At 49.9% G+C, this 114,289-nt stretch overlaps 9 protein-coding genes across 10 annotated transcripts; 3 read left to right on the top strand and 6 right to left on the bottom strand.

The window, feature by feature from the left end:
• Nucleotides 1-4,166: 4,166 nt before the first annotated feature.
• Nucleotides 4,167-5,915, bottom strand: LOC128724725 (spermine oxidase-like). Its single transcript, XM_053818447.1, has 4 exons — nt 5,737-5,915; nt 5,455-5,679; nt 5,166-5,385; nt 4,167-5,084 (listed from the first exon to the last, which is right to left on the bottom strand). Exons 1-4 carry the CDS (start codon nt 5,913-5,915, stop codon nt 4,167-4,169), a joined length of 1,542 nt encoding a protein of 513 aa, XP_053674422.1.
• A 304-nt stretch (nt 5,916-6,219) lies between these two features.
• On the bottom strand, nt 6,220-7,897 carry LOC128725519 (spermine oxidase-like). The gene is made up of 3 exons (XM_053819271.1): nt 7,202-7,897; nt 6,525-7,096; nt 6,220-6,462 (listed from the first exon to the last, which is right to left on the bottom strand). The coding sequence occupies exons 1-3, from the start codon at nt 7,895-7,897 to the stop codon at nt 6,228-6,230; spliced, it is 1,503 nt and encodes a 500-aa protein (XP_053675246.1). The 3' UTR covers nt 6,220-6,227.
• A 628-nt stretch (nt 7,898-8,525) lies between these two features.
• LOC128724724 (spermine oxidase-like) lies at nt 8,526-10,173 on the bottom strand. Its single transcript, XM_053818446.1, has 3 exons — nt 9,478-10,173; nt 8,830-9,401; nt 8,526-8,760 (listed from the first exon to the last, which is right to left on the bottom strand). Exons 1-3 carry the CDS (start codon nt 10,171-10,173, stop codon nt 8,526-8,528), a joined length of 1,503 nt encoding a protein of 500 aa, XP_053674421.1.
• A 606-nt stretch (nt 10,174-10,779) lies between these two features.
• On the bottom strand, nt 10,780-12,422 carry LOC128724723 (spermine oxidase-like). The gene is made up of 3 exons (XM_053818445.1): nt 11,721-12,422; nt 11,086-11,657; nt 10,780-11,014 (listed from the first exon to the last, which is right to left on the bottom strand). The coding sequence occupies exons 1-3, from the start codon at nt 12,420-12,422 to the stop codon at nt 10,780-10,782; spliced, it is 1,509 nt and encodes a 502-aa protein (XP_053674420.1).
• A 4,393-nt stretch (nt 12,423-16,815) lies between these two features.
• LOC128726243 (uncharacterized transmembrane protein DDB_G0289901-like) lies at nt 16,816-55,252 on the top strand. 2 transcript variants are annotated; one of them, XM_053820041.1, is made up of 7 exons: nt 16,816-16,869; nt 41,939-42,076; nt 43,700-43,780; nt 46,800-46,997; nt 47,081-47,141; nt 53,415-54,791; nt 54,828-55,252. In XM_053820041.1, exons 1-7 carry the CDS (start codon nt 16,816-16,818, stop codon nt 55,229-55,231), a joined length of 2,313 nt encoding a protein of 770 aa, XP_053676016.1. In that variant the 3' UTR covers nt 55,232-55,252. The 2 variants fall into 2 exon arrangements, with proteins under 2 accessions (XP_053676016.1, XP_053676015.1); XM_053820040.1 differs by having other exon boundaries at nt 53,415-55,252.
• A 4,225-nt stretch (nt 55,253-59,477) lies between these two features.
• On the top strand, nt 59,478-60,713 carry LOC128724722 (forkhead box protein B2-like). The gene has a single exon (XM_053818443.1). The coding sequence runs from the start codon at nt 59,478-59,480 to the stop codon at nt 60,678-60,680; it is 1,203 nt and encodes a 400-aa protein (XP_053674418.1). The 3' UTR covers nt 60,681-60,713.
• Nucleotides 60,714-61,221: 508 nt separating this feature from the next.
• Nucleotides 61,222-72,417, bottom strand: LOC128726242 (GATOR complex protein Iml1). Its single transcript, XM_053820039.1, has 13 exons — nt 72,369-72,417; nt 70,530-72,295; nt 70,242-70,449; nt 70,052-70,177; nt 68,548-68,565; nt 67,029-67,246; nt 66,739-66,965; nt 66,503-66,677; nt 66,222-66,431; nt 65,506-65,580; nt 63,919-64,049; nt 63,100-63,585; nt 61,222-63,031 (listed from the first exon to the last, which is right to left on the bottom strand). Exons 1-13 carry the CDS (start codon nt 72,415-72,417, stop codon nt 61,861-61,863), a joined length of 4,860 nt encoding a protein of 1,619 aa, XP_053676014.1. The 3' UTR covers nt 61,222-61,860.
• An 887-nt stretch (nt 72,418-73,304) lies between these two features.
• LOC128726421 (microtubule-associated protein RP/EB family member 1-like) lies at nt 73,305-74,307 on the top strand. Its single transcript, XM_053820230.1, has 3 exons — nt 73,305-73,893; nt 74,009-74,153; nt 74,232-74,307. The coding sequence occupies exons 1-3, from the start codon at nt 73,305-73,307 to the stop codon at nt 74,305-74,307; spliced, it is 810 nt and encodes a 269-aa protein (XP_053676205.1).
• A 2,457-nt stretch (nt 74,308-76,764) lies between these two features.
• On the bottom strand, nt 76,765-79,111 carry LOC128725756 (midnolin homolog). Its single transcript, XM_053819525.1, has 2 exons — nt 77,235-79,111; nt 76,765-77,158 (listed from the first exon to the last, which is right to left on the bottom strand). The coding sequence occupies exons 1-2, from the start codon at nt 79,109-79,111 to the stop codon at nt 76,765-76,767; spliced, it is 2,271 nt and encodes a 756-aa protein (XP_053675500.1).
• Nucleotides 79,112-114,289: the final 35,178 nt, after the last annotated feature.

Below are 114,289 nucleotides of genomic sequence, written 5' to 3'. Positions count from 1 at the left end.
CTCTATTGAAGGACTACCTATCCGGATCGCTCGATGGTTATGTTTTTGGGAGTTAGTCAATATCAGAAGAAATGTATAACATGAAGAAAATTCATGCAATGCCGAGAACATTAGCTATAAGAGTGTAGGGATAGCAAATGTCGGGCACGGAAACATAGAGAGAGAAGATGAAACGATTCCATCTATGCAATTCACGGACAACAGTGCTTGAACAAATATTCGTTGTATTTTGCAATAGGGAAACAAATTTTTTTTAACAAGTTCAACTCATCAGAAAGTACATGTAGACGCGGTTTATCTATACTGTTTATTGTGCTTTGTAACTATACAGGCGTTTTGGCACTGAATTGCTTATATGTTTTTTAGTCTGAATGATGGTTTCAATTTTAAGCACTCTTGAGATATTTATTGTGCTGTACATAATTTTCTATCATTTTAACTTTCGTGCAGCAAAAAAATATTTTTGTGTTTCGGTGCTAATCGTCTGTCTGACCAAATGTAAACGCATATAATAGTGTTTATTTTTTCTAATACAAACATTTTTTGTATTTTTTTGCCCTTCGTTCAATTGTTTGTTGCAAATGAGCACCATTGACAACTTGGCGCAAAAGAAATCCAATCGAAAAAACGGAAATGTCCATCAATATCGTAGTGGCCCACGTGTTGTACCTAATCTGTTACGCATGGTCGAAGAAGTACACGCAAACTGTGAATCCTGTCTAACGTGCACACCGATGTTGGTGATGGGGACGAGTTTTGCTTGCTCGAGCTCGAGGAAAAGCGAATGAGTTTTCAATAATTTTATCTTTTTCCCTTTTAGAGTGTAATGCTATAATTTTAAGTTACAAAGAAGTTGTTCGAAGCGAAATTGCTCCTGTTCTGCTTCAAAAGAGTTCGCGGGAACAGATGAGAGGATTTGTACAAAGATTAAATATGTAGGTTATCTTTTACACATTTATTTGACCTTTCGTCATGTGTTTCGGGAACGGATGGTAGCAATGATTGGAAAATCAAAACTCGGAATAAGAAAACGACGTCGAGTGTTGGTTTTCCGTGCGTACGAGAGCAATTGAGCACAATGCGAATGGGAAAAGATGCATTCCAGTAATGCGCGCATCATGTCGCATTAAACCGTCTGTTTCTTTTTCTGGTCTCATTGTGTCGCAACGGTTCGTGTGCCAAAACGCGCCTAACGGTGTTCTGCCATACGTGATCGTTGAGTTCGATCGGCCGATAATGTAGTTATTCGATTGCTTGCTCTTGATGTGCGAACTCTTGCTCATTTCTGTAACAGTCCCTCCGTCTTTTGGTGAATGAACTGATTGTTTTAAATGTATACACAAAACACCGATCACTGTGCGCTGTGAAATGATGATCGTATAAATACCGATCGCAATGGCCACTGGGTGAGCGTTGTTGTGACCATTGTGGCCGCTATTTGTCGTGCCATTTTTCTCTCCGTTCCTACCTCTTTATTCGTTATCTGTAGGTGGGCTGTGAAATAGTGTTTTGCGACTAAGTAAAAAGCCATTTCGTGTTATTCGTATCTCACAACACACCCGCGCACACACACACTGTGTGTGTGGTAAGAAAGCGAGATTTTAAAGCGTTTTACATCCACTGATGGTTCATTTTACATTTAACGACGGACTCTTACTTAAATGAGCTGCTGAGCAGTTGGTTTTTAGTAAATTGTTGCTACGATTCCCTTCCCATCTTGTCTGCGGTTTATTTTTTAACATTTTGCGAACCTAGGCGTTCAAACTTACTTCTTTTTTCATCTAATTTACTCTTGTTTGTTCCTCTCGTTGTGAAAAATTGTCTTGAAACGTGAATTTAATAAATTTAATAATTATGTACGATTAGGGTACGTCAAAGAGAGAGAGAGACACGCATAAGTGCATGCACTCGCCATGAAGAAGAGAGATTTCTTGGCCAAATATCCCACGTGCGTATCTCCCGCTGCAACCGTCGGTTTCCCCCGCCACGTGGGCGATGATCCCATGTTAGGGTGTAACAACCAAAAAAAAGGAGCACGGACAGCAGGATATAGTGGTACAATCTGGTGGAAGAATTATGCTTTAAGATATGCAGACAGTAAGGCAGTAGGAAAGCGGGCGGAAGAGAGACAGGCGTGATGGCGTTGATGTAACATAACCCCCGCGCATGTCCCTTTGCAATTTTTGACCGAATAAAGTTAGTGAAAACAGAGACTCTCGCTACTTGCTAAGAAACAGAGGAAGGTGGTACGTTTTATAAATATTTGTATAGTGAAAAAGAAGTTTCGCAACAACAAAAAATCCCACAACCGAACATTGTTATAGAAAACGAAACAGGCGAACGATTAGTAGTAACGGTTACAGAAACTCCCTATCAGTGTAAGACAAGTGAATAGAATCGTCTCTTCGCCTCCATCGGTAAGACATGAATAGGAAGAGCAAAGAAGCAAACTAAACAACAAAAAACCCTCCATCATCACCACCTGCATGAGACGGTTCTGCCGAGGTTTGAACCGTAGGAAGCAAACACAACCGAACACTTGAATAAAAAAATGTCTTCAATAAAAATTAAAACAATACATATGCCTATTGTCTTCTGTAATTTTCGGGAACTCCATTACAGAAACCATAAGGTTACTGATTTGTTCTTGGTTTTTTTTTCACCACGAAAGGTTTATTTCTTACGTTCTTGTTACGTTTTGTTACATTTGCATACAAATTTTTTTCACAATTTCAAACAAAATTTTCATCAACATATAATACACTTTTCCAATCGCGAAAAGTTCATCCGAACGTCGCCCTCATTCGCGTTTATTTTGGCCGTTTCGTTGCTCCGTTTGCTGCTGGTCATGGGGACATTGCTTTGCCCCGATGCGGTGCGGACCTCCACAGGAAAGGCAGCGAGGCTTTGCCCAGCAAGTCCCGGCCATATGTCCTTCCACGCCACACTGAAGACAAACATTGTGCCGATCCACACCATTACAGTTCCAGAGCGAGTGGCCCCTTTCTAGACAGCGAGAACACCGGTGCAACTTTTTCGGTAGATGGTTTTTCGGAAGTGTCACGTTGCAGAGAGTATACCCGACACGAATGCTAGTCCCAACCAGGGCCTGCACATGGCGCGTTGGTACATGAACAAGGGCCCGCAGTATGCCGTCTCGCAGGCGCCAAATTCGGATCCGACCGACAGTGGAATCTTCACCTAGCGCAGCTTTGAACGCATTTCGAAGCTCCTCCACGGTGGTAAACGGGACTATTTTGGTGACCATCACCTGGGTGTGCTCCTCCTTGCCAGCTTTCCGGAACCTTTTTCTCTTCGTCCTGCTTTGTTGCTGTGACTGCGTCCTAGGTGGTTCTTTCTGTTGATCGGGAGTAGACTTCTGCTGCGGTTGCTGAACGTCTTTTTCGCGTTGCCTTGCCCGCGCATGATTCACCGCGACCGGACCGGATGTCGTTGGTTCTGGCGGACTCACAATCAAATGCTGCTGAAGGGTGCCGGTTTTCTGCTGCAATTCGACAGCCTGTAGCTTCAGGTTAGCGATATTAGCCGTCATTGATGTGATAGAATTCTCCATCGTTTGCACCACTGTCTCTAGGGTTTGCACTTTTTCCTCCAGAACCAGTTCGCCGTCTGCAGTCTGAAACATTTAGCGGTTTGTGGTCGGTACGCGCACATGGAAATACATCATGGCAGCAGGTATCCATTCAGATCAGATCATTTTCTCAAATCATACCTTTCCTACAGTTGTCGGCTGCATTTTCCAAGCAGAATTGGACATCTCCATTTCGGTACTGAGTAACACTCTGTGTAGCTTTAAGAACTGTTTGCCCGTTCGTAAATTGATTGTCTAACTTTTGCTACACGGTTTTCAGCGCGAAGCGTCTGCTTTCACCTGCCAAAAAGCACTTGCAGGACTTTGGGTAGCTGCTTGTAACGTCTCGAAGGACACGTGCTGTCAGACTACAGGGTGAATTCGCGCGATAAATTTTGACATCTTGGCAGTAGACGAAAGAAAAAAATTAGCCGATTTTGATGCACTGACTGAACATGTCAAGTGATTCAACGAGTGGTTCTACTGTTTGGATTCTGTTCGGTTTCTGTTATTTATTTCAGTTTTCATGCGTGTTTATTTCGCCATTCCTGAGTCGTGGAAAGCGGAAGCGTTCTTACAGTTTTCCCTTGCTGAGCAGAGTTAGACCGTCCAAGTTAGAGTAGTTGGTTGAGCAATCAGCGTAAAGGGCAATAAGACGATTGGCCTCTCGCCAACCACTTCCGACAGCTCCCTGAACAGTGGAGTAGAACCGTGGATGCGATGCTTCTCCTGCAAACTGTACCACCGGGGTTTGTCCGTGTCCGTCCCCCGCCTCCCGTACGTTCGCCACGACTAGCGGCTTCGACAACTCCTCAGCCGTGGCACGCATGGCGTCTGATTGCATCGAACGGCTGCTGTAAGAGCCACGGAAATTCGGATTGCTGTACCACCGGCTACGTGAGAACCAACACGGTCCAGATGCAGGCACTTGCAAGTGGGTTAGAAATTTGCGCAACAAGTACATGAGTCCTTCGATCACTTCCGTCTCGGGTAGCGCTTCCATCGTTCGTGCATCGTTGCCATAAATCCATGCCACCAGCAGCCGCTCCGTGCGATCCGGGACGAAGAAACTGCACACACTTTGCAGCCACTGGCGACCATCACGGCGCAATTCCTCGAGGTCACGCGGTTCCCACAGGAGCCCGAATCCGTTCCAGGAATTGTCTTGCGGCCAGAATGGATGCTCGAATTCAAGAAACATTTTATCGATCGTACCGATGTAAAGGCCCTCGATCGCGTTCCGCTTCCGATCGGGTAGTGGTGGATCGAACCAGAGCGTGTGCATGTTCTGCAGAACGCCCAGCGATACGGTGACGATCAGATGGGTGGCGTGGAAGATGGCACCATTTGTACACCTCACCGAGACCCGGTGGTGGACGTCGTTCTGTCGGTGTTGTGGCTTTGGATTCCACTCGATCGACTGTACAGTGTGGTTGAACTTGGTGTAATTCTCAACTGGAATAGGTGTGGCGTTCTGTTCCGGGAGTTTGCGCTAAGGACATTACCACAAAAACAACAGGAAAAGCGATAAACGTGAGTAACAATCCCCTGATTAGGTGTATCGAATCCGTACCATGAGCAAATCGAGGATCGTGTGAAAACCACGATTCTTCCAGTTAATCAGAAATTCGTCTTGATTGTCCTCGAACTCGAGCAGCCCGGCTCCGGATACCTCGTGCAGTGTGTCCGTGGCGTTATAGGTGTTGTGGTACTTGATAAAGAACTGATACAGCTGATAACACGTTTGCCGGTCGATGCCGTCAAACATTCCGCCACGCACAGCATCATGGAACCTGCCGTTTCAGTCGTGACTATTTAAGTTTGAATGCTTAAGAGTGCCGCAAATTCAAGGGTTTTCTTACACCTGATCGTAGAACGCACCCAGCGAGCCCGGGAACATCCTCAGGCTTTCGGTGTTTTCATCCAGCAGCCGGTAGAAAGTATCCATCATTTTGTCTGACGTTTCCTTCGACACCATTTTGCCGGACGATTTGTAGTACAGATCGGTTTCCTTGTGTTTCTCCACTTCAAGCAGATCATACTCGGCTGCCATATCGTAGATGAAGTTGTTTTCTTTCCCATGAACCCTAAAAACGGTATGGTATGATAAAAATATGTCCCTTGAGAACGTATCTGCACCATACCATTGTGCTCCGTAATCGAGTACGTTCGCGTTTCGCCGTACGGAATGGATCCGTCCACCGATTCTGTTTTCCGCTTCCAGGATGGTAATGTTACGGAATCCTTGCTCAAGGAGTCGAGTGGCGGCTGCGATTCCTGCAGCACCGGCACCGATAATTAGCACACTTGGTTCGATGTTCATTGCGGCGATGTAGACGGGTCTACTAGCAGATTGGAACTGAGCCAACACGACCGGAAGCACGAGCGACAAGGGGTTTTTGGCGATAATAATGCCAGCATTGTCTCATATCAGCTTCCTGATAAGATTACCCTAAAGAAACACAACATTAGCAACAACTCCTACACCTGCGAGTATGTACAGCGTTGAGCAGCTTATATGTCCCGAAATCACCATAGCAACCTAACGCACCGATTGCTTTATGTTGAATGCTTTATTATATGCGTTTGTATCTGATTTTCGATTGTTTCCTTCATCTAGACGTCAACAGATCACTTAGCTGTACAAGCTCAGTAATCGATCAGCTTCACGGAATCCGCTATCCAGAGCGCCATGGACGGTGGAGTAGTGGATCGGGTTGGTAGCTTCCCCAGCGAACAACAGGACGGGCTCGTTTGCAGCATTCTTGACCGGTTCTCCAAGGTATTTAGCGCCCGTGTTCAACTCCTCGGTGGTGATCGATCGACTGGAGTACGATCCACGGAAAAGACGTTCCGACGACCACTGTGATCTGTAAAACAAGAAATGGTATGTGAAACAGCTCTTATTACTATGGTGAATCCGTTAACGTACCGTAGAACTTCTTGGATGTTGCCAAAGACCAGATCCTTAGTAAAAATCTTCAGCAGATGCAATATGCCTTCTTTTAGCTGGGCTTCTGGTAGGTTTTCCGCACCACGTCCTTCGGCACCGTTCATCCAAGCCATCAACACGTTTGGTTGGTTGTCGATACGGAAAAAGGTGGAAATGGCCTCAGCCCATGCATGCGGCGTTGAACGGAGAGTATCTAAATCCGATTTATACCAGAGCAGGTGGACGGTATTGGGCATGTCCTCTGGGATGGGTGCATCGAACCGGACGAAGATCTTGTTCACCGTTCCAAAGTAAAGTCCGGTGATAGCTTGCTGGTTAACGGTTGGCAGAGCTGGCGTGAACATAGTCTTGTAGTTTTCCTTCAGCACACCAAGGGAAACAGTGACGATAACGTTATCTGCTTCGTATTGAGAGCCATCTTGGGCGGATACGATCACGTCCCCTTCGGCAGACCCTTTCCACTGGATGTTGGACACGAATTTACCATAGGTAATTAGATTACCTAGAGGAACAGGTGTGAGGGTACTATTGGTAGTTCCTGGAAAATTACCCTGAAAGAGTAGCGATAAGTAGGATGAGTAGAATCAGGCAAATCAAACATCACCTTACTATCAATATAATGATCAAAATATCCCGCGGCTTGGAACAACACTCACGGACACGATGTCGAAGATGGAAGAGAATCCCTTCTTCCCATTCCATGCAATGTCCTGGTTGCCGGCTGGTTCCACGTAGCTATCGGTCTCGCTAGCCGCGACATCGTACCACGTGTCATATGCGGTGTATCCTCGTTCGTAATTGTGATAGTACACCAGGAACTGTTCGGCCAGCTCCTTGCTGATGTCACTGAACGCAGGTTCCTTGAGTTTTAGCCAGTATTTCTGGGTGAAAAACTCTCCTAAACTTCCGGCGAATGCGTCGCGTTCATCAGAATTGACAATATCCTCCGCCATAGTCTGCAGCCTTTCTGCCACTGCGTCGGGTACTTTAATTCCACTGGAACGGATCAACGCAGCATCCTTGTCAGCGATGATGGAGGACTTGAGTAGACCCGGGTACACCTTCGCCAGCTGATACACAACGTTGCCCTGTTCTCCGTGGCACCATTGTGCTCCGATTTCCACAATGCCACTTCCAAATGGTGTAGTACGAATACGACCACCCATTCGGTGGGACGCCTCGAGAATCGTTATGTTCTTTAGGCCTCGTTGATAGAGGCGACTAGCAGCAGCAATACCCGCTGCACCAGCACCAACGATGATAATTCGAGGACTTTCTGCTCCATCGACTGAGCTGACACTCAGAACAGATAGATAGCAGATCAGTCCGATCAACACTAGGTACAACTTCATCGTTAACAACACACAATGATCACAGCTTTCGCAAGCTATGCACGCACAAGTGATCTTCTAACGCACCGAGCCGTTCGTATTTATTAGCCCAATACACAATAAGCTTGTTGTGCTCCTGTTAAACTTTATTCTAATGCTGTGCAAATTTTTACACAGACCTGAACTGTGTTCTACGCATCTATACCTACACTAAGGCTTTAATATAATAGTAGGGAACGGCATGAAGGAAAATAGTAAGGCTTTTAAATGAACAGTGTGTTAGTTTAAGACTCAAAAAAGGCTTCTGTTAAAAGAGTTGGGGGTTTTCAAATGTTTCACTTGCGAGGAGTTTACTCTGCACATTTTGTTTGTCTTAGCTCGCAACTTGTGTCCACAGTCAACGCCTACCTACACCTTCGATTGCGTTTTGCAGTTCAGGCATCGCATATGAAACCCCTACGTTCAGAGTATAGCAAACGCGGTTTTATTTCAATACTCGCAGTGTTAAATAACAGAGTTTTTGTTCATCATTTTGTGGGCGAAATATCGGATATGGACTAAAACTGTCGCTTTCCTTGCTTTATTATGGGGTTGTTTATTGAGATTTTCTAATGTTCAAACCGGTTTCCACATCGTTCCGATAGATCATTTAGGCGTAGTAGCGGAGCAATCGATCAGCCTCACGGAATCCGCTATCGAGGGCGCCATGCACTGTGGAGTAGTGCACCGGATTGGTTGCTTCTCCAGCGAACAGAAGGACGGGCTCATTTGCGGCATTCTTGACCGGTTTTCCAAGGTATTGTGCGCCGGTGCCCAAATTCTCAGTGGTGATCGATCGACTGGAATATGATCCACGGAAGAGACGATCGGATGACCACTTTGATCTGCAAAGAAAGCAACAAACCATAATCATTGGTAGGTTAATCGACATAAATCAAACATCTAGTATGTACCTCCATAGTGCCTGGACGTTTCCAAACTTAAGATTTTTGGCAAAAATCTTCAGCAGATGCAATATTCCCTCCCTGATGGGAGCATCTCGTAGATACTCTGCCCGTCGTCCTTCAGCTCCGTTCATCCAAGCCATCAACACGTTCGGTTGGTTGTCGATTCGGAAAAAGGTGGAAACAGCTTCAGCCCATGCGTACGGAGACATACGTAGCGCGTTTAGATCCGATTTGTACCAAAGCAGGTGGACGGTGTTGGGCATGTCCTCCGGAATGGGTGCATCAAACAGGACAAAGATTTTGTTCACAGTTCCGAAGTATAGTCCAGTGATTGCCTGCTGGTTGACGGTCGGCAGAGCCGGCGTGAACATAGTCTTGTAGTTCTCCTTCAGGACACCTAGTGAAACGGTGACGATGACGTTGTCGGCCTCGTATTTCGTACCATCCTGAGCGGTTACGATCACGTCCCCATCGGCAGATCCTTTCCACTGGACGTTGGATACGAATTTACCGTAGGTGATGAGCTTGGTTAGCGGAACTGGAGTGAGGGTACTATTAGTAGTGCCTGGGAAATTGCCCTAAAAGAACGACAAGGGATAGCGTATAGGGAATATAACTGATTCAGAACATCATCCGGTTAGGAACAGCACTCACGGACACGATGTCGAGGATGGAAGAGAATCCTTTCCTTCCGTTCCATGCAATGTCCTGATTGCCGGCAGGTTCCACGTAGCTATCGGTCTCACTGGCTGCCACCTCATACCACGTGTCATAGGCCGTGTATCCTCGTTCGTAGTTGTGATAGTACACCAGGAACTGTTCGGCCAGCTCCTTGCTGATGTCACTGAACGCAGGTTCCTTGAGCTTTTGCCAGTATTTCTGGGTGAAAAACTCTCCCAAACTTCCGGCGAATGCGTCGCGTTCATCAGAATTAACGATATCCTCCGCCATAGTCTGCAGCCTTTCTGCCACTGCGTCGGGTACTTTAATTCCACTGGAACGGATCAACGCAGCATCCTCGTCAGCGATGATGGAGGACTTGAGTAGACCCGGGTACACCTTCGCCAGCTGATACACAACGTTGCCCTGTTCTCCGTGGCACCATTGTGCTCCGATTTCCACAATGCCACTTCCAAATGGTGTAGTACGAATACGACCACCCATTCGGTGGGACGCCTCGAGAATCGTTATGTTCTTTAGGCCTCGTTGATAGAGGCGACTAGCAGCAGCAATACCCGCTGCACCAGCACCAACGATGATAATTCGAGGACTTTCTGCTCCATCGACTGAGCTGACACTCAGAACAGATAGATAGCAGATTACTCCGATCAACACTGGGTAAAACTTCATCCTTACTAATGACACACCACCGATCACAGCTTTCGCAAGCTATACACGCACAAGTGATCCTCTGCCTCACCGAACCGTTCGTATTTATCCAATTCGTACACAATAAGTCGTTTGTTTTCTCAAAAAACACGGTTTTATTAAACTGAATGGATCGACTTTCTTTAATTGCAAACACACCCTCTTCTTGATTGTTTAATTCTTACCATCGTAGGGTGGCAGCAGCACAACGTATCCTTTTTGGAGAAAATACCGATCAATGACTAACTTAATTCGCGAATTACCACTACGTCAGCGATCGGCAACGTGTTACACATCTGCTGTGTGTTGCAGTTGTTTCTATCCACTACTGGAACTGATGGAAGTGATCCATTCTAACAGAATAGGTAAAAATAAGGGTAGAGAGACACACCCACTCACTCGTTTTTAGGCAATGAATCGGATTGTACTATTTAATGGTCGCAATCAACCCCTCGTAATAACAACGCATTATTTGTACCAAAAGCCGTGCCAAATGTGAAAACAAAATGATTGTTCTGCAGGTGTAAAAATAGAGCATGCCCGTCTGTACAGAGAACGGTGCGGTTTTTATTCAATCCCAGTACCGGTTTATTGATACAGCTCGAGCAAACGATCTGCCTCACGAAAACCGCTCTCGATGGCACCATGAACCGTGGAGTAACGCTTCAGGCTGGTTGCTTCGCCGGCAAACAGTACCACGGGTTCATTTGATGCGTTGTTTAACGGATTGGCAAGATCTTGTGGACCCGTGCGCATCTTATCTGTCGTCATCGAACGGCTGGAGTATGATCCACGGAACAGGCGGTTTGATGACCAATCGGACCTGTGTGTAAGATAAACAAAATCAGTATTCATCAACAAGTGTTGCGATCGATTATTGGGTATTTGTCCTACCTTAATACATCCTCGATGGTACCGAAACTGAAGTCTTTTGCGAACATGCCTAAGAGATGAAGTACTCCCTCTTGGATGACCTCATCTGGCAGGAGTTCTGCACGGCCACCCTCCATTCCGACAAGCCATGCTGCCAGCACGTTTGGTTGGTGATCGACGCGAAATAGTGTGCTCACGGATTCAGCCCACGAGTGTTTGGATTTTCGCAGTGCATCGAGATCGGGTTTGTTCCAGAGCAGCTGCACGGTGCTGGGAAGTCCATCCGGAATGGGAGTGTCGAACAGGAGAAATACTTTGTTGACCATTCCGAAGTAAATGCCGGTAATGGCCCGCTGGTTGACCGGTGGCAGTGCCGGTGTGAACATCGTGTGATGGTTCTCTTTTAGGACTCCCAACGAAACGGTGGAAATAACATGATCAGCTTCGTACCGAGAGCCATCTTCTGTGGTTACCACAACGTTCTCGTTCGGTGTTTGTATCCAATGGATGTTGGACACGAACCTACCGTAATTGATAATATCGTCTAAAGGTACTGGCGTGAGGGTTTCGTTAACAGAATTGGGATAGTTACCCTGAAAGAGCGAACAAAAATGAGATGGTTTCCATGATCATAGGGCAAACGATTGCACACTTACCGATACGATATCGAGAATGGTGGAAAAGCCCTTCACACTATTCCAAGCCAGTGCCTGGTTGCCTTCAGATTCCTCATACTTATCCGCATCGCCAGCCGATACTTCGAACCACGACTCATAGGCTTCGTAGCCACGCAGCTGATCGTGATGGTACGTCAGGAACTGTTCGGCTAGCTCTGCGCTGACATCACCGAACGCCTCATCCGTTTGTAGGATGTGCCAGTACTTTTGCGTGAAAAATTCTCCCAAACTCCCCGCGAAGGTTTTCCGTTCGTCTAGCTCGTTGATATGCTCAGTCAGGTTTGTCAGTCGCGTGACCAGCGCGTCAGGAACTGGTGTACCGTCTGAGCGGATCAGCTTAATATCTTCCAGAACAACGGAAGACTTGAGCAGATCAGGATACACGGAGGCCAACTCGTACACCACGTTGCCCTGTTCACCATGGCACCACTGAGCACCAAGATCCACGATTCCATCGCCGAAGGGTCTCGTGTGGACACGGCCACCAACACGCTGCGATGCTTCCAGTAGCAAGATGTTCGTTATTCCGCCACGGTAGAGACGACTTGCCGCGGCAATACCAGCCGCACCGGCACCGACGATGATGACTCGCGGATGTTCTGCACCATCAACCGAATCAAAAGTGGCCACCGCTAGCCAACAAATGGCTATCAAGCGGCTAAATAGCGGAAGCCAGCTCATCGTGAAATTAGACCTTTTTTTTGTTGCGCCAAATAAGCGCGGGTTTCGCTGTAAATATTCCATCCCGGTGGGGGTTAATTGACATGGGTCTTAATTTTTCGCCTCAGCGCAACAATACGAATGGTTGACATTCGTTAATCAGACCTTTGGCACTGATCTGAGTCTCGTTGTCTATCAGAGGCTCGCGGGATGCGGCATAAATCAAGGTTAGATGTTGTTAATTACGCAACGCCCGTGCTGATTGTCGCACTGAGGTTGCTTACACAATGGAGCCAAAAGCCCTGGACGAATGTCTTTTGTGGAGAGATTTGGACGAATGAATTAAATGGATGGCTCGGGGAATGAGATCACTAACTACCTATTATTTCAAGATGGTTTTAGTGGATTGTTAGGAGATGATCGTTAATTTAAAAATTGAGTTTATATGTTAAAATTAATACAGATCCACCAAAACTTTCTTCTTTGCGCAATAAAGCATGATCACTTTTTTATGAACCTTTTACCCACCACAAGACAAAATCGTGCACTGCTGAAAGGTTTGCTGTTTGAGCTAATCAACGGAATCAACTAACCATGAGTGCGAAATGCTCTTGCTATATAAGCAGCTTAGTCTGACCAGGGTTGATGCCATGTTCAATCAACATCAACGCCACATATGTAAAATAATGCTGCACTAATCTTCAAATAAAAATAAGAATTTTTTATTCATCTCTGAATGTTCCAAAGATTGGCAACTTTATCTCCTTAACATTTATTTAAACAAGATGAACATGTGACAAGAGTCATGAAGTGACGATAAAATGAAAATGTAATAACCTTTTTTATACAATTTTTAAATCGATTTTATACATTTATATTAGTTTATGGAGCTTCATTCGTTTGCAAGCCCTGTAAACGTGTAACTCAGTTTCTGAGGCTCGTGGGAGATTTGAATTTGTGCTCATCCTTTACGACGCATGTGCGGATGTTTCCACGCCGGCTATGTAACGGACATGAGCATGGGCTTTGTTTACGAACGTGCCGCAATCGCGGATGAGCCTGAGAGCCGCTCCATCAACAAGTGGTTTGAGTAGTTTTCATGGTTGTGCGGCATTTTCTCGCGGAAAGTGCGTAAGAGAGAGCGGTGCCGTCGTACACTGAAATTTATAACTTGTAGAAAGTATATTAAAACCAAAAGACCATTTTATAGAATTTAGGAATTTCATTTCATTGGCTTGCATTAGATGGAAATATTTCCGTGTAACTTTACTAAAAAAATGTTCTTTTATTCGAGTTTAATTTTTGGGATTATAAATGTTAATTAAAGCTTGTAGCTGCTGTTGATCTGCATTTAAAAGTTGTTGGGGTATTAAATTAAAACTTATTTTCAAATAACATACCATGCTGCATAACATTTAACTGCCATTAATTGTAAATGAATTGCTGCAACAACCCACTGTGCACAAAGGGGTCCTTTACGCATCCTCTCTTCAGCAGGGATGTCAAACCTTCTGGCAGGGTTGTCACACTCAATGCTATTTAGCTCAAAAATCATTCAAAAAATGATCTGGACCCGATTTGTATGATGAATCGTATACAAAAAAGCCTTATATATTTTAGTTAAAAATGAAAACTGACGCTCTTAGTTCTCTTAGTCATTTATTGAGAATTATACAATTTTAAATACTCATTCCACTTAACCGGGTTTGACGCCCCTATCGAGAGAGAGAGAACGCTCTCTTTGCCCGTCCGGTTCGACAATGCTCCCTTGACGGACGCGTGTGTTTGCACTCTTTCTGTTCAAACATCTCGTCGAGTTCGGACGGTTACGGTGTGCTGTGCGTGCGCTTTTTCTCGCTGAAACCGGTCCACACGGCAAACAGCACGCATTTCACGCGGTGTCACGTAGTGTTTCGCGGTTTTCTAATTCCGTTTTCCATCACGTAAGTAGTTGGTACCGCTTCCGACAACAAGTGATCGTCAATCGTGATCGTGCAGTGAGAACAGAAGTGCAGCAACGTTAGCGATCGATCGGTGAAAGGTTAGGTTCACGATCCGAGCCCTAGCTCCTCGAGACGGGTGACGTGCAGAAACGTGCGATTTCTTCTTCCTTTCACCCATCGATCGACGGTGAACCATTGCGGGCCCTCTAGAAAGCCCTTTTTCCTAACTTCCTCGAGGCTACATGTGCACCACGGTGAACGGCGGGCGTGTGCGTTAAAGCATAAACGTACGCATTCGGCATGAGCGCAGCGCTTACACACACCTTAGTGGCGTCCGCGGGTGACGCGTGGTTTTTTTTTGTACTTAATACGCCCGTGCTCCTTCTCGTTGTCCCACTCAACGCACCATCGAAGCCCTCGCTGGGCTCCCTGTGCCCCTTTTTTTCATACTTTTTCCGTAGTCAAACGCGCCACGGCTCTCTTGCGCCCGGGTGCGTTTTTCGACGCTCTCGCGCTGTCTCTTGCGTTCCCACGATCGCGAGATGGATCGTTCTCTTTAAATTGCGATCGCGCTGTTGAGTGTGTGCGTGCGCCCTGTGGCCCATTGCGTTGCGGGTTTATTTTGCTCCGTCCTTCGTCACGCTGAGAACGATCGTGAACAAAGCTGCGGAAAGGTCCTTGCTTCCTTGCCAGCTAGACACATTACCCAGGAAGCATTTTGGCGAAGATCTCTGGTAGCCAGAAAGAGACAAAAGCTCGGTCCTATCTGCTTCTCGCTTTCACAACGCTAGCCGAACTGGAAATTGAGCATGTGTTGAGCATAAATTCATTGCTCGACCCGTTTTGGTTTGCATGTGTGCAACAGCGCAGGCTGTTTTGTCAGAGTGTGCGCGTGCTTCCACATTCGGTGGTTGAATGACGCGCCAGCGAAGGGGACTTAGAGAATTTTCAGTCTAAGCCAACCACCGCAGTGTGAAAGTGTTGTTCTTGAGGACTTGTCGTTTTTGGGTTAAACTACAAAGGTAAGCTTATAAGTATTGTTCTTAAACATAAGATTGCATCTTCTAATCCATGTTTTCTGATTATATGTTGGCTTCTACGCGATGAGAGGAAAAAATCAATCAAAAAAAATCAACACACATCAAATCAATTTTTTCGCCGCATATGCTGTTTAAGAAGACTGCCTAAGATAGAATTTGATGCATACCGCACATTCAAATGCCGCTGAACGATATCTACAAACGCTGGGCTACAGTTGTGCTACCGTGCTACCTAGCAAATTTGAAGCCGTCTCAATGACGCCGCCGTTGCAATCAAGCCTGTGGAATAACCTCACGTGTGTAAACCATGCAGGAAGAAAATGAATAAACGTAAACACTACGCATAACCCAAAACTGCATGTGTTTGGCTTAAGGAGAGAGAGAGCGGGTCGATCTCTCTAGAATGCGGGGAAGGGCGAATGAAAGAAAAACCACCGAACTAGAAAAAACGTACCGAAAGCAACCCGAAAAGGCACGAAGGCGCTCGTTTTTCCCGATCGCGCGGTCGAGCAAAGTCGCCTGCTCAACCGTTGCTCAACCGCTGCTCGACCGCGATTTTGCCCGTTGAGTAGCTATCCTTGCCCATTGTCTCGCTTTGTGTGGTGGTGTGCTGCAGGTGAATTCGTGCTCGCGTGTGCAAGGTGTGCGTGCGAGAGGGCTCCGTAGGCTCCGTAGGCTCGTGATTGTCATCGTTTTCCGTTTCTTAATCCCTCTCTCTCTCTCTCTCTCTCTCTCTCTCTCTCTCTCTCTCGCTCGCTCTCACAGTGTGCTGGTCGCATGATCGTGATGCATAAAGCGTGCGTTTGGTGGATGCGTGAATAAAAGTGCGAATCGTGTGCGTGGCTGTGTGCGATTGTGAGCGCGTGTACATACCACCGGGAGGGAAGCTAATTTTAACACCACGAATGCGCCCCCAAAAGGCACCAACGGTTGACAACCACCAACGGGAAGTCGCGTGTTGAGTGAAAAGTGGCGCCATCAACGCGTACCGAACGTGAGCCGTCTTCAAACAGCAGTTTAAAGGGGTCTAACAACAAAAAAAGGAAAACGCGTGTAAAAGTGTACAGTGTCGGTCTCTGGCGCCCAACGGGCGAGGCTTCCCATCGAAGCCCCAGTGTATGGAAGAAGAATGCAGCCTCAGTGTGATTCATACGCGTAGCGCGAAACGTCAACCTTTCGAAGATCACCCCTAAAAGGTAGATCGTGAGCGCGAGTGTGTCTGTGTGTGTGGCGTGAATCATCAACATCCGGTGTTTTGGATTGGCCGGTTTGGGGTGTTTTTTTGCCGTTCGATTTTGTGCTGTTTTGCGATCGAGCGTTCGACGGGAAAACGATCGTACCACACGTACGATCGACTAAACGCGGCACCCCAAAGTGCACCTGAAAGTTGCCTAGCGTCGATACAGGAGCAGTGCGTGGAAATACTATGACATGGGATCGTGCACGAGACGACACTTTCTGTTGTCAATATGCATCCTGCAATTGGTGAGTATTTTCTTCGTGATCGTGCATCATTACGCTCGCATTTCCATCGTACCAAAGACGCGTGGAGCTTTGTTTCTTTAGTAAAATGTATTTAAAACCACAAAAAAAGCCTTCAAGACAGAAATGGCAATTCAGCGTGTTTCGATAAAACAAAAAAGACACACGGTTCAACGGAACTTTGCCTCCTCATCAATCTCTTCTTTGGGGCGGTCGTTTTTTTCCCCTTTCTTGCGTAATGATACCGCGATTAAATCTCACTCGAAGGCTGGCTCTCGGAGTTTATGCTGATTTCTTTAGCCCCACGTCCTGGGCGAACACACGCCATATCCGTAAATTGAATCTCGTGCCCAGACGGGCGGTTCGATGATCTAGATGTGTTTTTAATCACTTCACTTTATGGCCGGTTTGTGGCCTGGCAAGTAAAACCATACCCACAACGGCGGTACACTTCGCATTTTATTGCAGCTATACCAACGCAGACACAACGGGGACAAGGTTTTGTTCGAGTGATTTGCACTGTTTTGACATATGTTTGTCAATGTTTGTTGGCGCAACCGACCGGTAATATCCTTTAACCTTTCTTGACGCCTTGCTTGCCCGAGAAAATACACGTTTTGCTGCATCGCAACCGCATCGGTGCTGGACGGTGCGTTTCGCGACTAATCCAATTTAATGGCGGGTGATATTTTTAACGACGATTCCGTCAACTTCGCACACCACACCGGAAGCCATTGGCCATCGGCGTCAAGATCGCAACCCGTACCCGACGCCGAAGCCGACGACACTTGACGAGGTTAAAACACTCATTTCCGGTCGCGGTTTCTCGATCCACGCCGCCCGAGCCATCGCGGTGAAGGAAGCGCTGGGAAAATCTCACCACTTTGCCGCTCCACGACGACCGGTTTTTTGCTTATGGTTCTTGTGTGCGCGATCACCCTGAAGGGAGGAAGTTTCTTGAAGGGAAAACTCCCCATTCGCCCTTCACATCATCACCGTGGCGCGTTAATAGGCGGACATTTATGAAACCAACCGTCGGCTGCGGGTTTCTGCAAATATCTGGCGCACATCCGGACGAGCCCCCCGCAGCTTTGGGGACGATTTTTTTTTGCGTATGACGTATGGCTCACCAGGACAAGAAAAAGAAGAAGAGCGAGAAGCAAATGGAAAAGTTGAACCTAACGACGCGCCGATCCGGCTTTCGGAATGGAAGCAACTGCAACAAAGCATAAGCGTACCAGCGGCAACACCGCGGTAAGGATTTGCCTTCTTGAGAGGCTTCCCTTTTTCGAACAAGCACACACCCACGAGGGGTTGTGGAAGAGAATGCAGCCGAAGGACGGGAAAGATATTTATTTACATCCTGCCTGGCGGCGAGCGAACGCTCAGCGAAACGCTTCTGGTTCGATATATCTATTTCGTTTCGCGCTCGGCACGAAGCAAGCCTGAACTGGCTGAACCCGGCGATGAGATTCCTTTTGCTGTTTACTTTTTGTGTCTCCTTGTGTTGGGGGCCTTCTTGTGGCCTCCTCCTTCTGTGCCACCGTCCTGGGGGAATTTTCCTCCCCCGCCCGGGCGTTTCCAGCCTTCTCGGGTCAGCAAAATGGAGTAAGCAGGAAGACACAACAAAAAAAACACACACACCCTACCCAGGGATCGCGGTTTAGCGGTGCTCCTTATGCTTTATGGTCGTTTCATTAAAATTCATTCATTTGCCTCCCCAGGCCAGGGCTTTTCCAGCTCGCGGTGGCCGCGCCGATGGTGTGTCCTATTTGGTGCTTTGTTTTCACGCGTCTTTCTTTCGTTGCGCTTTGCAACACGCTTCGCGAAAGGGTTTAACGTTACCGCGGGTCCGTTTTGCCGGTCGGTTCGGCCTGGGGGTCTTTGGCGGCATGGCCACGGTTGTTTTTTTCTTCTCCTTACACTCGACCGTGCTCTCCACGCTTGGCTTGTCCAGGGTCCAGGGTTGATCTTCTGGTCTTTTTTCCCGGGAAGAAGCCCAGCAAAAGGGGGTAAACATGTTGCGCTCCCTTGCGCCATGTTTATGTTGAGCCCGCGAGCGCTCTGAACCGGGAGAGAACCGCATGTGTGCTGCTGTTGCCGTCGTCTACAATGTCGTGGCGAACCTTATTCTCCCCCTTCTTTGGAAGAATTGCACTCGGCTGTTGGGCAGCGCTGAAAAGAAGCACCCGGTGGCCCGGGATGTTGTACTTCGCCTCGGTCTGATTAGTTTTTCCCACAATCTGCCTCTCCGAGTTCCACCAACGCCTGGGCTTTTGTGTGTTTCACGAAGCGTGCGGACATTTTTTGGAGCCCTGATATTTACAGCCGCTTGTGTTTATTGTTTGTTTGTGTGTTTTCGTATCGAGTTTTTCCTCCCCCCAGCTGCACGGATAAGCGGGAGATGTATTTATGGGGGTTTTGACGCTGTGGTTGATATTTTATCTCAATTATCAAAGTGTGCGTCTTTTTTTGTGTGTGTGTGTACTGTGTGCAAGATGATCATCTTGGGGAAAATGAATAAATTAGCTTAAGGGAAGGAAATGCTTGTCTTATCTTCTTCCATTGTTTTCGCTAGAATGATTTCATTGACCTGAAAAACGTTCCATTAGAAGCACCGCTAGAATTCTTCATAAAATATAGTTTGTTATGTTCAGTAAAATACCACTCTGTTGCGGCGTGCGATGGATACTCTGAAGTTGCTTTTATTTCGCTTCGTTTGCGAAAAAAGGACTATTGAAAACGTCATAAACCAGCACATCCGATTCAGAACCTCATTCGTGAAAGATTTCTCCCGATTACTTCCATTCGAACAATATCGGCCTTGCGGGACGAGAATAATCCGGTTGTCAGCGTTTCCCGGTTGTGAAACGCATCGTCCCCAACCGGCTACCGGCGGGCAGGACTCCAGCTTCGGGTTAGCATTGTTCAAGCATTCATTTCTGCAACGCCCGCAACAGAGAGAAAAAAACCACCCGCTGCTAATCCCTTCTCGGTCGTTGCACCGGACGGAATGTTGTGTCTGGGAAAGTTGTCTCATCCCGCGTAAAAAGGACGATGCACGCGACGCGGATTGAACGCGAATTCGCTTCCGTCTCGGTACGGATCGTACTTCCGGTGATGGCGCCGCCGACCGATCCCGAGATAAAGCGAAATTGTTCCTGTCGCCACGTGGCAAGGACCGATTTTAGATGTCGGAAGGAACCGAACCGACGCGTTCGGAAGCAGCGATAGCAACTTTGAGCGCACACGCCTCGTGGTGATGGGAATTTTTGGTACGGAATCCGGAAATGTGTGCCGTTGGTTTTATTTTTTGTTTGTTTCACTTGATGTTTGGATATCAAATTTTGCGAATTCGATTTTGCGCAATCGTTCGCTAAGCTGATAAGGTATTTTAGGGTTTTCGCCTTTTGCGAGCCTGATCGAATTCGAATATTGCCTAAAGGAACTTTCTTCCAACATTGTTGCAAACAAAAAAAAACACCAATGTGGCTCTAGTTTCTACACCATCCCTCCACAACACTAATGCTTGAATTGAGCGCCCCCCGGGTTTGCTGGCGGACGCGGTGAAAAGTTTACAAGTTTCCCCATGGGCATGGGAACTTTCCCCTTGCCCCCTTCCGTGTACCGTTAGAACAGGTCGCGCAATTACTTGCTTTCTATCGCGCAACGCAGCAGCGGGCACACATCTGGTGCGCGATTCCGATAAGCAATCATCAGCCTTCGAGGCCACGGCTTTAATGATGTCGGCAATTTGGGCGAAGTGCGTGCTCAAAAATTTCGCGGTGCTTTATTTTACGTGTGTTTTTTTTTCCCAAACCACCCCCTCTCTTTGGGGGAGTGTTTTTTCGGTGGTGCTTTTCCGAAACCGAGCTTCCTATCTCCGAGGCTGACCTGGTTCAGTTTTGCGCGTTTCCAGCACGGCTCATCAAACAAAGCACAACAAGCCGGTGGTGGGTAGGTCTAATTTTCCGCCTTGTTCCACCAAAAACGCCACCGGGGTCACGATGTTGGCTCCCTCTAAAAAGGTGTGCCATTTGTACCTTCAAAGCAGGGTAGGTAGACGGATTTATTTCGCCCCCTTCTCCCACCGGATGACTATTTCTTTCAATGGCGCCCATTCAATTGGCGTGTACTTGAGCTTTTCCGTCGGTTCCGAGAGGACGCGCTAGGGCTGCGACGCACGCGGCCAGAGGATGAAGGCCTTCCAAAAGGGAGTCTCTAATCACGGTGTTCGGTCGATTGGACGACGTCAAGGTTACCACGCTTCGTCCAGCATAAATCAGGGCATTGTTCGGGTGGGTTGTGTGGGCGTGCGTTGGTGCAACCGGTCGATATGTAAATGTAAAACATTCAATCCGATCGCCCGTGCGGCCCACGCACTCGCGTTCGCGTTGTCCGTTGTGGCTTGATTGGTGAGGCCCGCGAACCAATGCCCGCGAGCGAATGCTGCATCTAAATGCATGTAAATGATTTAATCGGAACGCACGCTTCCTAATGCTTGTTCGATTATCGATTGCGCAAGCAGGCTCAAGCCAGCTCGTGAGCTGCTGTTGGTGACGTTTAGGAAACGTTATTTCTTCATTGTCGCGTTACCATTAACATCACGCATCGTCTTGAAACGAATGTCGTGCTTCTGCACGAGAAAATCCCTTATCAATCGCTGGGTGAGCCAAAAAAATCGTCTACAAATACAGCGAGAAATAAATGTCACCGTCAACTCACGCCTCGCCACGGAGGCTGATTGTTGATCGGCCGGTTTCCGCAATGGAGGGTTTTATGCAATCGCCCACCGCCTTAGGCCTTAGGCGCGGTATCTTTTCCTCCCTCTTCGAACGAAACACCTGCCAGAAGACTGCGTGTGTGGGCGGAGACAGTTCGTTATCCTTTGCCGTGTGCTAATGGCGCGCTAACGAGCGGTTTCGGGACGAATCGGTTCTGCCACCGCCATGGTGACCACCATCGAGAAACAATAGCCGTCAGTGGCATCCCTATTTTGCCGCAAGTCCGGTTCCGGTTCAGCGGGAAGACCTGAAGTGGCGTAAATCGATGACATCTGTCTCGTGCAGGCGCCATCAACGGGCATACGAGTGGGCTTTCCCTTTCACTGGCCTCGAGTTTCGTGTGCTCTCGAAGGGATATCTCTCGAAAATTGCGTGTGTCAACCCTAAAGTACAAAAAACACATCAATTGAAATTTGGGTTTTTCCCCTTGAGCTAGTTGGTTTGAAATACCTTTTCGTTCTTTCTCGCGGTGACACATTCTGGGGGCGTTCTCTTGCTTCACCTGCATTTCCGGGGGAAAAAAAGGAACGAATCGAATCGAAAGGGTCGCAATTGGTGGGAATTTGTCCGCGTGCTCGAACACGATTGTTGACAGGAAATCGAGAACGAGAGAAAATGACCCCTTTCTCTGCTGGTGCGGGATCAAACCCTCGCCCACGCTCGTTCAAGGCTTTCCACCACGTGATTCGCTTTCTTTCGCTCGAGTGCATTTTCGCTGTGTTTTGGGGGTGTAATTGAAGAGGAGTTTGAAAAATTGGTTGCTCCCGGGAAAGAGTGGGGCGGTTTGGGAAATGGCGTTTTGTTTTCGTTTTCGTTCGTCGGCTTTAAAGCCTTAAAGGACGGAGCCCACTGCCGGTGGTGATGTAAACTCGATCAATATGGTGTTGATTTTTTTCCGTTCTCTTAATAAATTGGTGTTCGTTCGGGTGGTACAAAATTGATAATGGTTCAGGTTTTATTTGTTCCCTTTGCTCCTCGCTCGATTCTTGCAAATGCACCCCATCATCAGTCAAGCCTCTGGCTCGAACGGTTTCCATCGATAAGATAAGATACGCGTGCGAAGGTTTGCTTGTACGCTTACTTTGTGCGTGTTTGAACTGGCCAGTTTTGTTTTATTTTTATTCCTCGAAATGAATCCGCAAAAGATGCAGTCACGCTACACTCAACCCTGGTGAGGTGACTCTCTGGCGCTGTGCTATCTGCAGCCTCGTGAGTGTTCCTTCGTCGATTTTTGCCTCCTGCAGCAGTGGTCATAGTCACTAAGTACTCAAAAAAAAAGAGTGCACTCTGATAAAGCACACACGATAGTGATCGATGTGTCACACGTCACTGGCTAAACGCGCAATCGAGCGTGTAAGCCGCCTCTCGATTGGGACGGATTGCTGACTAACATAAAAGGTGCTGCTAAACAGCTGTTTTTGCTAACTAACGAGCTGAGAAAATTCTTGTCCAAACGTGTCGCGAAGGTGATGTAAGATGGATGAGTTTCAGGTTTTATTTTTACGGCACAAATGTAATGCAATCAACGCAAAACACGATCATTGGGCTGCAGGATGCAGTTCAAAAGTGTAATGGAAACATTGCTGCCTAATTGAATCATCATTGGGTTTATTTTAAGAGCTCCTAGCTTTGATGGGAATTTTATTTACATTCGTACAAGAGTGCTGTATACAAACAACAAAACAACCATTTGTTCACCTTTACCGGCAAGCGAGTGGAAATGTAACCTCAAGCTCGACAATCGCTAATCTTTGCTGACACACCGTTTACACGTTGTTCCTTTGAATAACGATGACGCCAGCGCGATAAACGTGATCGCGGATGCCGCCTGCTTAAAAGGTCGGTGAATTCTTTCGACCGGACGATTGTTGACGATGTGCGAATTGAGGTGCAAATGAATCCAGCGCTGCTCGTTTGTCGTCGGCTTTTCTTGCCGTACAAGCACCACTTCCTTGTGTGCCAGCGAGCTTTACCGGTTGATTATAGTTGATGGTGAAGGTATTTTTCCACCGATCGCTGCTTTGGGAGGGAATCTAGCTGAAGGTTCTTTATTTTAGAATAACCCAAAAAAGTCGACCCATTTTGCGGTGGCGAGTGAAATGTCGAACAAATTCTAAATCCATTCTGTGGTTTGTGAGGTGTATTTTTTTTCGCCTCCGATTCATTCCCTTCATCCCTTCTGGCGCCAGAATTTCAAACGAAACGAAATAAACCCGAATGACAGAACTGTGCTGATCCAGCACTCAGGCGGGACCATTTCACTCGACTTGCGGGTCCCGTTCCGCGCACAGAAACTCGTTGCTGATGCAGCTGCTTTCGTTCTCCCGTTTCGGTGTTTGATTTAATGGGCAGCTATAAACGGGGAGCTTGGCTTATTTTTTGCCCCATTTTTCTTTCGTTTGCACTGCTCATTTGTGCTAAACCCCCTCTATAACCATGGCTCTTCGCCTTGTCGGTAGGGTGACATATGGAATTTGATCCTTGTCGTGATCCTGCAGCTTTGCTTCGTTCAGGCTCAAGCACAGCCTACAGAATCAATGGCGGCTGCTCAATTTTTTAATGACTTACGATGGCTTGCGGTGTTTTGCTCGGTTCTCTTTGGCGGCATGATGTACGCTTCATTTGATGTGCCATTTGATAGACATCCATCCCTTCTGTTTAGCCACGGTTATTGCTGGGCCAACCGCTTCGCGAATAGGGTGAATTCAAATTTGCCCCGAACCGCCCATGAGCGAAATCGATTGGGATCGCGTGGAAATAATTAATGAGTTTTCTTCGCGTACTGTTGCTCGTACCTCTCCCGGTCGGTGTTCGCGAATGCGAGAACAATCCCTTACCAGGGTTCCATTTCTAATGCGATTTGAAAGAGCACGCTTTCGCATCCATGGATTATCGGAGGATTATTTCTTCAAGCTGCATGACGCATGTACTTTTTCGAGCGAAAAATGAAATGATTCAATTCAACCTGTGCGTTTGGGTGGCTGATTTCTCACAAAGGAATGCTGTTTGCATAACTGCCTTTTTGTTTGTGATGAATCGATCGTCTTCAGCTTAAATAAATAAAAGAAACTATTTTGGCTAATTTAATGGTTTTCAGCTTGGGAATGCGTCATTGATTTTTCTCCCAAAGTTCCAATCACCTGGCGCTAAAGAATACCGAAACAATCGCTCGTAACGGCCATTTCGGTAGGAAGGCATTTCCCAGCAAAAAAAAAACATATATTTATGTTCCCAGCGGCATGACTAATGAAACCTAATCGAACACGATCCGAGCCAATTAACGGAACGTGTCTAATGAAATTAATTGTCACATTAACGGGCGGGTTCTACGGTGGCTCCGACGGACGATCATATTTCTTCCATCACCAGCGCCTCCGATTTTGTGCCTGTGAAAGGGCAACCAGGCTCCATCGTGTGGCCCTGGCTTTCGATGGAAAAGCGCCAGCTTCCGGTCGGGAGAATGACCGTTCATTAGTCACCGGTTAAATCGGCTCTCCGGTACGCGCGCTCGTTCGTCAGTTCCGGGAAGCGTTTCGTTGGGGCAATAAAGTTCCACCTCGAGCCGACTCATCGTGGAATTATTTTGCGCCACCGTGTAAAACACCTCGCAAAGGTTTGTTGGGTGTTGCCTTTGCTTTGCCACTCTGCTGTGCCTGTCTGAAAAATTGCCCATTCTGCCACCGGGCAGAGCCCGTTCACCGAGAGAATGGAGTATGCTTACGGCAGTTAATTAACAGTTTGAAATGAAGTTCCACGAGCTTTCCGAGGGCTTCCATGACTGTCGAGTTCCATTAACGCACGGCGCATAAAGCAACCCTCAGCTTCCATTTTACGCCGGCCACGTGAACGATGCCGCGTACTATCGCATTTAGCGTGGAATGAAATGGGAATAAAATTCTGGTGCGTTCATACTTCGATTTCACAATTCCACGGCTGCCCGATCGCGCGCTGTGGCGCACCAATTTTCTCCCGTTTTTCGTACTCCCGCCTTCCCAACCGGAGCACGATCCACGATCGCGGCGTTTATGCTCACGACCTGAGCGCGCCATGTTCCACCGGTCACGGTTAATCTGCGCCACCACCATCGAGCACATTGTTCAAGCTTCCCCTGAAGGGTAGCTGAAGCTGGCCTTTATGGTGAAGAAAACTTAAACTGTTTAAGCTTGGTCTCCGGTGAGCAAGATGGACGATCGAGAGCGCGCATGGATTACGTACCATGGGGCCGGGTTTTTGGGGGCAAACGGGTGAGCATAAAATAGCGGCGAAAATCGGAATGGGAATGGAAAAGTCATGAGTCAAAAGCTCTGCACGTTCAGAGCTGAAGTGCCCCAAAAGGGCTCAAGTCTAGAGAGGCCACGCGTGCGCATCTGTCCGGGTCTGTTGCTGAGACCAACGCTAAATTATCGAGAGCGAGAGAGAGATAGAGAACCCACAGGGCAAAAGGAACTTCCGACTGCTTGGGCCGCAATGGCCCCATGCGATGCGAGTGAGGTGATGAAAATGACCTCGCTCGTGCATCGGTCGGCAAAATGACCGCGTTTTTTTCTGGTAGTCTTCATTGCGTTTTCTTTTCCATTCGCCACAGCACCGGGCTGGTTGGTTGGAAAAATGTTTACCCTCAACGATTTTACACTCACCCTCCGGGAGGGAAGGCGTTTTTTTTTGCGCTCCGTGGAGAGCAATTTTGCCAATCGTCGTTAATCATCGAGTCAGAGGAAAATCGGTTGAGGTTTTGGATAGGAAAAAACCCCAGGCGCGATCCGAGGAGTAATTGAAGCAGATTGTTAATCTGCAACGATTCTTCGCAGCTCGGGTTGGAGACCTGTTTGAAAAAAATAAAAAAAAAGAACACACATTAATGGTGGCGTTGTGGGCTGAAAACTGATTGGCTTCTAAATTGCGGCGTGTATCAGTTCGATCGTATTAATTCGCAGTTAAAAACATGCGCGTTTTTTTGTTCGCTATCCGGCATCCGATGGAAACTCCGCTTTGGATCGCCATTTCCCGCATGTTTGCGGAGAAACTGACCCAGGAAGAAATGGAGCACAATGCTGTTGGGCCGGCCGTGCAATGGCAAATTGATCCGCCAGAGGTATGCGCCATTTCCAGCCACGATGTGAGCCTCCGTTGCCAGCGTGAGCCACGTTCTTCGATCGATCGTAGCGTCGTCGTCGTCGTCGAGGAACCGGTTTGGTGCTTTCTTCTTGTGATCGGACGCTGGCACCGGAAATTCCTCTCCACCAGTAGCCTACAACCCTCTTCCAAAGCGAGCGCTGGATCATCGGGTTTGGCCTCACTTTTATCGAGGCCGTTTCGTTCGAAACGCAAAACTACTATTTTGCCCTTCATGTGGGACCGAATGCTGAAAGGCTAAAGATTGTAGGCTTATCGCCGAACGCAAGCTGATCATCACCCTGGGAGCTGTTGGCGCGAGTGCACGTGTGTGTGTGTGTTTAGGGGGTGGGAAAAGAATTTTCACACCCACCACCATTGTGTGTGGTTGTTAGTAAGGACCGAACAGCGAGCCTTTGTTCCACCGGTCATTTATTCATCGACGCGTAGCGTTTCTTGTCTGCAGCAGTCTAGAAGCGATGGTTTTGCGGTTGAAACGAGAGCAAACAAAAAAAAGCCCTAACGTCTCGAGGCCGCTCTCGGCAAGCGAATATGGCGCAAATGTAGTTGCCTGCCGCTGACTCACCCACGGGACCCGGAAAGCGAACCAGCGCACCCGCCCTTGAAGCGCGTCAGGAGAAGCTGGTTGAAGACCAAACGGACGCAAGTATGTCTATCGATTGGCGAGTTCCTGGCGGATACCCCGGACCGGATGGTGCAATGGTGGGTTTTGCTCTCGATGCCCATTAAAATGTAAATTGCACCAAATTAGTTACCGACGTTTACCGGACAAACAATGCATGGAAGGTTGATGAAAGTGGCTTCGAGTGGCCCCCGTCCGTGTCCCGTGGGTGGGTTTGTTTTATTCATGCACTCACACGCGCGATGTTCAATGGTACTCCAGCGCGATGCGCAATAGGACTGGGGTAATGGGAACATTTTCATTACAGCACGCAAATGCGATGGATGGGTGTTCAATGCAGCCCGTGCGGTGATGTAATGCCCTAGATATGTTTGTTCTCGTTCTCTTTTTTATGCTCCTCGCGGTATCATTACCAAGCTGCAGTTGTGAAGCATAATTTCGAAGCTTCTTTTTTTTGTTTAAATCAAAAATGACAAATGCACACAATAAACGCAACGTTTACGGTTGATGTCCGCGCCTACTTTGCTCGGACAAATAATTAATGACATCCCTTTTTGCTTTCGTCCACCCAGTGTATGGCAGACATGGCACCGAACGGACGGAAATAAAATCAAAATCCATCGCCTCAATCGCATGTTGTGATTTTTCCCGCCAATAGGCGCCGCCAGCCCGTTTTGTGGGGGTGGTGGCCTGGGTGGCTGGGTGGTGGCTCAACTTGTTCGCATGATAAATCGCGATAACGTCAGACGCCATTCGGGGGCAACGAAAAGCAAAACACATATAAAGAACAAGGACGAAACATACGCGTGCACTCGCCCACACACGTTTCTGACACTTGATCCTTCCTAATCGTTCCTTCTGTCTGTGGGTGGTGGCCGTTCTTTGTGACCAAGCCCGGTTGGGGGTGCATCCCTTGGGGCGCAGGCCGGTTTTCCACCCCAATGCTAGAAAGGCGCTTTTTAGGGCATTCTGTCACGCTTGTCTCACTCATCACATGCGCTCGCCAGTTCGGTCGAGTGGAATTAGAAGGATCCGTCCGATTCCGAGGGGTGTACGTGTGCGTGTGTGTATCAGTGAAAATTCGTACATTTCCGAGTCCGAGTGTCCGGGATTAGTGTAGTGTGCGCAAACAAAGGGCCACTCAAACGGAACGGCGTCAGATCCGGATCCGTCCGTGGGAGCCAGCCCGAGTGCCGTAAGTCCTGCGGAGTTGGCCAAAGCAAACACACGAGCGGTTTCGTGCGGCAATTGCGCCAAATATCGTTCAAAGTTTGGCTGGAGGCTGGCTGGAGGGATAAACGAAAGGGCTTTCCTGGAGAAGGCTTATCTATCTACCGGATCCACGAAAGCCCACGAAAATCCCCTCCGGCGTCGGGTATGCTTCAGGACGCGCTCAAATTAAGAAGCGGCTGTAAGAAACTGTGAGAGCAATGCATTTGTTCAAACACGGCGTTCGTTTCGGGGGACGAGGCACTGTTATTGAAATGATTTACCTTTTTTCTTGCGCCGACACGAAGCTTCAAATTGATTCCCAACAGCCAGACCGCGGAGATCGTTCGTGAGGAATCATAAAACAGCGCTGCTAATGATACCAGAATCGTTCCCCGGATGCTCCGGAACGGCAACCGCAGGCTTATGATAAAGCACGAAGCTGGTAGCTTGAACGGAACGCATCGTCCCGAGATGGGGACAAAAATTTCAAAAATGTCCCATCCCTGCCCAAGAGAGTGGACATCATCATGTCGACTCGTTCGACCATCACCGTACGGTTGGGTTGATCGCTGGAAGGACGAGTCTTCTTCGCGTTTGCTCGCGTTGATTGATGTTTTAATCGATTTGTACGCTCTCTGTTTCGCGTTGCTGTCAGCACCGACGGTTGGGATCGGGCGACAACACCGGTCGCGAGGTGGAAAAGAAGGAAGAAAATGATGAAAAAAATAGCAACCCTTTAGGCTTATGATCCGATCAGTGACCTGAAGTGGGTGCAAAAGACGACCAGAGAACCGGATGGACGAGGCCGGGCATTAAACGGACCGAGTGAGCTAATTGCAAGGACATTTGCCGTCATTCATCTTGTTTCGCACCCTGACGGGTGGGGAGCACTTTTGTAAACTCGTTCGGGAGGTTTTTGCTTGCTGCTGGATGCGAGTTATAAGCTTTACGAATAGACCCTATTGGAGCAAGAAAGCTTGTGGAGTAAAAAGCATATTTCTCATCAAGGTTGATATTTTAACATTCAAATAACCAATATGAGGTAGATCTAATATAAATTATCTCAATTCAAATGCGTGCGTGCTGAAGGAAAAGTACTTGTATTCTGAACCGATATCTCAACCAAACCCTTTATCAAACTAGAACGATCGCAATGGCTCCATATTCGAGCGATTGTTTCGATGCAATCAATTAATCTATCTCGTGTCGTTACTGCTCTCGATTGCAAACCACGCCACGATAGGTCAACCGACGAGTCAATTAATCATTATTATGGAATTATTATCGAACACCTAATCGGGTGACGGCCCATCTCTCCCCCTCTTACAAAGGGTGCGATGTGACGATAATTGAAATATTTACTTGCATCACGCTTGGTTGATGCTCTTCTCTCTCACACTGCTGGCGTCAAACACCAAACTCAAGCATGCTTTCCTGCTGAAGCCAGAAAAAAAGGAAAGGCCAGACAAAAGCGTCCTCCCCCCAAAAAAAAAACCCGCATCAGAATGGCCCCGCGTGGGGTTGGTGAGTTGATCTATCTGGTAGACGCTTTCCATTTAATTTCGAGCGCGCATTCCAGCCCCATTGGAACCGGGGTGGGTGTGGGCTGAAGGGGGCCACACCGAAACAGATTGGAAGATTTATTTGCTCGCGTGTGCCGCTCGTGCGCGAGTTCGCTCTTAAGTGGCGTCATTTTTATGTCGCGAGTGTGCTCAAAATACTGTCACTGTGTTGTATTTATGATTCTGGCACCCAGAGGTCCCGGTTTCGATCCTCGGCACGCGGGTTTGGTGTTTTTTTTCGTGGCGATGGCTTCTTGATCCTGCCACGCGGTTGGCGCGGAAAAATAAAACTGTCAATTCAAAAACCCCACTGGTGTGTGTGTGTGTGTAGGTATGTGTGCTTTTAATTGCCATTGTTTTGTAATGCCCTGTACATTCCTGCGTGAATACTAAAGAGCACCCCGCCTACTATGTTCGTGGACCGGTGTTTGGGGTTTTATTTTGTTTCTCAAGCCAAGTACATAAAACATATCGAGCGAATTACAAACACTCACACACGCTGGGTGACGTTTTTTTACCCCCCCCCCTCCGGTGATGGCGCCACAAATGGCACGCGAAACCAACGCTCCCCTGCTAAGGCGCGTGGGGACTTATTTATTTATTCATTTTATTCGGTCTGTTATTTATTTAATTTAAACTGTGTCACTTTTTTTCCCAAAACCCCAACCATCATTCTTCTCATCCGTGAGACAGGGAGTGATGGGTGCTTCCCGTGGGGTGGGGGCGGGAGGACATCCAACTCCCAAACCGAACCCGAGCCATCTCGCTAATTGAGCGTTATTTGGGTTTTTAAATGAGGCTGCTTTAATTGATGATTCGCTGGGGCACACGCGCGCTTGGATTGGACGCTCACTTTGGGCCGCCTGTTTGTTTGTGTTTCGCCGCGCCGTGCGGAAGCCTCGAGTGGAAACTTTATCAATTATTATGAGCCGGGAGGGGATTTTCGTTTTGGAAAATGCGAGGGGGAGAGCCAGAAAAAAAAGGGAAGCTGTTGGAAGCCACCACTCGAAGCGGCTGGGCATTCAATCTGGCTTAAAAGGTGTGCCTGTTTCAGTTGGTTCGCTTCGTTTGGTTGCGTTTTCTTTGGGAACTCCTTTTTTTTTTAATTTTACACCATTTCGGCAACCTCGGGCGGTTCGTTACGGTAATTTCCTCTTTGCGTTTGAGATGGTGCTGGTGGTGGAAGGCGTTTTTTGGAAAACGGAAATCACTTTTATGGTTGCGGTTGCGCTTCCGATCGCTCTTCCGTTTCGTCATCAACCATCGTCTTCGACGGGCAAATCGATCGTCAGCCCACCATCGTGGGGCGCCCGTTTAAAGTGACCGTTTGTTCAATCTGCCACGGGAACGTTGTACCTGTTGTTGTGCGAGTTGTTGGCCACTCGTCGGAAGCGTGCCCGCCCTACTCTTGACCGGTGGTTTGTAGATTTTTTTTTCTTAATTGAATTACCCTTAACCTGCAGGCCAGAGGACGACGCTGGTTTCGCTTTTCCGGCCCGCTTCCGGTGCGAGGCGTATCGAATTACGCGTGAAGGGAAAAATTTCGTGCGTCTTGTGTGTGTCCTTCTTGCGCTGTACCGCGTTTGATGTTGATCGTTGGCCTTTTTTTTATAGTTCATCATAAAAAAAGTAAATAAACACGCCAGAAAACGCTCACCCACAAGCAACAGGATATGATTATGGATGCGTTGCGTTAAAGCATGCCGGATTGCGCACATTATTTCGGTGGCTTGTATTTTTCTTTTAGATTGCAACACATTGTCAGTTCGGTTAACTGAAGTCCTAATCTTATTCCGTCTTGTTTGAGCCCAGCACAAGGATGCTCTTTGTTTGCTGAGTAATTTGGTTCTCGAGTTGGATTTCGTGTCATTTGTGGTGTGCCATCCATTCGGCTGTGATGAGAATTTCAAAAAGATGACACGAAACAAGAAACAAAACTCCCATTTGCACGCTACGGGAATGGAAAGCAGGCATCTTTCATGCCATGGGGTGGGCTTCGTTTGAAGGACTCATTCCACTTCTGCAGGTGAGATGAACTCACAAGACAAGGCGTACAGTGTGTGGCAAACGTTTTGCAAACCCATCCAAAAGGTACATATTTAATCCCCATTCTCTGAGCTAATCACTTCCACGAAGGGTTAATTTGTTTCCATTCTTCGCTCACGCTACTTGCTTTTAGGGGGTAATTTTCAACCTGCCTTAACCAATCCATCTTGTTGTTGAAGCGATGCTGAAACCACGTGTTGTACTGTGGCGTTTGACCCCTTTTTTCCCGTGATGAGCAAGGATAATTTTGTCTGCCTGTTTGCCTGCCTACGCGCCCTGCTGCGACATGCGTCCCGACGCGCTCTTGAAAGTGATTGCAGTCCTTCCGCCCGGAATGGAAATCGAGGATAGCAATAACAGATCGCAACCAGTGTGTGTGTGTGTGTGTGTGGCATGTGGGCTCGTCGTGTGTGTGTGTGTGCATGATAGAAGGGCCGATCCTTCAAAGGAAAATGAAACGCTCGCTCAATAAGCTGCTAGAGGTTGATGCGAACAAGCAAACGAGCAGGTTAGAAACGCTGCTGGTGCATTTGTGAACCGAAGACCCAAAAACCTGTTTTTGACTTTGCTTTCTCGGCTACGGGAAGGCTCTTTCCTCTCTCCCCCATCTCTCGAACGTCCTCGAAAGGCGTACAATAAGCAAAACACCTGTCGTATCATCGGGCCGGTTTTCTTTCCCTTTTTCCACCACTGCGATGGCTCTTTGTTTGCCCCGGTCGGGTACGCTCGTGCGTCGAAAGCAGGAAAGGTCCTTGCCACTGTTTTGTTGGGGTTGTCATTCCACGAGGGGTGGGTGGAGCACTCCAGCGCCTTAAAACCTCCACCCCACGACGGTGGAGCACTTGTCCTTCCTGTCCTCCCTGTTCGCGATTGTTTGTTATTATTTTGGCAAAAGAAAATTGAGCAAAATCCCACTTCCATCCATTTGCTTCGGCACGCCGCCTGTCTTCGGTCGGTTCCCTGGGAGGTGTTTCTAGGAAACTCCTCAACGGTTCCGGATTTTGGGCCACCGAGGACTCGCGAGGGCGGTTGGCTGGAGTTGAGCTGAAGCCGCGGATCAACCAGCGCTCGAGTCAATCCTTTTGAGCCTTCGCGCTTGAGTGACAGCTTTTATCGTGCATCGGTTTTTTTTTGTCGGAGGCCGAGCTTCAAAGTGGGGTTTACTTATTACTGGGAGTGTTTTTTTTTCGTATTTCTTCTTCATTTCTCCCGCCGAACCACGTGAAGTGTTGCGGGTTTAATTTGCAACAGGAATAGGGATACGAAAAAAAAAATTTCCACATCCTAATCAAAAAGAAAGCAAAAGAAAGAGAGACGCTCTCTGACATCGGCCGGAGTGGAGACGTTTTCATTTCTTTCGTTACTTTCGAGCCTCTAGTTTTTGGGCGTTTGATGTTTTTGAATATAACTTTTCCTGTTCCGTGTCGGGGACGGGCCAGCTTTCTTTGGCTCCACAAAATCGTACTCGAAAATCAGGTTGTGCTGCTGTTTCTCGTGCCAACTACATCAAAATCCCTCAAACGGTCGCGCTCCATTCGCCACAATCGAGAGTAAAATGAAATGTTTGAATCATGCTTGTGCCATCCTCTCTCCCACCTTCACGAGCTCCACACCCAACACGTGAAAGGGAAAGTTTTTAATTTCGTTTCCTCTCGAAACGAGTTGGGGCAGGCGATACCCGCGGAGCGATACCGAAATTTTAATAATCCCACTTTTGCATACACACGGCAGCATAATTGTAGGGGGCGCTTTGGGAGAAAATGGCACATTATGTTGCCGTACGCCGTAGGCCGGCCGGTCGGTCGAATGTAATTATTTGTTTAGGGCGAAGGCGCTTGCAACGAGCGTACAACCTCGAGTACAAGACGCGCTTGGGTGCTCGTGCGCGTATACTCTGTGCGGCGAGAAGCCAACTGGTCGGAAAATGGCTCGTGGGGGTGTGTATGTGGGTGTTTCAAGTGTTTGATGAATGCCCTCCACCCCCCTCAATCCCTAAGTGGGGAGGGAAAGGAATGTGTTTTCTGAAAAAAAAAAAAAACAAAACAACATTTTTATTTTCGCCACGCGTTGTAGCTGGCGCGTGAGAATGTCTCGCGTTATGGTACGAGATGTCTCGCGCCAGGGTGATGCAGTAAATCTTCATGACACGGCCCCGTGGCTGGGTGGGTCGATGATAAATAGTTAGTCTCCTCCCTTGAAAAGAATGTGTCGACAAAATTCTGTAGTTGACGGATAATGACCGGTTTTATATTTAGCCCGTGGCGTGGTGGTGGTGGTGTATCGCTTTTGTGTTGATTTTTCGCGCCCACCGCCACCCCCTCACTAAAGGAGGTGCCGCCAGTGAGGGAAATATTTTTGTGTTTTTGTGACCAATCGAGCCCCGAGTTTTATGTCCCCGCTCTTGCTTCCAGCGGGGTTGGGCTATTTATAAAATATTCGGTTCGGTTGCAAGCCTTTTTCTTTTCTTCTCCACGTTTCAAGACGCTATCGCAGAGTAAAAATTTGTCCGTTCGAAAGGGGAACTGATTTCCTTCGGTACGCTAGCCAAATGGTTGGGTCCTTAGACAAAAAAACACTGACTTTCTCCAGACGATGTTTTTGTTCCGTTGGCGTACTTCTTTTATGCGCCCCTCGCCGAAAGCCCAACCGAAAGGTCACACAGAACTTGCCATTTAGAAGGGAAATAACGGAAGACCGCGCGTTTGCCAGCTAACCCAGTGGCCTGGATTGCGAGCCGGGGGCGAAAACGGAGAGCGCCAAAGTGAAAGTGAAAACCAACCCATCGGATGCTGTTGAGCAAGAGCTCGTAGCGTAGCGCAAAAAAAATAATAATAGGACAAGAGAAACATACAAAAAAATACCCCGGAAAATCGTGTGCGCACTTTGTTACGAATTCGCCTGTTTGGTTGGAGAAATTTCCGCCCGCCAGTGCGGAAGGTAATTTCGCGTTGGGGGGCAAACCAAAACCAGCCTCCATCATGTTTGCTTATCATCGGCGTCTCATCATCATCATTATCCATTCCATCCATGAGCTGCCCTGAATGCCCGGAAGGAGAAGCCCAAACCTTTACCACTGCGGGTTTGGTTTCATGATTTTGTGTGGTTCAAAAAATGGAGCTCCGAACGTACTCCGCGATGAATCAATTGCGGTGAAAATTAGATTACGTTTCAATTCCCCGTGCCAGCTGCTCGTGAAACAATAGACCAACCATCGCTGCTGGTGCACCGAATTTGCGCGAATTTTTTTCTCTGTTTTCCCGTAACATTTCCCCGTTTGGGGGTGGCGTTAATTTGTGAACAAGAAAACGACCGTAAATAATATGAATGGCCGCGGTTTTTTTTGTTCAAACCCCGTTTTTCTCGGCGCCCTTTACGCACGGGCAAGGGTTCAAACGGTCGTTGTGTTTGTTTGTTTGTTTGCTTGCTTGATCGTTTTTGTTTCCTTCGCGGGGGTTCGATTGTCTAAAAATTCGGTCCGTTCAATTGCTGCGGTTCCTCCCCCACACACACAGCGAAAAAAAAAACAATAAACACTGGATGGCGCGAGAATGGTTCGCTTTTCTCTCGACCCGATTTAGCTCGGGCACAAACCACGCCATGCCATTCACCGCTTTCTGTGGCCAAACAATAATGGGTCTCTGATCGGTTTTGGGGGTGGGTGGGTGGAGTTTTTTCCATTTTCCATCCCCCCCCCCGTACGGGAAGAGGCGTTGGTGTTTCGGCGTTTGCTTCTATTTTCGGTTTGGTGGGGATGATGGTCTTCTTTTTTTTTTGTTTGTTCAAAATAGCCCCACCCCGCCAGTTCGCAAAACAGACAAATGGCTGCAGTGCCGTGCTTCGAATGCCACTGTCAGAAACGTAAAGTCTCCACCTGACTTTGATACGCCCTGAAGCGGAGTGGGTGCTCGGGAGAAAGGGCCACCCCCATTTTCCGGCCTTTTTCCTCTGAAATGTTGGCCACTCTGCGGGTGCGGTGGGATTTGTTTATTTTTGTGAACAGTCGCTTCTTTCGCTTCTCTCGGTTTTGTTTGAGACGCGAGTGAGAGATTCGTTTCACGGGGGGATATTCTTCCAAAAAAAAAAACATTCTAAATGCCATGTTTCGGTTGAAAACCCGGGCCCGCGTGTGCACTGTTTATACACTTTGATTACGAAAGCCACCTAACTAAAGTGGGGCGCTATCGTACGAACGGGAGGATACATCTTTAAATGGTTGTTCAATTCCCAGCCCCGTTAAAGGTGGCGTTTAAGTCGCAGTCCGTGTTTCTAATTGCTCGTGGCCGCCGGGGTGGTGGGACTGTTACGAAATGAAGCCAATTTTAAAGGTATTCCGGTTTCGCGGTTCCTCTGCCGTGGTGTCCACTTACACGACGAACGCATGGAGCGACGTTCATCAGCCAGCAAGTCAACGACGACGACGACGAAGACCGATGCCCCGGTGGGCGTCTAATTTTTGACGGAACTCAACCGTGAACCATAAAACTCGGCAGCAAACACGCCGGCGGGGCCCCTGTTAGTGTGTCATCTATTTTTAAACTTCCGTGGACAAGTTTCCTTCATCTGCTCGGGCACCGCACCGTACGACCGACAACAGGTGGTCACTTTCAGTTTCGACAGATCACCGCCGGCGGTTTTGTCGGTAATTGAAATCTAATGTCCCATAAGGAAGCGACGGTAGAAGGAAAACCGACAGACCTTCCGACGGGTGGAGGATGTTCTTTTGCGAAAGAAAAACGATTAGTTGTAAGGAGCAAAAGGAAAAAGAACCAACGTGAGGAAAACGCGGTTGAAAGTTGTGTTTGGTTAATGAAATAAAACTTTAGTTACGCATGTTAGGGGGACTCTTTTTTTATCTTCCTCGCGTGCAATCCATTTTTATTGGATGAACTTAATCCGCGTTTACGCTGTTTGGGGTCCTGTTTGTGCCCTTTAAGAAACGCCCTCCGGTTCTAACAGCAATGTAACATCTCAAACCATTGCCAGCACTCGCGGTCATGGGAAAACGGCTAATTTTATGGACATTAGCAGTGGGTTTTTATGCCTCGTTACGCTGAGCGGCTGCATAATCCATGATGGCGGAGATTAAACGCGGTGGATTCGTGTCCACAACATAGCTCATCCACGTCGTAATCGCCCTATCGACATCCACGCCGGAGGAAAAGCGATTCAAATTAATATGTCCACCTTCAGCATCCCCCGGAGAACCCGAGAACCCCGGGAAGAAGCCACTCGTCGTTGGAAATAATTCATTAATCGAATGGTTTCGGTGGCTTCGGGTTGCTCTCCGGCGCTACTTCTTTATCTGGCCATCCCGCGGGAAAACTGGGTGTATAATTTTGTGATTCATTCCCGGTTCGTGGAAGGTCCGCTCGTCGCCTGGGACACAGAGAAAGCAAACGAAAAGGAGCATGAAACAAAAAAAAGGGATCTGATACGAAGGAACAGCACCAGAAGGCGATCTGTCTCATCATGTCGTGGGGGCCCATTACCCGGGGGCCGATCTTATCGGGAAAGTGGTGATTCTGTGTCCCGGGTTCGGGTGACCTGTTGGACGAAGCCGACTTGAATGTTTTATGACCCGGTAAAGGCGAAAGGCGCAACCGGATAGTTTGTTGGATGCTTCTTGCCGTTTTGGACGGGGCTCTGGTCAACAAGCCTGGAAGGTGGCCAGGTTACCGCGTTGCCGTACATCGTGGTCGTGAAAGCAAAAATGTGAAAGTAGAACACGTGCCGCGGGAAATGCACACGATCGGATTGCAAATATCCCCTTCGAGGAGGGGCCCACACGTTGGTTCAGGTGCTAAATTTCAAACCGTTTTACGCGCGCGTGTTCACTTCGTGAGGCTGCTGGCCAGAGGTTTGGGCGAAGGCTTGTAATGCCACAACACACCGGCACACTTGTATCTGCATTCGATGGTTTCGCTTTCCATCTCACTGCCGGTGTATCGGTTGAAGCGATGTTCTTTACGGTCACTTTCACCTAACGACGGTTGTCGTCGTCTTCGTCGTCGTCGTTGGTGAATATTATCCCCGTAAGGCCGTATCGATGCGGCTCATCACGTGCGCGAAGATTGTGCTATACCAAAGAAGCACAGCATCATGCTTATGTACCGTGTAAATAAATCTCGTACGCCCTAAGGCGAGGTCTTGAAGCAAGAAAATCGTCACCGTTCCTCGACACCAGCGGGCGGGACCGGAAAAAAAGACGGAAAAGCGATATATAACGGCCTCATTTATTGAAAGAAACCTTCGCGTTTTTTTTCTCAACGTCCGTGGGGCGGTGTGTGTGTGTGTGAAAACCGGAGGTCGGCTGGGTCGAGGTGGTCATCTCTTTTGTTTGAAGTGAACATCAATAATTGAGCAGCCACGTCCCATCTCTCAAATACGTCCGTCGGTGAGGCACTGTGGCGAGGGATTATGGGCTCACGGGTTTGGGCGTAGGTGGGAAAAGGTTTCCCTTACTCCCACCTTTCCCCCCGGATCCACCCACTGCTCCTCAGTTTTATGCTTTTAGTGCAATCTAGTGCCTTTTGTTTTATTGCGAGCGCTCGAGGGCGTCTAACGACCGCGACCGTCCGGTCCGGTAGGAAGCACTAAGTAGGCACCGTTTTCGGTTATCGGGCGCCTCCCGAGGCCTACTATGATTTGTGCCATTCTTTGGTGGGTTTTGTTCGAAGAGAAAAAGAAGGCAAACGAAAACACCTTCCCTTTGGGCTGGCCTTTGATGCGGTGTCCTTCCGTTGTCGGTAATACGCCCTTAAGAAGGCGAATGGGGCACAGAAGCCGGTTGCTATGACGACTTACTTTTGCTTTTTTTTTCTTTTGCTTTCGATCGATCTTGCTCTTGATTTGCCGCGTTTTTGCTGCGCTCTAACCCATTGCACTAGATCGGCAGGCGACCTACAAACACAGATCGATCGGGAGTCGTGGCCAATCATCGGGGTGGTTGCCTCGCGGACTTGTGTGCCCATTTTTCCATCCGTTCGCGGCGTTTCCGCAATGCGTAAGTGTGCTTTGGCATGCTGAGACGCGCCAAGTTGTTGCGCTTTAGTTTAATTATTAGTCAATTAGATCGAGTAAAAGCTGGGTTTTCCTTCTGCTAGCTATGTTTGATTTCTTTGAAAGACTATTGAAATTTTCTCGGATAGAGAAAATAAAAGCATGCTCTCCTTTGAGCTCACTGTAAGGACCTACAAATAGCAGCAGTTGTATCCGTTGGGTTGCTTTGGACCGACATCTGCGTGGCATTTTGGTCCCTAATTCATAATTCAAAAAGGTGTTCTCTCACGTTGATTGGTCTTGGCGCGCCGGGTGGAATAATTTATGTATGTAGGAGTCCGAGCACGAGGTGTTGGGAGCACTCGGGACGAAACCTAATTATTGTTTCACATTTAATTGGCTGATCCTCTCGGGCATGGGAAAATGTGTATTTTCGTTTCGGATTCATCCGACACAGGTACAGCAGCGCTCGGAAGTTAACAAACTCTAAAGAATTTCTCGCCTCACCTTAACGAGAGCCGTATGTGAGGATGCGTGGAAAGATCTTCCCTGTGCCCCGGTAACGGTAACGGTGGATAATATTCAAATTAGAATACCAACCCTCTTTCGTCAGCAGAAACAAACAGAATCGATACACTTTTTGGTGGTGCGTTCGTTCGGTTGGAAATCGGTTCGGACATGGCGTTCAGGCATGTTGGTGTCAATATTTGGCCCTTCGTTTGACGACCAGCATCACTCTTCTTCTATTTGTCCATCAAATAATGAACTTCCTAACGCCCCCACCACGCGCTGCGTTTGTTTCGTCCTCGAACTAATTCACCTTTGCCAAGGAGGGTCCCACGCGATGGAATAGAAAATAACACCCCACCGGAGGCGTACTCACGTTTCGATTGTTCACCCGAGTTTCGGCGGTCGGGTTTTCGAGGTCTTTTACACCCAGGCGAGAAGGTGCGAGTTTTCACTCGGTTCTCTCTGTCCCTCTCGTCGCGGATCCCCGAGATCACGTGCTAAGGAACGCGTAAAGCGCGAAAAGCTTTGCGTTCCTTTGCCGGTGGGCCTTTTATTTGCATATCGTTTACGTTCCAAATTTCGATTGATTTCTGCCCATCGAACGGAGCGCCGTTCGGCGACGTGCTCCGATGCGGTTGCCTTGAATCCTATTTGCTGGAAAAAGCTCTCTTTCCCCGGGGGGTCCTGGCCGAGAAATGGCGTTACTTTCTGATTTATTGCACAGTCACAAATCGCAGTGCGATTTTCTCGCAGTTTTATTACCGATCCGGTGTAGAGGAAGTGCACGGTCGGCGTGCTGTAAATATTTTAATAAACTCCTCTGTGAGCCTGAAGGAAAAACAGTTTCCAATATAGAATCGCACCTTTCGCTTTGTTCCGACTCGAACTGCTGATCGTTTGCGTTCGGGTGAGTGAGTTTTTAAAGTCAATATTAATATTTATTCACTCGCGTGCGTACGTCTCAAAGTCGCGGAGATGAAAACAAATAAAAAAACGCTCTTTTGCAATGCGGCGGCGAACGAAGGAAAGTAAGAACAACGCGTCTGCTGATAACGATGCACTGAGGCGCAAACGACGCGCGTTTTGTTGATGTGTACAAATGGCCTGTTCCGACGCCGATAAGCGCACTAGAAGTGAGCTAAATGAGAGGTTGTTAAAGGTCTCACTCTAAAACGATCACATAGTAGTTAAAACAAAATCAACATGCGGCCGTGTAAGATGGAAGTGTTTAACAAACTGTCCGGTCTGTTTGATCGAGCAAATGCCAACGATTTAAGCGCGGCTTGCTCTCGTTCTAGTTCCGTTCGTCGTGCGTTGCGTAGTTCAGTAAAACGGAAGGAACCGTGTGGGTTATCGCAACAAAGCCACAATCCGCTTCTAGTTACCGCTATCAGCATGCTTGGCGGTCTTTGGCCTACGTCAACGGGTCGTTTCTCTCGTTCTAGTAGCGTTCCCTGTAGAGCTAACCCAATCCAACAGAATGATGGTTGTCTATCATGTTTATAGTTATAGAGCCTTCACCTTTTCGTTCTCCACTGCCTGATGTAATCGGATCGATTTAAATGCATCACTTACAAAAAATGCGTTGAATTAACCATGCATGTCGACTTCTCGTTGAAACCGATAATTATGCATGCTCCCCGTTCTCGATGGTGAGCAAAATATCATTAACATTCGTCACCCTTGCCTTCCAAGAACTCAACTGTTGCGCTCTCGCAACCCTCCGTTGGGTCGTGGTTGTTAATTTGCATAAGATGAAATATGTATTTCTAAGCGTCTTGGCTTTCCCGTTGGCGTTCGAAACGCTCCCGTTTCGATGCGAAAACAGGAGCGAAACGTGCCCTTCTCTGCGAGCCCATCGCTAATGGCCATGCTAATGATAAAATTCAATTATTGGCTCCGTCGTGGAGCAGACCGTGGGAGGGTGCACTTTTTCGCACCCCACTCAAAAAGGGGGGGGTTCTGGCGTCGAGAAAATGGGAGCCTCACGTTTTTGCCACTTTCTTCCGGAAGGGGAAGATCGCTTTCGTCACACTCACACCACAGTGATAGTAGCATCCTATCGGTGTTTAAATGCACAAAGTGAAGTGGTTTTACACGACAGTACGAGCACAGCTTCATGGCCATCAGCTCATATCTCTACGTTCGAATGCTCAAAAGGATCGACTTTAATGTGTTTTCTCTTTCTCACTCTCTGCTTTCAGCTTTTCCTCATCGAGCGGCAGGTGTTCGACTTCCTCGGGTACATGTGGGCCCCGATCCTGGTGAACTTCTTGCAGATCCTGTTTGTGATATTCGGTTTCTTCGGTGCCTATCAGTATCGATCCAGATACATCTTAGCGGTAAGTATCCAGTGGAATTGGAGCAAGGTTTGATTGTGTGTGTGTGTATGTATGTATGGTGGTGTATTTTAATGTAATTTTCCTCGGGGTGAGAGATTGACTTGTGATTTTAGCCCTACGCTTATCAACGCGAGCTATTCAGGAAAGGTAATCAAGCGATCGATAAGTACCGAAGAGAGAAAGCCCATCCCCCCATAAGGGATGGGTTTTCCCTCCCCAAAATCCACGATAAGAGATGCAACCTCCTCCTACCTTCCCAAAAAACCTTATCACATGTTCGGTATCACGGAAACGATCGATAAAAAGTAACAGATTGTTGGTGCACAAACGCAGCAACGTATGATTAATCTCGACCGTTCGGGAAGCGAATGATGCGCGTCATGAATTAACCCGGGCATGGGGGTGTGAGTTTTGTTTTTTTTTTCCAACCTCCCCCAGTTGAGGAATGCGTCGGCGGCCGCAAGGGTAGCATAAATTTTCCGCGATGAATTATAGCAACTCAACAACCTCAGCCCGCGATGGTCTCCGAGGGTCCACGGAATGCTGCAGTGGGAATGCTGGAGCTTTGCCGGTCTGCCCTCGCGAGGGCCGTAATTTGGTTACCGTTCCCATTTCGTAGGGCACGTTGGGGTTGTCTTCCCACCGTAAAGCATTCGTCGAAGGTGAGCTGAGCGCTGCACGAGCGTTCAAGCGGTGAACTTTAATCCGCGGGTTGAGTTACGCGTCGCTGTACTTCTTTTTACCTTTTGCAACAGCTGGAAAATTCTTAACCCTTGAGTTGTAATCATCTGTGCAAGTGTGTGAGAGTGGAAGAGAGAAAGAAGTGATTAGAATTTGAAACAATTATAGCTGTAAAATGTGAATCATAATTTTTGAAACGGAAAATTTAAACATGAATGCAACGAGCTCTCCCTTAAGAATTGCAGCACAACTCGAAACATGCTCGTGTAGCTGTTCCAGTCCCCAACCGGTTGATTCCCCACAAAATGGGGTCGAATGTCGAACACAAAACGTTCTCGAGCTCATGTCCCGTATGATGGAGTTTTGTTTCCTCGTGCTGCCAACGGTGTTAATGACTGCTCGGGGAAAAACGACCTGCTGGCAGGGAAAAACTTCCCCCCACCAAGAGGTGGTTGCTTTTCCGGCCTAACCCTTTAGGGGTGCATTTCCCTACCACGAGACACGAATAAACCACGTGAAAATGTGTCAGCGCGGTTGTGTCGCGACGACTTTGGTGGGATTTTAAGTTTTCCCCCGTACGTGACGGCAACGTGGCGATGGTTTTGAATTCTGTGAACGTGAGCACTTAATAGCCTCCGGTGACAGCGACGCGACAATGGGAATAACACGCGCCGAGAAGACGACGTTTCGTGGGGATGCTTTTCTTCCGTTTGCTTTTTTCGCTTTCCGTTGGTCGGTTGTGCAACTTTTGGAGGGGTTTTTCCTTTGCCTTGCTGAAAGCGAACAAATTTTACGACCGTTAAATGTCGTTAAAACGGATTCGAGCAGCGAATGGTGATTGTGTTGTCGGTGGATCCCACCGTTCGGAAAACGATTCGACGTTAAAAATAGTTATCAAATCTGTTTCATTTTTTTTTCTCTCTCTCTTTTGATCTATTTCAGTATACACTGTGGAGCCTCCTGTGGCTGGGATGGAACATCTTTCTAATATGCTTTTATCTAAACATAGGAATTTTAGATAGGGTAAGTACAATTACAATGAAGGTTTATGTGAACTTTCGATTAATTTTGTATGCTTTCGCTCCATACACTGTTTATTATTTTGTAACCTAACGAGTACTTCTTGCGTCACATGACAAGCACAGAATTTAATCAAACTTTCACAATTCCCGGTCCACGTTGGGTCTCAATTAGAATTCCTCATTATCGAAGACGGAAACGGAGAACGGATAAACGGCCGCTCGGTGCGAAAGAAAAGTTAATCTCCATTCGCCAAGTGTTTCTTTCGATTTTTTTCCCCACGATCGGAAATGAGCAAAAGGGTGCCAAGCTGCTGGACTTTTCCAATAAGCGAAAGTTCTTTTGCTGCCAACTTTCGGTTGGTGCAGTTCCGGCCGGTGAGTCCTTGGGGCTTTTGTCCATTTGTCCCCAAGTTTCCTTAGTTTACCCCTTTTTTTCCGATGTGCAACCCACCGAAAGGGTAATGCTAATGGCAAGAGCAGTAATCTCATTAGCCGATAAACGCTATCATCACGCTTCACCCGGTCGGATTGGTATCGCGTAAAATCTCGTCTAGACAGCGCCAGCCAAATCTTGGCCAAAGGACGACCTGCCTTGTGTGTGTAACCCCCAAAAAAGGCTCTAGCGGGAGCTTGTGGCAAACCGTAAAAACACATTGTTGAGATGCCGAAAGCACGAGCTGAGCAAACTTTCCAATCTGCCTTTCGAGCACTTCCGCGATCCTGTTCGGTGCCCTTCGAAAAAGGGTCGTGCAAAGTTCATCTTTCGATTTGGCCGCCTGCCAAAAGGAGAGCTCGTGCCTGTAACCTCGGTCTGCCAACTGCAATGGGATGATGGGTGCCTTTACGCGGGCTAGGCTTGCGCCATAATGCCCCGTCCATTAAGTTTCATTACGGTTCGAGATATGGCAGGGCACTGTTACCTTTTGCATGGAGGCTACTACTACCTGTGAACAAATCCCCGGCGGAAATGGAGAGCCCACCCTTAGGCTTCTGCCCAATCGATAGCCCGTTGTTTTCACCGGCCTTGCATGCCAAAGTTCAATCAGCGTACGAATGTTTGCGAACGAGGCGCAGCACCGCACACTGCAGCAACTTTTGTTTTTTTAGAGACCATCGATGCAACTTTCCATAATTGGAACTCATTGGGCCATCGTTGGGGTTTTTTACCCAGCTGGGAACCGGTATAGCAGGAGCGTGGAAAAGAGAAAAATCCGTAAAACAACCTCCACTCGAAACAAACGACGTTCAAGTCAACCACGGGCTCGAATTCCATTAGCGCGGCAAACCAAACGCTCCGGTTGGGTCTTCTCGGGTTGATTGCATGTCTGCATGACGTCAGGACCACAAAACGCACACCCGACGGCAAGGACCCGACACGAGAAGCCCGACACACGCCGGTGAACGAGTGAACGAGACGGTCGAAGGTGCCAACGCAAAGCCGCGCGGCTGTGGCATTGCGGAATTCCGAAATGACCTTGACCCGGTCTATGTAGTCAGCGTCGTCCTTTCGCCAGTCAGCCAGCCAGACGATGGGGGAGGAGTTTTTTTCGGGCAGAAGGTGGCACGATCGGAGTACGACCGCAACTCCCAACGGAGAGGGACCATGCGCTTCTGGCTGAGAAGGTTACGAACTTTTGGTACACCTTCGTTCGGTGTCCTTCGAGCGGGTGTCCTTTCGTTACCGCTGGATGGGAGCACTCAAACTCAGCTGGTCGTAAAAGCGTTACGTCACAGACGGATATCGAGCCTTGTTTTTCCGACCGGGGGTGGCGGGAGAGAGATGTTTTTCGCGCTGCAGAACTCATCGCATCGCTTGGCGAATTCAACCGAATCGTCCTTTTACGTCGCACCACGGACGCCGGCATGTCTCGCGTTCTGGTTTCGTTGATGCAGTAACACACAACGGCACTCGGTGCCGTCGATTACTTGAAAACATGGCCCCGAGATTGATGATAAATGTGGCGTCCATTTGCAGTGGCTTCTTTTTCTGTCCCAGCTGGGGGTTCGCTTTTGGGGACGCAATGTCGTTGATTCGGTTGCTGCATGCGATCATACGATAAATTGATTTTCTTTCACTCTCTCTCTTTGTCCCTCGTTCGAAATGAAGCTCATTTGTGCAGTTACGTGGAGGCCAATGCAATTTTAGAGCTCGTCGAATTCGTCGATTCCATTTCAATTTCGAATGATGGCACAAAAAAGCATAATCGTCATCTAGCGTTTCCCAATCGTTCTTTGTTTCCCAGCCATTAAACTACTTCGCCAGTAGAACTGCCAAAATGGACTGGAGCATATGTCGATCCTTCTCAGCACGTTACAGCATCTTCGGCATCATGATAACCCATCGCTCCCACATTTGATATATATTTTTTTGGCGAGAACGTATGTCACATTCCGTTATAGTTCTGTCAAAGGATTATGCCCTTAATTTAACTCCATTTTCCCCATCAAATTGGCCGCTTTCGGTTCGGTCATTTTGCGATCGAATTGCCCACGAGGGACACGGGTGAACACACGAAAAGTTATGTGCTTTCGGTAGCGGTAACTTTTGCTAACCCTGCCACAATCCTAACGACGGCCTTCAGTGCATGTTTTGATTGCCACCATCCTGCGAGCACGCCGGTTTTATATGGCATTTCGGAAAATCTTTACGACACCCACTGCCATCGTCAATCAAAAGATTTTGTGCCCAACAGACAGACAGTGTCGGAGAAAAGCGAGCTAGAATGTTGACCCTGCATGTCGAAGGGTTTAAGAACGATTCCACGCCCACGGGCCCCCTAGTGAAAGTTGACCTTTGCAGGTCGAATTAAAAGGGAAAGTCTCCTTCGAGCGTGAGAGGGCTCATTTTGGAGCTGATTTATTGTCACGGTTTTCATCACGCTCTTCGCTTAATGCCCTCACTTTATGCGACAAAGGGTGCACATTATCCCGGCACGAGTGGCAAATCGTGTCGTTTGTGAAGAGTTACAATGTTGCAAACCAATTGCTGATGTGTTCTGTTTCCGTTTCGAAACTTGCAGGATAGTGATTTACTGAATTTAGGCACCGGTAGCGTGTCCTGGTTCGAGGAAAATGGCTACGGGTGTCGACCCACCTACCCCACCAATGTCACGTCCGAGGATCCTTACCGGCCGGTTCGGCCGGAAAAGGTCGACGGATGTCTGATCGAGTACCACATCGTGGAGGTGGCGCATGCAGGCGTACACTGTGCACTAGCGGTAAGTACCCTCAAGGATGCTGATCCTTCGTCCTCACCAAAACGACTAAATGATCCTCTAAACTAATCACCCTTTTGTTGCAGGTTTTCGGCATCTTTGGGGCCATCTGCTTGGGCCAAACGTTTCTCGACGAGGATGACAGCTGTAAGTACCCACGTTTTTCCTCGATTCCTTGACCCACAAATCCGCCATCCCCACTCATTTGTCCCCAAAGAAACCCCCAAAAGCTGAGCTTTTGTTTCCAGCCAACCGATTCGTGTCCATTACAACCGTCGTGTCACATCACGAAACCGATCCATCCGCGCTAATCGGTCTCCGTTTGGTCGGATAAACGTCTCCGCTAGAGCCTTAGAAGTTGTGATTCCTTAACCGATTCTAACTGTTCGCGCTATCGCTCATCCGCGTCATCGAGCGCCTGACTAACAAGCCACCAAGTACTTCTTCCTCATGCTCCTAGGCCGCACTATCACTCACATCACTAACAACGTCGCACATACATCATATACTTTTGTGTTTCTTTTGCCTGTACTCATGTACCCTCTTATTATCGCCCGCTTGCGAGCCAGCATGTACTTGCCGCGTTTTGCTCTAATCGTTCTAATCCGTTTCGGAGATATTAATCACCCTTGGGAGGGAGCAACTGGGACATGCCGGTAATTATCCGGTAATAGAACGGCCACCGGCCACGCAACGCAGACGTAGCTAGCTTTCATCCTTTCTGCAACGTGGCCGTATCCTTGCTGTATGCTGCGTTCAATCAGCCCCCTTTTTAGTGGGTGGTTTGAATTGCATTAGAAACGCTCCCTAGGGCTTAGCCCCGAAATAACTTCCAATCATCTTTCGCTGTCCTTTTCAAACTCTCTCTCTCTCTCTCTCTCGCTCTCTATAGGCCATTTGTTGGAATTGGCTTTTCTTCGTGTAGAATTGATACCAGTAGGTTCGATCAGGAAGTAGAACTGGGCAGATAAAGGGAGGAAAAGGTCCGTAGATCATGATTTAGACCGGGGTACGTCGGTGTTTAGCTCTTAGTGTAGACATTAAACGAAACGTAAGCTCACTGCAGCGACATAAGTCGTTGCCGGTGGGGTGAGTCGTTTATTAGAATGTGATTATTTTTCCAGCTTCAGACAGCACCGGCTATAGATTAGTTTGAAGCGGTTAACTATAAACGCATATTTTTTGTTTTACCTAAAGGATCTCTAGATCAGTCGATCTCCTATCGCAGCAGGCGCGTTTTTACACGATCGCGCGATCAACGTAAGTTCTCACTGCAGCTTTTCTTTAACGGTTAAAGCGAGGGTGTTGTTTCAGGTTTGACGTAGCTCCCGGAATCCGTTGAATAACACCACGATGATGTCAGAGCATCTCGACGGTGCCGGAAATCGTCCGGCTTGGGAGCTATCAACGTGTTTTGAGGCGTATCATAACTCAGCTGCGTCGCGTTACGCCAACAGCAAGACCGATAGGGAGGCTTCTCTGTCGGTCTGAGAGCTGGACGGTTAAAACGCATCTCGCGGAAGGGCTGATTGAACGGTTCTTTGTTTTCTCACCACCCAACCCGACACCAGCCTCCGTTGGGCGGTTTGCTATCGCGTACAAGCTAGCGCATCGGATGCGGTTCCTCGGGAGAAGAAAACAATGGAGCTGTTGCAACGGGAAGTGGGCAATAAATTAAGCGCCGCATTACTGCGGGGTATGACTCACGGCTTGCCGGTCTTGCTTGTCGTGGCTTCGCGGAAGTGGACGAAAATTATTCTAGTTACGCGCAGTAACCTTCACCACGTCTACGATGTAACTGCAAAAGTGCATCAGATGCAGCTCTTATTTTTTGCCGCTGTCGCATTCGTCAAACAAAAAGACATGAAGGAATACGACGCTGCTTTTAGCGCTTGTGAGTGGCTTATGTTTTAATTGTATTTTTGAGGCATGTCTCTGCCCAAAAAAAAGAAACCTCCTCCAGCAGTGGTCCATGTGGTCGGTTCAGTTCACAGACGGGTCACTTGCGGTTGCATCCAGTGGCGAAGCTAATTTCCGGTCCCGCTGGTTCACAAACGCGAATTCCGTTGGACCATCGAAATGATAAGGCGAGATGGTGAATGGAAATGAAAATGCCATCCCATCCGTCCGTGGTTGGCATACACAAAAAAGTAAGATTTATTTCGTTTGCGATCGGAATCAAGCATACCGATTCATTGAACACCGTAGAAGAAGGAAATGAACAACATTCTGAACGTACAAAATGCATGCAACCAGAACGATATTTGATAGTAACGGTCATGCCACGTGAGTCACATTTTACTTCTAGTTCTCCTGCTGCAGCTCCATTCTCTGAACTTTTTGTCGTGATAGAGCCCCAAATGGAGGCAATCTTGTCAACACCATGCCACCCTGCGATGAAGTGGATTATGAAGGTGTGCAAGAGCAGGAAAAAAAGATTTCCCAAGCTTTCAACGCACCCGTCGGTTGGCAGAAAGCCACCGCCGTCGTCTACGCACCGCGACGATGCGGCATCATAAATGTAGATTAAATTTTTCGATAGCACACTTTCGCCCGCCCTTCTGTGTGTCGGGAAGAGGACAAGCGCCACATTCTGCTTGCATTCCGGACCCTGTTCTTGAACGCGCCGGGTCGGGTGAGGTCAGCGATCGCATTGCAAGGCTGGGAGTTGCATCCTTTAGACCAACCCGTTGAGTTGGCTCCTGGATGTACCGAACGACGAGCCCACTGAGAGTGTGGAAATTGTCTTTCCCAACTCGGTGCTTCGGTGCTGGAAGCTCGCTTACAAAACCCATACCGAGTGGTGCATTCTGATCGAGCCATGGGCAAGCGCGTACAAACTGGTCGGATCTATTTTTATCCACGTCCACTGTATGCGGCACTCTCTGAGCCGCGAGTACGGGACGTCTGGGTGTTTTTTCTGCTGTTTGTTGTGGTTGGTTGCATCTATTTCCGGTTGGCATTTTAATGGGAATGCCTTTAGTGCGCTTTGCGTGGGAAATGCGTGCCAATAAGTAAGCCGCGGAAGGGGAAAATACTCGCTACTTCTGTGGATTTACTCTCTGGTTTACGAAGCAACGTTTGTTGAAATGAATGCAAAATTGTGAGCATAAAAAACAAACAAATTGAGTTCAAAAAGGATATCCTGGAAGTGATGAGTGTGTTCTCACACCCATATAGAGTTTTTTCATTCGAAAGCGGTGTCTTTTTTTGACCTACATCCCTCAGAAGAAGCCCCTTCGACCTCGGCGAAATTCGTATCTTTGCGCTGGACACAGAACTCGCTCCGACCGCGTGATGACTCGACGGTTGCTTGTTTTACCGTGGCAGCGCGCGCTAATTTCCATTCGGCGCCAGTTCCTTACCCCCGGGGGTGGGTCAAAGTACGCACGAGTGTCACACGGCAGGCAGTTGCAGTTTTCACACGCGGGTCGTGGCCGGAAAACGTGACGTTTGGCGCAAAAATGCGCACGTAATCCTGCCCTGAAGACGGGTCGCAGAAGCCGAGCGACGTGTTCCGGAGGGTTTTAGGTCGGTTGGTTCTAGTTTTTCGGTTTTGTTTCCTGTTCCCGTGGTGGGGAGACGTTTGGAAGTGTGCCAGCGTTTGCGGTGTGTGTGTGTGAGTGTGATTGACTTTCGCAGGACAGCGACAGCTAGCTCCTGAAGATGACATCGCTGAGAAAGGGGTGGATGCTCGGTTATAAACCCGTCGAGTGTGGTGAGAATGATTTTTGGTTTTTGTCTGTTTTTCACAGATCTTTTTCACGGTGAGGGCTGGAGATTTTTTGCATGTCCTTTTCACAACCTATTTCAAGAAACGCCACACGTCTCCTGTTTCATCTGGTTTGGATATTTATGGAGCATTTTTTATCACGTTTTGTTCACGCCTCTCCGAAGGATAACGATCCCGTGAGGGCATTTTTATTTGATTGATGGAAAGTTTGTGCTTAAATGTTTACAAATCAGCCCACTCCGAGCAGCTTATGCATGGAAAATCGCTCCCAAATCCACCTGCCAGATTGAATGGTGCTAGGATTTAAACGGTTCTCCTGTCGTTTCCTGATTCGCTCCCTTCAGGTCAAATTATCGCGTTAAAAGTGATTCAGACCTTTCGGATGCCGTGCCCCAGTGCGTTCGCACAGTGGTGCTTCTTTTATTGGCGTTGGGATTACTTTGTGAATGGAAGGGAGAAAAATAAATAGCAGACGTGATAGACAAAAAAAAATGTAAGGAACCGCCATAATCGCTTCCCAAAAAATTCATCCTTTTCGTGCTGATCGCAATTAAGCGAACGCACAACTAGGCCCACCGAAGGGCTTTTCTTCTGCCGTACCTCCTTCCACCCGTTCGCCCAAATCCTGTGCCGGTTCCACTCTCTTCCCCCTGGGGTGGCACTCCTTCCCGGAAGTGCCCGGGAGGATTAAAGGCAATGATTTGCATTCTTGAGCGCACGCTTTGCTCCGAGCGTCCGCTTAAGGCGTTGTCTCGCCGGTCGGCAATCGGTTTCACCTTCTTGCGCCCATTTGGTTTCCCCTTGGTTTCTTGGTTGCTCTAGCATCACTCCTAGCGCCACAACCCTTTTGCCCTGGTTTCTATGCGCTCTTTGTTCCGCTTTTTCCTCTCCCGTTGGTTTGCTTGCATGGATTTTTATATCCGGTCGCGAGCGGTCCGCTGAAAGGCGCCCACAGCTTCGTGTCGGAAATCAATTTCGAGCCAAAAATTGATCAAATCCTGCCATCCTCGTTGCTCTTTTCGGCCCTCTTTGGGTCCGTCGTGCCAGGCGGCGCGCGCGCGGGCTCCATTGTGTTGCCGAGGATGTCGTGTGCCTTCCCGACAAAAGCCTCCGGGAGTCGACGCCAATAGCGATTAATAATTGAAGGCCGCATAACCCGGGTGAGGCGGCATAATGCAGCAGCAGCAGCAGCGGCATCGAAAGCGTCTACGGGGACGAAATCGTCTAAGGGCTGAACGGGGCGGTGAACGAGAAATATGTTTAAATTTTCATGTCCATGAGCCGGAACAATTCATAATCATGCTGCTGTTGCCGCCCACGTGTCAGAACGTGGGCAAAACGGAAGCTCTTTCTTTCGACCCTCCCCGAAGGTGCTTGACTGAATGCAAGTTGCCGTCAAGAAAATGCACCCTACGCCTAGAGCAGTGCATTAGCCTGACCTCATCGCTTCTGAATTGCAAGTGCATGTTGCTGTATCCGTAGAACGTGTTTTAAATTTTGAACGCTTCGCACAGAAAACGTGATAAAAGACACGGATTATACGCTGTTTAACGGTTTTGGCACACTTCCCGTCCGTTCGGTATTCGGAAGGAGTCCTTCCACTCGATTGTGTGCATTCGCAGGACCTGCTCGTACACACACACACGCATCCTATTAGGTCGATCAATACGACATGCCGGTTCGATAAGGCGTAGGTATCGATGGGCTTTATGCATTATCGATGACGGTCATTATTCTCGGTTGCATTCGTAAACGTATCGAAGGCAACAGCAATCGATAGGTAATTTAATATCGCTACTCAAACGCTCATCACATTTATTCAGGAGTTAGATTCGCGCTGCTTTACGACCCGGCTTCATGGCCTACTTTGATTGTCGATACACGTGACAGGAAGGGTTTAAACAAGGAAAGCCACCAATGAATGTTAGTGTACAAATAATTACGCTCGACGATGTACAAAATTTGCGTGTTTGCAAGCTAATCCAATGTAAATAATCGTGAGTTAGTTATCATCCGGACTGTGTTGGTTTAAATGTTCAAAATCCGCTGCCCGTTGCTCGGCTCGCAGAACGCTCCATCATTTCCCGAATCGTTCGTTTGTTTGTAAACTTCGCCATTAGTCATCCGCACGATCGCCCTCTCATATGCTCCTGCCGCACCTGTTCGCCACCCATGCTCGTTTTTTTGTTGTTGTTTCATTTCCATCAGCACGTGCACGTTGCGCTCTCATTTTTCCATCGTCATGTTCTAGCGTTTTTCCCGCCCGTTTGTACCCCGGTTGGATTGGTGTCTTGATCGCGAGTTCCCACCGTTAATTGGGCCCCTTGTTGCCGAGAAAAAGTCATCGCGACAATCACACTCAACCCCACAAAAGAACGGTTCTATTCTGTTCGGAGGTTGCTGTGAAAAAAATTCGCTCCTTTCGCGACGCGATCGCCGTCCCATTCCATTTACATTTTCCACGACTCTCCGATTGCATCTTTCTCGCCCGCATCTCTTAATGTAATTTCTTTTCTCTTTCGTTCTCTCCTAAAACAAAAAAAAACCGATACCCGGTTTGCGGCTGTGGTACCGCTCTGTGTGTCCCGCCGTACTACTTCTGCATCCTTAAACACCTTAAAACAACCACCCACTCATAAAAAAAAAACACTGTTTGCCGCGGCGCGGGTACGTCTAATATTTTGCAGTCGATTTTATGAGCGGCGATGCGAAGAGCCCGCAGCACACGGCCGTGCACCCCATGTACGTGAGCTATAGTAGTTTACCGACCACCAACAGTGCCAACTCGACACAGCTTAAGCAAGCGGCCAGCAGCGCCAAGCTGCTGCTGCTGACCGCCGGCAGCACCGGTGGCAGTGGGGAAGACGGAGGTGTAGGTGAAGCAGACGAAGCACGACGCGATCGCGGAGTCCCGGGTGGTGTTGGGCTAGTTCTCGCGGGTTCGCAACACCCACCACCATCGTCGTCATCCCTGCCGGGTCAGCCGAACCTGCCGAAACGCGCTAACACCGGCGGAACCGGCAGTGGCAGCTTCGGTGACGTGCTGAAAGCCAAACTAAACGGGCACGGGCCACCGCCCAGTAACAGCAATCACCACTCATCACCCTCGAATACTAACACACTGCTGTCATCCTCATCCTCACCGTCATCCACGTTCACGAACATCCACAGCAGCCCGCAGAGTCTGCACAACGTCGCTCACGCGCCCCACCAGCAGCAACACGCTCAGCACTCTCAGCCACAGCAACACCAGTTCCAGCATGCCAATGGGCACCCTAACGGGGGTGGTGCCCATCTGCTGCGAAAGCCCAGCAGCAGTAGCAACAGCATCAACAGTGGTGGATCACGGGTGATCTTGCTGCAGCATCAGGACAGCTCGGAATCATCGCCACCACCAACGGTGCCGGTGCGAGGACTCAGCAGAAATGCGAGCTTCAGCAAAGCGACGAGTTCGGTGAGGGATCACACCCCGTTAAACAACAACCCGCTGCGGAAAAACAGCAGCAGTAGCGTGAGTATCCTGCGGTATGGTGATCACCCTGGTGGTCAAGGGCGTCGAACACCGGATCCGGAGGACGATACGTTCTTTATTCCACGCAGTGCGTCCTCGTATCAAGCGCGAGCGGGCAATTTCGGTATCAGCAACCCGTTTAACAATGTCGCGATGGGACGGGGCGGACATCGAACAGGTGTGAGCGGAACTGATGCCATCCTTGGAGAGCCTGAAGATGGCCGACGGTTGCTGTTGCTGAGTGGATCAGCTCAGCAGCTTGGCAGCTCGACGCCACAGAAGCGCAATTCGCTTGTGGGTGTGATGGTGCCCACGAATGGGGGTGGAACGGCGGGGACGCCTGGTTCGTGGCATGGGAGAGGATCACCTGTCCCGCAAGTACCTCCGCTACCTCAGCACTATCAGCGCAAGGGTTCGGAACCGGGTGCAAGTGGCACTGGAAATGCGTACCTAACGCGATCACCTAACCTCAATCGGATCGCGCGACGTCACAATGGCAATGTGGGAGGAACCGGGGGAAGTAACGCCTTGAACAACAATGGACATGTCGGAGGTGGTAGTGGAGCAGCAGGAGGAGGAGGAGGAGGAGGAGGATTTCCACAAGGACCGACCAATCGAAGTGGGAGTAACGGACGACTTCCGAGCACCGCGAACCAATGCGATCAGATCCGGGAGGTGGGAAAACCGCTCGGGTATTGTGCGGCTGCTGTGGCATCATCACCACCGGAAAACAACAACTTCCAGCAAGGATTCGCACGGGCCAACAACACTCCATCGGGCATTCCGGTGATGGTGATGCATCGCGCGAAATCCCAGGATCGGTTGGCGTACCGAAGTCGCCGACCAAGTCGGGGGTTCGTGGCGGGTGGGATGGTCAATGGGGGCGGTGGGTCCCACCATCACCACCATCATCAGCAGCAACGGCCGCGATCGTTCTGCAGCAACAACGGTGCCTATCCGGATTACGTGATCCTGGAGCATCCTGGGAACTAAAAACCCGTGAACGTGCGAAAGTGGCGGAAAATGCGGCCTAACAGGGGAGGATACGCGCGACGCGACGCAAGGCGCCACCGTGTCTTTGGGGCGTGAAGTTTTTCCCACCCAGGGGGTGGGTTCCTGTGGGAGTGAATTATTGATGGCGGAAGTGAGCCGCCGTTCTGGCGTTGGAATGAACGCACGCGTGCTGCTTTTTTTTTTATTCTCCTTCAAACGCTGTCTCGCTTGTCCCACCGAATCGAGCCGCACGCGTTCTCGCTCTCTCTCTCTCTCGCTCTCTCGTTTGCTTTCGGTTCCAGTCCAGTTCCAGGACCCTCCTTCTCTTCGAGGCAGCGTGTCGCCAGGACATCGTCGCGCGTTCGATTTCACCCGGAAAGGACGTCTTTATCCGTTTCCTTGCGCGCGCGTGTGTGTGTGTGTGGGGGAGAGGGAGTTTTTTGTGATGCGAACGGACCGGATGGCACACGGGGTGGGTGGTTTTCCTTTTTGGAACACGAAGCGATATGATTGTTGTGTCATTGCCTAATTCCCGATCGTGCCACTCAGCACCGCCTAACGATGGTTTATAAATGAATTTCTTGACTGTGTTTTCCACCCAACTCAACCCACACCAGCTAACGGTCACATTTCGTGAATTTTATCCATCTGTTACTGCTATGCCCCCGCACTTCGAGGGCGCATCCTTTCCAACGGCAGGATAATGACGGGGCTTTGGGCTTTGGGCTTGGGCATTTCGGGGGAAAACCTGTTTCTCGCCTGTGTGCGGTTATTTCTTCCGTGAAGAAGTGTTTGACGTGACACGGATGGTGGTGGGGATCGTTTTGTGTCGCACCGTGCGCGATTTATCGCGCCGTCGGCCTTTCAATCTTTCAGGGCCCGTTGTCGCCTGTGAAAGTTTCCACGCCGCGGGAAATTAATGGTTGGTGGCGGTTTATTTCGGCTTTTTCTCGACCTGGAGGCGGGTCGCGGAGAAAAAGTTAATGAGATAGAAAACGATTTGTAGCCGGTTCCGTTCGCCGGCCCGCCCTGAGGCGTGGGGGGGGGGGGGGGGGGGGGTGTTGGGATTTGATTTTCCAACACGGGCGGGCTAATTTTCCAAACGGGGTTGATATGCAGCATTGAGCGTTCGTATCAATGGCAATGTATCATCGGACCCGATTCCCTTCCCAACGAAGCAGGCCATGCTCGCTGATTTTTCGGTTTTTGGTGCGAGGAAACGGCTTTTCCTTTTGTTCCTTTTTATTTATTAACGGGTGACTTTTTTTTTTCTCTCGAAACATTCGCTTGGAAATGTTTGCGCGAAATTTTTACGGCGAGTGCGAGCTGTGCCACACTCTGCTTGCCGACTTTAAGAACTGACCTTGCTGAGATTGCCGCGTTCGCGGTTCTGTGAAAATTAAACGTTCCTTACAGTGCGTTCCAAACTAGCACATCGTGTGGTAGTGCGGTTTCGCGTTCCTATATATGTTTTTTTTTCTTCCTTTTTTCGTTATCCCCCTAGTGTGCTATCAGCTGATCAAGCGGATACACAAAAAAGGGGGGCAAAAACCCGTACTCTCTAAGGTAGAACCCTAGTAGGATCGCGTAGCAAGAGTTTTTCTCGTCTAAATTTACCACCCCCGGGAGGGAAAAAGGCTCACCTCGCTGAAGCCTTCCCACCGGTGTGTTTGTGCGGTAGTTAGTGTTATAGTACGCATCGATTATCATGGTATCTGGCAACTTTCGCCATTTGAGATGCTATCTTTATCTAAACGTTACATTTGACTGTGTTAATAGAACCCTTTTAGTAGGTGCGTAAGCGAACAGAGCGTGTTCCCAACCAACGAAGCAACAAAAGGAAGAAGAAAAAGTAACAGTGGGAAGCAAGAAAATTCCTCATATTTGTTCGTAGTATCGTAGTACCGTATACATACATACATATATATATTGTTACGTCGTCTGTATACACAATTGTAATCGCTACCAGCGTGAAAGGACGAACAGGAGCTATCGGTAGCAGAAGCCAAAAGCGCAACATAGAAGTTTCTAAGCAACTAGCGAGCGTAGGAAAGCAAGCGAGAACACGGCGAATGTCCCGTCCGGTATGTCGGAACATTCGGATATCTTGCCCACGGGCGATGAGCCCTTTCGTCGCAAAACCAAAGCCCTTCGCCACTAGGATTATAGCAGAAGCAGAAGTAACATTAGTGTAGAACAATTGGACGAACATTTTTCTTTTGGCTCGTAAAGCATATAGATCATTACTGAACGCTACTAGCGTGAAGAAGAGGAAAAGTTTTGGTGTTTGAGTTGAGTTTAGTGTTTCGTTTCTTTTTACATATATATATATATATATATATATATATATATATATATATATATATATATATATATATATATATATATATATATATATATATATATATATATATATATATTTAGAACAGATTTACAAGCACCACCCTGTATGTGTTTCCTTAGCCTTGGACGGTGCACAGTAACGCCAAAACCGGGCCCAAGTTACGTTACATCAGCGTCCTTGTACAAAATGTGAGGCGAACGAAATTAAGCTGTAGTAGGTACTTGCGAGAATTTATCCCATTACTTATGCGGTTAGTTTAGCGGAACGAATCAAATCGCGTTAAGGTTGATTCCGGTACTTCTGTTCGCGGTTCGAGGCTTCGGTTAGAGTGCGCGTTTCGTACAATAAAAAAAAGGCTCCCCGAGCGGGAGAGCCACAAAATGTGAAGGCAATGAAAATAAACGAATGCAAGCGAAAACGAACCAATTTCGTGAAGGGATTTGATTTTAGAATGGATGTTCGACGGCAAATGCTTATTTTGAGCTCGTTTTTATTGATTTTTTTTGCTGTTGATACATTGAAGGATGATTTATTGCATATTATTATATATTATTATTGTATTATATTATTGTTACTGGGAACGTATCAGTAGTTTTGTGTATATCGGTTCTTCTTGATTATTATCTGTAGAACATTGTTTATTGTATGATTTATTTTATATTGTATTTTAAGCAGTTATATTTGCACTTTACAGCAATAACAACGCATTACGCATCATCATCAACTACAAATTAACTATCATAGCATTTTAGTAACGTATGCATTGCATCGGTATAAGCAGCTGCATTTATCTCATGTATATAGTATATTTATTAAACTATAACCCTTCCGCTTTCTTTTAGTAAAATTTCCTAATTAGCCATCCCCAATGCATCCCCCATCCCTCAGTAGCTTAGCGAGCGCAGTCGGGTTATCCTTTACAAGGATCTTCTGGCGCAAGCGTCGCTTTAGTAGAATGCTCCTTCTTCCGCTGCGCTGGATTAATCGTACTACTGCTAATAAAACGATAGCTAACACGAACAATCGATTGGTAAGTGCTAGTCTCCTACTCGTGGCACTGTGTGTGATTAGTGCTTTTGTGGATGTTTTTTTTTTAATTGCTTTCGCACCACCGCATTGGACGTTACCAAATGAGTTTTAAAACTTCGCACTAAATGCACCCAACGATTGTTGCAACAATATTCCGTTCTCCTGTAATGAGTGGTAGTGGTTCTGACGAAAAATTTATTCCTTGCAAACGTGCATCCAAGTATGCCTTGCAGGACTACTGAGCTTTTGACACATCACAAAGGCTAGATCGAACGGAACCAGAAACTTCTGGCTTACTAGATGCATGCAGGTCCTGACAGTCGAAGGAGACTAGTACCGAAATTCGCATCGACTAACGCACAAATCACGCTAATCCACATCCTAAGGGATCCCGCAATAAATCTCCCCGTTATTTTTCGCGACTCCTTCGACGAAACCATCCCCACCCGGATTCTTCAGAATCCTGCCCAACTGCCTTCCTCTGTTTTTTTTTTGCATATATGTTTCATTCGACTAATTCGACTTTTTTTTGTTAATGTTTTGTTTCCCCTTTTTCTCTCTCTCTCTGTTTCTTTCTCTTCCGGGGATCTCCCTTTTTGATTTTCTTCGTTGGCATCCCACACCCTCACTTGCACTCGTTTCACTTTCACACCCTCCCCACACCCCTTTCTCGATGGTTGTAACCGTGGCCACGTGGCCTCCCCAGTGAGCAGAACTAGCAAAAAGTCCAAACACCGCCAGTCGTTGTATTCGATCGAGTTTAGCCGCTCGGTGGATACGATCCGGGGAGCCCACCCAAACGACGCGTACGATGATGATGATCTAATAGGAGGTGCCGGTGGAGGTGCTCCGTCCTCGCTCAGCCCCAAACCGATGACACCCCGCCGGGTCAAGCGTCGATCGGTCATGCAACGAGGCACAACGAGTGGGACAGGACGTCAAAGCACCTCCAGCCGGCGGGGTCATTCGTCCTCGTCCGGAGCATCCGGACCGATCGCGTCCGGAAGTGGAGGACACCATCATCATCATCATCATCACCATCGTAGCAGCGTGAGGAATTCGAGGCGCAAAATGACCCACCAAAACCCGGTGACGAAGTTGCTGAACCAGCAGCAACAGCAACAACACCACCGATTACACCACCCCGTGGATGATCTGGCGGGGTTGGAGGATGCCGCGGGTACGATGACCCTCACCAAAACCTTCCCACCGTTCGTGCACAACAAAAACCCGGACCTAACGGAATCGAACCTAAAGTCGCTCAACAACGACTACATGCTGGGGCAGTTGAACAACTTCGGGCAACCCGGTGGCCCAGTGGGTGGAGAGATCACAGCCAACAACCTCAACACCTTTGGGGCACATCAGCACCATCATCATCATCATCATTCTCATGGAGCGTCCGTTCAACCCCCGTTGCCACCGCACCGCCGTCAGCAGTTGGTTTACACGCCGACGTTTTTGGATGCAGGAACGAGCAGCCCGATCGATCCGATTTACTATAACATGAATTCGTCCTCGCCGTTGCTGCAACAGCAAACGTCCTGGGGTGCGTCGTCCTCACCGCAAACACTAGGCGCAACACCCCAAGGGATGGCCCATGCCGGTCTCTCGAATCCGGTGTATCAACACTCGACGACGAATCTCAACCACAGCCCGGAGTTGAACGAAGAGTACTATGGTACGAACGGGCAGAATCGACCACCTTCGGTGCGATCGAGCTACTCGAATTTCCACGGGACGAGGCCACTCAGCTCGTACCTGGGTGCAGGAACAGGGCAACCGGGTGGTGTCACGAATCGAGGTTACAACGTGTCTCCTTCGCAAGGACCACAGGGATCAGGTGGCGCTGGACCGGTGGAGAATGTGTTCGCTAACCTCGCGGCCCAAGCAAGTGCCCAAGGTCAAGGAGGTCAAGCTGCAGGTGGAGCGACGGATGCAGTCCCTGTGCCACAACTGCCCCACCGACGGTCCGTGTCACGTGAAAGCCTCCGGGCGATGCAGTTCCTGAACAGTGGGCCACCGGCGTACAATCTCAATTATCACACGCCACCGGATTCCGAAACAACCATGTGAGCGAGGGTGTATAGGACGGGGGCTTTTACTCAATGTACATAAAGCGTAGGGTGATGGAGACGCCAATGGGACAACCTGTATGTATAGAAACACGTGTACGTGCCCACAATTCCGGGTACCGGATGCTACAGGAAACGTTGGAAGTAGCAAGGACTTTCGAAAACACCGCCACACACCGCACACATGCACACACACACACACCAACACCCGCAATAGAGTCCTTCTTCTCTCCAGGTGCAGGTGATAAGTGGTGATGGCGGCGGTAACCAAAAATGTACAAACGTATGGGCTCGATCGATGATGACAGTGTGGAAGAACGGTTTGCTTGAAGCCCGGTTGAAGTGAAAGATTAAGTTAAGGTTAGCCATTAGCGGAGAGTATTAATAGCGAGAACGAAAGCAGAAAGAAGAGACGGAGACGTTTGCGGATCGTGCTACGATGGCAACACCACGGTCTGCACGGCTTGCAAACGCCCTCGAGACGCTTTAGAACCAAAACTAGCAAAATTTACTCCATCCTCGAGAGGATCTCAAAAAACAAACACACATACACCTGAGGAGGATACCTGTAACCGCATCCTTTTGATCTTCCTGGTTAGTGTAGGAACTTATTGCTAACAGAAAAAAAAACTAATCAAAGCTAGATAGGTAGAAGCTAGAACGGACGCTGTGCGATCACGATCACGTGTGCTACTGTAGCGAGAGAATGTTGAATCTTAAATGCCAAAGTTTATAAAACTTGTAGCTCGCGTGTGACAGGCACGGGGTGATGGTGGCAAAAAGGGTCACCGCCAGGACACTGATTAGGTATACGGTTCGATAGGGTAAGGAACAACTGCAGCACGTAGCTGTGACAGCAACGCCCTGCGTGTGCTAGTAGCTTTTGTGGCGTTTAGGTCACCATTAGAGGAGAATAAGCGAAGGAGTAAACATATATTTTTAGGTTAGGACGGGATCATCCATCCCCACAGGAGCAGCAGGGAGTGTGCTGTTGTAAATGAGTTCGATTTTTTTTTTAATTCAATTTCTTTTAATCGAGTTTACAAGTGAGCGTTTATTTCTGTATCCGATTTCGCGCCAATAAAAGACATGCCCGACGACGGGCAGTGACTAATAACAACGAAACGGCAAACCGCGTGATTTCTTGCTGTCGTGCTGTCCCAACGGTTGGCCGCTTACGTTCAGGTACGGTAAAGGGACGCCTTCTCCTTCACCTCCCAGCAGGACTCCCAGAAGGTGACGAGCCGCTGGTCGGTGTTCGCACAAAACTCCTTAAAATCGCGCAGCATCTTCAGCTGAAACAGGTCGTCCGACTGCGAGATGACGAGCGATTTCCACTTCTTGTTCGGTATCATGTGGTTCCAGGACCACAGGAATCCGGTGCGACGGATCACCTCGGTGTCGTCCTTTCCGGTGCCCTTCGCTGCGGTCACGTGGCGCGTGATGTAGGACGGTTCGTGACCGCCCGGTGCCGTGACGACCTGCGATTCGTACGACGCCGAGTAGCGGTTGATGAAGGCGATCGGTTTCTTTACGTTGCTTCCACCGGATGCGAGGCGTTGGCGCGATCGCAACCCCATGTTGGGGTTTGGCACGAGCAGGAACATGTTACCGCTGCAGTGCACGTACTGGTAGTCGAGGGACACCTGGTTTGAGCCGGTTTTTGTTTCCACCGTGCAGCGCATGAAGCCGAATCGACGCACGATCGCTTCCTGGAACAGCAGCAACCGAGCTGGCCACGTCTCTTTGGGGAACTCCTGGAAAAGGCAGCTGCGGTGCTGCTTCAGACAGTCGATATCAAGTGGGATGAAGATGGGACCACGCAATGGGTCCGATTTCTCCGTGAACGGTTCCGCCAGCGGATCCGCTGGGATGGTGACGAGTTGGAAGCCACATGGTTGCGCCTTCCGGCACCATCCGTAGATGAGATCGTACACGATCGGTCCGGAAGCCGTGATCCATTGAACGACGATCTCGTACGCCCGGCCCGGGACCATGCGCTGATGGTATCGTGCGTGACCCCACTCGATCCGATCGGATTTGCCACCGATGTCGATCTCGAGGTGCGTTTGTTTGTACAGCAACCCATCCACAAGACCGGCTTCTTCGTCCACTAGGTCGATTGAGTCGCGCAGGAACGTCGGTACGCCTCGATCGTGCGCATCCACGGGTTTGGTAAGGTCCGGATGCCGGATTTCCACCTCCATCCATTCGTTCTCGAACGCGGCCAGATCACCGAGCGGTGGTATGTATTCCTGCGATTCCTTCTCCTGCCGCGCTATGTAATAAAGGCAGAAACCCGGCACAACCGGTTTGTTGAAGTCTCCCGAGGCGTGGCAAATCAATCGATTTCTTAAAAGGAAATGGAATGATCATTCAATCGTGAGTAAAAAAATCGATTTAACCTAAGCGATGCTTACCGTCTCATGTCTTCGAGGATCTCTACCGGGTGGCAAGGACCTTCGATGCGGTTCTGCAACCAATTGATCGCATCATACGAAACGAACGTACACGAGGGCATGCTTTGGGCCGGTCCAAGGAAACCCACTCCATGCACCGGATGGCGCATGGCATCGAAGATCTCCTGCAATGTGGCGGTCGGTTTCAGCTTCCCTCCTTCACCACCAAAATCATCCCCATCCTCCAGCAGCCCATGTTCGGTGGCCGTATTCAACGTCGACAGTGGGATCCCATCGACGGTCGTCCTTCCACCGACCGAACTGACCATCATCGAACCCGCTGCTCCCGGTGTCAGTGGAGTCGAGGGACCTCCGGTGTTGTTGCCGCTTCCGCTGGAGGTGTTGCCCGGTGTTGAAGAACCCGTGACGGAACCACCAGTTGGAGGTGGTGATTGTATCGCACTGCCGCTCTTATCGAGCACCTTTGAGCCAGTTCGCGTGAGAATGCTGCACGTACGTCGAAGTGGAAGAAAAATTAGACATTTCCTTGTTGCTTTTCCACCCGATTCCCGATTCGATTACGGCGGGGTTGCAAACACGAGGCAGTAGGGCACGAGTGTGAGAGCAAGCGGCGAAAGTGGCACTACTAAAGCAAGCAACACAAGCAGCTTACCGTGCAGGCAGGCATGCAGGAGAACTACGCTTACCGTTCATGCCTTCTCAAGAAAATTCTTTTCCCAAGGATATGGGGCAGATCAACCTAGGGGGGGTTCGATGTGATGCGGGGGAGTAGAAAGGAAAGAGGAAGGATGGGGGCGCATAACACAACACAAAACTAACCTGTTACCGGCGAGAGTGCTAGGGAAAGAAAAGCGTTCGGAAGTGTGATGATGGAGATGATGCTGATGATGATGGTGGTGATGGCCATTGCTAGTGCCGTTAAAATACAGTTTTGCCCATCCACCATGCTGCTGGAAGAGAGAGCGAGTTTAACGAATAATTTTCAAGGGAAGCAGTGCCACGGACAAAAAAGAATCAAATATGGTTTCGAATTATAGCACGGACCGGAAGGCATCGCACGCAGGAAGAACATATTGAGCATCGTTAATTTCGCTTTATGTCAAGCACTTTAAGCTAAACCAATTTGTACGTATTTTCGATGCGTCAATATCTCTATCCCGGAGCTTGAGGACATACCAATTCTTACACCCAATCCATCTAAGTAGGCGAGAAGGAGGCTTCTAGCAACAAACAACAACAGCAACAACAGCAATAAGCCATAACAGTAACAACAATAACAGCAAGAACAACAACCAATAAACAACTGAAGAAAAAAGGACATTCAACAAACCTAAGCGATTATTACAAAAGTCAAGGAAAATTGTAACAGCGAATCAAAGTGCAACACACACACACACAAACAATCAGCAAAAGCAGAACGAAGTGCAAACCAACACCTCCCAGCGAAGGGCAGAAGATTGGCCAATCGGGTACCCCCCCCCCCCCTGAGGACGGCAGAGAAAGCAAGAACCCTTAAGCGATCGATATGAAGTGTAAGAAAATAACATTAACCTGAACCTTGACTTCTCCGGCAGGCGGTTGCTGTAGACCCGATCCCGGAACAGCGGGGGTGCCGTTACCTTCGATACAGTTTGGTTTTTTTGTGTACGGCCATTGCATTCGTTTTGCGGACGCACGATCAACGTGACGTCACGATACGGCAGGATATCGATTGGGAAGGACATGAAGAGGACATGTGTATGGATGCAGGAGTACAGTTGGAGAGAAAAAGATAAAAAGAGAAAAAACACGTTAGCGTCGGTAGTATTTCGTTTGCTTTCGGATCTGGTTTTGGTAAGTGGGATAAAGGGAAGATGTATATCCTGTGTAAGTAGAAAAAAAGTTGATTCAAACTGGAGATGCAATCAATGCTAAGAGAAGCATGAATAGAAGCAAATAAAATAGGCTGGCGTAAACAAGTAACAATAAACAAAATATCATATAAAAGGAACCGTGAAAGCCCACACAAGAGCAAAATATAGGCGACCGTTCGGGTCCAGCGAGATGTTAAATGAAGAGAAATAAGAACAAGAATTGAAAATGAACATAGTTCACCCTACACCGAACAAGGATAAAGAGTAGTTAAATTGAAATTCCCACAAAAACACATGTTCTTTGGGTTGCACTGTAAATGTATGAGAAAGAAAAAAAGCAAAGCAAAACGTATAGCATTGAATATCACAAAACAAGACAAAAACATCGTGAAAATTTACGTTACACGCGTCTGCATTTTCCTTTCTTCGAGTGGCCGAATCCCTTTGCAAAACAAAAACGAACTAACCGAACCGATAAAGATCAAACGATAACGGGACATCCCTTTGGAAAACGGAAGGATATAGGGGTGATTAGATTGATTATTTCGCACACCTGATTCGGTGGAGGCCTCGACAGGATGCTGGTACTGTGGCGTCGTCTGGTAAGGTGCGTTTGGGTTGGACATCCCTGCAAGGATAAGTTGGGAGTGATCATAACAGCGACTGCAGTTATATCCCTTTAGTTTCTTCTGCTGACAACACGACAACAACGATTCGCTTCCAAGTTCCACAATTATCCCGCGCTTACGAGTCATGCAACACGTTGATCTTAGACAACCCGCAAAGTAGTACGTTACCTAATGAACATGAATATCCTTCCCGCTCGGTTTAGGGCACTTTCAAGAGTAACCCGAATTGAAGGATTTTTGGAAAAAACTATGAGTGTGTAACATAATTTAGACACCGTTAACGGTGAAGACAGCTAACAGGACACCGTTCTGTTTCGTTACATTCCAAGATCCTCGTTACCGTGATAAGCAGCGCCGTTAAGAACAACAAACATTAGTCACTTACAGCAATCGTAGTATCGAACACACGAAGATAAGTACACACGTTGAAAGTAGCCGTCTACAGAGGGGCCTCATCGATCGAGGCCCACTTGGCAGAAGGACATTGAGCGCGTTAGTCAAAACCGCCGATCTTGGTGATCACATCCGGTGGTTTTGGCCCGGTGGGATTACTTCACCCGCATCGGGATACACTCACACAAGCACATACACACACACACATGATCGAGGTAGATTGAGGAACCGTCACCGAGGAACTTACCCGTGCTTTCTTCGCCGGTTGCAGCTTTTTGATTTTGTTCAAGTGCGCCTCGACGAAGCGCACGAAATCGTTACATATCTGCCGGTCCGGCGGGAACGGACTGTCCTCGTGATAGATATCGCACCGTTGCACCGTACCGTCTAGAATTTTTTTCATCGCTGGATCGTCCTTCGGCAGAAGGTACATGCGATAGCGCCAGTATTTCATGTTCTTTGGAAGGGAAAAAGAGTGATATCAATGTCCCGATCTTCCTGTCTGTTTTCCCGCGATCTTGAGCGTACCTCGTGCAACGGATAATCCGTATCGCCCCGGGTGCAGATATACTGGTCCATGTAGTTCCAGTTGAAGTTTTCCAGCTTCTCTGTGGTGAAGTGTACCCCGCTCACTTCATACGTGTCGTGTTGCGGTGCGTGGAACCGGTACCGATAATCGACGTTGATCGGCGGGTACGGATGGCTGCAATAAAAAAAACTGTGTTCATCCTCACATCTTTGATGCATCTTTCGAAGGTCCTTACCGAGGACGATAACGCGTCACTGTGATGGCCGAGCCGCTCAGGCTGATGCGATGGAAAATGCGCCCGATCGACAGCAGATACTCCTTGTTCGGTTCCTGGGGAGGCTGCCGTCGAAGGACACTGCTCGCGTTCGCGAAATACGACGTGGGTTGCAAGTGGCCACCACAGCACGGTGCGTGCGGTGGATTCGTCATGCTCTTGTCCGGTAGCACGATCAGTTGGAAACCCTACAACAAAAGCATAACAGTTTAAATGATCCCGAGCGGAGACAGATCAAACGGGAACCTTACCTGTGCCAACCGCTGGGATACGAGCTCCTTAAACACCTCGTCCGTCGAGAGGGGCTTCTTATAAACGGCCCGATTTTGCGCATAGTCCGCATTAAAATCCTCCGGCAGTAGCGTGTAGTCCGACACGACGTAGTCGTTATGGAGCGAACGCTTGTCCGGGAAGTAATCGGTTGTGATTGGCAGGCAGGCGGGAATCGTTAGCGATTTCCAGTCCACACCTAGCGGATTTGGTGGAGAACCGATGTGTTCGAATCGTCGGGGGGAAAACAAACGAAAAAGCCCAATTAGCAATGGAACCTAGCTAATCCGGAACCGAGCAAAAAACTACCACCGAAAAATATTCCTACAGAAGCACAAAGAAGCATCCCAAATTTAAAGCATTGTAAGTTAATACTAGAGAAAACACAAATAGCCCCAAACATTGGTGGGGTAAAGTTGTTAGTGATGAAAAACAACAGCGGTTAGTGACTAGCAGAAGAGGTTACCGCTAATGAACACTACACATTTCGGTCATGTAAATCATGCAATCAGGCAATCCGTGCAGCATGCAGCATTCGGGAGCAGTGTGTACGATCATGTTGTGCGTGTGTGTGTCATTGTCCTTGTCGGGACCCATCGATTCTGCTGCAGGCTCAACAACATGTACATGGCTTTGCTGCATCACCGGCAGCGGTTTGCTTTTAGTGCCCGTTTACGAAACGCCAAACCAAACCATTCACAGACGGTATACGATCGCGATCCGAATCGGGAAAACGACGCATGATTTACATTACCTCGGTGCGAGGAGATACATCGCGGAAGGACACAGAAGAAAAGCTTGTGCGTGTAGGTGGAAAGAAACATATAACACGTTCCATTACAGAGGAAGAACGAATGCTATTCACAGGCCAGGAGGAACGGCAGGCTCGCTAAACCAAGGACGATAGTCCAGAATTCCTCTACGAGAAGCAATAGACAGCGCGGGTTTGGTGTCACACACGCACAGGCAACGAGAAGGACAACAAACATAAATATACACATGTGACGGAAGAAACGGATAAACATAAAAAAAGGATTGTCTCGCGAGTTCCGGGAAGGAACGTCCTGCGTTGGAAGGCAGTAAAGGTATCAGAAACATGTGCACTGAAAACACCTACAGAATGAGAAATAAAAGGATCTATGCAAGGACTGGGAGCAACGGTAAACAACAAAACACATACATTAAGGAATTCGAACGGGGACTGGGAATTAGCCATATAGAAACAGCAAGAGCGGAAGGCACGACTCAGATGGGTGGAATTTCAAGCCCAAAAACGGAAGGATTCGGTTGGATGGGAAAGGACGAAAGGTGCACAACACCAATGGAGCTTAATTTTTTCACAAAAGGAGTGGCAAGAAGGAATTGGCAAGATAGTGCCGTGATAGCAGAAAGGATTGTAAAAGTGGTGCTATTATAGTGGTACTAGATACTAGAAAAGAAACAGAATGCAAACGTGTCCCGAAAGAGAGTGCAAGAGTAACGCTTAAGTTTTATCCCAACCTATGATCACTTTTCCGACTGGTGCCAGCGACCGTCGTTTTCCGGTTCCCGTAGCAAGGATTCGTTCGTTGGATAGAACACGGCGACGGCAATTTGTGGTGGACACGCGAACGCACGGACGAAGATGATTTGCGTACACGATCACCCACACACCCACGCAGACACAGAGGCACACAAAAAACACATACGAGTAACGGTAGGGGGCACAGAGAAAGAGAGAAAGAAATACAGAGAGATAAGGTGAACGTAGAAATAAAAGAAAAATCGGCTCAGGATACACGTTCGTGCGCGTGGATGTGATGCGGAGCGTGATCGTATTGAAATCGAGGATCGACAAGCACCACACCGGAACACAGGAACCACAGCAGGAGTCCGGCAGGCATATAGAGGCGTGAAGGGAGGTAGGGACGTGGTCGCGAAATTTCCAGGTGCATTCGCGTCGATGCACAAACACAGCACAGCAGCCAACAGCGGCGGTCAAATAATATATGTATACAAGAAAAAGAAAGCATGACGACAAATACGTTAAAGTTGTGCAATTTGGCAGCGGAGAAAACGTGATCGCACGTGTGCATGGTGGTGCATGTTGGAACGTCCACGAAAGACGCCAGAAATGATACTAACAGTTAATAAAATAAAGTAAAAAGGTCACATTTGGAAGGGAAGAAAAAGGATGCATTTTCCATCGAGCAAGATGCGACGCGATTGGCAAACAATTTCCGTCGATTTTAGTGTTTCTTCTTTCACCAAATCCGATCGCTAATCGGGGACGCCTCGGGGAAAGAACGATCGCGGAGGCAACAAGCGAGTTTTAGTCTTGAAGAGCCATTTCCATGGTTCGGTAGGGGATTGTAATTTTCAATTTGATGTTCATCGTGTTCGTTGGTAGTTGTCGAGACATTTTGTGATGCATAAAATGGGTGTAAATCGATAAGATGGTACGGAAAGCGAAACACGAGAAGTATAAAAAAAAACAAGAAAATGAAAGTTTAACATTCGGTTATTGATTCGACTGGTTGTTAAATCCAATGGCGATGGTGGCGTTTTTGTGTTAGAAAAAAACCATTAGATCAAATGAAATATTAGGGAATCCGTTAAGTAACGTCGTTAACCACTTGGATAACTTGGAATTCCATCTTTACCAAGTGTTGGGAAACGACGTTACTTTCCGGAGACCCGAATGAGCAAAGGCTAGTTGGTTAGAGAAAAAACTCTGACTGATTAGCAACCGAAATTTGTCGTTGGTTAGAACTAAAAATGTAATGATCGTTAAGGAGAGATGTAGGATGAAGAGAAAAAAAACGCGAAAATAACGTCGCAACTTGATGAGGAGAAGGAAAAAAGAAGTGATCTCTTTCAAACGAAGAGTCCGATGGGATTGATCTGGAAACAGTAAAGTAAATGATATCCAGAGGGAGCTCGTGAGGGTTGGGGAGAAAACAACGCGGTACACGGAGCGGTATTAGTCGGAGATCGCCACCGTCCGCGGTCTGTCGGGTTCTACCTGTGGTTAATGCCGGTGTCCATTCCTGCTCCCCGGTGGCTCCCCAAAGTAGGGTGAGACTCTTGGAAGGCGTCACCGGGACGTTCGGTGCGGCCGGTGAATGCAACACGGACTTTTTCCGACGAGCTGTGAGTGTGAGGATTTTGGCCATTAGATCTACACACGATCGTAACATGTTTCGTTTACTTACAGCCATGCTCGGCGATCCATTTAAGATCGTCCTCGTTCAGGCGACTATCGAAGGAAGCGGTGCTACCGTGGCGAACCCGGCCCCAGGTACAGGTGGATGTGTGCGCGTACTCACTGCTCGAATCAAGATCCACGTAGTAGCTGGGCGTTTGGGTAGCAGCTGGGACGGCCTGATAATGATGCTGCTGAATCAGCACACCTTGAGGGCCCTGAAATGGGAAAACGATTCGATGAAAAATGACACACAACGAGCTAGAGTGCATGCAGGATTGAAAAAAGGCAACCGTACCTTGGGGAAAATGTGCGTCCATCGACGTCGGTTCGACGTCAGTTTGATGGTAACGTGCGATGGATCGAAAGGATTGATCAGAGCACGTCCCGTACGCACAACGGGTCCACTGGAGGAACCGAACGCTCCTGCTCGACCTTCGATCACAGCCTGAGACGCGATTGCCACCGGTTTCGGCATACCCAGTATCTCGCTCGTGTTGGGTGAGCTGCCGTGTGAGACAACGCTCACGTTGAGCAGACTGTTCGAGGCATGGTGGATGTCGGGATCGGACATTTTGCGGCGCATCCGAGACGGACTAAGCGCATCCTGCTCCCATTCGTTGGCTCGCGCGTACGTCCCAAATCCATCCAGACTGGGTACGGACGTTTTCTTCGTGCGTGCCATCCGCTGCAACGAGCTCGTCCCGTGCACGGTCGGCGGCTGGAAGATCTGATCGTCGTACGCGTCGTAATCAAACAGACAGTTGTGGATGTACTCGGGCGGGCGGGTCGGTGGCGGTTCCTTACACCCGATCGTTACCGGGGGTGGTTTAATGCGAGGGATGAACGTCGAGTAAGGTAGCTTTTTGTTGGTAGAGTAAAAACTTAGATTAATCCAGTGCGGCATCGAGTAATCGTCGGTTGACGTGAGCGCGTCCTTGTTGTGGAACTTTAGCAGTGGGACGGCGTGAAGTGGCTGCTCGCCAACGCACACCAGATCACTTCCGACGCCGTTATCGATGATGCGCTGTTTGGTGATGTTTGTTAGCTCGCGATCAACCTCAAACACACCGACTCCTGGTGTGATGACCACCGAAAGCTGCCCGGTACGATCGAAGCTCCTGTCGAGGTAATGCTTTTCGAATACGTTCAGTGAGATGTTCAACACCTCGAGGAAGTTTCCCTGGGCCGCCGTGGAGTTTGTGGCCGTTGGAATCCGCACACCCGCCGGCAGATCGGCTCGCTCGTGGTACTTTAGCACCACGTCTCGGTAGCCGGTAAATAGCCGACGTAATTGCACGAGCGTTGTGCTCCAATCATCGCAACGTTCGTTTTGAATCGCGACCCGGTAAAAGTCTTCATAGAACCGACCACGGTAGTCAATCTGCAGACAGTCGCGCATGTGGAGCGGAAATTCATCGAGACTTTTGGCCGCGTAGAACGTGCGCGAAAACAGCACGATGGTGACCTCGTGGTTACTGCCGAGCTTCTGCCACTTTTTGTACAGATCGGCCAGAAAACCGTTGACCGCTTTCTCGAAGTACAGATCGCCGTAGATGTCAAAGTCCCACATCTCAGAGGACATCTGCACGAACAGGTACACCATCGAGGTATTGCTGCGGAAGACGACCTTCGTGTCCTCGTTGATGACACCACACGCGACCCGTTCGCCCTGCGACCACATCTCGTACACCTGGCACCGGATGCAGCCCTCGCACGATTCGATCTTTTTGTTCAAGTACACGCACGTGTTGGTTAGCCGGGTCTTGAGCCGCCACATTTCCGACCGGCCGATGTACTGATCCTTGAACGTGATCTCAACCGAGTCGAGTGCCACCTCGGCCGGATCGACGACGCGCATGTACACATCGTTGTACGCTTTCAGATTGAACGTGGTGGCCACGTTCACCTCCACGCTGATGGTTTCCCGCGAATTGAAGTCCTTGTTGAGGCAGGTCACTTGCAGCAGCAACCGGCAGCCCTCATCCTCTGGCAGGTATATCTCAACGATGTCATTTGGTTTCAGATCCGGGTGTTCCTTTGGATTCAGTACCAGATCTTCGGCTAAAAACAAACAAACAAGCACGTGAGTCAACACAAATCGAGTATCGTTCGATTCCGCGAGGCAAAAACTTACTGCTGAAGGTTTTTTGGTGAGTAACAAGTTTGAAAAGTTTTTGAATCATTTCACAGCAAGAATGGAACCATCAATGCGGCGGTAACAAGCTAACAATGATTATCATCGACGTTGCAATACGGTAGAACCACGGATGGGCTCATAGTACAAACACACTGCGAGGAAGAGTAAACGTGGTTTACTGATAAGCGTATGGCGAGCAGAGAAGACGTTCAACAGCAAACAATTATCGCTTTCATTTCTGTCCACGAAAAACAATAGCTAGACGGGTAAATATTGTACTTTGCCACAAACTTAATGTGATTTTTTCCACTCCGGCTAACGTAAGACGAAAAGTGTAAATATTATGATATTATCCGTACCGTGCGTACTGTCACCTGACATTTACATCGGGTCGGTCCATCACGATGTTTGGAGCCTAACTGTCAAACAGTGGCTGACAAACTAAATGCAACAGAGATAGATGCACTTTAGGATGAAATCGATAATGGAAGGTATGCGACTGCTTAGATATTTCAAACGCATTTAAAACTGATAAAAATTACTTATTTTATTAAAATGTGTGGCCACGTGACTACGCAGTGCGTCTCCATAATAAATTGATCATGTTTTGAAGATAATTTTAAATAATTTATTTCTTTTAACCTTTTACAAACATTTCGTAAAAGATTTATTCTTACGCTCCTTTTATTAGGTTGAACAGACCTTAGCCTCTGTAATCACTACTTTTATCGCTCTCTCTTTCTATCTTAGTTCCTCTCCCAGCGATCCTAGTAGACCGTTGCCGAGAGATCCCGTTATTCGTTGCCTATGTGAGCGCGTATATCGCCCATCCTGGCTGCTCCGGGACAAGTCACCAGTGCTTCAGAATACTTTGTCCGTGTCAACGCGCGCGTGTGTAGTGTCGTCGTGTTCTGGTCCCAACACCAATTGCAAATGGCGGTCAACGTGCACTTCACCGGTCAGACGACCGAAAATCTGTCCCGCATCGAGCTGCTAGCCTGGGTTAACCGATCGCTGCTGGCTGAGTTCAAGAAGGTGGAGGAGCTGTGCACGGGCGCCGCCTACTGCCAGCTAATGGACATCCTGTTCCCAGGCTGCTTACCACTGGCACGCGTCAAGTACTGCACCAACGTTGAGCACGATTTCCTCAGCAACCTGCGCCTGTTCCAGAACGCGCTCGTGAAGCTGAAAGTTACCAAAACCGTGCCAATCGATCGGTTGGCGAAAGGTCGCTTCCAGGACAATTTCGAGTTCCTGCAGTGGTTCAAGAAGTTCTACGACGCCAACTACGATGGTAAGGAGTACGATCCGCGAGCGGCACGAAACAACGCTCCGATGGGGTACGGTACACCGAGCACCTTGCGACCAAGCCAGCGTATCAACACGGGTTCTATTAACTCACTCACAATGGAGAGCACCACCGGAGGACATGCGGGGAAACGGGCCGGCGAGACAAATGGTTCCCAGGCACGCCTTCAGACGGTCGCGAAGAACGCAACTAAGAATAGCAAAGGAGAAGGAGGTGAGTTGGAGAGAGAGAGAGAGAGAGAGAGAAAGAGAGAGAGAGAGAGAGAGAGAGAGAGAGAGAGAAAGAAAGAGAGATGAAAATGTACTAACACTTTCACTGGTATTAGCAGATCGCCCGCACGCCGAAAGGAACCGATCGCCAGCCGATGTAGTGGCCACCATGTTTGCTGAGATCGATGAACTGACCATCAAAATACAGAACGTTGAAATGTCACGCGAATTCTACTACCAAAAGCTGCTGCTCATCGAAAACATGTAAGTACATGTGGATGACCCGCGTTGTGGTGTGTGGTGCGATTTCAACACCCTCATACTTTATTCCGTACTTTGCAGCATCAACGAGAACCCCGAGGACGGTCAGGATCTGTTTTGCGAGAAGGTAAAGGAAATTATGTACGCCAACGAGTAGAGAAGCTGCGCGATTCGCACTCTCATTGAAACTGGTGGCTTTTATAGTGTGTAATGTTTAGTGTAAGGCAGTTCTTTCCATTGTTTTAATCTGTTAATCGTGTAGCTCCAACGGAGCGATCAATATCATTGAAAAATCGGCACGCTTCAATTTCTTAGCTTTACGAGATTGTGTTTCGTTTCACTTATTTTTTTTAAATTTATTTTGTCTCTCTTCAAAACGATTTTCTTTGCACACTTCTACAACAATATCACACTCAAACGGACGCAGATGCGAGCTGCGGGCTCATTCCGCGATCACCGTGCGATCACCGTGGTGAAAGAACCGATCGCACCTAAAGTGGCGTAAGCAGCTAAAGGGAGGACTAAACGGTCCAAGGACCACATCCGCGCGGTTTCGGCATGAGTTTACGGGAGTTTTCCGGAAGCGGGGTTTGTATTCTTCTTGTTTTACAGAGTGTTTGTTGTTTATTTGTTTAAAAAAACGTAGTAGAGGAGTAGGATTAATGCATAGTGACTTAAATTAAGAACTAAAATGACTGCTCCTTAGTGCGCCTGCTCCGAAACGCCCGGCACGATTTTACATCACGAGTCGGCACCGGCCGTGGGGCTTCGCTGATCAAAACTTACAGTACTCTACCGCGACCTTCTCACAAGAGCCCTGGCCAGGATATCTGAAGGGCCAGGACTCAACCTGCCCGGCTCCCTTGGGATTGTCTCTTGTGTCCTCGGCCCACCTTCCAAGGGATGCGGTTTTTTTTCTTTACCTCCGGGCGGTGTTCCAGTGAATAAGGGAAAAAAGGACGAACCAATTGTGATGTGTGCGTGCGTGTTGGCGGTTGGTGGTTGAAAAATGAAAATTGCATCTGCTCGCAAAACAGCGCCCTCTGGCGCCGCTGCTCGGTAGCAAGCGAACTTGGATTTTTCAACGCCGAGAAAGCACCCGCGAAACTCCTGATCTGCGCTACGTTATGATACGAATTTTGGGGTATATGGTTAATTAAAAGCGCAGGAAAACTAACAAACAAATTAAACAACGTAGACACACACACATTCAAACACACACACATAAACACTCTTCCACGTGCGCCTGAGACGTTCGATCGTTCGTTCGATTGTTCGTTCGTTCGTTTTTTGTTGTGTTTTTTTTTGTTTTAAAGAGAATTCTCTTTGCCTCAAGACAAACTCGAAAAAAGGATGCCCGAAAGTGTAACACGGGAAAGTGTTCGGTCGCCGGGCGCGTGTTTTGGGATTATTTTAAACGCTAAGCGCACTCAACGGTCGTCGCTGCTGCATATGTGTATACTAAACGCTACCGGTCCTGCGATGGCATGAGACCACAAACTATGCTACGCTTAAACCTAGACGTTAAACTGAAACACGCGTTTCTCAACACAACACACACACGCATCCACACACACACAGCCTTTAGCGACGACGATGGCAAACGAACAAGGACACAAGGCAAAAAAAAACCCCGTGGGGTGGGGCGGTGACAAAAGCAAACAAAAAGAAAAGGAAGCAAAAAAAAAGTATGAAGGAAAAATCCCTCCCACTCCCAGCCCCGCCCGGAGGCTCGATCCGCACGAGTGTTATCCTCCGAAAGGACATCCGGAAGTGTGTGTGCGTGTGTGTTGGGGTTTGGGCATTTTTCTCTTCGTTCGATCGTGCCCATTGCTGGCACCAATTTAGCTGGCCATTTTCTTCCACTTTTCACCTCACGATCATCCTCCTCCTTCCCCTTCCAGTTGGTGTGCGGAGGAGGCGAGGGGGTTCAATTCTCTTTTTATCAGTGGTGCGCCCAAAACAGGAAGCGCAAATGGTGCAACATTTGCGTTTGTAGGCGCATCCTTTCGTGCGTGTGTGTGTATATCTCGCGAATCCTGTGTATATATATATATCGCTCTCTCGCTCTCTCTACTCGCTTAATTTCCCTTGTTCAACCTCTTTACATATTTTCGTCTCATCGTTTAAACGCTATACATCCGTGGAAACGGCGTGCCAGGCCGCAATGCGCCTCCTTTAAGGACTCGCTACTAATGAGCTACTAATCTGCTACTAATCTGCTACACAAACACTCACATAACACGGATCACATGGAAAACGGGGGGAAAAAAGAGCTGTGTTTGGAGAAAGCGTACTGTTTCTGGGGTTCGAGTTCTTATTCATATCCTTATTCCTTTCCCCACATTGCATTGGCCAATGAAGTGTATCTGTTCGTTAGCTGTTCGAACGACTTTTGACGATCGTATCTCCCTAGTGCTAGTTCGCAATTCCTGGGGCTGAGTTATCCCCATATATATAACTCTATCTCTCTCTCTCTCTCTCTCTCGCTACTCTTTTTGCCAGCTTCCGTATCCTTTCGCTCCCCAATGATTGGTTTTGACTAACGTGTGTACGTGTTGTGACGAAATCTGGATCAAACCGATCACCCTCGATCCTCTACCGCTACAGCACTCTACAGGTAGAGCGTACCCTGCTGCCGATCGAACTGGTGCAGGTAGAGCTTCTTCTTCGACTTCTCCCCGGAGGACTTGTGCGGGCGAAGGTCCCACACCAGATTCGAGAGGCTTCGGGGGCGGCTAAGCCGGCGGGATTTTTTCTCCGGCAGCTTTCCCGAATCCCCCGACGTCCGGCCACCGCTGCGTGACGAATCGAGTGTCCCCTCGCGTGCTCCAACACCACCCCCACCACCCGTCGCCGTGCTGGCGGATTTCGCGAGCAAATGGTTCTTCTCCTGCCCGATGGTGGCGCCCCCTTTCGGTGAGGGTGAGATCGGTGTGATCGCTTGGTGCGGCGTATCTGGGGGTGCCCCCGTCGCCGCTAGCTGCAAACTGCTGAGGCTCTTATACCTGTTGGGGAAAGAAGAAAAAAAGGAAAACGAATCATTAGCCACCCTCGCGGAGGTCTTCACCAGTGCGTCCTTACCGGATGTGGAACAGCGGACTTTGCGGTTCAACTGCGATCTCCTTCGGGGTGAGAGCGATCGGTGGATGAAGCACCACCGTCCCACCCGTTCCACCATTACTCAGCGGGCTAATGGCGGTCGTGCCGGGTGTGGGGCTCTTCTGGTGCAGCGTACCCACCGCCCCCTTAAAGTACAGCTTCGGTAGCGTCGGTCGTTGGCGCTTTTCCGGCAGCTTTTTCCCGGGGATCGTCTCGATCGGTGGTGGGATCGGTTTGTGATCCACCGACAACGCGCTCGTGTTGTTGTTGTTGTTGTTGTTGATGGCGTTTAGAGCTGCCCGCGATGACGACTCGAGACTGTTCGAGTGTTGTTGGTGGGCGTGTTGATGACTCGAGTAACCTCCCCCACCCGGATGCGCGTGATGATGATGCCCGTGTTGTTGATGGTGATGGTGATGATGATGCGATCCTCCATGCAACTGTTGCTGCTGGGGTTGTAGCGTGGGTTGGTTCGAGTACTTGATGATGTTGCAGTAGTTGTTGTTGTTGCTCGTGTCGTAGTGATTGTTGTTGTTGTTGTTGTTGATGGCGTTCGATTGGGCCGTTTTCATGTTTTCCACCGTTTTCAGGCTGTGTTGATGCGTTGCCGGCCCAAGCAGTGCGTGTGAGATCGGTGTTGTTGCAGCCGTCGTAGGTGATGATCCTCCACCACCGGTGACGGGAGCCGGCTCGATCGCTTCAAACTTGTACAGGTTCTTCGGCAACGGCGCCAACCCGCGCACATAATCATAGATCTGATCGATCTCATCGTACTCGTCCGCGATCGAACCATTCTGACTGCCACTGCCACCGCCAGCCATCTCAGGTGAGTACCTCGAGGCAGAATCACAACTGCTGCTCTTCTTCAACACATACCCACTGGCGGAAAGCGTCGAAACCATCGTTTTCGTGCGCCCATTCGCTCCACCAGCCGCCTTTGCCGAATCCTTCTTTTCCTTCTCCGTCAACTTGAGGTCGATGATCTGCAAACGATCGCGTGCATCAACCAGCAATCGTTGCGCTTTGTCGAGAAACCGCGAGTACTCGATGAAGTGATCCAACTGCTCCATATTCTTCGCCCGCTGGATCTTGATCTTCGCGTTCAGCGGCACCGACACGAGATCCATGTCCTTCTGCAGCGGGAGCGCGAATATCCGATCTACCTCCACGCACCCGAGCAACCGCAGCTCCGGCACGAACGGTTGCTTGAGCCCTTTTGGGGCCGCCCCGTGCACCAGCCGGACCGTCACCGGCATGCGCTTTTGCAGCAAGTTCCGCACCGTGTGCACCCCGCTGATGCTGTCCTCGCGCGCGATCGGCGAGAACTTCGCTTTGGCTTCTAATGGCAGGCTGACGAGCTCGTCCTTCGACGTGCGGCACTGCAGGTACTTCCCGTTGTCGGCCACCGTCGTCAGGATTTCGCCCGCGTGCAGCGACTTGCTGTTGTGGTTGCATCGCACCGTTTCGCGCACGAGCACGCGGAAATTGCGCCGCCGGGAAAGCTCCAGGACGCTCTCGATGCACCGTGTCGAGCGGCCATCTTCGCTTAGCAGCTCGAAGTAGCCCGGGTACGTTTCGGGGATGAGCACTTTCGGGCCGACGGGCGTGTTTTTGCGGCCCTCCTTGATTTTGACCGGTTGCGCAAGGATCTGATACTTGCGTCCGGCGTTCAGGAACAGTGCGGTGCTTTGCAGCGACGGGTTTGAGAGTGTCGGCACACCGAGACTGTAGTACTGGCCTTTGACGATTTTCCCGACCGCTGGGAGGTCGGTTCGAGCGAACTCACGCAGGTAGACTGGGGATGTGTCGGGTGCGAATCGGGACGCGGCCAGGATAATCTGCCCATCGGTGGCGGCCATACTGGCACCGGTGCAACTGCTGCTTGCCTGTCGCAAGCCCGCACCACCTGTTTCCGGTTCGTCCTCGAGCGGGTTCTCCTTTACGCCGAATGGGCAGCTCGCTGAGGTTGGAATGTGGCCGGAACTGACACCACCAACGCCGCCTCCGCCGCAGCCACCGCCGGTGGTGCTTGTGCTGTTCGTGCGATGCCGACACCCGTCGGGCGGTTGCGTCCCGGTGACGGTGTGTGACGAGCGGCTGCGCCGGATGCGCAGGAAGTAGTTCGCTATCTGCTGCCCGATCGAGGTCCGTCCGTCGGTGGAAGCGTCTATCACATTTTCGACCGATTGCGCTGACGGCGAGGGCCCGCGTCGGTGGCGCCGCTGGAGCAGGATGTTGCCGCCGCTGAACGCCGTCTTCGCCGTTCGGGTTGGGTTTACCTCCACCACCACCACCGCCGCCTCGCCGTCCCGGGGCCGTCCTTCCCCCGTTGCGGTCGTTTCTTCCGTCGTCGTCGTCGTCGTCGTCTTTGTCGTTTGCTGCTGATACTCTTCAAGCGGACGCTCCTTTCAACACATGACCTGAAAGTGGGTGAAGAAGAAGACGTCAAAAAAATACTAAGCACCTACGAAATAACGGGAGATTAATGGGGGATGTTTGAGGGTTTGGTTGCTTGTTTGCTGTGGGTGGCGTTTCACTTTCCCTCGCTAATGACTTCATAAAACTCGCTCCGTTTGGGGAACTACCTTTTGACGAGGAATAAAAAAAAAGCACTCTCCCTACGAGACGTGAGAGAGGAATCCGTCTAATTATCACCAGGGAGTGGGCGTGCGTGTGTGTGTGTGTGTGTGACGGTGCCCTAAATACAAGCTCTCCCGGGAACGCACCCCAACCGGAGCGTGGGTGTGGAAATTAATCCACCTTGAGGATTCTCCCGGCAGGGAGCTCTCGGGTGGACTTTAATGCGTTAATTTCCATGCATCTTCCTCCACCCACAAGAGGGGGGTTAGGTCCTAAGTACGTCATTTTGTTAGAATGCAGAGTCCCATTTTGCTCCGGCAAAAGCCGTCTTTTTGGGAGGCGCAGTTTTGTGAGGGCAAGTAACGGTAAAGGAACGAAACCACACGCAACAACAACAAAAAAATGGAAGCAATTTCTCGGCGGCCCGGGGAAGGTTTATTATCATTTCCGCATTTCCACCGAGCGGTTCATATAAATTTAAAACACTTCCAACCACCCGCCATCACTCACGCAAGCCCGCGCGGATCCCTTGATGAGTGGATATAAACCCAAGCTTAGTGGCGCGTAGTTGGGTTTTGCGCAATGATGAGAACAATATTTTTCGAGCATAATTTCAATTTGTCCTCCGCCCACTCGAAGGACTCGCACAAAGGCCACCCGTTCCCGTTCCGGTGGTTTATATTCACCCACGGCGAGCGGAAATTGGAAAACTCCCACCTTTGCTGGCGAGCGGACGTAAGAAGCGGCTCATTAAAAAACAAGCCCACCAACGAACGAATCCTTCGCATCAGGTAAAGATGCACCAGGCGTTGGAGGCTTCTCTTAAGGACCTCCGGGGCTTACTCCTGTTCCACGTACACACCCACACCCGGTGAAGGCGATAAGCGTAACGAAATATGCGATCCGGAACACCACGCCACCGTGGGGCTGAGCAACTGGCCCCGGAGCGCATTATTTGTGTGGCTTTTCGTGTTCTTTTTATTCTCTCTTTTTTTTTGCTTCATCCCACCCAGCGCTGCTGCTACTCCTGCGTTTGTCCCATGAATAAAAATTAACGACACTGATAAAAACCGCACACAGGACGTCCGGGCAGGTGTCCGTGATCTGGCCTGGCCTGGTGTGTGTGTGTGTCCCTTTTTCACTTGGAACTTCAGGCAGGACCCAACGGAAAGGTGCCCGCTTTTTATGACGAGCCGTTTCCGAGAACCGGGCCAGAGGACCAGGGAAAAAAGAAAGCCACAAACCTGAGGAAGAAGAGGCATAAGGCATTAAGTCGCCGTTTGCCGTCGTCTTTTGCGGCCATTTCCCTGCGCAACTGTCGAAGGATCAGTTTTATTCGCGTCGGTTCTCACCCAGGTGGGGTTGGGTGGTAACGGAAGGGCACCAGAAGGTGTGATAAAAGGCGAGCGCGTTTGTCGGTTTTCTGGAGGCGGCGAAATTCCACAGCGGACACAGGGACATAAAAAAGAGAACAAGATTATGGGGCCGTGCAAGGAGGTAGAATGCCTCGGTTCCAGCTGATAAAAAAAAAACAACAACAACACAACCCTGTGCAACCGGTCCTGGTGCCTTTTTGCTAGTGGTTTTCCACGGCTGCTGGTCCACAGAGCGAGAGAGAGAGAGAGAGAGAGGCCATCGTACATCAAAGTGCGAGTCCGTGAAGGAATTCGGTCTTGCGAACGTTCGCCATCTGCAGAAGAAATGGCGACGACTGTAACGCGCCTGGTGACGGTGATGATAATTATTAATTATCGTCCGCCTCGGTTGGGTGGGCAGGCCCGGGAGGGTGTCTCGCCTGTGTGTGTGTGTGTGTGTGTGTGTCCGGAATGCCAAGATTCCTCGGTCGCGTTTCGCGGGATGAGCTACGCACCCGTCGCAAACTTATTATCCTTTATCGGACATCCCGGAGGTTGCAATGCTTTTTTCTCCCCTCATTTATTTACCTCATACCGGGTGGAAGGGCGTCAGGGGGGCGGGGGAGGGGGGGGGGATAAAAAATCTCAGCAAGGCGAGCGGAGAAATAAAAAAAAAATACACACACAAGAAACAAGATGAGTTGAATGCCTGGATGGACCGGATTCTAATTAAAGAAACGGACGCCTCTGTGCACCTGGTTTTCGCACAGCCCCGGGTGTGTGTGTGTGTGTGTGTTGTAAAACACCGAACCCCCCCTCCTCCCCCTCCCCAGGGTTTGCAGACGGACCGGTGTCAGTTTGTTGCTCGGTGCTGCGTGTTTTGAGATCCAACAAACGGTAAAGAAACACCCCGAGCCTGGGTAAATTCCCCTCTTTTGGTCGCCTGAGGTCGTGGAGGAATCCGTGGCGAAGGACGATTCCAGGGAGCCCCCAGAAATGGTCTGTAATTAAAAGTTCTCCATCAAGCTGCTCATCCACCCTGTTCTGTCGCGCTGGGAGGCCCGTGTGCCGGAGGGTTTTCCCGGGACTGAGATACAGGGTTGACCATCAATTAAGGTGAGATGTACTCCGACCTGTCCACTGCACAGTACCCGCTGGCAATAAAAAACAGGGAAAAGTCTTTTCCTAACAACCCTCGTTTTTTTGTGTGTGGAACTATTTCCCTATTGAAATGGTTGTCTGCCATCAAAAGCACCGAATAATCAGGAATGGTCGTGTGTGACACATGTTCTCCGGCAGTCACGCAAGGAGAGAGAGAGAGCAATCTCTCGAAAGTGCCATTAATAGATGAAACACCCTGTAAAACTAGTGAACGAATGGCATGGCGAAGAAAAAAAAACCTACTACACCCTGTGCTAGAGGCAGCAGCGAAGCAGAAGCGCCTGCTTTGATTTGTAGGATCACATTATATGACCGGCATCACTTCGCCGTCCTTCCCATTAACCGAACCGCTTTGCGGGTTGTTTTTGGAATCCCTATTTTCCACCCCTTCCAAGCGGAGGGGTGGGATTTTGTTTGCTACCTTTTGCGAACAAGGCGTCACGGTTCGTGCCTGCCCATTTAACCAATTCGTCGTCGCCGTCGTCGTCAGGTCGGTTCAATGTACAATGTTCTCGTTAAGCTTAATGAGTGACGATGTCACGCCGGGCGAAAAAGGGGCCAGCTAGGGCAGCCCTGGCATACCTTTCGTCGGGTGGAATACATAAAAAAGGACGATATTCATGGGGTGCAAAATAACCGTCCCCTTTCCACCGGGGGGTGTGAGGCGAAGCAAGGGTGGAATCGACCCCCACCACAATCAGAGATTTAAGGGTTTTTTTTTGCGTTGTTCTGCATTCCTTCTTCTTTATTACCATCGTGCTTTGCAACCGGAATGGGTTCCTTCCTGAGGTTGAGGAATTAATCCGATCCACCTCCATTCGGTAGGGGTGGATTTTTTTTCTTCTTTCAATGCTCCCCGAAACCGGAAGGCATAACGCGAAAGGGTCACCCATTTGCAAAACACATTATGGCGGTTTCGCAGGGGTGGATGGGCGTTTCCAAACGGGTGGAAAAATGTGCCGTTCCGCGGGAAGGCATGTCTTTACGATTATGTCTTTCCCGTCAGGATACCGTCGCGGTTCCGCGCGGTTCAGTTGTCATTCCTGTGCCTGAACGTATTTAGACGTAAAATTAACACCTCATACCTCCCGGTTGGTCGCAATAAGCCCGCGACTGCCGTGACCTGCGACCGACGAAGGGTTTCAGGTGGAGCGATAAGTCAAAGCCCCGAGAATGGTAGGACCTTTCGGCGGTGAAGCCCCACCCAAAAGGGCGTAAAGTTTTATCACGCTGCCCAATAATCACATCCGGGCACGTGAATTCGTTCACCCCCGGTGGCCATTATGTCGCCTTTTTGAGGGGGGTGGGGGTTTAAACAATGACCCGGGTGTGGGTGGGGGTGAGCTTATCGATCAATGTCTGGACGGGTTTACCAAACCCGGTGCCGGTGGGGGGAAAATTAAAATAAATGGAAGACGCACCCATAACCCGTGCCGTTCGTGACGGACGCAAATGAAGCGTGGCAAAACACCATTCGGGGTGGGGATTTAGGGGGTTGAATTGGGGAGTCTGTAATAAATTTAAGGTGCGCCGCCTTCCTGTATTAATGGGGGTGACGATAAAATCCCGAATTTATGCCCGTTTATAGATATTGCGAGATCGTTCGGCTGGAAGTGATAGCGTAAACGGCCGTAATGGGTTAAGTTTGAAAAATAATAACCACCCCCGGAAAACTCGTTATAGTAATTGTTTTTTGTGTGTGTGTGTGTGGCTCGCTCTTTTATTTTAGCTTAAGCTCGATTATCTGCGAGTGAGAGCGATTAAGGTTAAAGCCCTATTTTAAGGTGATTTTATGGGTTCGTTTAAATCAATTTTGAAGCACTGATCCCGCCACAGGACGAGATCATCCTTTTAAGCTCCATAATTCCATCCTCCTTCGTAAGGCAGGCAAAATGCTTCACGTCCTTGCTTTGGAATGTTGTACGCTCTCGTTGGAATGCTTCCGAGGGTCACCTCGGATGTGCTCTCGAGGGACTTGTAAGCAAAAGGCGGGTGAGAGCAGCAGCAACAGCAAAAAAAAAAGAAAACTGCGACCAGTCCAAACCCCTTTTTCGGTCCATTATGTACTCCACACTCTTACGGTCACCGGAAGAGGTCAGCGGAGTTTGGCTTCAAGTGTGGCCCCATCAAGCCACCGGGTTTGGCTTTTCATCCAGCATCCCGCACCGTGTTGGATACTGTTTTTCACCGGTCTGGTTTGAGGGGCTGGTTTCCGGGAAAGCGCCGTGCCGATGCAGATGTGTCCTGTGCCCGGGGCTTAAATAATAAAACCCGGGGCACTCTTTTGAGGTGCACCGAGCACGGACCTGCTTCAAAGGCAAAGCTCAAGCGACCGTAAGCGGAAGCGAGAGAAAAAGCTGAGCAAAAAAAAAAAAACTAAAAGGATACCCTTAGCACACGGTGCATCGATTTCCCATAACGCCACCCCGGACGGGGACTGGGTCCCATCAAAAAGGATGCGATGGGTGATCGGGTGGCAGTCGATGTTCGATTTCTTTTTTTCCTTCTATCGCTCATCCGCTTCCGAACGCGCGCCCAAAGTGAGCCATTTTTTATGCGCTCATCCTGCGAACGAAACGGGGCTTAAAACACAACCATCAACCCCGTCGGTAGAGTGCATCCAACGTCGTGCCCTGTCAACTGGACCGAATAATCGTCAACCCGGTAAGAGCACGAGTTTTTTGTCGCTGTCGCCTTCCTAGACCCGGGATAGCGATAGCTTTTCATGTTTATAATCGTTAGGCGGTTGCTCTCGGCGGTCCTCGAAACTCCCATCGAAGCAGGCCGCTGGTTGGGGAGCGCTTACGGTTGATTTTCCGCCCAATGAGCACTTGATCGAACTGAGCGGTGGTAAAGCATGAACAAAAAAAAACACCAACACACACACACACCGCGTGCAGCGAGTCGAGAAAACTGCAGCGAGCGTAATCATGGGATGCGTTTTTAAAAACCACCAAAGAGGATGGCGTAGAGCATCGAAACCGGATACCGGCGTAGGCCTTGATAATGGCGTCGTGCACCGGAAAACCACGGCGGTCCCTGGGAAAGAAGTAGAAAAGCCGGCATAGAAAAGCGGGAGCGTAATATTATGCGCGTTTTCCTCGGAAACCAGTCGCGCTAAAGAAGGGCATTGCTAATGATGCAACTCCGGCCGGCGTAGGGCAGGGTCGCGCGTCCGGATGATCATTCTTCGTCCCGATCGGGACACATACACACATACATACACCGGTGGGGCAGGGATTAGGCCGTGCGGTCGAGAGCAAGATGCTCTTTTTTTTAATGCATGCAAATTACGGACCCCAGCAAAGGACCGGTGACCGGAGCGTTAGTTCTAATCCCACGAGTCGAGTTCTCGCGTGCCTCGTGGCCACCTCGACGCGCACGCGAGCTATGCAAATTGGTTGGCTACGGAGCAAGCGGACACAAAAGCGGTCCCCGGCATTCGGCCGGGGCTTCCTTCCCTTTGCAATATAAGGGATATTGTTTTCCCCGTGTTGCGGAGCAAAATCGTTTCGTTCGGGGTGCATTATTTCGTAGGCGGCGGGAAAACTTTCCAAAGCACCCGCGGTTGGGGGTGGTTTGAATTTTGATAACAACAGCCCCGAAGGATCTAGCAGAGAGCGTGCGAGGGGATGAGAATTTATGCTGCCTATGCAAATGTTACGTTTGTTTTTGAGCCGGAGGTATTTGTAGAACGGGCACCTTTCGCCCGCCGGTAAGCGTCATTATGGATTATAACAACGAACGCTGAAGGTGATGCCGACGATGATGATGATGATGATGATGATGGCGATGGTGATGATAATGCGATGAAAAGTAGTTGGCTTCCACCCACTCTCACTGTTCTTTCCTAACCCCCAGCTCCATTAGCACTATAAAACCAGACAAGTGGCCCCTCGGGAGGCTTCAAAAGATTTAGCAAAACGCGCTCGAGAAGGAATTTGCACACAAATTGGCCGCGTAAGTTTTGTCTCTGTTTGAGGCGTGGGGCCATTTTGGTGACGTGCCTCAGGTCGAACCACATATCCTGTGAGTGTTCAGTAGACGGCCTGGTGTCATGCCTCGTGGGTTCAATATTGCTCGCTATAAAGCGATATGATCGAGTGGGAGCGATAAAACGGCAGCCGTGCAGAAATCCGCCCGTACCGAATAAATCAGTGCATTTATTAAAGGCGCGCTTGTGCGAGCGAGACGGCATCAGCATGGGATCGTTTTATCGCTCTCCTCTTGGGGGTTTCCCAGCATCCACCAGTGAGGGGTGGAAAATCTCGCCAAAAAAAGACCCATCGCCCACGTGGATATCGAAAAAGCGCGCGCGTTTGATCGCTGGCGCCATAAAAACCGTACCGTTTCGGCAGTTCGATTTTACGATCACATTCCGGGACGAACCCCTAGAAAATGGCCACAAATTATGGGCCCTCGAGCAGGATCACGGTCGCTAGCGGGTGGATACCCGGAACCTCCGGTGTGTTGTTGTTTGTGGCCAAGGATTATTTTTCTCAATCCCGCCATGTGTGCCGGTGCACAAGCGGTCGGAAGGTGATCGACCGCCAAAGGGACCGACCGGAACGAGGACATTGACGTTATTGACGCTGGCAGGCTGGGGTTGGGAAAAACCGCTTTCCCGGATTTATGAATGCAAATAAGCCGCCATCCGCGAAGGTCGAACGCACAAGCGCGCGCGCGTTTGCGAGAGAGCATGTTATGCGTTTATCAATTTATGATCCTTCCGTCCGCCTTCCTTCCCACCCCTGTCATCTTGCCGGCCCTTCTTCACCTTTTGCCGGTAGAGCGCCACATCAGCGAGAGGAAATTGAATGCGGACCGACTGTGCGGAAAGGGCGTGCTGGATGGCATTAGCGAAAGTCGAGGTCTGGAAGGGAGATAAATTGAAGACGGCTTCAAGGATGTCTCACGCCTTGAGAGAGAGAGAATGGGGGAGAAAAATCACATTCTCTCTCTCTCTCACTCACTCACTTACTCACTTTCGAGAAGATTGAATGGTAATCAATCTAAATGAAAATCTGAGCATAATAAGCTATAACCAAGCGACTCCATCGACCGAACGGGTAGATAAAGGGCACTCGTACTGGGCGTCATGAGGAAGAAACAGGACAGGGCAAACAGACGATGATGATGTCATTAACGATGATTGCACGATTTACTGACCTGCTGGCAGCGCGGGAGGAGCACATTTTCGCTGGCGGGAAAATGGCACCGTTCGCGTGTATGTTCTTGAGACTAGGAAACGCATTTGTTGACATTTAATAAACCTAAGAGCCACCACCGGGAGTTTCGAGTTCGCTCTCCCCTTGAGCATACAGTGGTCAAACGGTCCACGGTGGTTTTGTGAATGTAAAGTCCCACCACAGACCCGGATAAACAAACAGCTCATCACGGTCCCGAATGGACTTCTAAGGGCGCCCGGCGATGAATGTTGAATGATGTTCTTTGCCACCATTTTGAAATCCCACGCCGCTAATCCCTCTGCATGCCGGGAAAACCGAACATTGGCAGGACATCCGGAAGCCGTGGAATGGGCCGGAACAGTAATCCCGGTGCCCGGGGTGGGTAGTTTCGGGCCCCGTGGCGCAGAAGGCAATTAATTTTTAATTATAGTCATTTAGTTCGGATAAAATGATTAGTTCATAATTTATCACCCGAGCGTCGGCTGAGGTTCTGCTGAGGTTACGGCCACGACACGGCACCGTAATCGTCCCTGGGAGACTTTAAAGGCTGCTTTAATCGTTGGTGGGGTCTTTGGCGCAAAAGACACATGCCGTAATCTGGGAGGCGTTTTGTGCGAATGGAAGCCAGCGCAAACGAGCTTTCAAAGCTCACCCAAGGGGAGTCGTTCTTAAGGGCACTGAAGCCGTACGGGCCACGACCGCTGCAGGCAGTAAACTCCGGCTTCCGGCCATCAAATTGGGGAGGAAAAGAGAGTCAAATAATAATAAAAAAAGTGAAAGTTGTGAAATGTTTGCCACCCGCGCGTGAAGGAGGACGGTTCGTTCGGTAGGTGGGTTTGTTTTCCCGGCTCACGGAAGCCGGGTGAGATTGACATCGGATAGCCATCGCTAGAAGAGCCAGCCTTTCGTGGCCGTCGCCGTTAGATGAAAGCCCTCGCTTACGTAAGGTGCGCTGCCGTCCGTCTGAGACGAATCCGCGAGCCGGTTCCGGGCGAGCCGCATTGTCCGGGAGACAATGTAAACCGTCACCGGGCTTGAAGGGAACCCGTCAAAACGAGTCTCCCAGTGTGGATTACGGAAGCGCTAGTTGGTGTCGGGGTTTGTTTTTTGGGGTGCCGTAGGACGGACGAATCGAACGATTGAATCCCACCATGCTGGCGGGAAGATGCTGCTTTCGATTTCGGAATGAAATCAATTCCCCGTCGCGCGAGAAGGTGTCAAACCAGCGGTTCGCATCGGACCCGGTCGCAGGCGTAAAAGAGGCTGTTTGGGAGCTAGCTTTTAATGAAGTGATGGTGCTGGATCGTGTGGTAGCGAAAGGGCTAATAGGGAAAGGTGAAAATCGATCCCCGCTGGGCGCCCGCGGGTTTATGGCCACTGGAAAGCGTCGTCTACCGTCGGATGCAGATGTGGCCGCTCGCTTTAATTACTCTCCACCGCCTGTCAAGCAAGTTCGATCGAGAAAGTTGTCGAAGGTGGCGCGTTAAAAGCGAGGCCTACTGTGCCGCGCTTCATTGTTCGTTGGCAAGGCAACCACGGTATCCGTGTTTCGCGATGGTTGGAGACGTTTTGGCGTTACATTAGACGGTGGGTTTATTTCAAAAAGTTCGCCCACACGTCCCGAAATGCACCCAGGATGAAAGTTCGCAACGAAAGCATTCCCAAAGCGCGTCATATGGCACACGGGTGGACGTGCTTTTTCAACAGTATTATTTGCCAGTATTTTGTGTTCCATCCAGCTGTCACCTTCGGGCTGGGCTCGAGGGAATTCCATCCCTAACAGTGGGTCATGATTGCTCACTCTATGGCGTATGTGCTTTTTTGTGTGTGTGGGGTTTTCCAACCCCCCCACAAACACACACACACACACAGCTCGGGGCAAACGTTTAACTTCGCCGACACGCCGGCGGTTAGTGCGATTAAAGTTCACCCGCCACCTAACTGCCACTTTGGAGTTCATGATGACATTTGAAGCTTTTACAGCTTTCCAAAATAATGAAGGTCGCACCAAGCGAGCCGGTAATAATTGAGTCGCGGTGGCGTGGGTGTCACGATTCTGCTCCATTCGGTTTGTGCCGTTGCCGTTGAATCCCCAGAAACTGTCCACCAAACTGTCATCAACGTCAATGCCATTCGATCGGAGCGCGCCCGATGGACGGATGGTGGGATTTCGGTTCCCGTGGTTTCTTTTTTCTTTTTTTGGTCTGTGTTGCTGCTGGCCTGTCGTCGTCTTTTTTTTTGCTCGTTGTTTGCTGCCGCCATCGCGCACTTCAGTGCCATCAAAAATCGACGTGCGGTGGATGCTGCCACAAAAGCTCGCGTACCGTACCGCGTGGGGTCAAAAAAGCGCCATGACGGCCAACCAAGGCGCGCTCGCATTTCCATGCGTGTTTCCATAAGGGTTGCTTTTTTTTGCGCGCTTGGAGCACGAGGCTCGTCTAAATCGGCCCTAAAAACCGACCGACGTTCGGTCGCATCGCGTCGCAACATCAAAGCCAATTTCCTCACAATTACAATGCGCTGCCATTTTTGGGGGCACTGCTTTTTTGTTGCTACTTGCTAAGCCTCCCTACATCGGATCAATTTTTGATCGGAATTGAACCATACGCACCCGATACACCCATGCGAGATAGGATGAAGCCAAGACAACAACGACAAAAAAACGCCCCACCTGAACTAGTTTGGCACCGGCCCTGCCTGGCTGTGCGGTGGAGTTAATCGTTTCAAGGGCGTTACCGGTGGGTTGAGAAATTTTTGACGGTCTCACTGAAATTGGACCCGATTGCGGGAGAAGCCGCCGTTTCATCAATTTCGGCAACCACCTCTCTTTGTGGAAAGTGGTCGGGTGTATACGTGTGGTTGGAGTCGCACATTAGCACCGGTTCGATTGGCCGTATCCGATTCCGAAGAGAGTTTGCCTGATTGGTGTGGATTTTCGTCACCGGCGTTAGTTTACGCCAACCAAAAGCCAACTAGGCCATGCTCATCGAAAGCGCAAGGACCTTTTTTATGTTGGTGGAACAAAACGCCCAAGTTTCCCACTTTCCCTAAAGCGATAGGTGGAGGGAAAAACGGATCATCCTTCGAGCGGGTGTTCGGGTGTTCAAAATTCAAAGCAATTACGTTTAATGGCGCTGCTTGCTTGCATGCCCTCCCAATTAAGAGGCCAATCATTTGCCACAACAAGTGGCGTGAAGTTTCGGTGTCGTGTAGTAAATAAGATCACCGCTCGTCGCTTTTCGTTAGGACGATTTAACCACCGTGTGGTAGGGCATAAGATTTTACTCTCACTGTTGCTCATTTGCATCAGCAGGGATTTGTTTCACTATTGCTGTTTCATTTAAGCCATCAATTAGAGAGCTGCTGTACGTTCTAAGGCACGGTTAAGTCATTACAGAGGGATCCTGCTACTGTCTTTGGGATGAGTTTTCATGATCCCCTCGTTTTGCAAATGCAAGTACCGTGTTTGGTATGGAAACCAGCCACGTGTTCGTAAGAGCGCCACTTTACGAGCGAGTGTCCAATTCGGAAAAGGATTCGGAACCGGAATCCTGCCCCAAAACCGTCCCGAGACATGTGCGCGTAATTTGTGCTTGTTTTATGGCGGGTTGGCCGGTTGGCACGTAAAACAAAACGACATCTTTCCTAGCCCGGATGACGCTTTGACGTCAACTTGATCCACGTGGTGTGTATAAGCTGTATTTACGGATTTTTATGGCGGCCGTGGGTGTGGAAGATGCTCTTTTTTGCATCAAGTTCCCATCCTGCTATGAGATAGTTCGAGACGGGACACAGTGACACCCGAGCTAAGGGAAAGTTTTGAGAGTTCGTTTTTATGAGAACTTTATTCCCACCAACCGGGCACCTTTTTGTGTGTCCTTCTTGCGCTCGAGACGCTTGTGGTTTGGAAATTTTAGTGCCAAAAGTTTTCACTCCCCCAAACACCCTCATGATGCACGGAGAGTTGCAGTTCAAAAAAGGCGCACCATCACGCCCCAGAAAAGGGCGGTGGAAAGCTAATCGATGTAGGTTGCCGTGGGGCGTCCCATGGGTTGATTTGGGTGGCCGATCAGTACGCGCTTATCTTTTATCGACTTTCATCACGACGCGTTCGTTCGCTTGCCAAACCCTTGCTGTAACCGAACGAAGGGCGCTGATTTTAACGCCGGTGACTTGCGGTTTTTTGATTTTACACGTTTCGAAGCTCCGATTTATCATGCCGTGCCGTGGATTGGGATATTTGGATGGGGTTATAAATTTATACATTTTTTTTGCGTTTCCCTATCACAACCATCACCTTCACGCGAACGCTGCCGTCTGCCATCGTCCATTGGCGTACGGTTTGATGACGACCGATCAATGCTAATGCAAAGAAGCACAAGCGCAGCCCGAGCTGATGATGCCATTAAATGGGGGCACGATTGGAAGGGAACGTCCAGCAACGGAGAAAAATAAACCTCGAGAGAAAGAACGGCTTTTCATTTCGCTCACGGAAGCGTCACGATCCGGTGGCGGAACGGATGCCCGATTGAGTAACTTTCCACCAGAGGCCACCGGAGCTTTGTCGACAGCCGGCCAGCCAGCAGCGAAAACCCGCTACTCGCCGATACGGCCATCCTCCAGCGCGGGTGGTCAGCGGAAATCACCCGTTTGATTAATTTCAAGCATTCCAGGCATTGCGCGGACAATCGCCGGCTTTAAATCCCTCCCCCCCCTATAGTGGCACGTCTCGCCAATCGAAGGCGCTACGGTACCGTGTGCATTGGCCGTAAGGGAAGCGGATAAAAAAGTAAGCGATAAGACAAATGGTCGGAAGATTTATGGAGGTCTCGCCACTGATCCACTGACTGAGTGACTGACTGGATGGCTGACAGACGGACGGACGGGCTGAGAGGGCTTGGTTGGGTTTAGGGGGGGGGGGGGGGGGGGAAGGGGCTCAAACGGCCACCCGAGGTGGGCTGGCTTGGCGGAAGTCAATCGATCAAAGTGCATACAAGTGCCCAGAGCGGGCTGACCGGATTCGTTCTACTTTCGCCACTCCGTTCACGCCGTTCGGGCGTATCGATAACATTTGCTGATTAAGGTAATCTATTGTGCGCTTTTCATCTCACCCCCCCAACCTAAACCCCCGAGAACTCCGGGTGGTTTGCAAATTTTTTGGCAAATGAAGATTTATGCGACACCAGCCCATGGCATGGGAGTCCCGGGCGTGATTGATGCGTGGAGGAAACGGAGGTCCGCAGGCTCCGTAAGCGGAAAAGTTGACTAGAATTTATTGACAATTTGCGAGGTGTTTTTTTTTCGCCAATTTTCAAAAACGCTCCACCAACAAGGCAACAGGAAGTTCCCACAACTGGGCGCGATACTGTTTGCAACGGCGATTAAGCATTCAATTTACCGTTTCGCTCAACTGTCGTTAATTTATGTGCTTCTTGTGCTAGGGGGGGTGCGACAAAAAAGCGTGGAGACAAAAAGTGGGGCACAACAAATAAATAAACGACAAACCCCTCGGGTGCAAATGTCGGTGAATAATTGGGTATCAGCGTTTAGCGAGAACCGTACGGTAGCGGAGATCGTTAGACCTAAAAGGAGATTCAGCATCGTTTCAATGTCGCCATCGCGATCACGATCCAATCCGATGAAATATGGCCGTTGGGGTGGTACGGGCATGGAGAAAAAGAGAGAGAGAGAGAGAGAGAGGTAAAACGGACAAACAAAACGGTATGAAAAAATGGGCACTACACACGAACCGTACCGAATGAAATAAAAATCCGACTCCAAAATGCGGTGGTAAAAGAAACACAACACACAAAAAAAAACAAAATAATAATAAACAACGCTGTAAACCGCACGGTTAGCGAAATGAACGATGTGTCGTTGCCCATAAATGGCCCCAACCGGAATCGTGAACTCGAAACCATATCGCCGGTAATTGATCTTGCGCATTAGATTAGAGCGAGCGGAGTAGCAACGACAAAAAATCGCAGCCTGCTTCGATCGCATGGCTGACATGACGTGCTTTACGCTGTAGCTCAGATAAATGATCAACAAGATCACGTCAAATGCAGGCAGTAGAGGAATAGGGAAAAAATTGAAGCTAACGAAACGTTCTGCCATTTTTGACAAGCGTAGAACTGTTCCTATCAGAATCTTTTGCAAAGTGCGTCTGGCAGTGTTTCTGTGCCATTTTAACAAGCGTCGGCTCGATCGCCGTTCTAATCACCCTACAGGGAAGGGCACTTTGTTGTAGGGCATGAGTTATTTCACGCTCCTTCCTTCTTAAACTCGCCCCAAGTGGTGCCTGGACCGGTGCGTAGGAGGTCTCCACCCAGGGCGACGGTTTCCATGCCCGTGTAGGTGTTTCGCGAGGATACTGGCCCGGCGGTAGAATGTAGATCGCGCCCGGCGTCACCATAATGGAGTGTGACAGCGAAAAAGAGAAAAAGCTACACTCATACACGGTAGTCCACGTTCCGCTTCAAGCTCGCAAATTGCACCCCATCGGTGCCGGAGGTGGTCGCTGGAAGGGCCTTAGAATGTGACCGCCCGGCTGGCTATTAACGCCACCACCCGGCGCTGGTTTAGCGGTTTGTGCACGTTGTAATTAAATTGTAAAATTAGTAAGACAAAATAATCGCCTTCGAGAGGGCTTGCTCGACGAACCCACGAGTGCGCGAAAGGGAAGTCCGATCCGGCGAATGGCATCACCGAAAGGGGCTTTGGATCGCAAAAAGGGCGAGAATAAATCGTTTGAAAGTCACAGCACCGACTCGAGCGAGAATTGTGTTGCCGGGTTTGAGTGAAAGGGTTTGGCCCTTTTCCGTGGTACAAACAAAAAAAGAGATGTCAGCCCAACGATAGCCGGAAACACGGCCCGTGAAGGGCTCCGATGAATGGGTCCGAAATCTTGACGACTTTTCCAACCCAGCAAAGGGTGAGCCGGGTTGCAGGAAATTAGAAGGGACACGGCATCTTTTCCGAGTTCCTGACAGAGCGGCGTGTCCGTCGTAGATGGCGGGCCGATTTGTTTCGAAATGGGCAGCAGAAACAAACAGTGCAGCCTGCGAGAGTTCACCGACAGGCTACCAGCGGTCAACATTGTAGATCGAGCGATCGAACGACCGATCACCGTCAGCAGCAGCTCGCAGCAGCTGTTGGGCACTCGAAACCACAGCGAGATTGACACACGTGGACGGGGCGATATTTGCATTTGGTGCGCCACAAATTCATTCGGTTTGGGGCTGCCCGACGATTGATGTCAAGGCGAGCCGAGAATGAGGTGTTCGAATAAATCTTGACGAAAAAATATATTTCAACAAAAACCGCCTCGGCGGAGGGCTTTCGTACGGTTGCGAATTGGTGGCATTGGAGGGCTCGTGGAGCCCAGCCACACACACACACGCTGATCGGGAGCGACATATGCAGCGAGGCTGTGGCTTGCTCAGATCGATCGGTCCGTTGTGTGGTGGCGCGTGTAGCGATTCGGATAATCATCAGCGATCGCAGTGGGCGGTCTCGCGGGTCTGGCGCAGCATAAGTGCATGACTGTGCGGTTAGGAATGCGCCTCTAATTGAGTCGTTCCAGTGGAGTGAGGTCTGAAAAACATTCGTACAAAATTCAAGAAAGTCAATCGAAACTTGCACGAAATCTTTCATCAGCGAAATTCACCGCGATCGTGAAGAAGGTGACTGAAAAAAAAGACCTCTCATCCATCTACTTCGGCGATGAATCAACCCAACAATCAGGCAGCTGATGTAAAAATCGATCGGTTATTTTTAGCCGCCAGGTTGGCGACGAGCGATCGTCGAAAGCTACGTCTAGACGCCGGAATCTGGATCAATTCCAACTCCCTCGGTCGGGTGTCGAGCTTTTGCCGGCAGGTGACTCGTGTCGCATGATCGCCCCGGAACACCGGTCTAAAGCCAACGAAACAACAACCGGTCAATGCGAACGAAAGTGAACTGCTTTCTACGCGGCATTTCGAAAACCCCCCTTTGAACGACCTCGTTCGGCCTCGACCGTGGCTGTTTCGTTGTGGTGGCCCACGAAAGGCCTAGGGCAGACCCTCCGGCGACACTGGGCTCCCGAGGACAAGGGTACCCGGCGTACGGGACTGCGAGCGAAAGTGCAAAAATGGAAAGTACCCTTGAGCGATTATCATTATCGCGGATCCTTCCCCGCGCAATCAGCGCCGCTGGCGGCTTCCCTTCGCTATCGAGTGCCGTGAAAAATGAACTCCCGCAAAAGGGGACATGAAGCAAGGGAGACCGGGGTGGCTTGATTGTCTCATTATCTACCGACCGAAAGGGCGATCGTGCCTGATCGATCATGCACTCCGTGCCATCGCCCGAAAGGGTTCGTCGCTTCACGAACGTTGAAGTCTCTCGTCTTTTTTCTTCGCTCGGTCGGTCTGATTGGGAGGGTTTCATGTCGAGTTTCTTCCACGCATGTATTGTGGGCCATTTTCGGTCCATTTCTCCTTCCTCCCCACGTCCCCATTGCCTTGAACTTGATGACATTGACATGCGTGGCGAGGTGAACACGCATGTAAACAGACCATCGTCAGCTGGCGTTGGGGATGTGTGTAAAAAAAAACGTACATGCGCGAGCAGATCCCACTCCCGCAAATGAGGATCGAGTTCCCCTCGACTCACCACTTCACGTGACCTAATTCGAGCGGTCCGAATTCCATTTTTGGAAGCAAACCGGGAGAGCACAGATCGCGCTGGGGGTGGGTGCATTAATTTTCCACCTCACTGGACCCTTCCGGAGCGCGAACGGACAGTGCTGTTAGGCCAGCTCACGGTCCACCGCCAATTCTTTCGCTCGGTGGCCGCGCGCGCGTTCTAGTTTCACGCTTCTGCCACAAAATTAATCACTCGCTGGTGCTTTGCTTTCCATTCCCGGCGGGTTTTTTTTTTGGTTTTGCCTTTCGCTCGGTTTTCCACCCGATTTCGCCGCTATCGCGGGCAGGGACGCTATCAACGCGGTTTCGCTTTTCGGCTGATTTCGCACGGCCGTTTTCTTTCGTTCGTTTTTGGGGCCGGTTCCGCGAGCTCTGCTTCTCTCCCCAAAATCGAGACCCTGCCGGATCGGGGACGCGCCGGGTGACGCGATGGACGCGTGTAATTACATTTTAGTTCGCTCCCGTCTGTGGCCTCATTTCTTTTTTGCTTGTGATCTCCCGAAAAAAAAAGCCTCCCTGGAGGAAAGGAACGGCACAACATCCAACGAGAAACAACTAAAGCAACAACAAAAAAACGGCCCACCAAGTTTCCCGAGGCTGGTTGCAGTAGGGCAACCCTAGTGGTCTAGTTTTCGCGAGATTCACGTTTGATGCCCACTCCCGGAGCGTTGTTCTTCCCTAACCCGTGCTCGAAACGATGCTCAAATTGTTTCCGTACCGAATTCCTCCGACCGGACCGTAGTTTGGGAGCCTTGTGTTTAATTAAATTTGAACCGGTTGTTGCCAACGCCAACGCCAACGCCGAAACCGTGAAACCCTCGCGGCCAATCCGAGCGGTCGGCATCCGGAATTCGGCACCGGTTTTGTGCAGCACGCCGTTACTACCACGCGCGCGCTCTTCGATCTGTACCGATTTGTGCGCTGTGCTGCAGTCTAATTGCATTCGTACGGGTTTTGGGGTTTGCCTTTTTTTTTCTTCTTTTTAGTGAAGCCAACGCGCGCTGCTTGGGTCGGGAGCATTCCAACCTATAATGGAGGCAATTGGCGTTCCGCGGTGCTGGTGCTTCCCGCGCTTCGAGCGGAACCCGGCGGTGCATAAACGGAAAATTATATTATCGTTAACCAATTGCGGAGTAATTTTCGTTCGCAAGCCCGCACACGCAGAACGCTACACGCGCGTGCACACGCAAGAGCACGGAAAACGTGAAAACAATAGACGCGCTTTGTACGAACGGCTACGGGTTCAACGGCCGTTCTGGGATGGTGGACCGAAACAAAGCTCGAGCTGTGGGGCTGTTATGGGTGGAGAAAAAAAACACACACATTGCTCTCACACGAGGCTCATTTTTCCGTACCGTGGTGGTTCTGGCCCAGGTGACAATGTGTTAACGCGTTTTTTTGTTTTTCCATCCCTTACCTGAACGGGGGATTGAATTGCGTTCTCGGGATCCCCAAAGGGTTTGGGGGCGTCACACCGGTTGCTCTAGCTTACCTGGGGAGAGAGAGAGAGAGAGAGAGAGAGAAAAAAGATGAAAGAGGATATAAATTAGCGAGGTTTTGGTTAGGGAATTATCGCGCGAGTGTAATCAGTCCCAATTTCGAGCGAGCGAGATCAATCCGTTATGTTTCATATCGCGAGGGAATACATATTTTGCCTAATATTTTAACCTTCCCGCTTCACATTCGAAACAAGCTGTTGATGAGGCTGCTGCCCATTTTGCTGTTCCTATTGGCTTTTGTTGTTGTTGTTTGTTATGTTATTATGCGAAGGAAATATTAATCCACGTGGGAACGTTGCCCACTGGCCAGCCCGATAAGCCCGCCGGGCCATTAATCTGGCTGTGGCGTTCACGGTGGAAAACAAATCGCCAACAGAAGCGGAACCATCCCGGTGGTGTCGGTCGGTGTGGTTTAATATTCATAGCCGGATTATGATCATCGCCGTCCGCTGGCCATTTCTTTTTCCCGTTAGCGTCGTTCGAGTGGCTTTTTGGGGGCAGCTCAATTAATTGATTATTATCACCGGGATCATCGTTCAGCGGAGGCCAAAGGCGATTGCCCAGAACTTCGTGGGGTTGTATTTAATAATTTCACGATTCCACGGAGGAGAGAAAACGCCGGCCGTTTTTTTTTCGTTTCCCGCAAAAGGCGCCCTCTAATGACGTACGTGGGAATATGTTTTGTTAGCGAGGGGAAACAAAATTCGCAAAAAAAAAATTATCACCCCCCAGGGGAGGGCAGAATATGGCAGAGAACAGGAAGGAGCACTCCATTCTGGATTCGTTCCATTTTCTCGCCACAAAGAATTAGCGCAAGTCGTGCGATTGGCAAGAAATTCCACTTCGTTACGCTAACGCAACCCGGCACGATTTCTCCGCCATAAGAATCGGATGAACGCGCGGTGGGAGCATGCGAAGAAAAAAAAGGCACAAAATTGCACAAGACAGCCCACAACTCCCTTTCCACACACACACACACATACGTGCGCGCGCGATCGTGGGTGATTTAATTGGTTTCCGGGGCGGTGCGCTATTGTGGGAGCGCTCGCATTCGAGCCGCAACGAATCGTCACCCCATGGGTCGGTTTCAGCGGTCAGCAGCGAGCGGGAGTTGTGCAAGACCCTCGCGCGTCCCAAGGTCAACTGGCGCGGTCTATGACGCACCGAAAAAGTGGGTGGTGGGGTGGCGATTCCTTTTTGCGCCCACTTTTGCGTCTGCGTTCTCCCTCCCGAATGAACAGCCGGGATTGTTTATTCGTGTCTGATTTGCTGCTACACGGGCGTGCTTCCGGTGCCGATCCTGGTGGGCCGGTGTTCCTTGTTCGTGGTGTGCCAAAAAAATCACCTACCACACCCACGACACCGAAGACGTCTCCGTGGCTGGTGCAGAGAAGCGTAACTTCGCACAACGTGGCCTTTTCCGGGCAGAGGGTTTTTCCGCACAAAAAAACCTGCGCCAAAGCACGCCCCATTCTTTTGGGGCCGATGCTAATGGCCGGAAGGATGATTTTAATGTAGTTCCAATTGAGTTATTTTCCCTCCTTGCGTGGCCGCGAGAACCACATTTCACATTTCGCACCCGGGGTAAATTTGAATTTGCAACGCTTCGGTGCGTTCGGTGGGGGTCGTTCGTTTTTTTTTTGTTCAATGTTGCCGTTGTCAGTCACGGCCGGGGTCACCGGCTTTGGACGGTTACAATCACAGGTTGAAGCACAGGTTAAAATGAGGCAGCAGCTTTGTGAGGGGGTGTTGTGCAAAAATAAAAATGAACTAAAAAACAACTCCTTCTGTGAAGAAAAATGGAGCGAAAGCGCGAGTTTGGAACCTCAGAACGCGAAGGTCATTAATCTCGCCGTACGGTAAGGGGGTGGTTTTGTTATTCAAGGTCACAATTCTGGAAAGCAAACGGGTGAATGTGATTCCTGTACAAACTCAAGCTCAAGAGTGCTTCCGATTTGGCCGGAAAGATTGGCCAAGAAACTCGCACGAAACGCTCAGTTCATTCCTCACATTGATACATCGGGAGCTTGCACTGTAGCTGCTCTTATGACGTTAAAGGGGTAGCAAAAAAAAAACTCACACGAGCTTGTAGCAACAGCTCAACGCTTGCTATGATTGATCCGGCGAGTGTCGGCTTGGGTGGCTTTGATGCTTGTTTGCGTTTTCATAAATTGTATCACCGCCCAACCGGCACAACCTGCTCTGGTGCATGGTGCGATACCCGCGCAAGAACCAACAGAACGCGTGGAAGAAACAAACAGAAGCGCATGCAAGCAAACAAAAAAAAACAGGAAACAACACAAACACGAACGAATATCGAAACAACACGCCCGGGAGTCCAACTTTCAGCTGGCAGCACACAGAACCACCTCGTCCGGTTGGGACGCGTGCATCCATGTTGCACTGCATTTCCGGATTTACGTGTGCATGCATGCGTCCGTGTGTGTGTGTGTGTGGCTGTGTGTGAGCACTATGTTTGCTTTTTAATCTCTCGCCAGCCTGTCGGCAGCGCGGTTGACACTCCCCGGGGGGAATCCGGACCAAAGGAAGCAAAAAAAAAGGGAGTAGCTGCAACATGGGCCGAAAACAAATAGTGGAAAAGTAACCAAGTGAGCAGCAACGAAAAAAAAAGGAAGAAGAGACAACCACAACCTCTGGCAACACAGGGCGGCCTGTTGGCGTCGGCCATAAAACATTCCACACCCCGTAAGGGCCCACCGGGTGGCCGGTGATGCATGCCGACGATTTGCATCCCGAAAGCGCCCTTCCGCTGGGGAGCGTTTTATTTGACCAGCAAACAGATCGAAACAAAATGTTACCAGAGGGTATGTGGTGAGTACGAGAGAGAGAGAGAGAGAAAGAGCGAATGAATCCTGCTTCTTTGGTCGCCCGGGAGTGATTGAAGCGGCTTTTGGCCGTGTTGGGTGTTATAAAAATGAAGCAAACCAGCGCACCAGCAATCAAGCTGCACTGGTCAACTGGTTTGCCTCAGGGCGATGGCACACCGGGCGGTTGTTTGGTGCAATTAAATTTGCGGCCAATTGCTTATAAAAGTAAAAATGGCACGCGGTTTAATTTGTACCGATTTTTAACGGGGGTTGCAATCTGAGGGCGAGAAAAAAACGAAAAGCAACGAAGTCCCTGCACCATTATTAATCTTGCGGCAGTTTGCGCGCGCGTTTATCCGCGGACGCGCATTGCCGCGATGCAGTTTTATTGCATTTCCTCGCGCCGGACCCCATTAGTCTGCCGGTCGTTTTCTTCACACCCATTTGCGGCACATGGGAAGGGCGGGTTGATGGCCCTTCGGGCCATTTACCACCTGTGAGACGCGACGGTGGCGTGGCCAATGACGGTAACTAGCGTTTCCTTCGCTGGGGTCGTAAAGTAGCTGGAATTAAAAATTAATAAAAATGCCTCCATCGGATCGAACGGCTCGGGCGGGTGGCCCCGGGAAGGGTGTGATGATAGGTCTCGGATCTTTCATCTCGCATTTCGCCATCATTATCCTGGCGGTCTCATTCTCACTCGTTCTTGCTCTGCTGGTGGGTGGCTCATTAAATTCTATTATCGCTCGCACCTCGCACCCGGTGCGATATAAAGCCAGCCAGCTTGCGGATTGAATTACGCTCGCAAGAGACTCGGGCGGGAAAAACGAGCTTTTCTTCCGTTCCGTTTCGCCGAAGAAAATGACCCCAAGTTGAGCGATGAAGGCATCTTCTAGCAACGAATTCTTAAACCGCACGAATGCTGCACCGGGGGGGGGGGGTGAGTGAGAATTTCCATCCACCAACACCACCACGAGCAATCGAGAATCGTTGCACGTCCGCCCCCACCTGCTCCCCTTTTCACGCCTCCTCAGCAATTGATCTCATGCGTGCCTGCGAGCATGTTTGCGTTTCCTTCACGCCGCTGGTGTGCAATCATCTGTCATTACGCGTCGCAACCCTTACCGGCCACCGGCCCAAAGCCCGTCTTCGGGTGGAAAAGCCAAACACAAAAACCCCACCCACCTGGTGCCAGGTGCCCGAGGGAGAGAGAAAGAGAGAGAGAGTGAGTAAGAGAGATAGAAAGAGAATGAAAGGTTTCCCACGAGGAGCGGTTCCGGAAAACAATCGCGCCAGATGCACCTGAAGCGCGGGTGGCTCTGTGTGTGAGTGTCTGTATGTGTGGAGACATCCGCGAGTTTAATGCGCACCTTGCGCGAATCCATCCCCCCGGGCAGGCGTAGGCTAATGAGGGAAATAAGGGCCCGCTTGATTGAGGAATCCGACGCCATGATAGGCGAACTCGATATCGAGCAAATTAATGGTGCGTAGCGAACGAGAAAATGTGTCTCTTTAAGATGAACGGCCTCGGGGCAGCAGCTCGCGTATCTACACCCAACTCTCGCGGGTGTTTGAAGGCGAGTTGAACGAATCGCGAGACGACAAAAGTGCTCGATTCTCGTCGGGTTGTAGAATCGCTCCCCAACCAAGGCCAGGGACACAAACGCTCGATTAATTCACCATTCTAATGTGCGGAGACGAACACGGCTCGACAAGCTGCCAATTAGGACGTTTGCCGATTGAAGGGATGTCATTCTCCGTTGCGACACCGGTCCGGAGTGGGCAATAAAAATGGGCTCCCAATGGCGGCAGTCGCAAGGACCTGCGCGAGTGATGTGCCGTACGTTTTGAGCAGCGGTTCCGCCTCACCGTCCTCTAAAAGGAAGTGACAAGTTCAGACATCCGTTAGCCGCTGTTTAGAAGATGGCGATGGCCTTGTCCGTGCCATTGATCGCCGGCTTAATGGTTTCCTTCCTCGAGAGACCCGAGCGCCCTACGCAAACGTGCGCGCATTAATCACGCATCGACGCACGCGCGGATAAATCTTCATTAATTTACGCCTAAATGTGCTGCTCTCAGCTCGAATAAAAAGAAACAAACGTGGTTTTAAACGATCCCCTTGAAACGGGGGGGATTTGTTTTCAGTTTTTGGGGGCCGACCCTCGGTTGCGACCGTCAGCGGCTCAGGGTTCCGGTGGCCGCCAGGATGGTCAAGGTGTTTGGTGCGTGAGCTCGCGCATTACCCAAAACCAGACCATCAGAGAGGTTACACAACCAGGTGACCGGAGAACCGGAATGGCCCGGTAAGCGGCATTGCATTCACGCAAAAAAAAAACACACCTAAACCGGTCCACTGTGTGTCATCGATGGTGATTGGGGATCTTTTTTTTGGTGGTAGAACTGACCAAGCCACCCCTTGGCGTTAGCGAGTGAAATTAGCATATTATGATGCCCCCGGGAAGGTCACTTGGGAACGATTCCTTTTTTTTGTCTCTCTCTCTCTCTCGCTTCCCGTTATATCCTGCCGCCGTGATGAAAGCCGGTAGCGATGATGGCACTTCCGTTCGTCCCCCTTCCGGTTAACGCTTTCGTTGGGTGGTTTGTGGTTGGCTTACAGGTTTATCGCACCCGCACACCAGGATAGTGGCCGAGATCACCACAAACGTGACTCCGAGCTGGGGAGGAATTAATTATGAAGCCGTGTACTAAGCCCCGTGACCGTGCATCGACCGTGGGATGGACCGCCTTCCTTCGGGAGCTTAATTTTCCGTCCTTCTCTCCTGGAAAGCGCGCCATTCTCGGCGTACGTAGACGATGCCGCAAGTCTACACATCTGCCCACCCACGCCTGCAGGCAATAAATCTTCACACGGACAGTTCCATCTTTAAGCGGCAGCCGGGACGCAACCCACCGACACCGGCACCTTCATGCATGATTGATGCATCGCAATGCGACGAAGATGCACCGCGCATTCCACGCGTCAAACTCTCCTCCCAGCCCCGGGCTGATGGGTAAACAATAAAATTTAATTACATCTTGTCTCCGCGCTCGAACGTGAGAAACTGCCCGCACACCGGCGCGAGAGCCGGGCTTCGGTGTTTGCTTCCGCTTCGTGGCGTGGCGGGTTAGGACTTTAGCCGTCCACCGGCTTTTCCCCGGGAGAAGGTCCTTGGTGCGCTCGGGGTTGCGGTTTTCGCGAATGCGCAACCATGTCCCCGTGTTGGTGGGTGGCTGGCATGAAGCGACAGCCAACGCCTTCGGGTTGTTGTGGTAAAGATGCATAGAAGGGCGAAAGAAATGTGTCTTAAAGCCCGGCACCGGCCGGTTCCGTTCCGGAGGGTGCACTTTTATGCGATATGCTGCATCGGAAAGGCTCGGCTTTAAAGTGAACTCGAGTGCGGTTTTGTTTCAGCCGTTTTTTTTTCTCTTCTTCCCCATTACATGCTTTCGCAGATCCTCAAAAAGCATCATCAATCTTCGAGGTCGAGTGCAACGACGGACACACGGGAGGATGAAGAAAAAACAAAAAAAACGTGAGTAGTATTTAATTACACGCACCACCTTACGGGAACTGCCAGCGGGCCGCGGGAAGTGTGTTTGGGAGAGACCTCGAGGGCGGAAACATCCCTTTTTTGATGGGTTGGGGGGGGGGGGCTTAACCAGCCAACGATAACGCGCTGTATTAGCGTGTCTGGCTCTTGTCCATTTATTTATTTTTTATTCCTGCCGTCACATCAAACGGGAACCGGGAGTGGTTTTTATCTCGCCCGAGCGAAATAATATTGTTCATTTTTCTTGCTTGGGCGTACAACTTTTCGTTCTCTCTCTCTTTCTCTCTCTCTCTCTTGCACCGTTCATGGGATAACATCACGGATTATGCTTCGAACTGAATTAGATGATCTATTTATAACGGTTTTTTTCCGGCTCGTCGGCGCCACACCCCTAACCAACAAATCAACCCCCGGACGGCAACATGCAAAGCCTCTCAGGCCAAAGCTCCACGAGCGATATGGTTATGGCTCATTTCACCCACCCCAAGGGGTTTGTTTGAACTGGAAAAATGTGCCGGCGAATCGAAAAGCGGGGGGGGGAAAAATATTGCAAACAAACGCCCGACCCACCCGATCGCCTGATTTCGGAATAGGAGAGCCCCGGCCACGGGTAATAAATCCGCCACCGACAACACGGGTCGGGTGAAAAGGGACACAGGCTCGGGGGGGGGGGGGGGGGGGAGAAGGGACCTCAGGATGGCCTTTGGGTGGGATTGATCGGTGGATCCGGTGTGCTGAAATATATCTTCCCGACCCCAGAAGGAGGCGTTTAAATGTTCATAAATCATAATCGTTCGCACTCGGTGGGCCAGTCCGTTCTCCGAAACCGGGCCGAGTTTTGCGTTCGAGCCGCTTCTTCGAACACACAACCGGGTGGGGAAGGTCGCGGGAAGGATGACCCTGCTCCGTATCCCCCCCGTTAAACCCTTAGTAAGGTGCCTTTGGTGATTCGTCCTGCCTTGCTCGCCTTATCAACTTAATTAATCATGCGTTCTCGCCGGTCGGCTGGTGGAAGATTGTGCGAAAATGGCTTCCATTAGTTTAAACACATCCACACCGGAGTGGCCGGGGCCAGTTCTCGGAGCATCCTCCAATATCAGCCCCCCCATCTGGAGGCCCGGTAGATCCATCACCAACCAGGGCATCCAGCTTGGGACGGTCCTTTCACCTCAAAAGGCTCCGGGTGGAACAGAACGGGAGCCTTTTTTGGATTGAAATCCGAGAATCCTGTTTCTCCGAACCCATCCATAGGCGTCTCGGGGTTCCCGTAGGGCGTTATATCATCACCCAACCCCATCATCTTCCCCCGAACCCCATTACACGGAGCAACCGGATTCCGTAATGTGGCGAAGTAAATTGCATTCCCCGAAAGGGTCCGGTTTCCGTTCGCGTTTCGAGATTAAGCCACTCGTCGGAGTGGGTGGGGAGGTGTCTGTTGGAGCAATAAAATTTCCAGCATCCCCATTGGCCTTCCGGGGGCCAGACGAGCAGCTCGATTGGAAATCGGTCCGAGTTCTGAGTCAATAAACAAAAATTAGTGAATACGCCCGGGTAGCATTGATCCTATCAACTGTCCTCGCCAGCTCGAGCCGGTGTCCTGTCCGCTCGAGGCCCTGTACCGACCGCGTGAAGAAGAGACCCGTTTGATCGCCAGCAATAAGTGCTGGCAGGCAGAGGCTGGTTGATTGATTTTATGGCTCGCTCGGAATGCCACCACTGTCCCTCTTATCGAGGGTGATGGATGCCTTCTCGGTGCTTCCGTGGCAGAGCAACACCCAGCCCGTGATGATCGATGATGGTAGTGCTCATCCAGGAACCAGGGACCCAAGCATATGTGAAGGAGCTTGGAAACGGAGCGAAAAAAAAGGAAACCCAACCCATCCCAATCGACTCCGTGGGGGCGCCATTGCACTGAACGTCGTCTGTTGGATGCTCGTTTGGTGCTTCAAAAATGGGTACATTTTACGACGCGCCGGTCTGCACATGGGGAAAATGAAACTTGGAACTGAGACCGGCTCCCTCCTCCTCACACATTAAAACGTGTCATAAACGGTGATTTTCGGGTGGCCCGTCCGTCCGTGGCGTAAATGTCCTCACGGTCGGCGATCAAACGAAATTAAAACGCTCGAAAACGATGCCCCATGCCTGGCTGCTGTTGGACGGTTCGTACAGGCTCGTAAACCAGACCCACACGGCCATCAGCAGCAGGTATTGGCAACAAGGTTTTTGGGGGAGGGCATTGGAGCATGAGCGGGTCGCCCTTCACAAGGGGATACGGGATTTGTGCGGTTCGTAACGAATCGGGAAATCAAACCATTTAACAATGCTTAATCTCGTTTTGGGCTCGTGTAGCTCGTGGGCTTTTAGGTGCTTGTTTCATTCACGTGTGAGCTTCTCTCTCTCTCTCTCTCTCTCTCTCTCTCTCTCGGTGAGTTCTCTCAGTTGCTGCCCTTCGATGGCTTCACATGAAATCCATCCTAATCCACTCCATCTTCAAGGGTGGGCCGCGATGGCGATGGCAGCGTGCTCGAGAACCGCTCGAGCCGCGTTGATCGATTGATTTGATTAACGAGCTGACGGGCTGGACGGGCTTTTTCGGCTCCGTCGTGGGGTTCTTTTTTTTGGTTGCCTACGGGCTGTTATGCAGCACCCCACACCACGCGGTTGGACGGCCGCATGTCGAACAAATCGCGCGGTGAAATTCGGTGCCCGAATTTAGTTCGGGGCGTCGGTCATTTTGGGACTTCTGCCACACGGTTTTGGCCACCGTACGGCTGGTACGCTGGTACGGATCGACCTTCTCGGCGTGCGTGATTGCAAAATTCAGCTTTTCCCACCGGTGGAACCGAACGCGCTAAACCGTTACCGTAGGGTGGCGTAGCTTGAATCAGATCACCCCGCAATGAATCACACCCACCCTTACACGGTACCTTGTTTGGGGAGGATGATGGGGGGGGGGGGGGTGTGGGAGGAGGGTTGATTTGGACCTTACACGGTGCCACGGTTGTTTGTTTCTCGATTGTTTCGGTTGACCAATCTGGCGATCCGTTCGCCGCGTGGTTAGATTGATCGACGTGAACGAGCGGCGCGACTACTCAACCACCCACCCACAGCACACCATGGTGTGTGCGGGAAAATCGAACCGTCATGCCGAGAGGGATGCGAGGGAAAACTGACCCAGCGGGTTTTTCTGCGAAATTTACGATGCGGACCCCAAAATGCGAGCGCATTGCGACACCGAAGAACCGAACCCGGTGGTGTAACCGGGGCCGTTGTCAAAGAGTGCAGCGAATTAATTGCACCGCCTCGGGGTTAGGCAAATGAATAAATACTGAGGCGCAATTACGCCGCAACGCCGGCCGTGTCCGGTGGATGGATTTTTCGGCCCCCAGCCTCCTGCGGGTGAATTAGTTCGAACATGGTTGTGGTGTTTGTTTGGTTTTGTGCTAATTTTCCTCCCCCCCACATTGAAGGGCCAATAGTGGACACTAAAAAGGACCACCAGCGGGCCTTTTTCCGCCCTTTCTTCCCACCGACACAACGCGACTGATAAAAGCCACAAAATAAACGCTCCCCACCCGCCGAATAGGTGCTGTCAGGATTCTAACAAAAGCCCGCAATGGCGGAATGGCAGAGCCCGCTCATGGCCCACACTGACAGGCCGCACTTTGCGTGACGCCTGCAGTCGCGCGCGTGTGAGAGAAAATCACCCACTTCAGCCGACAAAAGGGCCACGGGCGGCCGCACACAAGGGCAAACAATGGTGCACGAAAGCGAACGCCGTTTTGCACCTCTCACCCACTTGGGTGGGGAGAAAGATGCTTGGTTGACACGATCACGAAGACATGCTCTCGGGCACTTAAATGGGCACCCGAGGCGCCTTCAACGCTGGCGCGCCTTCATTAGACGTCGTGGCGCTGGGAAAAATGGGAGGAAAATCCCCTACACACACACACACACACACGCGCGCGCGCACACCTCCGGTGTCCAGGTGGTTCGGTTAATGAAACCCACCCACGGGTCGGAAAAACTTGCACACGAGCAGGTATTGTTTTTGTGCAACGGCGCCACGTGTCGCCCGTTCGTGAAAACGGAAAAGCTGGCCCCACCGGGTTTTTGGGGGGGGGGGTGGTTTTCGGATTCGGGCGGTTCTCACACACGCTGTTTGCTCGGCTTTTTTCTTTCTTCTTTTGCTCCATTGTCTATGTACCTGTCAACCCGGCCGGTGGATCGAAAGACAGGTAGCTGGATTTTTTGTTTGCTTGGCCAGCGAGTTCTCGCAATCTCGGATGCTCACGCGTGTGTTTACGCATCGGGTGCGTTCCCACGCGCCTAAGCCGTCCTGGGGCAACCCGTCAGCAATGGCGTGCAACGGATACAAGGGGTGGGGTTTTTTTTTTTATTGCACCACCCGCTTCCGGTTTTGCCAGCTTTTCCCGTGCTCGTGCCCGTGCAACAATCGCGCTGACAGTGAAGCTGCGTGGCACCGTGAATGGCTCCCGTCACGGTACGTCCGGAGGGCTATCATCTCCCGATACGGGAAGCGGACGACGCATTCGTATGCTGATTAGTTCGTTTGTCGACGGGCAGGCGAGTCCGCTTAGCAGGAGCTTTAATCTTCTTTTCTCTCTCTCTCTCTCTCTCTCTCTCGCTTTCTGCCAACCAGCCTTCATCCTGGCTTAAGCTGCCTAAGCGATCGTTGCACCCGCACCGTAGAAATGCCGCATCGCCGCAAGGGCCATGAATGAATTCAAGTGCACTCGGCAACCTTCTCCCCCCCCAAAAAAAAAGGGCCAAAGGGCGGTTTGCGTTGCGGTTGCACCGGCACACCGTGTACGATACTTTCAGCATAATGAACGCCATTGTTCCGTGGCTGTTAGCGGGGCCAGGTAGGGGCCAAGTTGAACAATTCCGCCTCACGGTGAACCGAACCGGCTTTGTCCTGGCACCGACATACACACAAAAAAAAACAAGACGGAAAACGAACTCCCGTTTTGCTACGAGTCGACGTGTAGGTGAGCTTTTCTCCAGCCGCCGGTAACGAGAAGGTTACATGACATGGGAGGGCTTTATTCGCCCAATAGCTGGGGGCTTTTTTTTACTCTCTCTCTCGCTCTTTCTCTCTCTTTCGAAGGAAGGAAGCGAGAAAAAAGAAAACACTTCACCTATCAACGTAAAGTCTACTCCCATTCAGGGCCCATTTACAAAAGACTACAACTTAAACTGCTGCAATAATGGGAAATTCGTGGGCATTTCGTTTTGGGCTATGGTATGGTCTGTTTGGGGGGAAAAACCAAAACGAAAGATTGATTTAATTTTCTCCACCCGCGGCGCCAGCTCGGGTGCCGTACGTTCCATGCACAATTCAAATGATCCCCGTCGCTTTCGGCGAACCAGCAGGGCTGGAAAGGTAACATAAAAGGAGCTCGCGCGCGGTCTGGCTGGGTGGGTGGATTTTCCCCGGTCCAATCGTATTCAATCGTGAAGTAATTCCATTAGAACATTGCGAAAACGAATATCGATAGGGGGCTGCAATCACATGCTCGTCTGGTTTTTTTTTTTTTTAGAAACGTACCGCGTTTGTGGAAAACCGCTCTTCGAAGGAACGCGAAAAAAAACCATCCCCCGTCTGGAAAGCGAGGAAAAGCCCTTCTCGGAAGGACACGACTAGCTTCGTCGCGTCGCGCGAGCTGGGCAATTTAATTTCACGACGCTTCACTACGCCCAACACGGGTGTGGCGCTGCCGTGGGCAAAGTTTTCCATTTACGATTATATCACACGTAATGTGTTTTTCTTACCGATTTGCTCGCGAGCTGGCAGGCCGTGGTGGTGGTGTTCGCATTTCCCAACCGCAACACCGTGCGGGGGAGGTGGAAAAGAAAAACACATTTCCACGGGGCAACCCCAGCCCACACACACGGGGGGGTCAAACCGCACGTCACGTCAGCGCCTGTTTGCCTCATTGTGATCAATTGTTTATTCAATTGTACCGCCGATTGCGGGCTAAACATACACATTTCCACCCACGCGCGCGTGGGGGAGGGGCTACTGTGTGTAAAAGGGGTCGCACCGAGCGCGATTTTCCGCGAGAACTTTTCCCATTAACCTCTCGGCCACGGTGGGGGTGTGTTTTTTGTTGTTGTTGCGAGGAGATTCGTTTCGCTTGGTTTTGTGAAGCTCAAACAGCAGCACGGTGTGTTTACTCGCCCCCCCCCCCCCCCCTTTTACGAAGGTGGAACCACTTTGACCAGGTTTTTGGCACCACCACCCTGTTTTCCCGGGCACCCAGTTCCACCCACCCACTCAGTTGGTGAGTTTGTAAAGTTTTCCCATCGGCGGCCTGTTTTTTTTTATAGTTTACATTTCCCTCGCAAAACGGATTTCGCTTTCCGGCTGGATCTTCACCTGTAGCAGGGCTTTCCCACCCACCCGGGGGTGAAAGGTGCAGGTGCACGTGCACGCGGCGCGCAAAACGGATGCATTTGAATTCCATTTAGCGATGCGCCGATACCCCCACGAGGGCGCATGAAAAAACAAACGTCCACGGTGAAGGAAAATCACGGGTAATCGAAACCGACGAAAACAACAACTTTTCCCATCTTTCCACCCCCTCACTCGGTGGGTGGTGCCCTTATCTTGAGGTTCAAGCGCCTCGTTCGCTGCACCACACCCAACCGAGGCCAACTTAAATTGATTAAACCTTCCCACGACGTGCGGATGATCCGGGCGCACCCGAGTTCCGCCCGGGTTAGTTATGACGTGAAAATGTGGAAAAGTTTGAGGGCTCGTTTTTTTTTACTCCTGCCGTTGCTGCTGCTGTTATTGTACTGGGTGGGTGGGCAACTCTCATCCACCCTCGTGCACGCTTTCCGGTGCGCTTTTTCCAACAAAGCGCTCCAGCCTTTGCTCCGGTGAGGAACTGGCAAAAGCTTAGCAACACACAAAACGAAAAGGAAAGCAAACAAGGCCAACAAAACGCACGCTCCAGAACAACGGGCCTTGCTCGCGATTCGGCCGGAAAGTGTGGGGGGGGCGAGTTTTTCCTTGCATTGTTTCGGTAGAGCCCGCGTGAAGGATGTTTGGCGAACGAAATCCGAGCCAAATCCTGGATGGACGCGCGGGATTAACGCTTCACATTTGATGACCTCGCGCGGCGTTACCGGTGTGGGGCCACGATTGGCGCGTTACATAACCAACCTTCCTGGCTCGGCATTTTTCCAACCATTGCATTATAAACGAACCACCCACGTTCGAGTCCTTGTGGGAGTGCACGCGCAGGCAGCAATTTTCCGGAACCAGCTTAACCGCTTCCATTGCGGCGCGTTAAAGTTTTATTTCACTTTTAATTGAGCCCCCGGAAAAGTGGGGCCAGCATTGTGCGAAAAAAGGGGGAATAATAATTTTCCTCCGCCCAGTGGAACCTGGATTCAGGACCGGTGACCGGTGGCTTTCCGAAATCCGTGGGCAGCTTTCGCTTCCGCAGCGGCCGAAAAATGGGCCCGGGAAAGTGCAACGACCACGAGGTCTTTTGTTTTTTTTTTCACGGCGAAGAGCTTTCATTTCGGTTCCTTGAGGCCGTGTTTCCGGCCGTGTTCGGTTTCATGCGGATGATACAGCCCAAAACCCGGCCAAGTGCCGTATTTCAAACGGAAAAAAGAAGCCTAATCCCAGCCCGGTCCATGCTGGTGCGAAGCTTAATCGAACCGGGGCACGCGAATCGCACGTTTCGTTCCACCCACCCTGAGGGCATTTATTCGCAAGGGGGGGGTTGGCAAGTTCCTGACGAGGATGCGGGGGCTCTTAGCTCTCAGCTCGTCCCTGGCATGTTTCCCGTTTGCTCAAGGTCCACGGTCAACTACGCGGTGGTGGTGGGATTCGTCTTCGGGCGGGTTTAAGTGCTGGGCTTCCCGGGCGCGCGAACAAACCTAACAACTATCATCACGCCCATCATCACCCCCGTGCGGGGTTGCGATCGGAAGAACGTGACCGATCGGGGGCAGGAAACGGTCTCCCCCGTCAGCTACTCCATCCTCAGCTCGAACCCATCGGACCCCATCGCCACCATAAACGGGCAGTTCAAAATCGTGATCGGAAGGGATGTGTGACCGTGAATGGAGCGCCCCCTGGTGGTCGGTGTGCGACTCACCGAAAGGAGCGCACAACGCGCGTCGTTTGCCGTTATGGAAAAACCTCATCAACACCCACGGCCCGTTGAAACGGCATACGGCACACGGGCGAGGGCGGCACGGTTCCGTACGGCCACAGAAAATAGCCGCGTCAGATCGATGGGAAAATTGGATCGTTTGCGTAAACGCGACGACGGCGGCATCGCGCGATGGCTTCGGTGAGATGAACGTTGAGAGGTGGAGTTTTTTTTTGTCGAGTCTCGTAGCCTTATTCGAGCCATGAAGGCCTTCTTTGGCAGTGAAGCTGGCTTTCCGTCGCACGGTGGGACACTCTTCGTTCAAGATCCGTTTGTGCGATGGTGCAGAGTACACAGCAAAGAGAGAGAGACAAAAAGAAGTCACCCGAATTGAACACCCCCTCGAAGGGCGCACCAATGTTATGCAAATGGTGAATTGAATGGCTCGCACCGCTTGTAACTGTATCGGTTTCTGCCGATCTCCCGAAAAGGGGTTTCGCGTGTCGTTTTGGGGTGGGTTTTTAAGGGGTGGTTTCAATACGAATTCGCGCTTGACGCTGGACGGTTTTGGGGCGTGAATTGAAGGCGTTTTCTTTCGGAAAGAGCCCACGTTTGGTCACGTGAACCGTACTCGAGTGTGCTTCAACAACTCGCGGTGGGTTTTTGTGGATTCGAAAACCTCACTGAAGCAGCGAGAAAGCGCTACAGATGCATCTGATGGGTATCGATTGCCAGCAAACGACACGAAGGCATCCACCGATCACGCTGTGCTTGTGGTCAACCACAAATCCCCCTTTCGATGACCACAAAACGCATTTATTGCACTACCCAGACGTCGCTCCTTGGAGTGCATTGCCCTCGAGAACGCCACAGTCCTGATCGTCTATTATTCGCTCCCGTGATAAAGCAGAGCCACCCCATAAAAGGAGGGCTTTGAAAAATGGTAGAACCAAACAAGCGAACTGCACCGTAATCGATCGCACCGGTCAAAGCCCTCCTTGGGACACGTCCCGGTGACCCACGGCGCGTGATCTTGCGCCCCATTTGTACGGTGGTGCGCAAAAAGGCACACGCGCAAATGATGATCGCCCGCCATAATAGAGGACGTGGGGTTTGCTTGGGCTTTAATATGCAAATCACGGGCATTTCTCTCGTTGGCGCGATGAGCGATGGCTGTCATTAGTCTGTCCAGGAGGAGGTTTGTCGGTGGGCCAGCGTCTCGTCTAGGTTTGAAGATCACCTGCTGCTGTCTCCGGCGTGTCCCTAAGGGACACGGGCGTGATCGCGTGAGGTCGATGACTCCTCCTAGGGTGGGACTGGGCGCGCCTAGAAAAGGTTCTTCAACCCACGAAGAAAGCCAAACGGGCGTAGGGCTTCGCGATGCAACGCGATGATGATAAATGGCGTCCGGCGTTGGGAAGCCAAACAAGTTTGCCGCGTAATGCGCTTGGGCGATGGGAGAAATTATGCTAACGGCGCTCGGGACGCGCCTCAGACGACACTCGGGCTCGTCGGGGTCGTGTGTATTTTTTTTTTGCTAAGCTTTCCACCCGGGGAAGCTTTCCAGCGCCACTTAAAATTAAAAAAAAAAAAACCTCACACCGTCTGCGGTGGCTAATAACCCGGCCACAACTGGCGCGCGTTGGGAACACCCGTGCGTGGTACCGTAAACCAATTTCGTAATAAATCAACTTTACCGGTGAAAAGTGCCGCTCCAAAGCGAAACATATATTACACCACACCGGCGTCCCGGTGGGATCATCCTGGGATGTTCACGGCACGGCACAGCATCCACCCTGCGTGGATGAATTAATTAGCCCAGATAGCTATGGTACTCGTGGTACACATCGTGCCCATTTCCCCAATGGAAAACTCACATCCCGCTAACCCGGCAACGAAGGTAACGATAGTGCACGCCTGCACGTGGGGTGCATTTTATTGGGGGTGCATTACATTGTAGCAAACTCTCACCTGCGTGCGTTTTGTGTCGTCCGGGCGCAACTCAAACCGCACGCTTTTGCCTACCACAACGCGGCAAACTTG

Source organism: Anopheles nili, chromosome 3, assembly GCF_943737925.1.
Source record: "Anopheles nili chromosome 3, idAnoNiliSN_F5_01, whole genome shotgun sequence".
Classification (NCBI taxonomy): domain Eukaryota; kingdom Metazoa; phylum Arthropoda; class Insecta; order Diptera; family Culicidae; genus Anopheles; species Anopheles nili.
The sequence above is the reverse complement of the archived record's forward strand: the minus strand, read 5'-3'. Positions and strand labels throughout refer to the sequence as shown.

Coding starts and splice junctions, on each gene's coding strand:
- LOC128724725 (XM_053818447.1), bottom strand. CDS start 5,915: ATGAACATCGAACCAAGTGTGCTAATTATCGGTGCCGGTGCTGCAGGA. Junction 5,680..5,736: donor CTCGATTACGGAGCACAATG/GTATGGTGCAGA, acceptor TACCGTTTTTAG/GGTTCATGGGAAAGAAAACA. Junction 5,386..5,454: donor GGTGCGTTCTACGATCAGGT/GTAAGAAAACCC, acceptor CTGAAACGGCAG/GTTCCATGATGCTGTGCGTG.
- LOC128725519 (XM_053819271.1), bottom strand. CDS start 7,897: ATGAAGTTGTACCTAGTGTTGATCGGACTGATCTGCTATCTATCTGTT. Junction 7,097..7,201: donor CCATCTTCGACATCGTGTCC/GTGAGTGTTGTT, acceptor CTACTCTTTCAG/GGTAATTTTCCAGGAACTAC. Junction 6,463..6,524: donor AACATCCAAGAAGTTCTACG/GTACGTTAACGG, acceptor CTTGTTTTACAG/ATCACAGTGGTCGTCGGAAC.
- LOC128724724 (XM_053818446.1), bottom strand. CDS start 10,173: ATGAAGTTTTACCCAGTGTTGATCGGAGTAATCTGCTATCTATCTGTT. Junction 9,402..9,477: donor CCATCCTCGACATCGTGTCC/GTGAGTGCTGTT, acceptor TCGTTCTTTTAG/GGCAATTTCCCAGGCACTAC. Junction 8,761..8,829: donor AACGTCCAGGCACTATGGAG/GTACATACTAGA, acceptor CTTTCTTTGCAG/ATCAAAGTGGTCATCCGATC.
- LOC128724723 (XM_053818445.1), bottom strand. CDS start 12,422: ATGAGCTGGCTTCCGCTATTTAGCCGCTTGATAGCCATTTGTTGGCTA. Junction 11,658..11,720: donor CCATTCTCGATATCGTATCG/GTAAGTGTGCAA, acceptor TCGCTCTTTCAG/GGTAACTATCCCAATTCTGT. Junction 11,015..11,085: donor ACCATCGAGGATGTATTAAG/GTAGGACAAATA, acceptor TCTTACACACAG/GTCCGATTGGTCATCAAACC.
- LOC128726243 (XM_053820040.1), top strand. CDS start 16,816: ATGGGATCGTGCACGAGACGACACTTTCTGTTGTCAATATGCATCCTG. Junction 16,870..41,938: donor CAATATGCATCCTGCAATTG/GTGAGTATTTTC, acceptor CTCTGCTTTCAG/CTTTTCCTCATCGAGCGGCA. Junction 43,781..46,799: donor ACATAGGAATTTTAGATAGG/GTAAGTACAATT, acceptor CGAAACTTGCAG/GATAGTGATTTACTGAATTT.
- LOC128724722 (XM_053818443.1), top strand. CDS start 59,478: ATGACACCCCGCCGGGTCAAGCGTCGATCGGTCATGCAACGAGGCACA.
- LOC128726242 (XM_053820039.1), bottom strand. CDS start 72,417: ATGATTCAAAAACTTTTCAAACTTGTTACTCACCAAAAAACCTTCAGC. Junction 66,432..66,502: donor CGGATTATCCGTTGCACGAG/GTACGCTCAAGA, acceptor TCCCTTCCAAAG/AACATGAAATACTGGCGCTA. Junction 65,581..66,221: donor AACCGGCGAAGAAAGCACGG/GTAAGTTCCTCG, acceptor TTATCCTTGCAG/GGATGTCCAACCCAAACGCA.
- LOC128726421 (XM_053820230.1), top strand. CDS start 73,305: ATGGCGGTCAACGTGCACTTCACCGGTCAGACGACCGAAAATCTGTCC. Junction 73,894..74,008: donor GAATAGCAAAGGAGAAGGAG/GTGAGTTGGAGA, acceptor TGGTATTAGCAG/ATCGCCCGCACGCCGAAAGG. Junction 74,154..74,231: donor CTGCTGCTCATCGAAAACAT/GTAAGTACATGT, acceptor CGTACTTTGCAG/CATCAACGAGAACCCCGAGG.
- LOC128725756 (XM_053819525.1), bottom strand. CDS start 79,111: ATGGCCGCCACCGATGGGCAGATTATCCTGGCCGCGTCCCGATTCGCA. Junction 77,159..77,234: donor AGTCCGCTGTTCCACATCCG/GTAAGGACGCAC, acceptor TTTCCCCAACAG/GTATAAGAGCCTCAGCAGTT.